Here is a 144,179-nt window from a genome sequence, read left to right on the forward strand (position 1 = left end):
CTTTTTTCTGATAGACATTGCGATGACAGACATCCCAAATTGTGTTTTGTTTTTTTTTTTTTTACTGTATTTGCACCAAACTTGCAAAAAGTGACATTTACCCATTTACCTCAAGGATCTAATTTCAAAGGCAAGAGTTGTCATAGTTTATCTCAAATACCTATAAACAACCCTGCAGAATGCATATCAAAAAACTAGTACACTAACAAGGGCAAAAAAATGATTTAAACTCTAGCCCTCCTAGTGAATTAATTTTCTCCTGTTGGTTCAAAGCAAATTTTTAATGAAGTTCTGCCATAAGTTTTTGTTACCTAATATGAGTAAATAACAACAATGTTAATTTTAACTTTCCAATGCCCCATTCATTTTAAAAACCCCAAATATATTGCCTAGACATATATATTAATATAATTCAATTATCTGAATATAATTTCTTATATGACAAGTTATGAAGAAAAGGAACCTAGGTGCCATTTTTCTCTAACTCAACACTGTTCTTCTGAACTCCCAGAGTAAGTTTATGCTTGATATGTTCCAGAGACACTGTTTTCATTAATTAAATAAACACTTCACAAAGAGAAATCTAACGAGGCTGTGAGTCAAGCTAAAAGAGCAGCCCAGTCATTTCTTCCATCAGGGCTGTGACTCTGTTGGTAAATAGTTTATATAGTGCCATTGTCCAAGTAACTGGACAAGCAACTAACTGGAAATATTAGGATAATTCCTGTCTCAAAGAAGAGAGGAGGAGATGGTTACAGATAATCTTCTGAAACCTAATTAAAAAAAAAAAAGTTAACATAACTGTGCATCATATTTAAGGGGCTCTGAGTGTGAAATGCTGGAAGACAAACTAACAATGAGATAATATTGCCCTGAAATTTCATCAGTAGTCATAGTGTTTCAGAGAACCATACTTGTGTTCCTGTTAACCATTTTCTGAAGTAAATTCAGAATATTTAGCAATGACAAGTTTACAAGAGTTTTCATCAACCTCAGAGTTGATCTGGTAAAATATAAATATGAATATAAGACAGGTAAGTCTGTCACCACCATTCTATGAAAGAATTTGAAAAATCATGCAAACAAAAATCTGAGCTTAGACAGAGGCATGAGATCCCCAGAAAGGTCTGCCTGAAGTACTTGTGCAAACATGATCATACCCAAAAATCAATAGAGCATTTCTTTGCTTGAATATGTAGATTAGAGGCAGACATCACAAGTGCAGGATCAGTGATGACTGATCTCTTGGTTCTGACTGACAGCTTATGGGAAAATTGACTGTAAAATGAAAACAGAGAGAAGTAGCTTGTGTTTGATGAAAGAGGGAAGGAAAGGCACATCAATAAAGTTACAGGGTAAGGAAACATTTGTAAGGCAAATCACTTTTCACACTGGTAGTCTGGATAACTCTATTAAGTGTTTTAGGCCAATGGTAATGTAAATTACAGCAGCTAGAGGCCAGAGGAAGACACTGGAGAAAAACCTTACTGATTGCATAGATAAGAAAGTCTATCTTATAGATCTGGGTTCATGGTAATCATAAGAACCAAGATGCAAATGTCTTAATAAAAGCCTGAGCAAAATAGTGATGCACAGGAGAAAAATCAAAGAGCTGCTGTCTTTGAGAAAGGAGACAGCAAAAGGAAAACATGTATGTTTTTGTCTAAATAGGAGATGGAGTTGTGTGTGAGGACAAGTCAGAAAAACATGTCATGATTTTCCATTGAACAGGTGGAATCATGTCACACTGTCATTCTAGAGGTGGGTTGAAACATCTGTGCTTGTAAACAAGAAGCTCCATAAATCTGGCATAAAGCTAAAAAATAAAACAGCAAAAGTTGGAAATGTGAAAAAGATGTTAGGAAATGAGTGGCAGCAGATCAAATGTCAAGAGAGGAGGACAATTACAAATAGCATAATACATTTTTAGTGCATGGAAAACCAGAAATAAAAAGAATTTTTTCATCTAACATTCATTTACTAAACTGCTGGGATGCTTACTTATGCTGACTATGAGACAAGCTTCTTCCTACTAAGTGCCTTAATTTTTTCACACTCTTTAATTATTACTGAATGACACCAATTTCAAGCCAGATCATCCAATTTCTGCAAAAATGAAATTAAAGGCTTTCATTTGACCTTTTGTGACATTAAACATTTTACACTGTTCTTTTACAGTAAACAGTGATGTAAAATGCATCATCAATCCCTGTGTGAACAAAGTATCCACATTTACTCTTGTAGATGTGTGTACAAGTTATTTAACACCTATATAAACAGACATGTACATGAGAAATACAGAGAAACCTTCAAACTAATTATTTTGAAACATTTCACTAATCCTAAACATTTATGAGAAATAACTGTCTGATTTTTCTATTTGTCTTCAAGTAGAAGTCAAGGGACACTGCCCAAGGGACATACATTGCAAATGAAATGGAAATGGCAGTGGCAGGCCAGGCTTTCAAGAAAAAGACTCCAAATCTGTTCACCCAAAGGGATATTCACAGAGGGTATTAACATATACTCATATTTAATGATTTCACATTTCTTAAAGAAAACCCCATCCCATATGACAACCTCTGCATTTGGTAGGAAGGTTTCATTAGTTAAGTTAGATGAGAACTGAAGAACTGGTTTTCATGAAAGTCTGTTAGAACACTTAATCCCTTGAAAAATATTTTGACACCTTAAGAGTTTCTTTTTTTCTCCTTAAAAACAACATTGGTAAATTCAATTGCTAAGTTAAGCTAAAATAAAAGAGAAACGAATAAAAATACTTCAATAAATTCTTATGAACAATTGAATCCCATTACAAAAAAAAAAAAAAAAAATGAAAAGACAAATAAAGAATAAGAATTTAAAACCACACAAAAGCTTGAAATCTCCCACCAATCCAATTTGTTACGATCTTAGAGCAAATCTATTTGAATTAGGGTGCAAAATGCTGATCTCACTCTTCAGCATGAACATAGACTTCTTTCAGACACTGAGATAGTTTTGCAAAAAGTGTGTTAGGTGTTCTAATGGCAAAACATAATCCTTAATAAACCCAAAGGAGATGAGTGGGATCAGATCAGATGCAGCTGAGTTTTATCTGCTATGGCTACTGCTATCCTCAGACATCAGTGATAGCTCAGTAGGAATTTTCAGATCCTGCCTGTATTATTTTGTGTCTCCCTCATCCTAAACTTGACTCTTGTAGCAACACAAAGCTGTAGAAAGTGTAATTCCATGACACTGTGCACCTTGGAGACACAAATCTTACTGTAGAGTCCAGAAAGGAACATATGGATCCAGAGAAAGAAATTAAGAGTTGCAGCAAAACCATAGCAGAAAGCAGTCAAAAAGGGAAACAGGCTCAGTTCTACAGATTTTGAAGACATCCATGATTAGCATTATAGGAGAAGCAAATTTTCAATAACTATGGTTTCCAAATCTACATCATTTACAAAATTCAAAAATTACCTACTTATCAGAACATAAGTTTCCTAATTTTGCTTTTTTCTCAATTTTCTTTCAAAGGCTGATTAGTTTGTGCTGTACAGAAAATTATTTTAGTTTTCTAAATATTAAAGTTATGATAGAGAAAAATCTCATACATGCCCTTCAAGCATCCAGTTTCAGAGCTTGTTGCAGTGAAAAAGCTGGACTCTAAGCATGTCTTGGTGAGATACCTACACTCAAATTAGAGATACTTGAAAGTGAGTGCAATTATAGTAACAGGAGCAGGAAGGGTGTTGGTTTAAAGGGAATTCTCACCCATAGTGTTTACATTAAGAGTGACAGCAAAACTACAAAGTGACTTCAACATCCATAAGTTTGGGCGGCTTCAGGGTAGTCAGGATAACAGGAACAGCACCTAGACACAGTGCTAGACTGTTTACAGATATGAGAGTTCCAGGGATTCCTGAATCTACAGCAGACCTGTGTTTTTCTGTAATTTTTTTTAAGTAGAAGAAAAAGGATTTACAAAATAATGCATTTCACAAAATCTGCCAAAGTTGACAAAACTAGAATTCACTATTCTTATAGCCAGAACTAAAGATATTTCAAACCAACCGTGGAAAATCAACCAACTGTAAAACTCAGAAGTAAAATTTTGCTTACTTTGTGTTAAATTGTGCTGCTAAATCTCTGGAGTAATATAATAAGTCTAATTTGCATTGGTTTCTACGATATTTTTCTATTTTCCTTCTCTTTAGCAAAAATGTTCTGCTATTCTGTTTTCAACCATGAGCTAAAGAATTCTCCAAACATGATTTTCCTTTCTAAGCATTCTTTGGTTTGCAATCTTGATGCTAAAGCTTAGCTATTTTGCTCTTAAGCTTTTTAATCACAAGTTTAAAGAGAAAACAATTTTAAATGATTTCAGAGGAAGTTGTTATCAATTATTACCCATCTGGACATTCATTCCTGAGCAAAGACTTGCTATAGAAGAGCATTCTGACACCAGGCATTTGGATATACTCTGAGTGCCTCCATAGGAAGTTGGAGGAGCAAAAGAAGTCACAGTAAATTACAAACAGTAGAGAAAACCAATAGAAAGAAGAGGTATTTGAAAGAGTATTTTGAATTTTTTTTTAATGTATTTTCAGCCAATGAAACAAAGTTGGTTTAGCTTTCATATCAGATCAGGTTTAAGTATAAAAAAAGCCCCCATAATATCTAAACCAAGACAGCAAGGACAGAATTGCCTCTAAAAAACCTGAAAAGAAGTTATTTAATCTTTAAAATGTGAGAATGCATTCATGACTTCTATTAGTTTAGTCAGTGGGCTTCTTTCCTTGTAATAGTAGCTTCAATGAAATAATTTTACCACAACTTAACATTGGTAGAGTTTTCCTTTTTAAAATGGCAGGTATCTCTACTTTCTGCATATTATCTGTACTTTAAAAAAACCCAAAACCCAAAAAAAACCTGTAGAGAAAAAGCAATCACAATACTTATTTTTAAGAGCTACAGTCAAACCTGTCATAAAAGATAGAAGAAATTGGTTTCCACCACCTGCATCAGGTTTTTACAACTAACACCTAAACTATAATGCCCAAGTGTTTTCTGGATGCATGTGCTGGGGTTTTGATGTGCTGCTCAACATCCTGGCTATGCTCAGATGAAGCCCTGGGCAGCATGAGGTCCACACAAGAATGTTACTTGCTCACACTGCAGTAATTTCTCAAAACCAAAAGGTAGCAGACCCCACATTTTGCACCTTAATGAGAAAGAAACAGCAATTCTGCTGCCTTTTTCTTTTTTTTCAGACAGGCTGTTACTAAACCTTCGTTCATCAAGTAGTCACAGTAAACAAGGTCATTCGAAAAAAAAATTCACCTAGTTTGTGGGCAAGTAGTGAGCCAGTCCAAAGGAGGATTAGCTACACTCTGTATGAAAAGAGAAATAGACCTGTGTACTACCTAAAGAATAGTAAAACATAAGTAAAGCATGCCAACACAAGATTTTTTCCCATATTTTTTTTCCATTACAGTGCTACTAACAAAGATCATATAGCAAGAACTGAAATTTGAGAATTTTCTTCCTTTTAACAGCCCCCAGCCTAGTACCCCAAAGCCCCACACTGCCTTTGCAATGCTTTATCCCTTTCTGTCTCCTGGCAGCCCAGCCCAGCCCATGTAGTCACCCTTTTGCTCTGGTGGCAGTCATTTACAGACTCTGGTGGTTCACCAAAGTGCCCACCTGAGCTCACTCACTGAGGACACAATCAACCATCTGCAGATGTCACCTCCTGAATACAAACTACTCCTTGGGAGAGTCTCTGTCTTTCCCATAAGCATTCCTATGAACCAAATCTCTACAGGAATTAGTTTTGTTGCAAATGACCAGAGGCTGGATTTCAAAGGTATTTAGGAGTCTGAATGTAAATATATATTTAGTGGACTTTCCAAAGCACTTCCCTCACCTGGTGCAGGATTACTTGAGCCACCAGCAAATTCAAGGACTGGTGTGCAGCTAACTGCAGACAAGTCATTCTAATGAAAGGTACATTTCAGGACCTTAGAAGTAAAACCAGCACAAATTTACCTTATATTGACCTTACAATTCAACGGGAAAGAGAGGGTGATACATTTGTGTTATTGTTATTGCAGGATTCAGATGCAGAAGAGAGTCCACTCAAAGAAGAAAGTTATGCCTGATCTATTTGCGTCCAGAATAAGTCTTCTCTCTTCCATGTGACTATCACAGCATTCATAACTAAACACTGAACTTGTCCCATATTATTTATGACTGGAACTGACCCTGCACTGAAATTGTAGAACACTGAAGAATAAATTTTCAAGACAAATTATTTTCTTCTTATAATACTTAATCATTTACCTCTTCTTAAAGATCTGTACTATTAAAAATTATTTATTAATTCAAATCCTTATCTAAAAAAAATATTTCTTGTTTCCCAGTCTTGTTGAACTTTTCCTTACCTTTGGATCATTTCTATGTTAAGTGACAGGTAAAATATTTTTCCCCTGAGTCTTTTCGTTAAGTTCAGTGAATAATTACATCCAAAGGATCCTAGAGGAACACTTATGCAACTTGTCTTATAAATATGTAATATTAATTAATAATTTTAGCTTTATGTTTATGTATTATGGGAATTATCTGGAAAATACAAGAAAAATTCCAAAGCATAAGCCAGCCACTGGAAAAAAAAACAATCAGCAAGTGACCTTTAATGTTGATTGATGATGGCCCCCAAAGGAAGCTAAGCTTCAATTTAAAAGTTAAAGAAAATTAATTAAAATTTAAAGAATTTTCTCATTGCATGCATGGCTTTATTCTACCAAGAACAACTTTTGCCAAAGGAATGAATGAATCAGGGAGACACAGAAATCAAAATAATCTTTTGGACGTCTATTATTTAATAGCCTGGAATGTTCTCTCCTCAAGGTCGCCTTACTGTTGTATATCGTTGCTGAAGGGGAACATTAATCAAAATCACTGATGATGAATATTGCATCTTAAGATATTAATAAATGAAGTTAAATGCTTGTTAGATTTTCCAGAATTCAATCACAGCTTTAAATTAAATATTACACTAAATACCCCAAACTGGCAGTGTTTTTCTAAGATCAGTATTAGAATACAAATTAAACAGAATGGTACATTAATACATAATTCTGAGCTGATTTTTTTAAACTTATTTTTATTTATTAAGTTGAATAATTTTATTTTAATATTTTCCCCTCTTATATGATACACTGATCAGCATTATCACTGTTTCCCATGAGTCACATATTTAAAGAATGGTATGTCCCTGTTAACCTTGGGCACAATACTGTCACAAGGGATGTGATATTGCTATGGAACACCCTACAATTTCCATTTATGACCCCTGCCTTTAGAAAAAATAAATTTAGAGCCAGCATAGTTTACCTCTTACCTTTTTCTGTTGAAGTCAAGTTGTAGGACTCTTCTTCTGGTTACTTGTATTTTTCTACCAAGATATGAAACATTCTGTGGAGCTCATGAAATTCAACCATTCCTCTTTTCATTCATTTCTTGATTGTGCTAAGTAAGGATTTAATTTTCTAGAGCATAAGCAGGTTTCTTACCCTTGCTGCCACATGTGCAGGCCCAACAAGAGCCCCAGGAAATGTCAACATCACTGAAACAAGTAACAGGTTCTAAAATAAATAAACCACCACAGTTGAATATTTAGAGGTTGTGTCTGTTCTCACTAACACTGTGTAGCATCTTTCTTTCCCTGCTTCCCTCCAGTCTCACTGTTTAGGATTCAAAGGAAGGGGCTGGCAGTCAGGATATCAGTTTAGTCCTTGAGGAGCCTGATCGCAGCCACATTCTCTGCTATTGACTTGCTGCTGACTGAAGGCAACAGGTGGGCACCAAAACCCAGTCTGTTGTCCAGCTCCAATTGATTTCAACAGATTCACAGACTACCAGATAATGGTATCTCCATTAATATGGATTTACACTTAAAAATATCCCCTTTTTCCTGTGACAGACAGTACATCCCACCCAGACACACAAGTTAGTAGAGTTCTGGAGCCCCAGTGAATGTTGCAGGTAGTTTCTTTCCCAGTTCTTAATTATTTTCCATGTCACGTTAGTATTTGGGACCTAGAGCCAAATCTTAATCTCAAGTTCCAGAGCAGTGCATAACAAAAGAATGTTCTACCTTAACAGGAAGATATCATGTTTTGAAATGCATTTACTAGGCTCTAAGAGCTTTAAGTGCCCCAAATTCTTAGATTTCCAAAGTAAATACCAGTGTATCACTTTGTTCATTGAAATTATTATGCAATGATATAAAAATAGGGTCTATTTCTAATTTCCCTTCCTCCCAGCTCTAAATAATGGCTCTAAATCAATCAGGTTCACCTTCTTCCTTAATATAGCTTATCTCTCATCCCTTGACTAGTCAGCCTTCCTTTTTATTTTGTTAGCTGCTTTTTATTTTTATTATTTATCCTGATAATACTGTTTTAGTATTTTCATTTTCCCCCTCTTCCTCCTCTTAATGAGAAAAAGAATTATTATTTACCCAGTGTATCATAAAGCAAGCAGTTAATAGAAACTGTCTGCAATTTACAGGCCATTAGCAAATGCTACATTTGCGTTCCTTGTACATCACCTCCCAAGCTCCAGAGAGATCATGTGAGTGCAGTACAGCTGGGCAAGCTATTCAGGCAACAAGGGCATTACAGAGAGAGAAAAAACTATGTAGGATATGATGAAATTACACCTTCTGCAGGCTGGACTTGCCTCAGAGAATTGTGAAAATAATTCCTATTTCTGTTTCAAACCCTCCAGTTAAAGGAACACCTCAGGTTGTTCAGGTAGAATACTTCACTCATGTCTATTGCTGTAGAGTGGGATTTTAAAGAACTCATGAGTAAACTCTGAAGCAATTAAACTTAAGGAGTTTTGCCAATTCTGTCACATCTGTATTCAGAGCTTGAATAAGCTTTGAAGACTTATCTATAGTCCAGGATTTCAATTCTCAGCCATGTAAAATTTCCAAACTGCCACCATTTACTACACCATTGTGTTAGACTTCTAGCATCTGTAGAATAGTGCTGGTCCCATACTTAGGAAATAAAACAAACATTTTCAACAACAAGAGCTGTGAAATCAGGGGGAAAAAAAGGGGGGGAATTTGGTGGAAGGCAAAAATAAGATCAGTTGTCAGATAGAGCCTCCTTGTCCTCTTCATCCTTCACATGGTCACCTGGACACTCTACCTGTCCTTGCAAATAAGAATATTTTCCTTATTGAACTGCAAATGTGGGATCTTGTCAATAGACACTGCATGATGTGCTGTTGGATTTTGCACTAGCTGGCCCAGTTCAACTCTTTTCCATACTCTCAGCTAGACATCTCCTAATGACTCAAAACTGGAAAGCCATTGTGCATTTAAGGAATCCTGCACACTCATCCAGAAGATCAAACTATCCCCATGAATTCCTGCCTAACTACAGGGCAAAGTAAGAATGACATCTCAAATTTCTTCATTTCCTCACTACTCTGTAGGAAGAAAAATAGTAAGGCAGAAAAATCACAAGTTTTTCCTAAATAAAAAATTTCTAAAAATGAATGAATGTCATTGTTGATAAATTATCTGAGCCCTCAGATAAGTCACTGACCATCTGGCAGCTGGCAACGTAGTAACTCATGAAACTACTCTGGGGAAGCTGTGGATTGAAATATGACATTCTTGATTTCTTTTGCTTTTAACTGACACATAAAACTCAGCATCTTACAAATTCCGTCACAACAAATGTAACAGCTCCTATCTTCTTCACCATTTTAAATTAATTTTTTAAACAGTACTTTTCAGCAATGCACAGTGACATGCAGTAGGTGGGCTAGTGGCTCAGAATAACTTTCACATACCTTCTGATTCCATGAAGCATTTGAAATAGATGTCTGTAGGAGGGAAAACCCTTTGCTGATACATTATTTGCAGGTCATGCTGTATATGCCCCTATATAATTGCAAGATGACAATGTTAACAGTGCTAAAATTAGGTATAACATTTAGAAAAAAAATATGCATAAGAGGTTTAGCAATTTCAGCTTTACAGAATATCATGTGCTTGGCAGTTGATATCAAGAACACAGCAGATAATTTTAGACATAATCTAAAATTGAAATTGAGCCACAAAAAGAACAATCAAGTAACAGACTGCTGCAGACATTTGAACAATAATACTATGCTTTCAGCCAACAGAACAGAATTTTTAATATGTATATGTTTCTCTAATTTTTAAAAAAACTGATGAAGTTAGATATTGACTAGTCAGCTCTGAAGACATAGACCTGATAAAGCACTTAGAATTGATAGAAATTTTCTTTGATGACTATGACAGCGCTTGTCATTTTAGAAATTCCTTCCATAATTTTTGGAGTTTTCCAAAAGCTTGTGTTGAATTACATTACTAAAAAAAAATTAAATAGACTTTAAGGCAAAAAGCAACAAAGGCTGAGTAAGCAACAGAAATACAAACATAATGTAATGGAAATGTATAAACAGGAGTAAAGGTATTCAGATTAATGCATAATTAAGGATTATGTGGTGTCAAAGCAAAATCTCACTGATAAATTGAATACATCATTTATTTTCTTAAATTAATCAAATTTTATGTGTTAAAGAATTGTCTCATTGCATGCATGAGACACATCATGCTGTGGCATGCTGTGCATTCCTTTCACCTCTTGCTGAGGCTGGCTCCCACCTCTGTATTGTGTGTAAGCCCTTGATTTCATAAAACTGGAGCTCCTCCTGACTTCTAGGCTGGAACTGCTCCACTCACAGACTGCTGGTCCCTTTGCTTACCCACTGTCCAGTGTGACAGGGAAACATTTCACCCCCCTCCCTGAATGGTGCAGGACCTGATGGGCTGGAGCTCTCTGGCCACCTGCTGCAGGTACTGGAGTTAGTCCTGTTGGCATGATCACACCTGCCTTTGTAAATGTTCCTGTAAAATGTGACTGGAGTGACAGACACCTAGAAAAGAGACAACAAATGCCATCAAACTCCTTCTAGTGGAAAAAAGGCCAGAGTTTTACTCCATGTGTTCCAGTGTGAGGTTTCTTATTAGGAAGTTGAACTGAGAATTTGAAATAACTATTTTTTATAAAACCAGAAATTCCAGCCATTCCAGAAAAGAACAAAATAAATCCATACAAAAATATAGGATATAGTGCTCAGATAATATAAAATGGACACAGATGTAGCTGTTCTCTGCTAATAAAACACGTCTGGTTTCCTCCCTTCTATGATTAAATCTTACCTGTCAAATTAATAAAGAGAATTTATCATTCTAGAAGTTACAATTGTTTATTTGCAGAAAGTAAAATTCAACTCTCTTGCATCAGAGGAAAACAAATAAATTTGTGCTTGAAATGTCCTTCATAATCTGAGTTGCTGCTATTTCTCACACAGTCCTGTTACCAAGAGGGTTAAGAGACCATATACCTTGTGTTTAATTAAAATTAGTAATACAAAGATTTATTAGAGGTGGCATAATATCAATTGCCTCATATTTTCTTAAGATCCTCAATCAGATTAAACAAGAGGGTTAACAAGACAGACTTATGCTGAATGGCATTTAATTTAGTGTGAGAAACATCTGAATCTGAGACCTGAATGAAAATAATAATGCTTCTGTTTGCTCACACAAGGCTTTTAGAATAATGTTTTCAAATTTACATACACCTGATATAGCAATGATGGTTGATAACTCCAGAAGGAACCAATACCACCAACTTTCTCAGTATATTCACCTTCATTTTCTTCTGGTCCTACTTGTAAAAATAATTATTCACAGTTATGGCCAGAATTGCCTCTGGGAGCAAAATAATTCCTCACTACAAAATAAAACCACAGAGAAATGCATATTCCAAGTGATGGAAACATCCTCTTAGCATTTAAGAAAGTAAAACTTCAGTTTTCTTACTTCCTTTCTTACACCTGACATGGATGTGCCAAGTACAGAATATTATGTCTTGATTTGAAAGCTTCATGGAAAAAAGAAAATGATGTGCTTGTTGTGAAGAACAGCGCATTTAATCATTGAAATTACTTTTAAGTGACACTTAATAATGCAACCAAACTGCTAGAGGAAGTGGTGATTTGATTGTAAGTGGCAAATCTGCATACAGTAACTCCTGTCATGATGTCATAGTGATATTAACAAGATCCAGCTTGATTTTGAGCTTAAGGGAGAGCCAGTGTGATCCTATGCACAGGAGGAAAACTCAAATGGTTAACAAATACTTCTGTGGCACTTATAAGCCTAACCTGATTAAAATTCCTGCTATTTAATTTATCTCTATTACAATAGGAGTCAGAGCTGAGAACTGGCACATGTAGTTCATGTGTATATCATGAACTGAATATTTCTTCTGAGATCTTACAATATACTTTAAAAAAACAGAGAAACACACGTGATTTTTACCTGTCTTTACAGAGAGCAAAATGAGACATACAAAGTTGGTGGCAGAAGAGGTAACCCAAATTATCTCCCTACTTGGAGTTCTCCATTCATTTCTGAAGAAAAGTGATGTTTAAAAAAACCCACAAGCATAATATAAAAGTAGGATAGATGAACAGGGAAAAAATGTACTGTAAATTATCTAACTGATGAATGTTTTATATCAACTCACATGTTCCCTTGTATTCATTGTGAATGTTTCATGCTAATATTGATTTAGATTTGGCTCATAAAGTATTCTGATGCCTAAAATCTTAGCAGTACATGAGAATATTTTTTCTTGAAGCATATGACTTGTCAAGAAAATTTCTTCACAAATTCCTCTTCCCAATCACAAAGTTTATTTATTACAAATAAATATTTTTGTTTTTTCACATTACTAATTTTTTTAATTGTAATTTAGTGTACTTTGAAATGTTTTGAAACTTTCCATTTTTACCCTCCTGCACAGATTCTTTAATTGGCATTGTTAATTGCTAATGGAGTTCATGTAAAAATAGTAAGTAAGCATGGGAAAAAAATGTGTTATTGCTAAGTTCCATTATAGTTGTCCAAAATCCTTGTAGTTAATTCATGTCTCCCTCGTTTCCATTATTGAAAGTAACTATTCAAAATAGTGGAAAAGAAGCTCTTTCTAACAAATCTGAATTTTTACCAAGGAAAATAAAAAATATGGGAGTGAAAATAAAACTAAAATGCATGTAAGAATTCAAAAGCAACTAGAGAAGAAAAATGTAACCAGTGTTGTCCTATTGACATCCAATATCATATACCAAGACTGAATAAATTAGTCTCACTTTTCTTGCTGATGTGGCCTGATCATCAAATAATAGTTAAAGAGGTATGCATGTTTTTTGTCACTGTGTTTATAAACCCTTAAACCCATGAAAAGACAAAAGGAGTTGATTTGGCACAAGAGAGATTCATGATTCCAGCATCTGTTTGATTAATTTGCACACAGCAAAAAAGTTTTAAAAGTTTCTAGAACCACAGGAACCAAATATACTCAGTACTGAAAATCCTCGTGGCATGCTTTTTACACAGTTTTATTTCAGCAGTTTTCTATCAATGCCTATCCAATCAAAGGGAATAAACTAAAATTAAACACAGAATATGCTTCCTAAACTATAAGAGCATTTCTAAAAGAACTTTGAATATTATTTTAATAACTTGATATGAATGGGCTTTGGCAGTGAGGCACTCTTCTCAAAAAGAAAAATACACCTACAGTAACTAACACAATTTAGATGGTGACTCAGTGGATGATAACTGACCAGTTAAAGCTCTTTTTCTTCTCAGACCCACTGTTGGATCAATAATAAAATGATATATTCTTCAACTTGCCTTAAGGCTTGTTTATTGTATTTCCACAAGTGTTTTTCACTCTCTGATAGGATTAACACATATTGCAGGCTCAGCAGAGCCTGAACAAAGTTTTTGGCAACATTTAAATCAAAACCAGTTATATTTATAACTATTTATAACTCCTACAACAATTAATTATGGTCAGATTTGTTTATAGATTTATCTAGCATTTGATTAAATTTGATCACTCTGAGACATCACAGAAAAGAGATATTTAAATGCTACAGTACATTATTGTCTAACAAAGTGAGAGTGAGTATAGAAAGAGAAGCTTTCCAAAAAGAATAAAAAGAATAAAAATAAAAAAGAATAAAAGAATAAAAACCCCTTGGTTGAGTTTTAGGTAGTGAGTGCTATACTTTGAAAAGTTCATTTCCTAAGGTCTTTCTTCCTATGATGCCTCTGATGCAACATAAATTGCCCAATAAAATAAGGTTGTGCTGTTTTTTATCTGGATGGATACTTTTTACAGATTCTTGCCTGGTCTTGAGATAGTAGAATATTCAGAAAAATCTTTAGGGAGTAAATCAGAATTTATTGCAGAATTATAATGCAGTATAAGGCCAGAAAATGACTGGTGAAAGTGCAGCTCTTGCACTGAATTTAGCAGCAGAACTATTTCAGTGAGTAGGCAAGTAGGCCAATGAAAAGTCTACAAGATTATGGATACTGTGAAAGACAGCTAAAAACTGCTTGAAAATGGGAAATATCCTTCTCTTATGGTGTTAAATCTTAGAAACACAAGTTTCAGCTGGAGCTCTGGCTGTAGCCTGCTACAGTAAAGCTTTATTTTATAATGTATTTCATTTTAGTTCTACTAAATGTATCTACTAATGTATCTACTAAATAAACCAATGAACATATATATATTTAATCTAGATAAACCCCTTTGGCTATGTTTGGTCTGAATCATTCTCTTATCAATGTTTGCCTATGCTTTGCACAAAGGGCATAAATGGAAGCAAACACAGAGGAAATTTGTTTTATTTTTTTCCTTGTGTAGACAAAGTTTCTAAAAGAAGGAACAGTTTCTTCAGGGAGCAAGAAATGTTAATGGTGAGCCTCATTCACAGCACTCATTAAAATCATGTTTTCATAAGAAAATATGTAGTTTTATTACCTATTATCTATTTGAAAATACTTTTTGAAAGATATATAATAAGAGCATGATATTAAACATGTTTCAAAACAAAATGTAAAATGACATAAATAAATCATTTATGCATTCATTCTCATTGCACAGATGAACATGACCCAGCAGAGCTGCTCACAGAAGAACTTTGATTCCCTTGACATTCTGACTATCATTGCAAATGACAAATTCTTGGAAAGGCAAAGACATCAGAAGGTAAAGGAAAATTACTTTTTATAATGTAAAAGAGCATTACTTTGTTCAAAGCCACGAATATAATGACACTATCTGATTTTTCCTATGAAATAGTCATAAAGAGGATTATGGCTAAATTCTGACCATCTCTTCAGGTGTTATCTGACTGGAAAGATGATTTGTGGCCAAACTAAACATTTCAGTGAAATGTGTTTAATACTTGTATTAAAATTTGCTTTAGTCAGGAATAGAGAGACAGGATGTCTTAAATTAATAAGTAGAAACAGTTTCTTAGCTAATAAATTAGTGAAGAACATCTGACTTCAATACTAAGTTTACCATTTAAAGATGTAACTTATATTGTGTTTTGAGCCTTAATGGATTCACCAAAATGCTCAAAATATTCCAGCTTTAACAATTAATTTCTGCTACAGGTTCAAGGCCTCTTATACCCAAATAAATTGAAATCTACATTGCATATTTCCAAAAATCATATCCTAACCTGTTGTCTAAATGTTGTCTAAATATTTCAAAATACCTCAGGGTTTTGGATTGCCACTTTCTCAGCAATGATGGGATGATTAATCATTCTCCCAGATCATTTTCAGAAACATTGCATCTCTGGGACTCCTCTTTACACTTTAAGACATGACCTACATTCTTTTATAGTTGTGTTCTAATATGATGCCAATGACAATTTAACAATCCCCTGAGGATGTCTCCAGGTTCCACATACTCATACACATACAAAAAAAGCTTTTGTCTTGTCCCAGCCAGTATGTTGAACATTTCTCTGGGAAAAAAAAACAAAACCAAAAACAATTGAATCTACTCTGTTTTTCTTTTCACACAATAGAATAAGAAGTGCTGCCAGCATTCACCTGGAAGTTTCTTAACAATGTTACAAAAGTCTGGGTAGTAACTGAGATCCTAAATAAAGAGTCAGCCATTGGAGAAGTCACACATCAAGTGTGGTAGACAGCTTCAAGCCAGAAACTGCAGACATTCCTTTGAAGAAACATTGTGGCAGAGTGTCTCTGAAGAATATTATTGTGCATTTAATTTGCAAATCAGCTGTGCAGATCTGATCATATAAAACAATGTTTCCTTTCAAAGAAATGCTAAAGTCTTAAAAAAACCACAGAGATACTCGTAATTGTTGTATGTATCCTTAAAATTCCAATTTAACCAATTAACCGGTTGAATGTTGAAATTTGTATTATTTAGCAGTGTACTTTTCAGTTTTCATATCCATACAATACAGAGAGAGTATCAACAGAACACTTCTACTATTAAAAAGGCTGGTATTTACCTTTTTAGTTTCCCTCCTACCACTTTATGTAATATAATATCTAAAAATGCTAACTTAGGCCATCTGTTCTTATTTCTATTTCCAGCCCACGCCCTTTTTTTTTTATTTTTTTTTTATGTTTCATTCCCCTAGTTAAACCAATTTTAGAAGCACTGGAGCTCATTCTGTGACATTTTGCTACAGGGAAAATCCATGTTTATTTCCATACAATTTAATAGACCAAATTAAACAATGAATATGAAAATTCCAAAATTAGCAAGATATTTGAAAAATAGCTGTGAAAAAAGAGAAAACTACTTATGAAAACAGAACCAAAATGTTAGAGAGCAGTTGCAATGGATGTTGGAACATAGAACAAGGAATTTAATTAGGCTCTAGACCCTACAAAGTAATATAAGAGTCACTGCCCAGATCAACAAATAGAGTAAAGAAAATATAATTTAATTACACTAAAAAAAAGTTTGAGAAAAGCACTAGAAGTCTGTGGAGGTTTATATATTAATAGTTTAGTCACTGCCAAAAGGAGAAGTGATGAGATATATTTGCATAAGTGGATGGCATTGAAAGCAAGAAAAGGGAGAATGCTCTCAACATTTTGCTTTTCATGTTGGTGAGAAGGACAAGGAAAAGTGGCAAAAAACATGGCATCACCTTGGCTGGCATTACCTTTGGTATCCTAATGCTAAGAATTCCCCTGCTGCTTAAGCAAATTTCTGCCCATACTTTGAAGCAGTACAGAAGAGCCAGGACTGGGAATATGATCTGACAGAACCCATCTGAAAATTCAGTTAAACCATCCATAAACAAAATGGAAGGAACTAACTAAGCAAATATTGTTGTGCATAAATAATTTTGGGCAATCATTTGCCTGTTTAAGAGCCTAATTTATTTGTTTTCCCAGAACTTCCTTTACAGATGCTGCAGAGATTTTTTTCTCCTCCTTCTTTCTGCAGGATTGTGACTGTGATGTCCATTAGGGAGGATTATTTTGAGAAACAGTCTCCCCATCTGTTGTCTCTTTTAAATGCTGTCAAGCAGTATTTTGCCTCCCTGGAAAAAAAATGTCCACATATCCCATTCCTGCTGTGCAGCAGCAGCCTGGAATGAACACCCAGGAAGTTCAACTGAGTGGAGCAGGTTCAAAAAGCATTTATTTAACTGAAGGTAAGAGTGGTCTTACATTATAGAACATGATCCTCATAAACCCAAAGAGTGCTCTGTACCCTGTGCCTGCAATCCTTTCATACCCCAGTGATGCACAAGCACTGGGGTAGGTGAATCTTTCCCTTCCTGGGAAAGTCAAACTTTTGCAGTGGAGTGAGCTCATCTCTTTCAAGTAGGATAATCAGCTTTAAAACATTCCATGACCAGTAGGATAATCATCTTTAAAACAAACCAAAATTTCTGAATTTTTGATTTCCCATATCTCCTCAGGTCTGTGAAATTTTAGTTTTGATTCCATACATGTAATATTCACCACGCCTCTCAGTGTTCCTATAACCTGTAACATAGACCCTGATGAATAACAGATAAATAAAGAATGCTTTGCTTGTGATTATGCAAACTTGTTAGTTCAGAGGCATAAAAAGCTGATTCCATTTTTTTTTTCCTCAGGATTGCTATGAAGCAATATAAAACTTACTTAAGTAGTATCTCTTAAAAACCCAACCAATTTAATCTCCATTTGGCTTCCAGCTTAAATGATGGTGCAGCTGCTCACTGCTAAACTTCTAGGTAGAAAAATGGCAGGTTAACCCCTATTTCTGGATTCACCCTGATATTCACTGCTGTTGACATCATCTGACAAAGATTAAAATGTGCACTCCACCAGTTTCTTGGTTTGTTCTTTGGGAGAAGTATGAAAGATTAAATCAATATTTGCTGCATGGAAAAAGATCAAAAGTTTTACTAAAAGAAATTTTGTTTTTTAACTCCTGAGAAACTATTCTAAATAAAGAGGAATGTGGAACATCTAACCAATAATTAAAAAGCACTTGAAAGCCCCCTTTGAATGGTCTCTTTCTATATCAATTCACTGGTGGATTCACTGCTATGTCAGAGGAGAGGACACTTCATTTTCAATTGGATACATTTTTTAATTCTCCTAATTTAATTTCTAGCTGATCCTATGTATCTGACAGTGACAACAGGTAGAGGAATGTTCAAAATGAAGCTTTCTCATAGTATTTGGTTTAATTAATTTTTTCTTAATTTGCTTTGTTATTAATATATACATTAATATTCAGTTTAGTCCAAGCCCCTGGAATAATAGCACACACATAATTTCAAACTAGATAGTGCTGCCTCATGATTATCACATGATCAACTTTAATAATAGCACTATTGTCTAATAATTACCACTGCAATAATAATATGTAACTTTCTGGTTATGCATTACAGTGTTTTATAGGTTTAAACTTCTTTGAACTTTTTTTACAGTTATTTTTGCTACAAAATGCAGTTTAATTTACTGAAGTGCTAATGGGGTTGTGTTAAAACATGAGCATAGCACTGTATGGTCTCATTAGTTATAATAGCACCTCTGATAGTAAAGCCTTTAATGTAAAAGAACCAGGAAACTGAATGAGCATCCTTTGAAAATAATGACATTTAACTATTTTAAACAGTTTTTCCATGAGAAGATGCACAGAGAGAAATCATTCAAAGCAGGCACAAATGAATAAACTAAAATATACTCCTGGGAAGCTCCCAGTGATGGTACTTCAGAGTAATTTTTTTAAAATTTAATTTTTTAGTGTAAAAGGAAAATTAACGTAGTTATCCATCTAGTTTAGCTAGAGTCTTTAGATCTTGCATTTTATTGTTTATAAAATTGTGCAAACACTGGATGCAGCCCCATCAAGTTTCTGGATGACAGCGTGGTGTCCATGAGCTTGTGATTAGGGCTGCCATTCAGGGGGGCTCCATTTGTCTGAAGGAATAACGTGGAATTCAGTAAGAATAGCTATAAAATAAAGTACTGCATGTGGGATGGACTAATCCCTCTGCAAATAGTGCTGGGGACCAGCTGGCAGGGAAACAGGAGTCATGACAGGGATGAAGGCAAACCTGGGGAGGTTATCACTCACCCTTACTGGCCTTCATCAGACCACATATGGACCATTACATTTATAATATATTTTATATATTTTTGGGAGCTTCAAGGCATGAAATTGTACAGTTATTCAAGTGATAAACATGAGCAATCACCCAGAGGATCATGGAAGTGCTGCACAGGGAGCAGCCTGGGGTCAGGATTGGGGTCAGAGGGCAGTGCCAGAGATAAGGGTTGTTAATCAAATGGGGAGAACAAATGATTCACTGTCAGCAAAATTAAATTAATGGATTGCACAGAGACCTGAACAGCAAAGTCTGGTTTAAATTCAATCAGCACTGGCACCTCTTTTGAGTAAGAGCTGGATGAGGGATATCATACTGTCCCTTCCTACCTGTCTGATTCCCTGTGTACATCCCAACAATGTACCCAAGCCTCAGACTTCAGCCTGGTGATGTTACATTTTTCTATGACAGGTTTTTAGAGAGATTTTGTGTTCTCTGTCCCAGTTCTGAGAGCTTTACAGTGCTGAAAAGAGTCAAATACTAAATTCCTACAATTTCTATACTTCCTGTCACTGTATGGGCTCAAAGCAGCTTCTGAAGCCTTATTTCATCTGAGAAAATAAACTGTGGTAGCCAGTTAAGGACAAAGAAGTGAGTATAAGCCTTCACAGCTTCTCTCAATATAAACTTGACTTATTAAGTGGAATATATGGAACTACATCACTTCATCACTTTTCCCTTGATGTGTCACAGCTTATATTGGGAAATTGATATTTTTTGGCAATAGGATTCTTGAAAGCTTAAAATCATAGAGAAACATTGAAACAGCTAAAAGCCAGGATCTGGTGTGCAACTGAGATCATCACACAATCTACATTTCAGAGGAGAAGGGATGATTCAGATTCATTTTTTGTTGTCATGAGTATATGGGCCATGTCACTTAGAGATGCAAAAAATCCACTGTATATGCAAACAGGAAAGAAGAATAAAAGACATCTCTCTTGTAGTCCAAGCAGTTTGAAGAGATTTTCAGTGCAGTTACTGTTCTCAGTATGTTGTAAGTTATGCAAGATCAAATAACATGAAAAGTAACAGGGTTCAAGTTCTTCTTAGGAATATTTTTCTGAAAGTCATTGCTTAGTGGTGAACTTCCATGTCACAAAAGTGAACTTAAGAGGTAGAGATGGAAAGAGGTTACGAACTTTGTATAGAATCCTTGGAAATCACTTTTTATCCTTCCATTTTCTTTTGATCTTGCAAGCAATTTTTTCCTCGTCTAAATCATGAAAATCGCATTACTTTATTTCTGTGGCAACAAAAGCTTTCATTGCCCCTTACACTATTAAATGAATTAATTTCCATTAGTTCTTTCAGATAAAAATATATATGTATGAGACTGCCATTTTTCATTTTTGTTTAAAAGCTTAACTGAAGAATTCTCTGTTTAATTTGAGCCCATTATTTAGCTTATAGAGAGCCCTTACCTATCAGTCATAGAAGAAACACTGAAGGGACCCCCTATTTGACCTCAGAAGACTGTTTCAGTGCTCTGGGATTCATACCATGGAGCATTTTTTTGACTTATCCAAAGATAATTAATCTAAGAAGATGTCATAAATCTCTATCATCCTACAAAGCAGAAACACCAGCTCTTCACGCCTCATTACACCTGCACATTTTGAAAACTTGACATAATCCCTCTCAGACTAAATTGCATTTACCCCTTTTCTCATGTTTCCTTTGAAAACAGTTTTCAAGACTTCTGGCCATTCTCTCTGAATGTTCTGAATTAATTTTTTTTTTTTTTTTTTTTTTTTTTTCAGATCTGCTTTTATTTTTCAGGTCTAATTCTCACCACCCTTCTGCTTGTGGCTTGGCATCCCTACTGAATGTAGTAAGGATACCATTCATACTACCATCCAGATCATTACTTAATATATTTAGTACTAAAAAGAGTAATCCTATTCAGTACACAACTGCACTGAAAACCAAACCACTGAAAATTAATGAGGAAAAATTTCTAGAACAGGATCAAATATCTTTAGTTTGCCCATAAGAATGTCATAGTATGACATCAGGAGTCCAAAGTCAAAAAGTGTACTCTTGCTAGCACACATGAACTGTTATCACTCCCAAAATGCCTTTGCATCCTCTGCACAGAAAGTGCTGGGAGATCAAGAGAGCTTACCCAGAACAGAAACATGGCCAAGCTATGAGATTTCTTCCTCAGCTTTATCTAAAGTTAAAAAGATTAACACAAAATAAACCAAACTTATAGCTCAAATGCAGACATGAAAAACAGATATTGAATCCTGTATTGAAAACTACAGTCTAGTGTATCCTTACATTGCAGAATTAGTATGTTGAGTTAGCATAGTTTTGGTTTTTTCTTCTTTCTCAAACAGACAAAATGGGCTGCCTCCTTCTGCATGAAGAAAACATTCTCTATGGCCTTTTACTTCCATTACTTCCTCTTATTTTGGAGGAAGAATCGAAAACCATTTGCAATGATTATACAGAATGGACATAATACTCTCTTGGCAGGGGTAGCTGTAAGGCTTTCACAGACTGCAGCACCCTGGATCCATTCCTGATCTACTCAGCCTGTATGAAACTATATTTGTGTCCCAACGTGGTCCTACACAAATGGCAGGAAGATTTCCTGACTTTTACTTTGGGAGGAGATACTACTTTGCTGCTGGAAATAGACTTTGAATATTGCAATCACAGGAAATAATGACACATCAAAATAGATCTTAAAATTTTGTAAACCGTCTAAAGGAAATACCAAATCTGGCTGGAAATACAGAGTTTCTGGATCAGTGTTAGTGAACACTAAGCAAAATGCCAGACCTACAATGTATGTCAAATCAGATTTTCTATACAAAAGGGAGAACAGCTACAGAAAGTCAGTGATGCTACCTACATGTGATAGGAGTGGCATCCCTGCGTGTCTGCTCTCACACAGATATATGTGTGATATATATATCATGCTTCTTTGAAACTCTTGTGAAGCAGAAATTTCTTCTAGGCACAAAAAAAACTGTTCAGAAAAAACCCCAATATATTCCTCAGCAAGTACCCTAGTGTGGTGTTTTCTTCACATAAGAATTTTGTGTGGAGGAACTGGGACCTCTAGGTAATGTTACAGGGTGAGGAAGCTTAATCAGGTCAGTGGCAGGGAGATGGGGAATGCAGTTTGCTCCATGAGTTTTATGATAACAGAATCTTAGATGTTTGCAGCACAAAACAGCATTTGGTAAGTCTGTTCCTGGCAGGAGCTTGTAAATCTAAGCACAGTGAGAGAGCTCTTAGCCAACAACTTGTTTTCTTTACTGTTTTAGCACAAGATCAAAGCACATAAGCAAACAGAGTATTTTGGGGTTGTGTTTTGGTTGTATTTAGGCTACCAGAATTTTTTCTTTTAAGTCAAATGCTTGGAAAGTGATTGCTTTGAATAGAAACCTGGTGATACAGATTGAATCATAGCTATCTGTAAACATGTTCACTTTGCATTAAATCCTGAAATACCACTGTCTTAGGAAACACTTCTCAATTTTAATCACTAAGCTTTAAAATAATTCTTTAATTTCCCAAGCAGCACAAGATTTTGTCTTTTTTAAAAAATGCAGTAGGTATAATACTCTCAGAAGGTGGCTTCAGCTTGAAAGGCTTCTTGAAAGAATTACTATTTTTAAACTATTTAGTCTTTTATTTGTTCTTTTTTACTGGCAGTTTGAGTCATCTTCCAAATAAACAGGACTGGAACAATGCTTAAACAATATTTTTTCAGTTAAATAATTAAATATACCTTTGATTCTTTGAAATTCTGTGGCATCCATATTCTACAAAATCATAGGCAATATTTGTGACTCCATTCAGTATTTACCAGGGAAAAGTAGGAGTGAGATTCGATATTAAATGGGATTATTTTTCAATATTATAACAAATAATTATTTTTAGGTTACATTTGTCAAAATGGAACTATATTTGGATACACTGTGCATTATACTTCTGAGTTCTTCTACTTGGTACTGACATGAATGTATGTATTTGTTCAGATGCAATAATGGCTTTGGACTTGGTTTGCAAAGCTCTTTGAAAGGTCCAGATTTCATGTTGATTCAGTCAACAATCATCTGTAAACTATGATTTTAGTCTGGCACTTATCTAGTGCAGTTTTTGTTCAGCCCACCTCCATACCACTCTGTGACAGACTCACTGTATTTTGAGCACAAGGATTAAAAGAGAACTAGGTGTCTGTTTGGGTATTCAAAATTAAATCCTCCCATGCACAACCATGAACACACATGTACAGTAATAAATGTATAAAACCATAACCTACCTTTTTCTTAGAAGTGTTCCAAGATCAATTTTTAGGTTTTTCATGTTTTAATATACATTTATACACCTGTTGATGACCAGAAAATACGTTAGAAGATAGACCATGGGAGAAAAAGAGAGATTATAACAAATCCTAGAATTCCATCAAAGAAATGGTTTATACTGGATGTTATTTTCCTCAGGAATTCAGTATTAAGATATTTACCCAGGGCTGAAATATGCTTGGAGAATCTTTGATGAAAGAAAAATGGTATCAATGTTATAACTACTATTACAAGATGTATATTTATATGTAGCTTTTTACAAGCTATTTTTAAAAATATGCAGATTCATGCAGTTCAAAAGTCTTTTTATTTATAACTAGGATATTTTATTGCAGAATAAGAATAATTTGAAACAGTAGTTAATGTATTTTTCTAAGCATCAAAACATTACTTGATATGCAAGTCTCATAAAGTGTAATTATAGAAAATTTAAGTACCTAGATGTTTCCTTCTTATGCCTTGAAGAAAGCATCCTCGACATGACCCAGGGAAACCTGTTACCTCTAACCAAATCATGTGCCATTGCAGAGAGAGTGAAATTAGCACTTCATTTTTGGTGGTTTGCTTGTTTGTTTTTGTCTGAAGCAACACAAGGAACAAACTGAAACAGAAAGAACTTCCAGATAACAACATGTGATAAAAGACAATCTGGCAAGATATTGACATTGACAAAGTCCTTTTTTCACTTTATGCATCTTATGTAATACCTACTCTTGCATTTGCTTTTTTACATGTATCTATTTCTTCTTCTTTTCTGACGTGTGATCTAATATTTGATACACAGAAAATAAGTAATTTTAGGGTAAGGAAAAGCCATGTTGTCCTTGGGTTTAAGGATACAGACACAGGGAAATCATAGGAGCTGAGAACTCCCTTGTAAATGAACAAGGTGTCTGCCAAATTGGCTAAGATGCTCTTATAATCTAGTCTGATACAGAATACATCTTTTTGGAACAATGACTTCTGTGTTTAATTATTCTTCATAAGACATCCTTTTCAAAAACTTGACATTATTTGTTGTGAAGATACTACATTTGTGCCCAGGGACAAGTTACTGTGTGGGACTGGTTTATCACACAAAAGGTGTCAGGAAAACATTTCACACTGGGGAGTGTCCTCATGTAAGTTTGATCCTTTGTGATAACTTATTATGATGGAATCCTAAAACATCAGTGTCTGATAGAGTTTGTGGGCACAGAAAGAAGAACACTGTGCTTCAAAGTCAATGTGTGTTCAAAGGAGAAACAGCTTGGCACATTTTTGTTTTCTATGGCAGTTCTATCTGCTACAGATAAAATTTTTCCTAACAGAGGTTATCAGTGTAGTATAATAATATTGAAATTCTTTAAGCATAAAATGTGGGTTTACTTTCCCTTTGTTCAGATTGAGGTTACAAAAACAGCAAGGACAAATTTACATTTAAAATTACTTAGAGTGAAAATTGGTATTGCTTGATTATTGGTGGATAAGTTTTATGTATCGGGGTCAAATATTTTAACATTGAAATGATTTTATCTAGGTGCACTCAAAAGCCTGACTTGGCCATTGTGCAGTCCACTGACTGTATCAGAGGCCAAAGATCCTAATTCCCAATACCTAAGTCAATGCCTAAACATCAATTGCAGGCAGCTGAAATAAAAATTAAAGCTGATGCATCTGGGATGCTAAATTGATCTTAATATGGTGATGCAATTTTTAATATGCAGAAAAATCTACAGAATCTTTAAGTATGTTTGTCTATCAAAAACCACTGATGTCCAATTAACAATGTGAATAGAAGGTACAGCTAATAAAGTACCTAGGAATAATATTCTCAATGGTCTCACATCTTAATAACCTCTGAGCAATCAAGGATTAGTATTACAGTATCCAATTCTTTTTGACATACCATCTATGTGATGGGAAGCCTGGAAAATTCTCTCAGGCTTTGACACCCGCAGGATTTCTTCTATTGCAGACCCCTTACCTCTCTCAAGAATAACAACCTGACCCTCTGAAATGAAAGTGCATAAGAATTTTGTAGGAAGTCCAGGAGCTCTTTTGAGACAAGAAGATTTTGCTAATGGAACAAATTTTCAGTGAAAAAAGTGCAGAGTAAAGTTGCAATGCTTGTGCAGACATGTTTGCTGTAGCCAAGACAATAAATAAGTGTTTGCACAGCTCAAATTCTTAGCTATCAACAATTTTGATTCCCTCACCAAAATATACACAGCATTTTCATTCTTCAAAGGAAAGTTGTGATAACTGATGAGAGAGATTACAGCAATAAAATCACAGAAATGTCATGTTTACAGATAGTGAATTGAACCATGAGCAAATGTTGATACTTGAACATGTATGCACACACACACATATATATATATATAAATATAAAAACACTGAGAGGAAGAGAGATATGGGGAGAGTATTTAAAATATTTTATAGCTTCCTGTCACTGAAGAGGCTGAATTTCACAAGTTGGTGGGATAACTTAATTAACAATAAAACTATAGATTGGAAATATTAAGTAATAGATTTGCAACTTGTTACTTTGTATGTAAATGTTAATAAAAATACAGTGACTGTGTTAGATATTGGCTCCAATCAAAATATCCAGAAACCAAGGTGTATTTAATTCAACTAATAATATTGATCTATTGATTATTGTTAAAGTTAAATGCATTGTGTTTGGAAACAGAAAAAATTAACTCAATGGCTGAAGACTGGATCTATGTTTTTAGAGAATCTGAGAAAGCAACTACAGTGTCTAATTCTGATGGATAAATTTCATTCTGCATTTGGAAACTGGGAACTAACAGATTGTCCAGGGTATTAAAAGGTTTGAGCAGAATCCAAGTGCCAAATTTGGTTCAGACTAGATTAAGTCCAGTGGCTTTTATTTTATTTTTAATATTTCACTTTCCCATCATTTAAGTTTTCTTTTGGATATTTATTTATTTATTTCTCCCTTAAGTTTTAGAAAAGTGGGCTTTGGACTAAAAAAAGTGTTCCTGATGATTAAGTTTTCCCAATTCCCAGTTCACAAATGTCATTGGGTAGACTTGTTATTGTCTATATTTACTTTGATCTAGACAGAAAAAATACGGGAGGTAAAAAAAATGTTATTGTAGGTAGTAGTTCAAATACTTATTTTTGACTGAAGTCCTCTTACTTTAGGGAATCATTAAATTCCCTGAATTTTTTACTCCACTAGTAGTTGCTAAATTGCATTTTTGGACAATGGAACTGAGGATTCTGGTTCCAAAATTTGGCAGCATTCATCTTCCATAGTCCTCTAGTGTTTCCCCTCTGGCCAGGAAGTTCCTGTGTCTGTGTAACCTCATTTTATTAGGGGAGGGGAGGTAAAAACCTTGCACGTTCCCCCTAATCCTATCACACACTAAATCACCTCATTCATACTGACTCCACCAATGCTGCTTTCCCCATTTCCTGAGTTACTTAGCAACAACCATCCCTCCCTTTTCCACTCCCCCATCCAACCTTTCATTTTTTTCCTCCTTTGCAATCACGATTTCCACGCTGTTTAGAAAAATGAGGATGCTCAGCAGCATAGGGCAAGCTTTTCTTCCAAACCTCCTATTTTATGCCTGCCAAATCCTTCTCGGCTCCAAAATGAAAATCCAGGCTGCCTGCATATGTGTAATCAAAGGTTAAAAAGCACCCTGGCTGACACCACGCATGTGTTAATCTGTGCTGCAGCAGAGTGCATCATTTCCACTTTGACCTCAGAGTTAATCTGCATTCAGGCAGAAGCTCCATTGCTTTATTCTTTCCTTCCCCCCCCCTCATTTACTCTTTGTTGTTTTATTGGATTTTGCTGCATGTGTGTCAGCAGTTCCGTAAATATGTATGTGCTCCTTTCCTTGACTGTTTTTATTCTGTGTCTGTGATTTTCACTTTTTGTTTGGGTTTCATTTTTTTTCCTTTTCTCCCAATTATATTATTTCCCTAGATTTGGAAGCTGCTGCCTGCTGCCTGAGCTGACGTTTTCTGATTATATCTGCAAAAGGCTTGTGCAGATCTAATTTTTCTCCCCCTGCATATTAATTCCCGGCAGCTGGGTGCAATGTCTCATCCCACTGACGGGACCTGGTAGGGAGGAGGGAGAACTACTACCAAAAAAAAAAAAAAAAAAAGAAAAATTAAAGAAGGGGACGGATCCATCTGCAACCAAGACGAAAGGGGGGGAAAAAAGCTGGGGGGGGGGGGGGGCTGGAATAGAGATGATTCCTCCAAATCCAACAAGCCTGGGGAGCACTGCATTCCTGAATCCTGCATTTTCTCTCAAAATGATGGTGTGGACACTTGTGTTCCTCTCTCTCATCCAGTGGTAAGATGTCCTTTCTGATTCTGTTCGGGAGGGTGGGGGGAGAGGGAGGGCTGGGGGGGGTGAAGAATCTGCGAATTTGCTGAGCTGTCGTGAGAATGCCAGAGGTTTGGATAGTGGCATTGCATTCATCTGTCTCTAGCAGCCTAGATCTTAGAATGTTTTATTTCTCTTACAATTGCTGTGGCTCTGACATGGGCTGGGAGGGCGAGCAGCGGATGCGTGTGATGGTGGTACATGCCGCGGTGTTCATAGAATTTGGTGCCATATTAATGAAGCCTTTTATCTCTGAATTAATTGCTTGCTCCGGTGCGTGGAGTTATAAGTAGCTGTGTTTTGTGGGCAGGATGTCGGTGCATTCCTGCTTGTTTTCCCGGAGCGGGCATCCCCATCATGGCTGTGCGGGGCTGCGCGGCGGCGAGCGCGGCCAGGGCTGCGCACCAAGGACAAGGATGCGGGTCCCGCACTGCTCCGCCTGGCTCCGCACGGCTCCCCCGGGGTCCCGCACGGCTCCCCCAGGTCTCTCAAAGCCTTTCCTGGTCCCTCACAGCCCCCCTGGGTCCCTCACAGCCCCTCTGGGTCCCTCACAGCCCCCCCGGTCCCTCCCAGCCCCCGGCCCCGCGCATCCCTCCCGTGCGGGCGGCCGTGGCTCCCCAGGGGATGCGATGGTTCTCGGGCTGGCGTGAGCTGAATGTTTCCAGCAGCATTTCCCAGCCGACACGTTCTGCTGGCACACACCCTGTACAGGCTGCATGGGTGCACCATGCACCTAAATGGAGAGGGGTAAAAACCCCAGCAGCGCAGGAAGCAGGAGCTCATGTGTGGATGAGCATGAAGTGGAGGGCGGGAGAATTGCTGCAGTGCCAAGCTTTGCGCTGGAACAGACATTCCTGCAAAAATGTGTGGACTGTGCATTTAACAGGTTAGATGAGAAAATGTCTTTGCATGGTGAAGTGTGTGGCCTTTCAAATGGCAACAGACCCCTCCCCAGGGCTGCACAAGCCATGGTGTCACCGATATCTTCCACAAGTTAGTGCCCACTCTCTTTGCTACCACTGATGCTGGACTCACACACACACTCACACACTCCTCAAATTTACTTTATTTCTCCTTCCTTCCTTCCTTTTACCTGGACACTACCATACCAAAATGTGGGTTCTTTCTGTTTGTTAGGTTTTGTGGGTTTTTTTGTTTAAGAAAAATCAGACTTCATACCTCCAAGGGTAGGATCTTAGTTTTAAGCCAAATAAAAGGCCAAAATGATTGGCTGAGGAAATGAAAAGTTGCTAGGTTTTCAAATAACTTTATCACACATAAAGAACTTTGTAAAGAATTCCTGTGAGAAGAAACTAAAAATGGTGGAATATTGAGTAGAAGATGAGATAAAACTCAATGAGCCTACTATGAGGGTACTTTGGGAGTAAGATAGGTGCGAGGTGTTTTTGACCCTTATAGAACCAGTTATGATTGCTACCTGAATACAAAAATAGAAAATTCAACTTTTACAGGATTTTATAACACAGGCTTTCATATTATTTAGACATAAAACTTCCACTAAAATAATCCCAGATACTTATTTTAGCACACTTCTTTCTTTTCACTCATCTTTGAGAAAAGCATTGCTTGAGAGGAATTTAGCCAAAATTATTTCATAAGCTTTAAAAGAAACCCTTCATAATGCAACTTAAAGTTTTATCTCAGCAAAGAGTTCTGTATACTGTTCACAGCTGATAGCCAAGGTGGTTTCCTGTGACAGCCTCCTGACCTCATAATTTTAAAGAATAAATCATAGACCAAGAAATAATAGTTACAAGTAATGGGAAAATTTTTCTTAGTGCTTTACAGAAACATTTTAAATGAGTCAATATGTATATATGATTTTAATTCTAACAATCAGGACATTTTCCTCCTCCCACTGTGGAAGAAGCCTTGCTATTAGTTTTGGAAACTTAAGGACCAAGACAGTTATAAAAGTTGAACTTAGATACCATTTATTTATAACCACGATGAAAGGTTTTCTTTTCTAAAAAGTTTTCTAAAATTAAATTTTAATTTTTTTAAAAAAAAATTAAGAAATCATTGATGAGTTTTAAAATCCAATCAAACACTTCAGAAGGTGGGGAATATTATTGTATTGTGTGTCACTTGGGCACTGACATTCTGGAGGGCCAACTGACCAATAACACAGATGCTAATTGTTAAACATCTGAATAAATGTGTTGACATCAATCAGAATACACACAGAAGTTTCAGTATTTGCAGAATCTGATCAAAGTAATTGACCACATTTGATTACCATAACTGTGCAGAAGTTTGAACCCTATTAATACAAGTAATTACTATATAGAGAAATTTATTGTTGTGACATCATTACTATTTAGAAGATTGAAAAAAGAAAAGTTAACCACTCAGGCATTAATGGAAGTAGCTAAAGTTCTAGCACTGACTTCACTAAATAATGAATGAATTCAGAAAAAATGTCATTTTACAACACTGCAGCATTTTACCTTTAGAGAATTTGTAACAGTTTTATTAAATGCACAAAGGACATGTTTACAGCTGGGCACACTGAAGTTTTAGGAAGTGCTTTCTTCCAGGTGGTTTCTTAACATTCATAACTGGACTGAAAACTTCTTTCATAGAGTTCCCTCCTCATCTTACCCCTCAGATAAGTGTAACAGCAGTGTGCAGTGGATCACCTAGAGCTGTGTTCAGTGAAAATCAGTCAGATCAAGTTCCCAAAAAAAATTCTGAAATTTGTACATAAAAAAGTCTTCTGATCAGGAGACAATTTAAAATTATTTTTAAAAAATATATTTGTACACCTGATGTGGTTTAATAGGAACTAGTTGTTTGACTGACCTTATTGAATAGCATATATTTAAAACATTACATGTAATAGAACTCTCCAGCAAAGTTTCAAAACTATTTAAAGCTGTACTCTGAACACTTTTTATATATGGGATTTATCAGTTATTTTTACAGAGCTTTAACAAATTTCCATCAAAAGCTACATAATACAGAGGAAATTAATGTTCAGATGGGAAATGTGAGACTTTTTTATTCTCTTGTTTTTGCCCAAGTTGTGCCTAAAATTGAAGACTGTCAAGACTGATCAAAAAAAACCCCATAAATAAAGCAATCATTTTAGCATCAAAATAATCTGGTGCCTAAGTCAGTACATGTATTTTTATTAGTAAATTAATGAACATGGGTGCAAATAAAATTCTTTTGCTCTTGTAAAGTGATGTGATATAATAACAAGGACTAAAATAATATCCTTCAGATGGACAGTCACTTAGAATTACTGTAAACTTGCTGATATCAGTTTGGTGTTAATGCTGCAGCTATATTTACTCACACACTTGCAATACTTTCACACAGTGTCTAACACTAGCACTAAGCCAGAGGTCCCTTTACTGGAATAAGGAGCTGCTCAGCAAGAGACAATTTCTCACCTCACAGGGATTGGTCCCCTTTATAGAAGTGTCGTGACAGAAGATGTGGAACTAAGTGCTATTAAAATATGACTTTATCCTTACCTATGATACCATGAAACTGAATATTTGATATACTTCAGTGTTTGTATCAGCAGAGCTAAAGCTGTGTGGACACAGCACCTGCACTACTTGAGCAAGTCAGGGGGAACAAGGCCTGCCTGTGAGCTTTCCATAGCCATGCTCCATTCCTGCATCCTGTGAGCTGTAATACTGGCACACAAACTTAGAACAACTATTATTGTCATAAAAAGACTACCACAACCACTGACCTAAAGCAGATTTGATAATTAAGTTAAATTCTATTATTAATAACTTGGTGGGGCAAAAAAAAGTACCACAGTCACTGTAATTAACAGTTAATTCCCTTTAACTAACTTCTGCTGTAGTGATTAAAGCACCTAAACACAACCTGCATGCCAAAACTCACGTATTCCAAAATACTCCAGTGAGTGTGGAAAGTGATGTTAGATGTCTTTCAGAAAGTTTGAAAATCTAAAAAGTGAAAGCTGATAATAAAAAGCTATAGAAACTAACTACAGTAAAAATATTTTAGGAAATTAATCTGCTCTTTTAATATAATGCTTCCCATATTATCCATATTTTATGTCTTCTTTATGGCCATACAAATCATACTTTAAGGATTTTAGGGTTTAAAAAGTTCATGATTAATGGTAGTCTGGAAAAATCTTGTTTGTTTGGATTGTGTTTGCACAGTTTTCATTAATGCTACATTAGCTCTACTGACATATGTCACTAAATTCTGTAACATTTGCACAAAAATTTAAAAGGGAAGAATATTAGTGATTGGATGAAAGGAAAGGAAACAAATGTCTTGTCAAGGGGAACTGCTGGGACTCTGAGGGAAGTCTCAGTCCTAATACAATTAAACTCCTATATGCTTAAGTAATGGCCACCACTTTCTCCAATAGAGAATGAATTGTGAATTGAATAATGAATTGTTAAATTATTAGATATAGCATTAGACACAGGTGACCAGAAACAGATGCACATACTTGTAGGATGGTTGATTTTTTACAGTACCTTGTAGACATACATTTGATGAAGCTCCAAAGCAGTCTTAAGGCCAATATCTCTGCCTGGTACTGTCCTGCAGAGAGATGCACTGGCTCATTTGAAGCTGGCTCAGAACCCTTCAGCTTTCCCCTTGTTACAATGAGTGTCAGCTACTCCAGCTGTAAAAATTATATATATTCCTATACATATATATATATTCCTATATTCTATTAGGGTGATCATTTGATTACTTATTTTTTAGCATTTATCAGGATGACTGGAGTGTCCTGGGGTTCTCTGTTGGTGCAGTCTGAACTGCAGTTTTGCAAACCATTGTACCTGCAGCCCCACTCACAGGAAAATAATGCAGGAAAAGAGGTGGCTTGTGTGAGACTGGCAGTGACTTGTGTAAGACTGAAAGTGAAGAACAAAGTGGAAGCTGGGGGTTTGATTAATGTGAATTCAAGCTCAGAAAATCACAGAATCACTGAATCATTAGGGTTGGAAAGGACCTCTGGAGACCATTGAGTCCAAGCCCCCTGCCAAGGCAGGGTCACCTGAAGCAGGTGACACAGGAATGTATCCAGGTGGGTTTGGGATGTCTCCAGAGGGGGAATCTCCCTGTCCCAGGAACCTCTCTGGGCAGCTGTTCTGGGACTCTGCCACTCTTAATATAAAGAAGTTCCTCGTGTTGAGATGGAACTTCTTGTGTTTCTGTTTATGGCCATAACTTCTCATCCTACTGCTGGGCACCACTGAAAAGAGTCTGGACACATACATATAAATACAGAGATTAAGATAAAAAAATCCCAAAACCTACAGAATGTCAGAGATGAAGAAGTTTGTTGTTTTTTTTTTCATCATCATGCTTCATAGCCTATTTAGTGTTGTACTTTTTTAAACAGATTTCTATTGCAATACAAATTTCTTTTAACATGAATGATAAGGCATAATTGTCCATTTTCCCAGTTTTGCCTACTAAGAAACCAACATCCTCTCCAACACCTAATGCTGCAAATCTCAGCAGTTCTGGGAATATTCTCACATGACAGGCCTCATTTTATCTTCTCATTAATCCCTGTTCCACTGAAGTCAGTGTGTTGCTGAAGGAAAAGCCAGGGCATATCCAGTAGAGATTCTTACAGGTGCTCATCTGAGAACTGGGAAATCAACCAAAGTTAAATTATAACTCAGTAAGGATCTTCAAAAAGTGTTTTTTACACTGCATAATGCTTTTGTAGAAAGCTCTAAACCTACATTCCAGCTAACTGATTTACTATACTCCAAATATTTTTTTCATTCATTCCTTCTTTTCTATTCTATACAGATGATCAGCTAAAACTTTACACTCCAGCCCACAGACTGTAATGTAAATTGATCTTAAGTGACATATAAGCCTTTTCCTGGCCCTCTGGACAAAAAGGAATTTCTCCATTCTAGAAAATGAACTGTTTTCTGTGAATGGAAATTCTGAACAAGAACCAGGGAGGCTTCTTGACAGTATAGGAGAGAGAGATGCATTCATTTTCTTTTTAGAAAAGATATGACAGCTGATGATAGAAATGGACCTCCAGATAACCTCACTGGAAGTAGATGTGAACTTTCTGGGCAGTAGGAAGCTGTGTACTTAGAACAAGATACATTCCTTATACAATGAACAAAAATATCCCAGAAAGTACCAGGAAAGAACAATAAATTCCAGAAAAAAAAAGCCCATGGCCATAGTCAGTTAACTATAATTATTATTATTAGGTAAGGAAGATCCTTTCTCGTGGAATGAGACTAAAACTCATTGGGCACTAATGAAATTAGGGACTACAACTGCCCCTATGGAAAATACCCAACATACAAAAACCAGGGTGAAGAGGGATTTTAGGTGATGGAGAGATGAGAAAGGAACAGTATAAAGTGTTCATTCTGCATGCTTCCTTGTGATGATGGATTATGGCCTAAATTGCCATGATGCTGTAAAAAGCAGAGCATGAGAGACTGAATTCTCCTAGAGTGTATTCTTGTGGAGGTGAAATATCTTCACAGGCACTTTATTTAGGTGAGCACCTGCTTCAGAAGAGCTCTGGTGCCATAAGTAGGAGCTTTGCTGTTTCAATTGGGTCTGGTTTCCTATTTCAATGTCCAGAAGTAACCTGCTTATTTGCTTCTTCTAATTAAGAAGAGATTTAGCTATAAGTCAAAAAATAAAGAAAACAGCAAAACAGAAAATAATATTACTTGCTTTTAAATTTTTCATATGAAGTGGTTAGAACCTAATTTATCAGAATGTGTAACCATCTCCTTCAATGTGAGAAATTTACAAAATGACTATATTTTTTTTTCATCCATATGAAAAAAGAGTGGGTAGAGGGAGATACATATTTTCACAAGTTCCAACACCAGCCAACTGGCTCAGACAAACTGAGGTAAAAGAGGGGTGGTGGTGGTAGGTTGAAGAAAACTATTGAGAGAATAGTGAGGATTATACCTAGTGTGATTCTGGGGTATTTGTATAGTTGTGACAGAAAATTAATATGCAGGTCTTGTCAGACTGAATATTGAGTATTCAGTCTGACACACAGTGATATCTTCTTATTTATATAACAGTAATATTTTTAACACAACTGCTGTCAAAAAAGGAGGCTTTAATGCTGATGAAAACCACCAGTGACTGCATAAGCAGAAGAGAAAAGTAACAAATACCTTCCAATGTAAATGGCTACCTCAGCTGCATAATGTTTTTTCATGTGATGTCTTAAGCAAAACAGAAAAAGTTGATTACAGCAGCCTTACTTGTTCTCTCTTATATAAAGGGCATAGAGCATGCAATGATATTATCCCTGTCTGAAAACTTATGAAAATGTTTTTCTTTTTAATAAGTGAGGTGACGCAGAGCCCAAATATTTATACAGATTCAAAGAGAAGAAAAATGTTTTAAAATCCATTAAACTGCTATCACTGGATAGCATTTCATTATAGGAAATCTCTAGCTGCATGTTTCTGGAAGAGGAGAGGTTTTACCAGGGATATTTCTGCCCTTATCTTTTGCTTTTATCCTCTGCTATTGGCAGCTGCCAGATGCAAAATAAATGGCACAAAATACCATTGATTTGACCCAGAATAAGGACTACATTATGGTTAGTGCAAAGTGAAAGCAGGCAATAGAAATTCAGTAAATCACACAAGAATCTTAGTGCAACAGTTGATCACCACTAAAAGAGAAAATCACTATTGTTGAAAACAGATTTTTGTATCTTGAGGATCAGTTCTATTTTTTCAGATCTATTGGAAGGACATTTTCACACATATTCAGTAAAGAACAACACAATGTGTAGGCCTAGCTGTGAAATCTGGCCATTGTGTATGAAACTAAATATTAGTCTTACAAGACAGAACTTTCATCTGTTTGCAGACAGCCAGCAAAACATTAAAGAAATATAATTTTTACCATCCCTATACCAACATACACAGATTATTACCAGAAATAAAAGATCAATATATGTAAAAAAGCTATTTAAAATAAATGAAGGATAATAATGATCTTTTGGAAGGAATGGAATAAGAAGTTATTTACTTTTTATGCTTGCATAAGCTCTTTCCAAATGATGCAGGTAGTCATGTATGAAATTGTATTTTCTATTGAATGTCATCTTGGACTTTGATATGAACCCTTGAGATAAAAGGCTACCTTTCTTTCTGAGCTATTTATCTTCAACTTTTTGAATGCTCCATGTTCTGCTGAAAAATACATCTGGTTCTATACATTGATGAGAAATAGACGTTGAAGGGTGTACACACCCATACATACATACATAACCTTCTGTCAGAATTCCTCCCCCAAAAATAGTGGATCATATGAGAAAATGAGTGTTTTCCTTCACTAGTGGCTCAGTGTTATATTGTGTAACACAGATAGCAAGTTCTGGTCATATGAAGCTTTCGTTAATCCATAGCAAGATATCTTCAGATCCAAACAGAGCTCTGCCTGCTGTAACAGACTGAGGATTATCCACTAAATTCCAATTTCATTTAATTCCCTTAGATTATTTTTCAAGAGAGAGAAAAAGAGATAGCAGGAGGAAGAACAAGAGAATGATTAAGAGCAATTAATCAGATAGTGCTAGAAAGTCTTACTAAACTAATCAATGTATTAATCAATATATTATTAAGTGATGCACTTCTGGTACCCACTGCACCCCACATATGTTTGCTAAAGGTGGAAAAGTGTGTCACCAAAGCAGAATGTGATGTGCCCATGATAATCAGACACAAAGATCAGTTATCTCTTGGACATTTTGTGTACATCCCATGGAAGGGTGGTAGGGTTTGTGCTCTGCTTTTCCTCTCTGAAAACCGGTGAAGACACAAAAGACTTCACACTACAAATTAGCACTAAAAGGCTTCAATCAGGTGGGCATCAGATACTGAAGCAGGCAAAGGAAAGCAGTTTATCAAGGAGTCTACAATGACTTTTCCCCTCTGGTTTCTACTTTTATAGCCATAAGAGCCATTCCTCCAAAATTTAAGCTTTTGAACTGACTCTGCAGAAAAATAATCACCTGACCCCCCCCAAAATCAATAACATAAATCTATATGCTCATTCTTATTTTTATGAATGGACAATATTTTCAAGACAGCTGTGATACCATGGCCCAAGCAGATAAAGCAGTTTAGTAGTTTAGGCAAACAGTGTACAGTGTAGTTGGAAAGGCAAACAGGGCCACAGTGAATGAAGAATGCCACCAAATAATTGATATATAATTAAAATTACAGCCTGCTTGACCTTCTTAGATTAATTACTCATAGATAACCCCTTAGAGTTATTTAACTCAAGGAGTAAGGACTTCAGCTCTGAGTCCAGCAATGTTGTACACTTGCTATGAATCAGAGGCAGAATTAAACCTGGTCTGGAAGTGAATTATGAAGACTGGAACTGTGCATTCTTAATATAATGACAGGAAGCTTGCTATGCTTCAAATAGAAAACAAGTGCAGGGATTGGGAAGATGATTTATTATGTTCAAATTAATGAGGAATGCATGAAGTGCATACAGCCTGGTATATGTTTTGGGAGTCAGAGACCAGAGACATTCCACACTTGAAGAACACAAGTGAGAAAGCTGGTAGTGACTTCAGGAAGAAGATGGGGCATGTGACCCATGTAATAATATTTACACTGCCAAGAACTGTCTTAGTAGCTGAACTTGAGTACTGAAAAGACACCTTTTGGCTCCTCTGAATGTAACTTAAATGATGCATCCTGCTCCTCCAGCCTGTGAGGGCTCAAATGTGTTTGAGTATTAAAATTTTGTTTTGTAATGGAGTAAAGTCACTATTTTCTGGGAAGGTGAGGATTTGGAAGAGGGGAAAGTTACCAGCAGTAAAATACCTGGAGGTCCTTAGAATGCAATTACAAATATTGCTACTCTTTTACTGAAGCCAAATAATTAACCAGTATCATAGACCACATTGTATTGAATAAACATATTGGATATTTGTAAGCTCTTTGGGGCAAGAACAATCAACAATACATTAACAATGACTTTTCTCATTTTATTTACTGGTTTCTAAAGGAAATGCAAAAAAACCTCACTAAGCTGCTTTAAAGACTTATAAAATGCACTTAAAATTACTTAAAACCTTAATAAGGCTCTAATGTAGCACATGAGATTAAAGCCATGACAAATCTTTCGGGCCAAATTCCTAAATTCCATGTCCAGGCTCTGAAACCCATATTTAAGAATCAATGATGGTGAACAACATGAAAATATTCTTCTCTGCACTGGTTATTGTGATCCAGATCCACAGCTCTGCCTCCTTGATGTCAGAAGGTTTAAATCTAAGGTACTGCTGTTTTGTCCAGGTGAGGACAGTGCATCTTTCTTCTCACCACATGCCACCACCAATTCCAGGGACGGTTCATTGCTCTAAAATTAAATTAAGCAATTCCAAATTGCCTGCTATTAATATCTAACCACTTTCAACCACTGTTTTACCCACTTAGTGAATAATAACCACATAATAGCCAACCACTTTTACTCTGGTATACCTCTTAATAAGGATTATTTCTATAATGAGTTCCAAAATTTACTATTCTGTCATCTAGAGATTATATGTGTGAAAACAACCCATATATATATATTTGATATTAAAAGGGAATAGGAATAATTTTAGCCTTACTGATTTCAAAAAGTGGATTTTATTTTAAGCTTTGAAATAAAATTAATCTTTAGCCAGAAACCAAGAAATTCAGCTCCTATGGTAAAAAGTTCAGAGTTTGTGAAGGCTTGTGGAGAATACTAGAAGGGAAAATTGTTAGCAGCTTTAATTATACAATTTGTTCAGGAAGGAAAAAAAAGAGAAAGAGGAAAGGTACTGTATCTGTGAAATAAATTCTTCTGTTACCATCCCCAAGGCTCTATCTCTTTTCATCTCTCTATAGTAGATAAGCACAAATGAGATTAAATTTAATGTTACATATATTCAGACTAAAAAATTAGCAACATTTGTTATCTGCAATCATTACCTGCATATGCAATGTTCTGAGCTCCTCAATAAAATAGTAATGAAAGGATTTAATGAAAAGCCCAGAAGTTTAATAGTCAAATTACTTCCAGTCATAAATGGTGCATATTTTAAATAGGACCTCTCATTTTAGTTAACGAGCAACAATTCCAAATGTTATGTAAACAATGTATTTCTTTAACAAAGATGCCATGTCTGCAATGACACCTTGGAAAACAGGCTGAGGCAGCTAAGCTGGGCTTTGGTTTTGCAAGGTTTTAAGTATTCGAGCCTTTATCCAGGAAAACACTTTCATTTGTGTTTAAATGTTTACCAACATGGTTTTCTGCACAAAATCAGAATACTGAGCAGCTGGCAGTATGGAAAGCATAATCCTAGAAAATCTGACAGATATAAGCTAAAGATGCAACATTTGCTAGCAAATGTATTCCATTTATGTCCTCTCTTCTAAATTATTTCTTTGGTAATCTGTCCTGGAAAACTGTAAATCTCAGAATAGCACCTGTTTTTAATTAAACAAATTATACTGAGGTGTGTTTGCCAAATTCCCCAGGATCTCAGAAGGATAAATTGCATGCAAAGTTTTACTTCAGTGGCTTCCAGTGGAATTTCTTTTTATCAAAGAGATAAAAACTAACTAAAGAGATAAACTAAACTAAAGAGATAAAAACTAACTCTGTCAGTTATTCTGCCTAAGTCTGTAGCTCATAAAAAGCTGCTGGATCTGTGGCAAGGGCAAACTGAAGATGGATTTATCCACGTGGGAGATATGCAACGATTAGTAAAACATCTTCATCCTTAGCTTCTGCTCATCTCCCATTAATTTTAGGTGTCCATCCTCACCTGATGGCCCCATCAGCATCTGCTCAGCTCATGGAAAGACTCTTGTTTTTAAAGAGGTCCTGATTATGCAGTTTGGGTAAGATCCATAAAGGACCAACAAAAGCTCCTTTTGTTTTTGATCCTATGGATCAAACAAAAACAAAATCTCTGAAGCCTCATGGTGCCTCCTCTGTATCACAGAAAATGGGGCCTGAAATCTTCTGCATTTTGCCTATGAGCCTGCTCTGAGTTGCCATGATGCTTTGTGCAGCCACCCTAAATTCCTTTGTGGACATTGCTTCAATGCTCACAAGTACAACCTCCATAAATAATACCTCATGTAGCTGGTGCTTAGATCTCTTCTGAGGAGACCCCACAGCTGGCCATGGACCAGTGATGCCAGATGGTAACATCTGCTTATCCCTGCTTGGTCTTGTATTGATTCACCTTTAAAGCTTCTTGCTGCTGTGTCATAGTGGGTGCTCTACAGAGCTCTGATGGAGCCAAGGAAACCTGATGAGGAACTGGACATTGTGGCCTGAATGGACACAGAGGTTTTCAGCTGAAACAGTCTCAGCAGCAGATCTCAGAGGATCCTTTGAATTAGGCACAGTACAGACTGCAGGAGATGAGGAGACAAGGAGAAAAGAAAATCCTCTTATATAATCTCTCAAACTGAAGTAAACATTTTCACCACTGTACGTCTTCTGGACTTTGTATCATTCTCTGTAGCATCTTCAGCACCCTGTTTACCATTGCTAAACATATTTTGAAACTCTAGTTACATGAGTCTGCATCCCTTGGACCTTAATATGGTTTCTTCTCTCCAGAAATTTCAGAAATAAATTGGTAATAGTGCTGGATAAACTTGGCTGCCGCTGCAGTGTTTCAAAATAATGCTTTTGGAATATGTCTATGGTTACATCTGTACTACTTCTGACCCTTGTAGAGAGTTATACACATTAATCAAACCCACTCATAGCTTCTGCTTGTACTTGGTTATTGTTCTTATTCCTTCTCTCTTTTCCAGTTAGGCATCCAGTTTTCTCTAGCCCTGAATAACACCCACTTATAAAAGAAGTTTCTAGTATCTTTCCCTAAAATTTTTATTCCTTTTACAAGACAAAGAAGGAAAAGGAGAGGAGAAGGAAAAACTTCTCTGACCATAATCGGAGCAATGACAATTTATAAAGTAAAATTCTATAATGCTGACAGGAGTAAAAAAAGATATGCCAAAATATTTGTAGAGGAAAAAGAGAATTCTGGGAGACATGTTTGTATTTGTATGGAATAGAAATTGCTCCTACTTTCCTGGTGTTTTGACGAGTCACATTCAAAAGCACGGGATGAGAAGATACACTTTGCAGGGACCATTATGCCTAGCCCACTCAAACATCAAAAACTTCAGAGCTAGGTAGAATTTGCATGTTATGTGCCTTACATTGTACTTATTGGAGATTGATAGAAAAAGAAAAAAAGATAAGACACTGAGTGAGCCCATACACAGTTTCTTCTCACTAAAATAATGTTACAGAGACACCCTACTATTTATTAGTTAGGACCTTTAAAACAATTTATTTTTTTCAGAAAAAAGGTTCTGATATTTTTACATATAAAGCTGGATATCCTGAGATAGCTAAATAGAGCTGAATAGTGAGATTTTCTCTCTATGGACTACATATCCAAAGTAAGCTTTTTAGAAAATTTTCAGGACCCCAGTATTTATTTTTGAAATTGTCTCTGGAAAAGTGGGGCATAAATAGGCAAGTAAGATGTAGCAGCTTTGCATCACAATTTATGTGATGATTTTTGGAAGTACCATGTGTGAACTGCAGCTGCAGCCCAGCAACACAGCACAGCCACTGCTTTGCCCTGAGCCTGCACGGCCTCAGGACAAAGGCTTGTCAGGGTCTGAACTCCTCTTGAGCTGCCCACAGCTTCGTTTTACTTGGTTTGGCTGCCACAGCTATTTATCTAATTGAGCAGGCATCTATGGCTAATTTATTTGACTTTTTGTATGGTACAACCAGAGTTTTATTTAGACAATAGCAACAAGCCATGACTCCATGAAGAATGAGTTACTGACATCACCGTGCAGTGTGGAGAAAGATGAGGCTGCTACAACAGGAGAGGCTTTGAGAAGTGGACTTGGAATATAGCATAGCAGGGTAAAGGCACAGATTCATCAGGTCATTAAGGCTGGAAAAGCTTCTACAATCATTGAGTCCTGTCATTAACCCCATAATTCCATGTTCACTCCTAAACTATGTCCCCAAGTGTCAGATTCACATGGCTTGAATACTTCCAGGCTGGTGACTCCAGCATTTCCCTGGGCAGTCTGTTCCAGTGCCTGACAACCCTACCAGTGAAGATATTTTTCCTAACATCCAAACTCCCCTGCTGCAACCTGAGGCTGTTTCCTCTTGTGCTATCCCTTGTTCCTTGACAGAAGAGACTGACCCCCACCTGCCTCCTGTCAGGGAGATGTAGGGAGTGAGAAGGTCCACCCTAAACCTCCTTTCCTCCACGTTAAACAGGCATGGGGTGAGCTGAGAATCCCTGCCTGGGTGCATTTTAGAGCAGATGTGCTGGCAGTCCTTACCCAGAAGCTGGCATGCTTACATGTCCCACAGGACTATGGAAACCCTGACATGAAGCCATCCTGACAGTACCTACCACCAAAGAAAGTCCAGCAAAACAAATAATTCCCATAGAGGAATTGCAGAGCACTTGTTGACAATTTCCCTACTCAGCTGACATAGAGACACTAGTTTGCCACTTACATTCTTAATGTATCACACATCTACCCTGTTATCAGAACTAAATTCCACATCCACCCCTGCACAGTCTGTTTTATGAGCATGAGTGCAAACAGCGTCTTGCATGATATAAGTTGGTTTATGTGGGAACACATGGGTTACTATTGGTTACCATGCATTAAAAATGAAGTTAAATCAGAAGCATTGTTTTAAAAAGAAACAACAAAAAAGGTTTAATTTTCACCATTTGCTTACTCTTATTTTGTGAATGAGTTAGCTGTATCATGATGTAATTAAAGACATGTATTGAGCAGCTATTTTCTGTTCATTCAGCTCTTTCTTCAGACACATTTCAAAAACATTCCACTGATGATACTTCCATGATCTGAGAGAAGTAACAATTATTAATACACTTAGAATAGTTTCACATCTATCTTTGACTGGCTCCCTAAACATTGAGGACCTATCTGACCCACTTGCTTTACCAACAGTACATTGCTGGTAAGCACAATGCAAAGGCATTCCCTAAGGAATAGTTAGGGATTGTTTCTTCCTCCATCATGAGATGGTTTAGCATCATACCCAGTGTTCATCAAACACAAATAATAAGGGACATTTATGTGCTTATTAATGTCGTAAAAATGCACTTAAATGCAGAGAAGATATCACTTGGCTTAGCACAGCAAGTAGGACACTAGTCCTTTAGCTGGGTTAAGCATTCTATGTTCCTGGCTCCTGGCCCAGCACCAGGAACACTTCATTATAGTGCTCTTCTGTGCACTGAGATGTAGAAGATGAGAATGAAAACATTCTGATAGATTTAATTCTAATAAGGATTTATATTCAGCTTAACTTGAATTTATGTTCAGACTAACTTGAATTTATAGCTCATGCTGGCAGACCAATTTTTTTTTAAAAAAGTATTTTAAATTTAAAAAAAAAGCTCAGGAGTGTTACTCAATAAGGAAAACTGCTGACATTTCTAGCACCTCACATGTTTGTTGTTAAACATTGAAATATAGTGATGAGAAGATGACTACATCATGAGTGATTGATTCCAGAAGTGACTTCCTTCTGGGTGGAATTACCATGCAGACAAAATATAGGAAAAAAAATGTGCAAGAATTTTGAAAAACCACAAACATGAGTGCCTCATAGGGTATTTCAGAACAAGAACCTATTTTTGCATTTCTCATATCTAATTGAGCAATAGGATTGGGAGTTTTGAGCTAATGTTGTTTAAATAGATGTCTGGAGGGCATCCATGTTTTCTAAATCTTACTCACTGAGAAGATAATTGAACTTTTTAATTTATAGTGAGATTTTAGAGCAATTGTTTATAACAGTACGTACATCATTGAGGAAGAGATATAACATGGAATACTAACAGATGACAATTAATTATATACAATAAAACACAGCCAGAAAAAGTGAAGTGAGCTCAAGATAGAACAGACCTAGTCAAATCACATTTCAGTAATGGTTGTTTACTCATTCTCTTGAGATTTGCTAACTATAGTGGAAATCTGCAGGAGCTGAGTAATAACAACAGGCAAAATTCATGCTCCAAGTGCCTTTGATTTCACATTCAGAGATGCATAGAATTGTTAAAAAAAGAATAAAAAAAGGAGAGAAGGTGATGGGAGAGGAGAGGTAGAAAGAAGAATGTAAAACAAAAAAGAAACCTTCTGAGGTTCACATAATTCCAAGATTAAAACTTTTACACTTAGCTATAGCTAGATACTTTCAAATAAAGCTGAACAAGCTAACCCTATGATAGCTGTAGCTATTTCTCTCTTTTCTGTTTGTTCCTAATTTTTTGCTCACTGCTAACACGAGTGTCCATAACCACAGTGAAAACAGATAAAGAAGTAGATTATGTAACCTCCAGTAAATAAAATATAAAGAAACACAGTCATACAAAATTCCAGCTAAAAAAAAATTAAATTAAATAATATCTTAAGTTATGGAGGCTTATCTGAATCATCTGATCACATCTTAGACTCCTCGAGAGCTCTAGTAACTATAAATGCTGCACTTCAGGCTCAGGCTATTCAAAATGAATGATGCATGCTTGTTTCTATAATTATCTTTCTATTCCTTACTGGCCTAAAGTTTCCTTCATCTCTTTACACTTTGCTATCCTCCCTCAGGGTAACATACAATTCCTCTCCATACCCACAAGTTTTATATTGTGGTGTAATTCAGCTTTGGTTAATAACACAAATCTCTTCTGATAGACCTGGAGATGTATATCCCTCACCAACTTATTTAACAATATACCTCAATGTTTTCCTGAAGAAACAGATTCTAGACTGGGTGCCACATTTCAGCTTTTGGTTCTTTGCCAGGGCTGCTAACACTGGTCTCTGTTTCTGGTAATTTTTGTGACAACTGGCTGTGAGCCCATTTTGTTGAAACCAGAAATATTTTAAAAGGGACAATAACCCTCATGGTGACTCATGACTTGAATCCAATCAGTAGTGCAATGCAAAAATTGCACTACAATTTTTCAGCACAGTGAACTAGAAAACACCATAAATATTGCAAACCAGAAGTTTTATTGTTAGCACTCTCAATAAATGCACTCCAAAGAGCTTTTTTTAAAAGCGTTTTCCTGAACTGACAAGAATGAAGCAAAACATAAACCAAGTTAAATTTTTCATTTTAAACCTTTCTTTATAAATGCTTGCTGTAGCCAAATTCAGCTGAATCTGAAAATATGGAAAATAGATGCTTTAACAGTTGTTACAAAGACTGAAAATTTATTTCATCTTAAGTGCAGTAGTTAATGTGAATGCATGTCTTGGGCAGGATGTAGAAGGACTGTAAGATAAACCAGTCTGCTGTGATCGACAGTTTTATACACACTAATACAAAACCACCAATGCCATATAATATTTTAGAAGTCTGTGAAAAGATTTAAGAACTTGTCTGCTTTTCTCAAAATGTTTGACAAGCACAAGTGAGGTTGCTGGGAGTTGTTGAATAATATTCTTACAAGAAAGTTTGTAAAATCCACAGCACAATCCATTGGTGCTGTGTTGCCAGGTATCATCTCTTCAGGGGAACAGAGTGTAAATGATCACAGGAATCCAGACAGCCTCTAAATCTCAAGGCAGGCACAGCTTTCAGAAATGACTGATTGCTGGCAATTTGGGGCCTTCATGTTCAGTAAAGATGACTGAGAAGTCATTGCTGGGAGCATTCATTTGTGCTCCTCTACTAATTTCTGGCTCTTAAAAATACATTTTGAGACTTGTGTGCTCAGTCCAATAATCTGTTTCAGCTGTACCTATTTCTTTATGAGAACTGTAATATTCTTTTAATAATTATTTTCATTTGTTTCAGTCCCTTTGTGACTTAGACATGACAGAAAAATTTAGCTTTGCTTTGTTTTAAATAATCATTTCATGCCAAGATTTTAACTACATTGCCTAATTTGAGTAGTACATGGAATGATAGCTGCAGCAGAAGCAGTGCTATAGTTTCATCCAGAATTGTAGTTGCAGCAGCACCCCAATTCTAGGTGAAGGTAGAACCAGACAGTTTCTCAGTGATTTCTTAGTGCAAATTTTTCAACTTAATTTTCTGTTATGGAACTTCTGATAACTGACTGAATCTTCTCTCTAAGAAAAGCATCTGAGTTTCCATCTTTGATGTGGGAAATGATTTGGGAAGAGACTAATCTTTGCATTGCATGATTTGCAGTCCAAATAAAATCAGAGGTTGGGTATTTGTGATGAACATTTAGTAGTAAAAGAGAAAATAGGTGCCATTTTTATGGCAAGAACAGAAACTCAGTCCTGCGCATAGCCTTGGGATTTAAACACAGATGTACAGAACAGAAACACAAACACAAACAGGACAAGAGAATCTGTGGCACAGCTTTGTGAAAACATTCTCTGCTTCAGTCAAGATACCTTTACTTAAAATGTGAGTCAACAAGGGAGAATTTAGACACTTAGATTTCCAGAGACGCTGTATTCTCTTCCACATCTGCTATCTCCACGTACTCACACGTCACATCTGCATCCAGCATCTCTGTATCCACAGTGAGAACCTGGAATACATCTTTCCTTCCCACTGACCATATTATCACCATGAATAATGTATGACCTATAGATCAGGGTAATTTTTTATGCACATCAGAGAATGAATCGAACTTGACTCTTCATTCAATTAAACAGTGCTAGTTAAACAGGTGAGATGGCAAGCCTTGTTTCAGTTCTTCCCTGACAGGTAGAAAACATTGGTGCTTTCAATGGAAAACTCATTTTATATTCAAGTTGTTTATTAAATCTTTGCTGAAAGCTCTATAGCTTACTTTGTATAAAAGATGAAATTGCCCAGATTTTTTGATAAATAAGCTTAAGTTTTTTAATTAGATTTAAATTATTCAGTAATTAGCTATTCAGTACTGCTACAGGTAGGTCTTTCCCTTTAGGTACTTAGTGGCTACTCTGATTCTGCTTGTAAACAACAATTTAATATTAGCAATAAACTCTTAGGTGAAGTTTCACAACAAAATTCTTGGTAATAGTTAAAATTAATTTTGTATATTTAGAAAAATTAGAGGACAGAGCCACAGCAGTTACAAACTGGCCTAACTCATCTAAAGTCACTGGAACTACAGAGATTTTGACGAGTTAATATATGACCTCATGCTGGAAGGCTGAAAGACTGACCAGCCATGGAAGGTTTTTTTATTGTCCAGAGCAGAATTTCCTTTCCTTTCTACTTCTAGTAACAAGTTGTGAAAATCGTGTTCTTGTGCATTAGGAAATAATACCTTATTTCAAAGGGATATCCTTTGTGAGTTATTGCTCACTACTTAAATAAGATGTGCTCAATCTGTCCCTCAGTTTAGACTGTAAAATTATTGCTGTTGTCTGTGATATTAAATAATGCATGGCCTATCTCCACCTACATGTGGTAGTGTCTTTCCAAGAAGCATTGCATATGATTCTCCTGGAAATCACATTAGAATGTCTCTGATATAGAGATGACAGCAGAGATCATCCAAAGTTATAGTGTTCACTTTATGATAGCAATTAACTAAAACACAGTAGTTTTGAAATGGGTAACCTATGCTTGATATTTTTCAACTAAAGAATTTAAGACACAAGGCTTGAAAGCATAATAATGTAAGACAATTATATACCATTAATATAATTATTTGTTAAGTTTTACTAAAGTGTGGATTATTTTTGCATAGGCATCAAACTTACTTATGGGAAATGAAAGCACAAAAGAGATCATGCTGAATCTATTAAAAACTAAAAAATAAAAAAGATTCCCAAACCATAATGTGGACTTCTGTGACTTTGGGTTGCTAAGAGAATGGTGTATCAGCACATTAATGAAACATTTAAGTAATGGGTTTGACCATGTCTTCTGAAGAAGGATCAATAAAGAAGATGGAAAAAATTGTTTTCCTAATGCATCAGTGATTTCCCAGCAGAGATATAGTTTTCTACAATTTTAATGTATTTCCAGTACAGAAATAATGCCTTTAGTGCTAAGGGGCCCATAAAGAAGGCTATAACAATGAAGTGAGCATCATTTCATTAATCCTTTTTCCCTTGGCTGGTGACCCCAGCTCTACTTGCAGTAGGTACCTCTGCCCACAGGGATTACATTTGCACCAAGAATGATTAAATGTTGCCCAGAGAGTATTGCAAAGAAATGTGTGGATTAAACACACTGGCAAAGATCTGAAGAATAAGTTCCTGAACATTTAGTTTGCATCAACTTCAGTTTGTTACTAAATTTACTCCTCACCAATGAGCACTCAAAAGAGCTATATGAATATTATAAATGGAGTAACAACTTCAATGCAGGATTAGGATTAGGTGTTTGTTTTAGAAAGGAACATAAAAAACATTCGTTCAACCCTGTTTAGCCTCTGACATAGTAAAAATCTTATTGGCAGAATGAGGTTTTTATGTAATTGTAGAGTGAAACACCATTTTATAGATCTTTGCATATATTATTAAGAAAATCAGATCTAAATTAATGCTTATTAGCACCAGTTATTTCTGCCCTCTTCCTGCTTTGTGAAGATGTATTTCAAGTAATTTGAGACATACAAAGAGCCCCCTGAATGTTAAACACTTGTGGTTACACATACATAAATCTATATTTGTAAATGATTACCATCAGAGCTACCACATGCAGACTCAGCTGCAAACTGAAAAGGGATTGGACCAGATGACCTCCAAAAGTGCCTTCTAACTTTAATTACTCTATGGCTTGAAGTTTCAAGCTTGGGTTCTGACCCTCTTTAGTAATATCTTTTCCAAATAGGGAAATGTATGTATTTAAGGATTTATGTAAAGCAGTGTTGCAGTCATCTTGCAGTGGCATTGATATCACAGTGGGAATATCTCAAATGGTGAGTTTTTGTATCAGTGTCTGAAAGATGAACCTTCAAAACACTATAGTTTAATCTCCAGATAGGTAAATATATGTTTCTTTTCATATCTATATTACTAGATTTGAAATTTTCTAGCAGTCAGAATAATAAAAATAGATTTTAATATGCATTTGGGTATAATCTAGGCTTTAACAAATTTGAGTTGGACTTTAAAAGCACTTGCAAAATTTCAGCCATATAATCAGAAGGACTGATCTAAAAGTCTTAAGGAGATGAAAAGGGCTTTGTCATTATAATTTTCATTGTATTAATGGTATTGCATGGCTAAAGCTCTGCTTATTTGGATAGAGAAGCACCTCTGATTTTTTCTGTCTGGAATGCAGGCTTACACAGAAAATTGGATAGCCATGCTAACTTATGATCCTTGTGGAATTCTCATAAAACTGGAATTCATAGCATTTTCCCCCAGCTACACTAGCTGTGTTTTCCCTCCTCTGTCTCCCAATAATTTCATAAAGCATTTGCTGGTTTTGGAGATGTGGAGTGCCAAAATGGCTTGAGATGAGAGATGCACAGACAGCTATTTCTGACATACAAATACTTTCCAAGAAGGAATGGAAGTTTCAGTTACTTTGAGCTGCTGTTCAATAAAGTTGTTCTAGATCTAAGAAAACTTCTAGACAAATGTACTTCTGATCTTGCACTGTCTAGTAGGTCAGACTCTGCTAATTACCTGGTTTGAGTTTTGAATGAGAAGCTTTTTCAATGCACTGATATTCAGTAACGTGTTGCCTTTGTGAAATGATGCATTTGATTTATTTTTCTTTTCCATTCAGAAAAAGATATTGTTTTCAGAGAATGGTTATTTAATTGGCTATAAAACAGGAATAAGGTTTTTTATAAATGAAGTTATTTTTCTTCATTCATTTTGCATAGTTTGAAAACATATAATCTAGTGCCTTCTGTTTGCAAAGAGTTTATTTAGAAGTATTTCCTTTCCTCCAGGAGAGAGAATTTAGCTTCAATTATGTTTCTTTGAATTACAATTAGATCTTTGAACTCCAGACAACTGAATAAAAAAACATCAAACTCCCAATTTAATTAAATTGGCCTGTTTTTCAGTACCAGCAGAATACTATGGACCATATTGCCAATTGAAACTTTGCTTTTGATTCCTAATAAAACACTACAGGTCCAGGCTTGTGCAGCCAGAATGAAGAGGTTGGGTTGGCAGCTCTTGGCCAGGGAAGCTGAAGCTCCCTGTGGTTGGTGCAGGGCAGATGAGGTGGTGCCTGGAGGCTGCAGGCAGTGGCTGCTATCCAGCACACCTAACAAAGGAAAGGTGATCACATTCATTAGCAGCTTCCAAGCTCATCTCAGAGCAAGACCAGCTCTGTATCCGTGCTACACAATCCTAGTTGCTACTGCCTTGTGCAATCTTGGGGTGCTTCAAATATCCCCGTGCCTTCAGCGCGTCCTGGGAAGCAATGTCCTACACTGAGAGGCGGAAAGAGCTACAGCTATTTCCTGTTAGGCTGTGCCCAGGGGAAGAGAGAACCCAAAGCCTCTTTCCTCCTGAGATTGTATCTGTGCAGTTGGCTTACAGCTCCTAAACACCCAGTACAGGAAAGCCTTTGTGCCCTGCACTGTGAGAAGGTACAAGCTGGATGCAGAGGAAAGCACCATAGGGACAAGGGGGCACAGCCTCAGCTGAGTGAAGATCATTAGTGCTCTCAGGCTCTGGGACAAGTCATCCCTTCACTACTGCACCCATGACCAACTGTGTCTCTTTCAATTTGTGTGCCATGCAGGAGATCCAGCCCACATGAGAATCTGCTTCTCGTGCTCTTTCCCGCTCCTTTTCAGATTCCAGTTGAAACTGGAAAATAATTAATTTTTCTGCTTTTCACCCATGTGCATCCAAACTCTATCCACTGGCTTAACACATTTGTAGTATCATTAGGATTTTCCATATCTAGCCAGCAGCATTGAAACTTTGTCACAGAAGCAGGGCAGGAAAGAAGGGCATTGGCATATTATGCAAAAAACCCTACAGCTGCCTTGCACTGTTCAGCTGATTACCATTAACATTCTGAAATGCAAGTTTCTGATTATGTCATATTCTAAAGTAGTTTCAATGTTCTCCTCTAGAACTGGAGGCACTGATTTTGAGAAAACAAAGCATCCATTAAGACTAGTCTACACATTCTGGCTCTGAACGTGATTTTTTACTGTGCTGAGCAGGTTGAATTAGACCTGCTGTCATATTTCTGAGCAGCAGCAGAACACCAGCAGATAGACTTTTACCCTCTGTGGGTTCTGGTTAGCAAAAGTGAAAAGGAAAACCTTTAGCAAGAATCTGTGCTCAACTTTCCAAATGCCCAGTAAAGTCAAGTTCATGAGAGTGGAGAAAAGCTGCATGAGAAGTTTGTGTGAATTAATCCAATTATTTGTCTCGTCAGTAATGTATTTCACCAAACCATTCTGTCCAATAGAAGTAAAGCAACCACAATGTGTACATAGTAAGTGATATTTTTGTGGAGAGTTGCATAAGCTAAGTGACAGATTTGTTTCATAACAGGTCCCACCTGAGCCAATGAGAGAAAAAATAGCCATGACAAAGGTGATAAGCATTGATGTTCCTCTGAACAGAATGTGATCTCAACTGTACTAAAAGAAAATGCTGATAAAGTGAACTGTAACCTCAGATGTTATTTGGCATCTGTACTGGGAGCCTAATTTTGAAAATGGGAAATTTTAAAAATGTTTTTACCGTATTGTTAAAATCTAAACTGTGTGTGTTGCCCTCCAAGGAAGTTCCCTCCAAATTTGTATTTTTCAAGGCTTTTATTTTCTTCATTTTGTTTCTTTAATAGTTCCACCCAAAAGGGAGATGATGATTATGAAGATTACACTTCAAATAAGACTTGGGTTTTGACTCCCAAAGTCCACGAGAGTGATGTGACTCTTATTTTAAATGGCTTGCTGGAAGGATATGACAACAAATTGAGACCTGACATAGGAGGTACGTTGGTTTTGTTTTTAGACAACTTTTGATTAAGCAGTGGAGAGAAAGAATTTTCATGTCATATTATGCTACTCAGGAAGCAGAATCCGTTCAAAGTAGTGACGAGAATAAAATGCAATACAGAAAAACATCAGAAGCATGTAAAATAGTCATGGTTTTGGAAGCTGACATAAATTAAGATTGCTGAATCTATCCTAAGACATCTAATAAGAGTGTTATAATTTGCTGAATCAAGCAGCTTGTGATGATTTACCTGCATAGGATGTTCAAAAATTAACTTCTGGGGATTGAAAAAGCAAGTTTATCTGTTCTGTTTTGTACCTGAGAGATGTTGTTAGAGAATCACAAGTAATACCTTGGAAAGAATGTCCAGAAAGAGGCTAATAGAGCCTAATCCTTGTATGATGTGAGGGATACAGAGCCTCCAACAGCAGCAGCCCTGCACAGACTGATGCAGCCTGGGCCCTCACTCGCACAGCAGGGCAGGAGGTGACAGGATTGGGCACAGAGGAAGAGGTTCACTAAAGATCACAGCAGGGCAGGAGGTGACAGGATTGGGCACAGAGGAAGAGGTTCACTAAAGATAAATGCAGTCAAGCAAAACCAGTTTTCCCAGATGATTCCAATGTAAGTATATAGAGCTGAGCCTGGGCTCAGAATGGAAGTCTTATTTGACTGAATCACCTTTTGGAGGATTCTTCCTCTCCACTGACTACTGAGGTAACCTGGAGAAAATCTCCCTGAATTGCTGGAAGTCATTTTGAGAAGCCCAATGGGTGCAGAGAAGGCAGACAATACCTCTGCAGAAGAGGATACAGCAGTAATAAGATTATAGGAAAAGGCACAGATTTCATGGATGAAGCAGATAGAGGAAAGCAGAGAGCAGCAAGGTTAATGAAGGAAGCTAACAAGTTTATAGAGGCTTATAAACTAAGGAATTTTTCACAGTGAAGGATAACATGAGTCTTTAACCTTCAGTGTATGTATACAGTGTAAATTAGCAGAGGAATTTTTCTTCACTTAAACCAAGACTTTAGAAATGGAAAGGAAGTAAAGCATTCCTAAAATTGTCTGGGAAAAAAACAATCATGCCATACCCAAGGTATATAAGAAGAATAAAGCTGAAATGGAGTAATTTCAAAATAAATTAATGTAACAAATATTCTTAATTTCTGCCTTAGAGCCTTAAGTATTTTTGTCTTTGAGCTCACAGAATTTTTATTTATCTACAGCCACCTACTCTGGTTAAAAACAGTCATGTTGCATTTGGCATTATAACATAAAACAAGTGATGCATGGCATCATAAGAGAAATCAGTTTTCTTTTGTTGATAGTGTTTTGTTTTGATGCGTTACTGTGACCTGACACAAAATGTAAATCCTCTCAGTCAGACGAGCCTCTCTAAGCTATCAACACTGGTTTCAGTATTTGCTCTCCAGCATAAGGGAATTTCTTTTGATAGAATAAATGATGTAAGAATTTGTCTCACAGCGTCTCCAACTATTTTCAAACTGAAGACATTGTTGCAAATTTGTATTTATTTTATGCGCACATTTAAATGTGAGGCAACCACAGAGGAGAGAAACCATAGTAACATGCTCAAGCTTGACTTTCAGTAGTTGATTTTGACCTTCGTTGGTTACTGATTCCTTTTGTTTCCCTTGCAGTTAAACCAACAATAATTCACACTGACATGTATGTAAATAGCATCGGCCCTGTGAATGCTATCAATATGGTAGGTAAAGGATTACCCATTTTCCTTGTTACAAAGTCTCCATCATTTTGACATTACAAAGCTTCCACTAGTTCTTAATGTTGTGGCATACCTATATCATTTTGTAAATCTCATTTTAGTTATGGGTGGGAGGACTTTATGAGGTGTAACTGTGTACAAACCAGAAAACTGAGCTTTATGCTGAAAAACTGTGAAAATATTAGTTCAAACATATCCTCACATTTTTATGTGCTCTGCTTTCAAATGCTTTGCAACAGTTTAACTCTGGTAAAACCGAGCTTCCAGATTTCTACAAAATCAGGAAAACCATTCATGAGGGATATTAACACTCTTCCCACCAAGAGATAATAAGTAAAAGGCCTAAAACTTCTCCAAAGACTTCACCATTTCTGAGATTAACACAGGGAATTAAGTCAGCTCAAGCTTTTCCTGTCCCAGATCCAAGGAAATGATTAATTGTTCTCTGACCTGAGCAGGTGTGGGCTGAGATGTGGGGACACAGAATTAAGTGCATATAACACTCACTTTCACCTTAATTTTACCCTTAATGGTAAAATAATAAATTGTTTTAAAACAACAATCTTTGGTAAAACATGCCTCAAAACTTCACCAAAAGAGATTGGTTTTATCAGGTCTGGTATCACCTTCTGTAGCTCACAGGTTTTTCATATGAAATTAAGGAAAGCATATCAGGAGTTATGTGGAATGCTGAGTGCTATGTTTTCATCAGTATTTCTGGTTAACACAACAGGAATATACAATTGATATATTTTTCGCCCAAACGTGGTATGACAGACGTCTGAAGTTCAACAGCACTATAAAAGTGCTCAGATTAAACAGTAACATGGTTGGGAAGATCTGGATACCAGACACATTTTTCCGAAATTCCAAGAAGGCTGATGCTCATTGGATAACCACTCCTAACAGGATGCTCAGGATCTGGAATGACGGCAGAGTCTTGTACACATTGAGGTACCTAACTTTCATTTCATTTTTTCTAAGAAAAGCCAAAGAGAAAAATCCTGTGAATTCAGGTCTTTTGACATTAAACTGAAGGAAAAAAAAATTGTGTTTTCCTATATATTTATGTAAACAACCCTGGAAAAGGGAAGAATTTAGAAGATATCAGTTCTATGAAATTTATTATATATTGGCACAATAAGAAATTTTATTTCTTCTTACAGATTGTAGTGTCTTGCTCCACAATAGTCACTTTCCTATATTGACATTAATATAGGAATTTTTATACTAATTAGTCATCACGTTCTGCAATTTATTTTTTGCTATGTTTTATTGTTTGCCTTTGGTTTGGTCCCTTTTACTTTTTTATTGTTTTAAACTGAGAAATGTGAAATATCCTTGAATTAAGTAGAGGATATCAAAGAAGCTATTAAGGCCTCTTATTCTGAATTGATTAGTTTAACCAGATTAAACTCCACCCTGAAAAAGCAATTTATTCCTCAAATATTTTAGGCAAATAAGATTTTGCCATCCCAGCATTGAATATTTTACTCAAACCTATGGATATGCCCCATTCCACCAAAATTTTCATGGATCTGAATTTGATATGCTTAACATCTCCAAGTGCCTCAGTCACATGTATAGTTTTTCTGTTAAGACAAATTACATTTTCAATAATTAAGTATGCATATGCCATATGTAACAACTCAAATATCATATTCCAAATGATCATAAGATACTTCCTAAATGTGAAAATCCTGTGGGGTTTTCTATACATTTTCTTGCATGTGATATAATTGGGTTAATGTAAAATACAGATAAACACAGCATGTTTTCAAGAGAATTTATAATTTAAAATGAGAGTATAGAATCAAAGATGACAGACATAAGATTATCTGAGTTTTCAGCTGAATTTTGTCAAAGTTTTTTTTGCTTTTGCTTTATTGGGTGCCAAAAATAACATTTTGAAAAAAAGTGCACTCATAATCTTAATGAATAGATGTGAGGCTTTGGTTAAGACAACCTTTTAATGTTGCAACTGTCTGAATTACAAAAAAGAATTTCACAGTTATTTTATATTTATTGCATATTGCATTTCCAGAAGAGATAATAGAATAATCAGAATTGAAATCCAATGCAAATCAAAGTTAGTCTGGTAAAGATGAGCCTAGATCCACTTTTCAAATGTTAAATTTGGACTTGGCTGCACTACTGTCTGTTTGGATTTTATTACCTTTCTCTTCAAATTCCTTGGTTTCTCTCACTAGAAAGAGATGTATCTGGTAGAATTTGGAAACAGGTATCTGCTATGAATGTATATTTAATTGTGCTGGTGAGTCACAGCAAGCACCAAGGATTCAACCTCGATTAACTCAGAAATGAAATGTGATAGTATCACACAGCTGGGATTCTGTCCTGAAGAGGGATTCTGAAGGGCTGATTGATTTTTCTCAGTCACATCCCCCAGGCTTAAGAACCACCCTGTCCAGCAGGAAATCAAGTATCTGTGGTACTGAAGATGATGAAAATGAGAAGAGGAAGGGAGACAGGGAAATTAAATGTCTTCCTAAATCCCTAATGCAGAAAGGTTGTCTTTGGACTCCATTAACTTGGTTGATCCAGCATTCCTCTGCGTCCCACAGGATGAAACTCAGGCTTCTTTTCCCACAACACCTTCATTCAGGAACCTGGAGACAAACCAGGGCTCATCATTTAGACACCCCAGAATCAGCAAAAACCAGAAGCCTACAGCTTTCCTAGAGACACCTTGTGGAATGAACATTTTACCCCACCCTTTCCTTTTTCCATCTCTCACCCTACCTCTTCCCCCTCTTCCAAAGTCTAAGTATCCTTCAGCTCATGGCTGGGTTGGGAGTGAATGAAAAATGGCAGAGTTTTTATCAGGAACACCAGAGGGTACATTTCATCTTACTTGGGATTTCTAAAAGTGATTGTCTTTTCCTGAGCTTAGCACCTACACTACCTGAGTAATCATGGAGATTCTCCTAATATTCAGTGGAGACAAACACCTTTTGGTACATTTTTCTTCTGATTAAATTTAAATGTCTTATTTTGGAGTGAGAGGAAATGTATCCTCAGAGTGCCTCTGCACTAGCTGTGAAGGGAGTCTAGATGGCTGTCTTGAATGCAGATGTCTAAATTTGGACTCCTATCCATCATTTCTGAAATAGAATTTTTGTCACGTAAAATACATTTTCCTAGTGCATTATGGCATGTTGTGACATAAAGATTTGTCACTCCTCATGAGATGACATGTATATCTACTTATGGATTTGTCAGTCATGAGTAATGTTGCCATTTCAGATGCACAGGAACAGAACTTTATTACCTTCTTCCATTACACAGTCCAGAAAGTAGATGATCAGGTTCTATAGAACCAAAAAAGAAATATTACTTATCGGTAACCATGATGTCTTCCTATGCTGGGAATATTCCAATAATTATATAGATAGCAATAGTTTACTAGATAGATAGATATAGATATAGATATAGATATAGATATAGATATATAGATATATAGATATAGATATATAGATATAGATTAGATATAGATATAGATATAGATATAGATATATAGATATAGATATAGATATAGATATAGATATAGATATAGATATATAGATATAGATATAGATATAGATATAGATATAGATATATAGATATAGATATAGATATAGATATAGATATAGATATAGATAGATATAGATAGATATATAGTGCTTGTATATTTTATAGCCAAGATCCATATTAGTAAGAATCTTGCTTTGCTTTGCTTGCCATGATGTAGCTTTCAGGACAAACTTCCCTATATCCTGATCTCTTTCTTCTCAGGCTGACAATCGATGCTGAGTGTCAGCTACAGTTACACAACTTCCCAATGGATGTTCACTCTTGCCCGCTGGAATTTTCAAGCTGTAAGTAACATGCTTAAAAAGATTCCTTTTTCTGACCCACACTGAACTTCTTATTATAAATTTATTTTTACATACTTAAGAGTCAGTGAAGGCTATGTACTTAATTAGACATACCCCACTGGTTTTACATTTATTTTGATCTTTTTTTCAGTACATGTATCATATATGTTCACAAATATTATTAAGAAGTGCTATAAAAAATTACATTTCTGGACCATATGTGATTATTTTATGCTTATATCTGACCATAAAACAAGAAATTTTTACTTTCAGCATCAAGTTATTCTGGCCTTCCACTTTCTCTCTGTGCACAGGTGTTTTACTACTGCACAGCTGAGTCAAGAGTTTGACATTTTGCGGTTAGATCAAGGTGTGAATTGCTGGTCCAGCTGCAGATTGATCTGGAGGATGGGCAAAATTACATCCTATTAGGTCCACAAAAGTGAAAAACCTATTTTCGAAACATTTGTCTCAAGTGCTAATATAATTTATAATTAATGAAACGTGACATTAAGTAAAAGGAGCTAGTAAGTAACTTGAGAAAAACGTATCTATAATTTACTTGCAATATGCTTCTCCAGTATTTTCCAGAAATAGATAGTAGTATTTTTACTCCCCAAAGCACCCTAAACTCTAGCAGTGACTATGAAACCAAGCATTCTGTATTTTCCATTGCAATAAGATGGCTACCCTAGAGAAGAGATCATTTACCAGTGGAAGCGCAGCTCGGTGGAGGTGGGGGACACCCGGTCCTGGAGGCTTTACCAGTTCGCCTTTACAGGACTAAGAAACACAACTGAGGTGGTGAAGACTACTTCAGGTAAGACAACTGGAGGGTTTACCTCCAGGTTCAGTTAGGATTTTATTAAACCAAGAAAGAGATCTCTGGTTAGAACTTAGCATTTACACTGCACTGAACAATTACAGGCTTTTCAACATTGATGGAACCATCCAGGATTTGGCATTTCTGAACTCCTCACAGGAAAAAAAACTAGTTGTTGTCTACTGTCCATACTTGTCCTCCAAAAAAACCCTTTGACTGTCAGGAGAAAGCCACTACTACAAAGGGTGGATGGGTGAGGGAACTCCCAGTGCTTCAGTGCAGAAAACAGCAGAACTGAGGCACTAAAGGATGATCTGACACTGCACTGAACATTTTATAATCACATCCCCACTGCCAGACACAAAGTAAGCCTGCACAAAAATGAAACTCAGAGTGCCAACCTCTTTACTACAGAGGCTCCAAGTTTACTTTGTTCCTTAAAATAAGGCACGTTCAACTCTCATTAAAGAGAAAAGCCTTACAAATCAGTCTCAGATGCCTTTCCTTCATATTTCTATCTCCTTGGAAACAAGCAATGGAATTTAGAATGATAAATGAGGAAGTACTCAGTGTTTAAAAATACAATTTTAACCCTACTAACTGAAAGAAAAAAATATTTTTTAGACATATATACTGTTTTATTTCTCAGTGGAAAAAAAACCAGTGACAATGAGGAGGGATGTAAAGAGGAACTGCATATTAATATTCTTGTATGCGCATGATATCTTTCATTTCTTACTTTCAAAAAAAAAACAATGAAATGCAAGCAGGTTGGGTTTTTTTCTCAGGCTGCTTCCAATTTTTACCTTACTTTATAGTTCTGGCAAGAATCTTAATTTATATTCAGACATTTGTGTTTATGCTGACTTCAGAAGTACCCCCACCCATTTTATTTCTAAAATAAAAGGCCAGCATTGCTGTTATGTTCAAAAAAGGAAAGTGAGATACACCAGAGTTGAGAGGAGCCTGCTGTACGTTCCACAGGAGAACAAGCAAAGAGATGGAGAATTAATTCAAGTTCCAACTCCTGAGTCTCTGGACATTAAGCACCAATGATGTGTTCAGTCTCATGAGCAGGGCAAAACCAGAATGCAGAAATTTATGCCTCATGGAATCTTCTGCCATTTTATCCAAGGAAGGTATTTAGTCAAGTATTCAAGAAACCATTTAACTTTTCTCATTTTCTCAGGAAAACAAACATTAAGTTGCAAAAGAGGACAGGAGAGCAGCATGTTTGCAAGCCATAGCTGCCAATAACCACCATCACACAGGGCTCCAAAGCAGAAATAAATACATCTCCCCCCAGACAGCACAAATGGCAGCATTGCACCCAGGTGTGCTTCCAGTCTCAGCCTGTCCACGTTGAAAAATGACTATATTCCAGCCTTAATTTGAGTTTCATCTATTTGCTATTTTTCGCTTGAGCCATTCTCTAATCAACTTCTTTTTTCTTTTTTTTTTTTTGACCAGAGACAGAAAATAATAAAATCTTAACATGCTACAAGCTTCCTATACCCTGACTGAGTGCACTGGTTATTCAAAAGCATTCTCTAATGTTTTGTTAGTATGAACAAGGTGAATACTGGGAAATAAACAGTAAGACACAAAAGAACTAAAAATCTCTTTCTCATGCAAAGAAAATCTTTCTTTCATTGTATAGTCATTCAAGCTTTTAGTATTTACCTGGAGTACTCCCATAATGCAGCATCTATAGTTTTTAATATGATGACACACACCTGTCCATTTTATTTTCATTAAAATAAAGTAATTAGCAGATAGCATGCACTCCAAAGCAGTGAAAAGTTGTCACTCAATTCCTAAGTCAAAAAGCACATGAAAGCTACTGAGCCTGCTGCTGCTGATTTCACATGCCTGCTGTGTATAAAAATTTGGAAGAATGTCTAGTGTGTGTATTTCTTCTGCTTCAGTTACCCTGTGTATGATTTTCATTGCTCATTTTGATTTTATAACAACAGATATGCAAAACCAGATTTTATTTTGACCTAGGTGTAGCATCTAAATAGAAGGTGGGGAAGAACCCAATAACACAGTGATTGACATGAATCTGGTCTATTTACTACAAATATTTTCTTAAAGCCAGCAGAGCCTAAAGGGTCTTCATGGCTTCCTTAAGTGACTTATTACCATGCTGGCACCTACATTGCATCCAGTATTCCTCAGACACACTCTACCAATAATTACACTCTTACCATGTGTAGATTTTCAATAGTTTCATGAACAGTAAGGACAAAAAAATGATTCCAAGTTTATTAGCAACCTAGGTGCAGCCTGAGTACCCCAGTTAAATGTCTGAGTACCCATACAGCTAAAATAATCTTGACACTTTATGCAGTTATTTTCAGTGCAGAATTTCAGTACAAACTAATGCCAGTGCTTTGGTGGAGATAGAATCTGAGCTACAGTGAAGGAGACAATGGAAAAATTAATGAGATGTTGGAAAGAGGGCTATACTGTACTCCCACAAACTCTTCCCCAAAATTAAATTTAGGTGAAAAAAACCCCAGAGAAACCAGAACAAGAAGGGGCGTTAGAGAATAGTGAATTTAACAATAAGAGAACAAAAGGATCTTGGGGCTAGTGTTGAGACATTTGAAACTGGAGTAAACTTTCTTGATTTACTCAATTTCAAAACAAATTCTTGTTTCCAGCTTTATACATCCCAGCAGCTAACACCTTCTGGTCCTTGAGGGCTATGCTTGCTTTGTGTGTGGAGAGAGAATCAGGATGGTTGAGGTTTGGCCACTACAAGCTCCACCACTGTCTCTGTCACGTCAAAGCTGAACACGTGGCTGGGTTTTGTGCAGAGAAGGACAAGGCTTGTTTGAGTGTAAGCTTCCTAAGACCTGATAGTCCTGCTGAAATTAATACATTTATCTGCTGCTCTTCCTTTGCACGCACTGCAGAAATACAAGATTAACTCAAAGGACCAGATGTCAAAATTCTGTCCCTTAGTTAGCAAATCCCAGCAAATCCCAGCTACAGATGAAAAAAATCCAGCTGGAATATTAGAAACCATCCCTCTTCTTCTCTTATCTGAAGTAAGTCATCCTGAATTACCAGCTTGTTTCCTTCTAAACAGAACACTTATATGCAACTTTAATTTTCTTCAAAAGTCACTGACCAAGCAGTAAGCAATAATTTAGCAAATGGAATCCACTGTCCACTAATACTGGTAACTCTTAAAAAAAAGTTAACTGTAAACCTTCTGCCCTATGGATATTTCATTAAAATAACTAAATAGTCCATATACATTACCTGCATATATTTTTTTGCTTTTTCACTAAAATCACTTTTGCAAACAGTATTGGTTTAGTTTAGATTATTTCCAATAGAGTACACATTGAGACCTAATATTATCTGAGTTATATAAACTATTGCAGTTGATTTCATACACTTAGAAACTGAGATGGGTATAAGATATTTTGTATTATTGATGTGTGTCAGTAATCACTGCTCAAAGAGTGCATATCTTATTAAGGAACTACCATTTCTTGTGTGTGACCTTTTTGCTCACAGTTTAAGGCCCCATCCACTGAATGGCAATGAGATTCTCCAATAAAAAAGGGATGAACTGATGGAAAAGTCTCAAGAACAAAAATTCACCAACTTGCAAAATTTGGATGCACACTGCTATGAATAGATCTTTCAAAGAAAGCAACGAGTGATACAGAAGTATAAGATTTGCAAAATATAATGCAGACATGGATTATATCGAGGACATATTGCACTTTAGGAAAATAGGACATCCCAAAATTTGTAATTAGTTACTTTATTTAAAGAGGGAAAGGTTTAGGAAGGAAATAATCAACTGCACAAGTATAAAAACATCAGGAGTTGTGCAAAAAATTTTGGGGTGCTGTAGCAGTCCACAAAGGACAGGGAACACGATATTATGGCAAAAACCTGCCTCTGGGATGTATTACTCAGCTTTGTGTGTAGACTTGGGGAAAATATTCACAGTGAAAAATTTATGTCAAATGGTTGCTGCATTCTGCTTGATTAATTAAAAAAAAATCACTTTTAAGTGCAATATTTTAAGAAAGACGGGGTAGTGCAGGGGAATATAACAAGTAAAGAGTTTAGAAAACATGACTTATGGAAATACTTGGAAATATGGAACTAGTCTGGAAGAAAATATTATTGATGATCAAAGGAGTAAAACAACCATACTGTTTTTAAAGCATTAGAATGATCAGCACTGGTAGAGAGATTTCAGGAAAATAGTGGATACCCTAAAATCAGAGAGTTTATGAAATCATACCACAGACCAAGGGGAATGGAGTAGCTTAAATCTTGAAATTCTTTCTATCAGTAGCTTTCCATGCATTTCATACAACTCCTAGATAAATTACACTTTTACTCACTGTTCCAGTTGTTTTGAACATACAAAATTTTTTACTATGCAAAACAGTTTGTAAATGTGCAATTATTCAGGACAAATGGAGTTTCTGATATTCACAGTTCATTTCTATGACTGGGTAGCTCCTTTTTTTAGACCAGACATTGTCTACTGCTTATTTACAGAGCCTGTCCTGAATTTTTAATTAGATACAAAGTCATTATAAGACTAATAAATAGCAACTCAACAACTCTACACAGGAGCCACAAGACTGGTCAGGCAATATTTGTAAATACTTTTAATTTTCGTCCTTTTCTATTTTTTAGAGAGCTAATTGGAGAGACAATTAAAGAGCCACTAGAGACAGTGTACTGCTCATAATTGATAAATCAGTAATGAAATATTCATCTTGCTATGCATCTATTAAACCACATAAGTAAATCTGGGTTTGGTTTCTGTTTTATCAGGAAAATATGGTCAGGGCTATTACTTTGTGGAAGAGGATATGTTTTCAGGCTTTTATACTTTCTTTCAATGTTGTATTCTAATGAATGAACTGTTGGCAGATATGCAGTTCCCAGAGGTTTCATAATGCTCAAAAAACCCCAGGAGTCTTCTTCTGCTTCTTTATTGAGGCAAAATATGACATCTGCAAAACAGATTTGTAGATCTGCATTGAGAAATAGTCCTGACATTAAAAATGGGCATAAGTGGATTGCCACTGCACCCAGAAATCCCTGCCAGCCCCATACACAGCCTCAGGTTCCAGGATGGGTTGACTATAGCATATGGCATTGCCAGGGAGATCCCTCTGAGAACCCAAAACATTTCCTGTCTGAAGATTTTGATCTAGTGAATGTGTACAAGGTACTACTACCTGCATCTTGCTTTTGGCAGAATTTAAACATCTCTGTATCCACTTTGCAGAGGAGCAAATAATGACATAAGCTGTAAGTCAGAAAACCCAGATGACTATTAAAGTGTTCTGTGTGTTGTTATTGTTCTCTTTATGGTATGGGAAGGTATTTATCTCAATACCCTTATTTTTGAAAAAGCTATATTAAATTATTACCTTAAACATGCTTACTAAAAGAATACTGTCTCTGTAGGACAGTGAAACATTTAAAGCTGAAGGCAGACACAATAGACTAAAAGGCCTATTTTTTATGTTTGCTGCCTCAATGGAAATCATCAATTCTAAGCCAATATCCTTAAGATAACCCTAAAATAACTTAATAGCTATGCCTTAAGATTTTATTCCCATTATGAATAGCCACCTATCCTAGTAAGAGAGTCAACAGGGAATATTTTTGCTTATAAATTCTTTTTCTGTTTTTAATTCAAACTCTCCCTTATTTCAACTTTCATGAACCACCACATTACTGCATCCAAATATCATCATCTGAAGGAAAACACAGGAGGAGTTAGATTATTTTACTTTCATATCATACCATTAAACAGGTTACACACAATTCTGTGAGCAGGAGTTCAGCTATGTTGGCAGCCTACAACAGTTTGATATGGCTCTTAGAGGATAAAAACCAGTCTAAGGTAACTACAGTTGCATATTCTTTTAGAGAATAATGGATAAGAGATTTCTAAAATGTGAACAGAACAACAAATTTTTTCCTAAAATAATCCACCTACTCCTGCTGATCAGTCATGCATCAAATCATATTAATTAATGAATATTTACTAAAGTTAAACTGTTGAACAATTGGTTCAATGAAAATAATCTATGTTTCAGGATCATGTCTTCAAACAGGAAAACAGAAATACAATTTCCTTCATTCCCTACCTTTTATATAGTTTATTTTTTTTCAGTTGGTTAGTTGCATGGCAAATAAAAATTTACAAGAAATTTTACATGATTGAATAAACAAACTAATTCAGTAAACAGCATTTTGAATCCTCCCTGTCACGCAGACTTCCAAGATCTATGTATGTGTACTTTTTTAGAACTGCAAAATAAGAACTCCTTAATACCATTTATCCTTACATAATCCCTGTAGAGACAGAGAAGACTACAGGGACAAAACAAGGCTTCCCAGGACACCAGACAGGAGAGAGCAGACAGGAAGGACAGAGTCCTGACCTGGAATGGCTGGAAGAACTCAGAGCAGATACATTTGAGTCTCTTCTGTGCTGGCTGCTTCAGCCCTTGGATAAAAATCTGCACAGTTTCCTTCCCACCTCTTTAGTCGTTTAAACACCTCTCTGTTCATCCTCTGCTGTGTAGTTTCTTTTCAAATCACTGTGGACCCATCCTGTGGCAGAAGAGCAATAGGAGAACCAAGGCCATCTTGTCACAGACTGAGGCCATGGAATTTAATACAAATGCCATATCCAACAAAAAAGTCTGTGGATCTGAGGAACACAGATAATTAATAGCCAGGGTTTGCCTGGTTTCAGCTCTGTGCTCAGTTATGATCACAATAAAAATGACCTTGGCAGTTTCTGTGGCAGGGGTAGTGTCACACACTCTGCCATCACCCTGCTGTAAGATTCCCCAGGAAGGTCTGGATGGGGAGCAGGGAGAGCTGGCACAGGGGGACATCACCCTTTGGAGTTAGTGCCAGAAAAACACCCAGAGAACAAAGACTCCTCCACTTTGCAGCCTCTTTCACAGTGATGGCTTAGAGCTTTTTGGATTAATAGGCAGGAAAAAAACCAAACACTATTCCTAGGGAATCAATATGTTTAAAATTCTCACAGACCAAGAGAATCTGTTCAGGTCTATATCTATAGAGATTCAGGTTTAGGCATTCAAATCCTTCCACTACTACCTAATCATATAAAGAGTTGAAAGGCTCTTTGATGATTACTTTTCATCTTTTGAGAGAGGTTAAAGACTTTCTTCACATTTCAGTGACATTAAATAATGTCACAATTAAATAATTTAATAACAATTCAGCCTTTTTTTCACCCAGTTTTTCCCAGTTTTTCCCAGACCCAGTGTCAATCAGCAAAACAAAATCATGGCAGTCCCTCAGGAAAAGGGTTGTTGGGACCTGAAATCTTCCTCGTGGTGACTCCCCAGTTAAACAAAGACCTTGAAGGTCAAGGTTTTTTCCTGGGTCTCTCTTTCACAAGGTTTTCCATATCTAAAAGTACGGCTTGCTAGAGTTTAAACTGAGCTTCAGAAAGGTCAGATAAGAATAAAAAGAATTAATATACAAGTAAGCAGATAATAAGGGATAATGTGGGATCTTACAAGCATTTTCACTGAACTTATTCCTGGTTAATTACAAAAACACAGATGTTACAAGCAAGATTGGTTCTGCATTAAATATACTTGCATAGATATGATAGAACACTACCTTTAAATAATATTTGTTCATTTAATAGCAAGAAAATAATTAAATCTTTTAGGATATTTGAATTATTAAAAAGAAAGAAAAAGCAAAAATTTGTATGCTTCTAATTTTATGATAAAAGCAGCAGGAGGGTGACTCTAAATCTTAAAACACTTCCTGGACATAACTAAGGCTAAAAATTTTTGTGATGCCTCTTATGCCCCTATGAATATATTTTCATAAGTACTGGTGACTCTTTGAGACAAAGCATATTATCCCAACTCCCTTCTGTAATTCCTGTTTGGCGATGAAATCATCCTGCTCCAACCACTAAGTGACTTTCAGAAACACCATGAGAAAATTGTTGCAATGTCACTCTTGCCAGTTGCAGCCAGATCTAATTATAATTAATTGCAGGGAGAAATCTGGTTCAAAAGAATCAAACCAGGTGATGTAGTAGTGAAAGAACAGTATATAGTCATAATTACTTTAGAATAAGTCTGAATATTAAGCATTTTTAAAATAGGTAATAAGCATGTTTAAATCACTGATATAAATAAATATTTTTTTAGTGTGCTGTTGAGATAACTAAAGTTCAAGCAATCCTGTGACAAATTGGAAGTTTTCTGAGCACTTCATCCTTTCATCTACAGAATACTAGATAATCTCTGTAGCCTGTAAACTGATCAATGTAGGACTGACGGTCAATTTCTGTACTGATGTTTCACTTCCAGACTTTTTTACGTCAAAAAAAGTTGTTTGTAGTACAATGATCATAAGATAATGTCTTGGACATTTTCTTCCCTTGGCCTTATTTTATTATTCACCATCTTCCTCCTTTCACAGTGGAGAAAAACTAATTCATTATGATGTGTGAAGATGAGGACAGCTTACTGTTCATAATGTGTATAGTGTAGGGATAGTTCATTTAAAATAGGTTTGGTTTTGCCTGGGGCACATATATGTCCTAAATAATAAACATGTTCCTCTGAGGCTGTTCTTACACATTCAAATCCCTTCACTGTGCAAGTGTAATTTCTAGTTCCTCAAACTCCTGTCATTACATTGCATTTTTAGTAACCTACTTATCTAAGACGCTGTTTTGTTGTTGTTACTGTATTTGAACAGATATAATTTAAAGGCTGGTTGGAAATAAGACATACAAGCCTGTGTCAGATGAAACAAGAGCCAGGCAGCATCCATGGGAGCTAATAATACTCAAATCCAGGCATATGTTAAAAAAGACAGGTAAAAAGGAAATAAAACTAAATTAACATCACTAACTTAGAAGACACCTTCACAGTGAGCTTTAATTGTTAATTAATTCTATCAAATAATAAAATGGGAGAAACAAAAATAAAATACACTAGGGTGTTAAATGACAATGTGTACGTGATGCACAAACTAGTGAAACTCTCTGCTGTACCTTTTGACTACAAAATATTCTACTTACATTTTTATATCCATGTTACCTAAAATTCCAAATCCCATCCTACAATGCTGACAACACGTTCTCACAGAGGAATACAGCAGCCTAACACTCAGCATGGTTGTAATGTTCAAATAGTTGTCATCATCACTGTATATTTCTCAGACATTAACTCCCTCATTTGTATTGTTAAAACAAATTCTGAATTGTAAATAATGTGTGTTTTAACCCTGCCTTTTGAAACAAGGCATAATTGCCCTCATTTCAACGTACATTACAGAAGCTAAAAATACACCACTTATCTCAAAAAGTGATACAGTCTATTAAGTGAGTTCTTTGCTACTCTCAAGAAGATTACATAATTAAGGCTAAAGAGCTGCAGGATAAAATTTATGTAATAATACTTTCTTGTATCATGCCCTACATAGGAGAACATGAAAATATTTTTCAAGATTTAATGTGTAAAGTGCCACAACACCATTTGTGTGTCTTAATGCTAGAGACTAGAAATATTTATTAAACTAGCCAGTAACTGCTATTTTTTCTTTCTTGTCTATTGTTCTAAGAATTGAGAAAATTATGAAAAATTTTGACCAACATAAATAATGTGTTCTTGTTTGATTGGAGCTCAATTTTGTCTATTTTAATCTGAGAACATGACTTTGTAGATTCATACTGTGTAGGTAACAATTCATCATACAAAGATTCTTCCATTCTCAGTGCACAGGTTTAAAATACCTTCCACTTCCTTTGCCTCCCTCCAAAAGTCCTACAATGAGTTCACACTCTACCCATTCAAAATACAGAGAGCAAGAACTATTTGGCCTTACATAATATTCCTTCTCTACTTATGCAGAATGCAAAAACACACAGTCAATGAAGAATAAGCATTGATTTGATTATCTTCTGCTGCTACCCAGTAATTCTTATGCAAAACCAGAAGAAAACAAGTTTGAATGCTTCCAACCATCCTTGTAGTTCATCAAAATTTCCTTTCTTATTTTATGGGAGCAAATGTCTAGCTTGTAACAGAGCTAGTAGTTTTGTCCCTGCCACAAAATCCTAAGGTGAAACAGCAGTATCTTGGAACTGCATACATTGAATTTGGCTATAAAAATGCAAGAGCAATAACCAGAACATTCATGACAGCATACTGTCACTCCAGTTGGCTCTAGTGGTAAGGATTTGATCTAAGAAAAAGAGTTATTGAATAATTCTACTATTTTATTTCATCCTGGAAAAAGCAAACATATTGTTGAATATGAAGAAAATTAATTAATTTTTTTCCCATTATTGTTTTGAAAAACAAGGATTGTCGACAACTCTATGAAAATATTTAGAGAAAAACGAACATACTTGCCAGTATAGGTATAGGAAAACCTTTGGCTATCCTTCCATTCTGAGAGAAAAAATGTACCTTTGGTGAGAAGAAAAGTAAAAAATTTCATCAAAATAATTTATTATTAGAGAATAGTGCAAAGAGTAAAAAGCTAAAATAAAAAAAATTGCATGAGTATCATTAGTATGCCTATCTGAATGCAGTGCTGCAGAGACTACTCATAAAAAACCTCAAACTTACAATACAATATAAAAATAAATCTAAATGAAAAAGTAGCTTTTCAGAAAAGAATGAAGAATATTAATTTTATGACATTTAATTAATTTACTCTGGAAATGTAAGCTTGGGAGATACAAACTCTTTTTACTTTGAGATAAAATTCCTGTGATAGTGGAATTGTATTCTAAAATCAAAGTTGGTAGCTCAAGGTAATATAAATGAACAACAAATAAATTGTTTCATGCTGAAGCTGCTTGAAGAACTTTGTTTACACCTGTATTCATGTTTTCCAACATTCATTTGGCTTAAAAATGTGTTCACATAGAGATGTTAGGATCAAGAGACAAGGAGGAATCTACATCAGTAAAACATGTATTTTTCAAAAACTACCATGACCCATCCTCTTTTGAGCTTGTAGAAGTAATAAAATGTTTAAAATTGATCTGTCTGGGAGCTGCTGGGATGCAATTTGAAAACACCACTATTATCAACACATTAAAAACTGAAAGCCATGTTATAAATTAAACCACTGAGTTCAGTAGAGTAAAAGGTAATAAAGTAGTATTTTAAATGCTCTTTTGGCTACTCTTTCTCTCCCACAAACAGCAAAGTGTTTCCTAGGGAATGAGGAGCTGAGCCAGGAGCAGACCCTGCTGGCTGGGCATGGCACCATGGAGGAGCAGTGATGCATTTACCTGGTGGGAATCTTGGTTTCCTGAAGGAATCTGGATGGCATTTCCATGCCTACATCACTTCCAGGAAACTCATGAGTCCCTTAAAAGCAAATATTTTGTTGGCTATGAGAAGTTAATGTTTGCAATTTTATTGCTTTGCCTCTTGGGTTTTTTGAGTATCCTTCCCTATTTATGGCATCTGAAGTAACATCATGACTGTCCCAGAGAGAGTGAGTGACCTCTGCATGATTTCTGCATCCAATCTGCCACCCCACTCTTGAGTCTGGCAACCTCTGCAGAAAGATAAATGCAAAACACTTTGAGAGACTCTTTGGAGCATATCAACCTTTTCTGATGCCTGTCACTTGTTGCAGCCTTACCTCTCTTTTACAAACACAGCACCTGAATTTATAAAAAAATAACATAGGAGACTGTCGCTAGAGGACACAAAATGATTCACACTACTACCTTCAGTGTTAGAACAAAAACCCGTGACTTTATTTCTTGACTCCAGTATTTATAGATTCTTGACAATGACCAGGGACCAGGGATTGGATAATTAAGTTACCACTTTCCCAAGCACACTGGTCATGCGAAACGTCCATCAAAAGACGTTTCTTAGAAGGAATGCATAAACATCTATGTTTATAGTTACTTTCCTGAGAAAGTAGCTACAACTATGAAAACAAGATCAGAAGGCTTCATTTTCAGGGTGACAGGAGACTCCCCAGAGATCTGGCTTCCAGATTCATTACATTGCAACATGTAGGGTGTAGCACAGCCTACATGGTACACCTCGATCCACGGCTCCCTCTCCACAGTCCTGGGGCACTCCAAATGCATTCTTCTCTGTATGCCACACAACTCTTCAGAGCCAAAATTGCCAGTTCCTTTATAAAAGCTTTCCAGGACATAATATTTTCGAATGTTATAAGAAAAAACTCTTTAAAAGACATTACTCTTGGATTCACATTGTTGTAACCTCACTTTTAAGAAGATATTAAGAGGTTGCACTTTCAGGCCTGAAAACATACAATGTGATGGCAATACACATTATGACATGGAATGAGGACTCCCAGGGGTACCTGTTTCATGTTAGCTGTGAACTTTTATCCTGAATGTCTGTTTGAGAAATAAATAGTTCTTCAAAGGTCTCCTCTTGAAAAGATCAAGCCATTTATATACCTTGTAGGATTTGCACTAAGGTGATTACATACACCTAGAAGCTCTACCTCTAGCTGTGAAGCTGGTAACTGGAGCTTCAAGATCGTTATCTGTAGTCTCAAAAGATTTTTTCACATCCTAAGCTTGATCTGTTTTACTTCAAATGGCAATACTGGGTATAAATTATTCATGATTCATAGCTCTCTCTTTTGAGGCATGGTCTTCAAACCAAGCATCCTCTTTACTTCTGTTCCTCCCTTCAGGCCTGTTGATTGCAGTCCTGTGGTCTTACTCTTGGTACTAAGTACAGTTTTAGAACATCATCTCATTGTTTGCCATTTTTCATGGTTTCTCACTCTTTTTTTCTTTCTTGGTTTTCTTGAACACCTGTGTTTTCTAAACTCTACATTTATTTACTATTTCATTAATAACCTAGTTCTTTCTACTTCAGTGTCTTTATTTCTTCTTTGATTTTGAAAATCCTTTCTTTCCCCCTTCTAATAACTAAATAGATAGTGGTTTTAAAGGCTTTTTCTTTCCTTCAACACTTTTACTTTCTACCTGATGTCAATAATATCCTCCTAGAAAGCTCAAGAGGTTAAAAGCACACCCACACACATTTGCCATCTCCTTTCTTAGCATATAAATAACTGTTCTATTAGAGCTAGGGTTTTTTCCATTTCATTTTCTCACCAATCACACCTTAGACAATTTTGCAACACCTACTTTTGCCAGCGGATGTTTCTGCTGCTACCTGCTAACTGTGATTGTGAACAAGATTAATTTGCACATTGTTGAAGGTTTGCACCTGGCTTCTGCAAGATAAAATACTTAATAAAGCAGAAACAATTTGGAATCTGCACACAGTGCAGGCCTTGTCCTCAGGCTAACTGGTAGCAGGAGAATGAAAATCATGTTTACCTCTCAAATACTAGCCCACAATAGTGTCTTCTAGAAAAATGTCTTGAATTGAAAAGTAAATGTATTTATCATATTTTTTATCAAAAATTGTTCTGAACATCAACAATAGGAACATCGTATTTTTAATAGTCACAGATGTGAACTCTGGAGCACTCTCTTCCAGGGAATTTTGCAATCTCTTTATATGTTATGGTTTTAAAGCATGGTTTTAACAGATTTTAGATGCATACAAAATGTTGACAATGAGTTACCCTCAAACAAGCCAACCTAAACACAGATACAGATGCTTCTAGTGAAAATATTTTCCTTTCATTCTGAGCTTTTGTATGTAGGATTTGTGATATTTTAAAAGCAGAAGTCACTTGTGTATGGCTGTATGTAATGTATATGTAACACATCACTTATTTTTGTAATACATGTGACTTCACACAATTTCTATTCCTTTTATTAAGCTCAGTTCATGGAAAAATGTAACTACAGCTCTAAATCCTATGAGGCAGGCACTCCTCTTGAAACATGCACATTAATGGGAGCAGCCTGCTCCTGCAGAGTCTTTCACATGTCCAGCAGGAGCACAGCTCATGTGGGAGTGAATGCACTGGTATTGAGACAGCATGTTCTGCTCACAGAGGAGGGAGGCAGTAGCTATGCAATCACTGGCACAGAAGGTTGTTCTTCACATGCCTTGAGCAGACCATGCAAGTTTAGAGCAGAATCTCCAGATGTTGTTGGAACACAGTGTGCAGGTGTTCCAAATGACTTTATGGACTAAGAGAAACAGCTGTCCTACAGCTGGTCCATCAGGGAAGTGGGACTAGACCTGAGATCTCTTGCCTGCTGCTTCAGTGTCCTGATCATTTAATCCACACTGATTCTTTGACATGTTTTTGGCTACAGTGTTTTCCAACAGGACAATTTACATTTTACCATGTATCTTTGTTGGGTTCTTGTGCTCAAAGATATTTTCTTTTCTTACTGAGCTCTCTGAAGCCCACCACATTTGGTAGGTGACTCCATTGTGTTGGGTTTGATCGGTACAACTTCTGTTCTTTGTTGATTTGCCTTCCAGGGTCTCATACTCAAGTGAAATTAATTTTTTTCTTGGTTAGTTGAATTGGTTTCTGGGGGATTTAAAACTGAATATCCACTGATGAAATATCCTAAAATATATAATGGAAGCTAAAAATAAATGGAATTGAAACACTGAAAAAAAAAGCCTATCTAATGCTGGAAGCTGAGCAATAAAGCCAGATGTATCCCTCCCTCCCAGCGCCCCTTGGGCTCTTTGTTTATGGTACTGTCTTCCCAGTCATTTCCCTGTGCACCCACTGGAAGTGAGGTGCTGGTGTTTGAGTGGTACTTCCTTGTATAAATATTTCTTCTGCTGGGGCGTTCAGACAGAATGAAACTGTGAAATCTGTAGCTCCCCTGCAGAACATTGCCTCCACGCACTCATGCCTTCTCTCCTCTGGAGAGGAAGTAGAAGGAAACATCAAGATATATTGCAGCCTCAGGTTATGTGCTACTGTCTCCTGGCCCTGAAAATAACTGGAAACATCAAAACCAAAGACCGAATGTACTGTATCCTGAAATTTCTCTTCTCTCCAAATGAAAGGCATTCACAGGAATTCAAGAATGACCTCTGCCATGCAAGACAATTCACAAAGATATAAAAGCAAATCTGAGAAGGGGTGTTTATGAACTACATTAATCATGTGCAGTTATTTTAGCACCCAGGACTTGCAGAAAGCTCATGGAACAGTATTAATTTCAAGGATGTTCTCCAACACGTCTGTAAGATTGTTGTTATTTATACCAAAATTATTAAATAATATAGTTTCTCCTCATAGTATTCACCAAATAGGTCTGTATATAATTTTTATTAGCAGTTTTTAACCTAGACCTCAAAGTGCCGCATTTATTTAATTCCCATTTTTACATCTTACATTTCTCTTATTACCCCTGGACTTTCCCAAAGTGTCTTTTCAGACAAATCCTTTGCAGAGTCATCTAGAAAGTCCAACTATGTACACCCTTGGTATGGTATCAATTTTGTTTGCCACCCCATAAAACAAAAACAATCAGCATTTTGTGTTTTCTTTCTCAGATGCAAACTGCTGAAAATTTCAACATGAGAAAATTTACATAGTTTTGACAATCCTTATTCCATGCCATTTCATAATTCTGATAGTGTGTTTGATCTAAAGTAAGAGGGTTATGTTGTACTTCATGCTTTGAAGTACAGAAACAGAAGTTATTTCCAGTTCTCCCTGCAGCAGGCAAGGTTGGATGCTGTCAGAAAGTGGATATACCATCTGGATATGTTGAAATTAATGAAATATAATAAAACATATTTCTTAGTTGCTTACATTGGTGATTGCATTATATCAAAACCTGCATTATTATGGAAATAGGTCAAGTACTCAAAATTAGGCAAGTCATTATTTTAAGCATGCACAGAGCCCTGCTATAGGTGCATCATTTGCTTGAAGCAGACAGCTTTTCTTGAAGGTATTCAGATAACAACCAGACATCCAAAAAAGCCAAGGACACAGGATATATCTGGCATAGCAAAATTCCTGACAGAACATCACCCCAGCTGGTACTGCTGCTTGGAAATGGTGACTCTCTACTTTCTCTCCTTACTTGAGATTTCCTGTCATCCTCACAGTTTCTAATCTCTGACCTGGATGGAGTTTTTATCACAGTGAACAAAACAGGTTCTTTAGGACCTGAATGACTCCTGAGTGTTCAGAGATGAGACACTGAGCTCTCATCCTTGGTTGATGCTTCCTAGGCAAGGGGGGAACAGGAAAGAAAGCAGTAAGGCACTACTACAATTTTTAGATTATTTGCACACTGGAACATAATGGTTCACTCACAGAAGTTGCAACCTATTGCTGCTGTCACATCTGAATACTAATCCTGCACACTAAAAACCCTCCTGTGTTTGATAATGCCAATGTAATAGCTTATCCACATTTACAGACAAGCAAAAAAAGTTGTTTGTAATTATGTCACAAACTAGGAAAAAATCATATCATGGGCAAATATATTGGGTCAGTAATGTTCATTTTCCTTTCAGACTTCTGGCACTCACAGATGAAACCTTAGAAACAAACACTCCTAAGTTTACATTCAGTCTTTCAATAGATTTCCATATAATAACATTTTTTAGCAACAAAAAAATCTTCAGGCTAAATCTTGTCTGTGATTTCAAAGAGAAGGTGCAGACAACAGTAATAGATTTTAATTACTGCCTAGTGTCATTACATTCTTTCCTCCTATAATTAGAAACTAATGAGAAATGGAACACATTCTGTCAAATGAACAGAGAAAACAGCTCTTCAAGTGGAATGAGTGGCCTAGGACCAAACAAAATCCATAACTGTTGGGCAGAAAGTCATGTCATATATAAATAAATTTCATTTGCTTGGATGAGTGTAATGATTCATCTCATTTTGCAGAAGTTTCATCAGCTGAGATTGTCATTTCACAAATATAAACTAATTGCAGCTCTCTTCTGCCCGCTCCCACAGGAAATCAAGCTGTTTAATGTTAGACATATTAACACACAGACATACACCTTACTTCCTTACTTTTTAAAAACTGCACCAAAAAAAAAATAAAAAGGAAAAAAGGCAGATCTCCTCCCATCCCCTGCCCTCCATCCAACAGTGGAATGCAGTTAGGATTCATCCCTTGGAATGTAAATTGAAAACCAGGCTTGCAGCTATCTGAATCCCAGAGATAATCTTATATAAATGGACTATAGTGCAGGCTTTGTCAAAATCTTAATATTGTTTTACCTCATTGCATAATCAAACTATAATCACAGCTTAGAAAGGGATATTAAGAATTTCTATTATTAGATTTCTTTGGGAAATCACTCGGTACAGTTGCTGTGCTGTACCAGCAATGACCATGGCTCACCCCCTTTTTTTATGTACTGACAGGAGTCAGGTAGGGAATGGCACTGCTTCCATGTGCAAGACTGTTAAAAGCAAATACCTGCAATGCCATGGCATATTTTCTTTCTTTGTCCTAAAGGCTAAATATTTGCACCATTTTATTTCACATCATGACTTCTCTATGACTCAATTAGTGGTATTTTACAGCCAAACCTCAGAGGGAAAGAGATTATTGTGCAATTTTGGAAAGGAAGAGACTCAATTTTTTTAACTCTCTGGTCCTTATGCAGTCTAAGAATCTGTCATTGAAAGAAGAAAAAGCTGTAAAAGGACAGAACCAATGAAAAGAGCATTTGGCAAAGAATGAGATAAGGAGAAGGTCTCATGGTCAGATAAGTAGGGAACAGTTTTCCTCTGGTTTTACCTTTTCCCCAGACTTTTCATTTCTGGCTGTGGAAAGAAAGAAATCTCATACATATCAGCTTATGATTAGTGTGATCAAATTTCTGTCCTGTCTTTATGAAAATGAATTCAGGCATGTGCCCAGTGATCAAATACTTCAGCCAAAATTATTTTCCTGCCATATATGTAAAAGTATTGCAGTATAAGAGGGAATATAATTTTTCCATGTCATAGAAGACCAGTTGTACTGGTGTATTGGTACTGAATTTGACAGACTTGTGAACTTCCTGATCTGTTGGAAAATGGAAAAAAAACCAAAATAGGTCACTTTACATTTCACACAAGATAATTATTGGAACAGGTTAAATCTGAATGTGCATAAAAAACTCTGTGTTTAGAACAAATATCATATTTTCTTTATGCCACTGTATCAGTGTAAGACATCTCACTGAACTGTATCTGCAGGCTGACTCAGTGCCCTCACCAAGACACTAAATGCCAGCAAAACTCCAAATATAGACCCTGTCAAGGGAAGAAAAGAGATGGGCACAAAAGCCAGATGAAGATGCATCAGGACAAATACACCAATTTAAGCTATTAAAATTATTTTTCATCCTAGATTAGAGCTGCACTGTACAGTGTAATCCACAGGCTGATACTTGCTTGATTTGAAAGAGAGGTCTGATTCCTGTCTCCCATTCTCCCCTTTTCCTGCTTTTTCTGGGGGCAGGGATTTGTCTCCAGCCACTTCTGAGCAGAACATACACCAGAGCTCTGGTACCATCACCTGATTTGACATGAAAGAGAAAAGGCTTTGTCCACATTCTTTTCTTTTTCTTTCATTTTGTCTCCACTTGCAGCAGTGTTTGGGTAACCTTGCTTCCCTCCAGCTTGCCAGGAGGGCACACGGTGGGAAGGAAATCAGCTGCTTCACAGACAATGCCCCACAATTTTACCAGTTAGTTATTTTCTATTATTGCAGAATATCTGTCTGAAGATGGCACCAAACCTGATTCTTTCATGAAGGATGCATTTTGAATCCTTTTGATTTCATTTAGTATTATGTTTATAGTCTGTACTAATCCAGCATCTCTTTAAGAGAGATTTAGAAGCTCCTACAGGAGATGTTTATACATATCACACACCACTGTTTTGATGGTATTTCCATGTACCATGACCAAACCCAAGAAAACACATCTATTCCATCAAAATACCATGTACCCATTCCTTCTTTTAAAATAAACCAAGACTACTAGCTGTGTTCTCTGAAACAGAAAAGGAGACTTCTGACCATGCCAACAGTAAAAGAGAGAGAGAGAGAACAAGCTATTTATGAGGAAAAGAAGATCAATTCTGTTGCCACAGTTGTTCTTCATTAACAATTGATGAAGTTTATATTCATTACTTGTAGCACAAAAGTGATGCTACTTTGGGGATATTTCTATCACACAAGAGTTGCTTTAGTCTCTAAAAGTGCTCCTCTAATAACAGACCCACACAAGTCAATTGTGCCATTTCAGTGTTTGTATAAACATTCAATGGCAAAAATTATTAGAAATTTTTAAGACTTGGTTTTCCACTGGCAGACTTGCAAGGTTTTCTTATTTCTATTCTGAGGTGACAGTGCCCTCCTGTGGCATGAGGTTTTTTATTTGCTTTTTCCCCTATGTATACTCCATCCAGGAAGATTAACTGGATAGGGTTTCCCATCTAGAAGCATGTCATTTATTTATATACTTGTTTATATGCAGTAATTTCGAGAAAAGGTTCCATTTATAGCTATATTTTCACATGTCTCTTTAAATAAATATTTTTAAAAGTGCTTGCTCTTCTCAGCATGGTTTCTGTGTAAATTTAGGGGCTATAAGCCCATTGGGAATCTGGACAGCTGGTGCATCTCTTTGTCTGTAGGAACCATGTGGTTGGTCGTTGCACTAACTAAACTCTGCCTGTTACATACCATATCATCTGTAACCTACAAGAATCCTAGTTTTTAGTAATTTGATCTGTCCTTAAGGAGCAAATGATGGCCCTGGGAGAGTTTGGATAATGCATTACTCTTTTCTTATCTGACTTTTTTTGACAGTTTAACAAATTCATGTAGTGGAGAAAAACTTCAAATTTTAAAAGGAGATACTAAAGATACTTGGCATCTTTTGTTGGCAATTATTGATTCATTACCAACATTCTCCACATAACTTATTTTCTACACAGATTTTAAAATTTTAAGCACAAAAGGCTCTACCTTATAAACACTATCAGAATTACTAAAACAGATGTTGATTTTTATACTACTAAACGTTGACAAAAATATTTAAGGTAACTAAATACTCAAAGAAAACCCTGTTCAGACTCTGGGATAGAAGACTTGTCATTACTCAGGGAGAAGAGCTCCTGACATCATGGAGTCAGCATGAAGTGATGAACTCATGTGCTATAAAGTCTCAGCAACAAAGAGAAATTTTGGAGATTTTAGGGAGTGGAATGTATGAAGGAACAAATACAGTTTGAGAAGAAGAGAGCCATTTCTACCATTCATCTGTTTCAGTGGTGCCATTCAGAGTAGCTTTGTAAGAAATGGAGAGAGAAAAAAAGCCTTATAAATTCTCAAAAACCTTATTTATATGGACATGTCTATGCATACATTCACTGTTTTCCAAAGCTTTGAAGTTAGCCATGAATGACTTAATAATGTGAACCCATAACAAGGCCAGTCCTTCACCTAATTGAATTTCCCTGTTCAAAACTCCATACCCTTAACAGAATTGAAACACTGAATTTTCCCCACTCAAAAACCATCTGAGAATGAAGTAACACATACAAGTAACTTGGCCACTTGGCAAATACATGATTTTTGAAGCTCTTCTGCAGTTCTTTCAATAATTTAAATCCAGCAGTGTTTTAAACAATAGAAAAAAATCTCATAATACTAAGTGTGAGACAACCTTAGCTCTAAATGTTGCTACCTGAACTATAATCAAGACACCAATTTCTTGTGGTGTTATAAAGATGTTATTTTCTCTTGCATTTGCACTACTTTCCAAATCACTTTGGAGTACAAATTAGAGCTTTTTCCCCCAGTACCTTACACTTTGCACAGTCACTTAAACAGGCATAAAGAGAGCACTAATGGGTGTAATTCCCCATTTGCTTCACACAGGTATAAAGGACTCTTCAAGCAGGAGCAATGAAGGATCACACCCACTGTGCTGATTAAATCACTTAAGTACAGTGTACATTCCCCCTGGCTATGCTTCCTGCCACGACTAATTCCTTCTATTGAACCTTTGGGACCCAGGCCAGCACATATGCACAGATGGTTCCTCAAATCAGGAATTCACTTCCCTACCCTCTAACAGGGCCCAAATCCTGGTATTCAAATCACTGTGTCACACAAGTGTAGGTTAGGAGGAAGATGACAATTTCCAAAGTTCATACAGACTGCTATGAGCCTGTGTGAACTAGGATGGAACAGGACTGTGCTTGCCAGGGTTTACTAAGGTCACAAGCACTGAAAACTGATGCATGAGTCTAATTTTCAAATTATCTCCTATTCTGGAAATGACTCAAGGTCCATGCACTTCCTCTGTGTGCCCCAAGAAAAATATTCAACTTCCCATTCAGTGTTGAAGCACGAAGATGCTGTGTCTCACGTCAGAACACTGCTCTACATATCTTGATCTTTCTCTTGATCTTCCAAACATAATTAGGAGGAATATGCACTCAGTAGAAAATGTGAAATGAGCATTTATACATGAGGACCTGGAGACCATTTTCCTGAGGGATTGCATCCTGCTTTAATTATATGTCATTGAAGAAATGGGTTAACTTGCTATTGTATCTTCAGATGAAGAAGACTGTGTCTGTCTATATGAAGATACAAATACAGATTCCTACAGAGGAACAGGGGAAATGGGTATATCCAAAGAAAGAGACAAAGGGTCTAAACATATGAAGGATCAGTTACTGTGCTCCTCAGTGTAATAAGATTATTTTTTCCATGGAAGTTTTGTATTTGTTTAAAAATTGAAAATTATCAAGGTGTTATTTTCTGGACACATGTAATAGAAATATACCTCAGAATGGACAGTAGGAATTAAGGTGTGTGGTGAAAGGATAAGTAACCCAAAATCTGCTCATTAGGATGCCAAATGTTGAGTACTTAAGTATGTTGTCTCACAAAGATACTGCCAGGTTGCACTATCATTCATTTCCAGAAAAATCTGAAAGTGTATTATTGCTCCAAAGAGCAATCTGGCAGGCTGAGGAGCTTTCTTGCTTCAGCAGACAATATTGGACAAACAAGAGCCAGAGCTCAGGGAAAGAGGATGAAGTAATAATGAAAAGATTATCAATTTGCCAAGTGAGAACTAATAAATGACATTGTGCTGAGGATCAAGTCTGGCCATTTTTTACTAAACGAATGTCTTAGTTTGACAGCTTCATGCAGGCATCACACCAGGAGTGAAAAATCACCTGAGGCACAGAGATAATCGGAAAATAGCAGAGTATTTAAGCTGGTCTCAGCCATAGAGCTGAGAAGTGCATTAATAGAGTCAGAAAATAAACCAGATATGTATAATAAATGGGGCTGGGGCAAGATTCCATCATGAAAGGTGTGATTAAAGCAAAGTACTGTCAAGTCCGTGTTCCACAGGGGACTTAATGCATTTGACGTTTTGGATGTATGTGTTGTGACAACTGAGACTGAATCCTAAACTTCACATCTTAGGTCTTGCATTATTTTGTATGTTACAAGTACTTTTGTTTTTCAAAATCTCAGAAGACCTGCTGTTATATCATTCCAACATCACTTAAGTAAACTTGGCAATCCCAGCAAGATATTTCTCTGAAGCAGCCCACAACTTAGTCCTGTTTTTCTTATCTCATTATTTTTTTCCCAGTTTTCCCTGCCTGGCAATTGGGTACATGTGGCTTTTCACTCATTCCCCACCCATCACCCCTCCCCAGTGGGGAGGAGAATCAGAAAGAAAAGGTAAACCTCATGGGCTGAGATAGGAACACTTATTAATTAAAACAAAATACTACTATTATTAGAAATATGCAAATAACACTAACTATTACTGTAACAATATGGGAAGGAAGTGACAGAAGCCAAGAGAAGCAGGTGATGCACAGTGCAGTTGGTCACAACCAAAGACTGATATACCCAGCCTGTCCCTGAGCAGTGAGTGGCAGCTCCCAGCCCACCCCCTCAATTTATGTACGGGGCAAGACAACCTAGGCTGCAGAACATCCCCTTGGCCAGTTTGGGTCAGGTGTCCTGCCTGTGTGCCCTCCCAGATTTTTCTGCAACTATTCTCCTGCAAAACATGAGACAGAAAATTCTTTAACTTGGGGTAAGGTCTGCTTAGCAACAACAAACTTTAGTGTGGCATCCTCATGCTAAATGCAAACACAGCTCTGTGCCAGCTACTTAGAAGAAAATGCACCCTGTCCCAGACAAAACCACAACATATTACTTCAAGGCTAGAAGAGATATTAAGTAAATTACAGAATTATGGACTTGCTTTGTCCTGGCAGTTCCTAAATTCCATTTTTTTTATTACTTTTACCTTGAAAAAAAGTCATCTGTACATTCCACTTCCCAAAACCCCAAGAAAGCAAGGTAAAATATTAGCATTATTCCTTTCTTTTGTAAGGATCTGAAACATTCCATAACACAACAATGTCTGTGGCATCAGCAGGCTTTCAGATTACAAAGTCAGATGTAATTTAAAAGAATTTATGTGTCCTTGAATGACTCTATCTTGGTCAATTCTACATTACCTGGCAAGTTATAGTTGACACCTCCTCTGATTTAACTTCTCCATTAGTAGAAACCTTAAAACCCATAAAATATATATGGTCTCATGTTTCCTTGAGCTTTCAGTAAAATAGTTCCAATTCTACAATGCATAAGAAAAAAGGTCTGCCAGAAAAATGCTGTGGACTTTAAAGTGTCAGAAACTGATAGAATTCTCTACAAATATAATTCTGGAGTAGTTTGGAATTTTTTATGCGAGTCTCATTTAGAAAAGAAACTCTTTGCATAAAGGAATGTGGTATGATATTTGTTGTAAAAAATCTTACAACAATTCTATCACTTTTTAATTTTTGGAACCTGTTAGCAGAGAGATATTCTTCTAAATAGAATTGCTTATGAAGTCATGAATTAAAAAAAAAAGTATAAGGGAAAGTAAAAAAAAAAAAAGAAAAGCAGAGGGAATTTGTTTGATTAGATATGAAACACTTGCACCTAGAGTGTCTCCAGTTTGTGTAGCAAATGTCCTGTGGACACTGCTAATGCTCTATGGGAATGAATTTCCCTCTGAAGTGCATCTTCAAGATGACAGAGAATTCAAAGTTCTGTTTCACTGCCAGTGACTGAACTAAGGCCTTTACAAGTTGGTTTATGTTTTAAAAGGTCTTATGGATGACATTATGAACAGCAACAAAAAAATTAAAATAAATCATTAAATTTTGTAAAAATATTACTGTAATAGTTTACTGTTTAAAAAGCATTCCTTGGGTCAAGGGAAAAATCCAGACAAGTCCCCATGGACACCTGACAGAGGACACACCAAGCATGGCTTCAAGCATCAGCACTTTATTGTTCCCCAGTACAGCCTTTTACACTGTCTCTCACACACAATAACATCTGTGTGCCCTTTTATTCTTTTCTGACTGGTCAGTGCACATCAGCATTCCATGATGTGAACCTTCAGTGCTGTTCACCTGTTCACCCACTTACCAGGGGCAAGATTGCCTGCAGCACTCTCTCTATTCTCTTCCAACACATTCTCCCACTGACACCAAAAACCAAACAAATAAAAGAAGTATTTGGAAATGGTCTATAAAATGGAAGGAGTGAGGGTGCTCTCTCTCTCTACACACACACACACAGATGTACATTCACATGTTATCCACAGCACCCTTGGGCTGGGTTTGCACACACAGCTGTAGAACAAGGACAGTGTGTGAGGGATGGCTTGCACTGTGCCTTGGTCTAGGTGATTCCTGTTCAGCTCTTTTCCTGCTCAGCACGGGTGCTGAGTTTTGGATTTAACTCTAATTCCTGTAGGAAAGTTCTGGCTTGTGTACTGGAGTCAGATATTTTCTGTTCCTTTGAACACAAGGCAGGAGGGCTACTGCTGCCAAACAGTTGGGCAAAAAAACCTGCAAAAGTATAGGACAAAAAGTAAGAAGAAAGTAATTACCTGGGATCTGGTACTTCACTTACCTGCTCCAAAAGAGCCCATAGCAGTTGGGACTTCAGTAGAAAGAAACAAGAACAGCAAAAAAACATCTAATTTTTAAACTTCAGTTCTGGGCCTTTTGTGCCTTTTGTACCTTTTTTTTGTTCTCATTTGTATTTGGGGTTATATTTAATCTCTTACATCTGGAAATTCTTTGTCCCTTTAAATTTATATAATAACACTGGGCACAAACACCTCTTTAAACATGTTGGCATGGAAGTAATACAGCTACTACTTAAAGTGATCTCTGCCATATCATAGCAGAAAAAAAAAATAAAATATCAATGCTATTAATAGCATATATGAAAGTGAACGGATAAAAGTATAATTCCAAAAATTTAAAAAATAATCACTTTTTGGGAAGTCAATATATGATCCAGAGAGATGAAGAATGAGTCATACTTTAATTTTATGACTTTAGCTTTGCAGTGCTACTGATGAGTGGTGGTTTTTTAGGTAGGTTGGTTGGACTTTTTTGGTACATGAAGGACATGCACATATGCATGTTAATGCATAGTTATCTGTGAAGGAAATAATCAGACTGTAGTTATTACAATTGTTTGCTCATATTCAGAGGTATCACCTTATAAACTGCAACTATAAAATCCGGGGGTTTATGTTTTTGGTTTAATTATAACATAAAATAATTAAATTAAATCCAGTTAATCCCAGGAATATGGACATTCAAATTCAAAAAATAACAAAGAAGCACCAGTTGAAAAAATATCTCTGAAGTTTCTTCTGTGGTCAGGTTCAAAGGGATTATTCTGGGGGAAATTTTCATTTTAATTATAGCAGAAAAGAGGGAACTCAATGTTAACTAAAGGTACTGATCTAAGCAGAACTTGCATTAGGCACAGAGACTCTTTGATAATACTGGAAAACTACCTTACTCTGTATTTGCAAATCATATTCTGTTTCCATTAGAGACTTCTCTGGGCTGCATTTCACTGAATTGCAATGAAGTCTTTGTAGCCTGGGGTTCTGTAGTTCCTTTACAATCAAGATTTTTCCCAGGAGTGCTGTAATCTGAAGTAAAGATAAGAACTAGGTTTTTTTTCTAGTTTAGAAAAACCCCCCACAACTAAAACCAACAACCACAACCCAACAAAACAAACAAAAAACCCACAAAAACTACCAATCAACCAACAAAAAAAAAAAAAACAAAACAAAAACCATAAAACAAGTCACCAGAAAACAAACTGTATCAAAAACTGAAGCCTTGTTGTGTCCCTGAACCAGATGGAATTTACTTAATAATTTGAGAGGGGAAAAGAACCTGAAAAGACAGTCACAAATAAGAATGAATAATAATGAGGTGTGATGTACATCTGAGTAACTTCAAGCCCAGATTTTGGGATCACTTAGAAAATGTGGGTTCAAATCATTTTAGAGGAGAAAATACAGCAGAAGATCTGCAGGCAAATAAAAAAATTAATTATTGACACAGCATAGCCCTGAAGAATAGTTAAGAACATGAAAAATTTAGGAAGTACATCTGAAAGCATGCAACACTTGTGAGTGGAGCTGGGAGCACACTAATGGACACACAGAGACTAGAGGGAGGCTGGACCCCCACCATATCCTGGATCATACCAGGCAGGTCTGGCTATGAGGAATGACTTGGGTAGAAGTCATGACATGCAAGGCAGTTTACCCTTGAAATCATACAGCAAAGTTACCTGAGTGAATATGCACAACTGTTAATTGTGTGGAAGATCCATGGGTTGAGCTTCAGCTGTGTAGGAGATGATGTATGTGTGTATTTGTCATCTGTATATCTGGTGAATCAGTTTAATATTTATTCACACACCCCCCAGACATGGAATAGGAAACACCTAGCTCTTACATGCAAATTTTATGTTTGTTCTCTAATGTATTATTCTATCTTGTCCTGCTTTTGTTTTACAGGAGACTATGTAGTCATGTCTGTCTTCTTTAACCTGAGCAGGAGAATGGGTTATTTCACTATTCAGACCTACATTCCCTGCACACTTATTGTTGTCCTGTCCTGGGTCTCTTTCTGGATTAATAAGGATGCAGTTCCAGCCAGAACATCACTGGGTGAGTTTATCTTTCCTGTTTCCTTCAAGCATTATGATGTTTAATTGACATCTCTGCAGATCATCAGTCTGTAAATATAAGAACAGACAACTTCACATGAACTCTCCTCATTTAGAGGAATGCAGTCATTTCCAAGGCGTGACACAGACTGGCTATATTTGCATCTCTTCCGTTTCACGATGTCAGATTCTGACTGTTGTAGATTGTCAACAATAAAAGCTTTCACATTCTTTCTGATTACAGCAGTACTTTTTATAAACATCAAGAGGGTAGGGACACACAGCTGGATTAGAGGCAGGATGAATTAGTTTCACTTATTCTACTTCCATATCATGGCGACTAGCACCACAAATTAAATAATTACCAAGAAGAAATCCACCTTTCTGTGTCCAACTGGTAACAAGGGGAGAATGTACCACCATGACCACTTTAGAGACCAACAATCAGATGTAGACTTCAGGCAAAAAAAATCAGCTGAATTTGGTGGTATCCAAAACCTTATATATGAAAATGTGGCATGCAATTAATCAGAATTAGAAATTTCTACACATTTAGCAGCTGCTCCACAAATAAACTGAGACCAAATTAATCTTGCTCGTGCAAAGCAACTGTAACAGTAAGAAATAACAAAGCAGAAACATTTAGCTAGAGAAACTTTAACACATTTTCTACTTCTACATTAAATCTGCACAAGTGAGAATTATTTCAGTTTTTCCTTCTGCACTTTCATTTTTTCACAGAATCACAGCACAGAGCACTGGAGTGTAAAATAGGGGACACAATCTTCATTCCCTAGAAAGAACAAAACAGAGGACCAGTGGCTTCCAGAAGAGAAAGCTTTAAGCATTTTATTGTGGGTTTTTTTCCCATCCTATTTAAAAAGAGGTTATAATATCTGCTTTAAAGAGGTACAAAATTAATAAAGGTTATAAAGCTGTTATTTTGAATTTTACCTAGATACAAAAACCAGACTTGTCCCTCTGTTGAGAATTAGTCTATTTGCACCACAAAGAAGGTAAAACCAACAGTGTGAAAGTTGCCATATAAAATGTGGCAGATTTTAAATGTTCTGATGCATTTTTAGCATTTTTCACATCACAGTACATGCAATAATGTTCTGAAATGGAAGGGATGGTGAGGCATGTCACAGTACTGTTGTAGATCTTTCTCTTGCTCTCTTTAAGCATTTGAACACATAAACCCTAAAGCTAAATTTTCAAGAAAAATAAAGACTTCCCAGAAGTAAACTACATGACCTTAAATTAAATTTCTTAGAATTCATCTAACCAGAGCAGCAATGGCAGTGACAATGCAGAGATGTTGCATACCCCTGTTAATCCCCAAAGCTCCCACTGAATTGGCATTTCACTTGCTAGAATGTGCTACAGAATATCTTTGCTGTATGTTTGAACTCCAGGCACTCTTCAAAACCAGAGAGAGATAACTAACAAAATCAGTTTGCTACTTGAAGTGATATTATTTCTGTTTTTTTCTGTCTATCTACTAGGAATTACAACTGTCCTGACAATGACCACCCTGAGTACAATTGCTCGTAAATCTCTTCCCAAGGTCTCCTATGTGACAGCAATGGATCTCTTTGTGTCAGTCTGCTTTATTTTTGTGTTCTCTGCACTGGTGGAATATGGAACTTTGCATTACTTTGTCAGCAACAGAAAGCCAAGCAAGGATAAAGACAAAAAGAAGAAAAACCCAGTATGTATCTTTCTACCAGCAAGGCCTAAAATTTAATTAGGTTTTCTGAGAGAGCATTTAAATTCCTCTTTAGAATTGTACCTTTTTTTCATACTTTTCTATTACATCTATACCTGTCCTTTATAACAATAGGACTGCAAACATTCACTTTGAGAATCAAAAGCTCATATATTATATTACAATTTTCTGGATGCCAGAGGAACCAATTTATTAGGATAAAGATCTTTTTAACCAAAGTATTCTGCATACCACAACTACCAAAGCCATTATTTATGCTGTATACAGATCTCTTTATAGAAAAGATCTCAGTTTCTCTGTCTTAATATTAGCAAATTCTATGCCATTAACTTGTGTCCACATTATTGACATGACTATCTTGCTTATCAGGACTATAGTTAAACTTTTATATTAAAACTTTGGTGTGTGCTTTTTCCAACTTCCCCTTAAGCATCTGTTTCCTTTCTATTTGTTCCCTTAAATTCTTTTTCTTATATTTCTTACCTTATTTACCTACTTTGCCTTAAAATGTGATTTTGAAGTAGTTTATAATGATATTTATGGATACATGCTACCCAATAGTAAAAATAATGTATATAATAGTAACAATAAAAAAATCCTGGAAATACCCTCAGTAGTGATTTTGGCTTTTTCCCGGACAAGGAAAGAATTTATGCCTATTTTGTCCAGGACAGATTTCTCCTTGCCTTTGGCAACTGAGCTGACAAATGTGTTATCTAGAATCTCTAGAACATTTAGCCTAATCATCTACCAAAAAAAAACCCAAAAAAAAAACCCAACCAAACAAAAACCCCAAAATCCAAACCACCCCCATAAAACAAAAAACCCAACAAACAAGCAAACAAACCAACCACAAAATACCCCTTCAACCAACCAACCAAAAAGTGAAAAATTTGAATGAAAAATGTTTTACATTAATAAAGGATATTTTCAGCTGCGTTTCAGGCATCTAACACAGAATAAAGTAATTTGGATTTGCTCTGCTAAATTATTCAAGGACTTTTGAAGATATTATCTTCTGGTTTTAAAATACATCACAAAAATAGCTATAGAAAAAGTAGCAATTAAGGAACCTTTCACTACATACTATTCCTATCATTTCAAGCTTAAAAGCTGCTGAGAGGTAGACTGTAAAAATCAAGTAAAATGATAAAGTGATGTGTCCTGTTTTAGGTGGAAATAAAAGTGTGTATGTGTGTCTTATGCAGTGAGATAAAGGTTTAAAATTAAATGCACCTCACATTTACTTGTTTCACTTTAAGGTGTCCATATAAGGACAAATAACTTGTTCTTTACATTGCTTATCTGTGAGCATCTGGAAGGAAACAGAACTATAAATGTTTGCCTGTATCCTAATCATAGGGTCTAAAAACCTTAAAAGTACAGTATTCAGGGCACAGTCTGCAGGTAAAAGTCTTCTTCCTAAAAAAGTGATTCTATAAACTGTGAATGGTCTCTTTCAAAACAGTTCAGCATAAAAGACTAGAAGCCCCTCAGGATATGAAAATCTAACAGGAGTTTGATATCTTATGTCTTTAGCCCAGATGTAAACAAGAAAATGACAAGTTGAAAATGTGGGGGACTTTATGTACTTGTTTCAATTGCTGTAATCCCAATCTTTCTATAAATTTAGTTCTTTTTGACTTACCGTGTTTTAGAAACATATTTTTAATTTACATTATTTTTGTCTCTTTCTTTCCTTTCTTTAATTTAAAACAAAACCCTCTGATTCTCTTTTCTGTCTACAAAATGAAAGCTTCTTCGGATGTTTTCCTTCAAGGTATAATGTTTTTTGGAATGGAAATTCACTGCATGCGACTGCTGAATTTAACTATTAGAGCTTAGATGAGAGTGGTGTTTTGTTTGGTCTTTTAATTAACGAGACAACTACTCAAGCTACTTCCTAATTAAGTAGAATGGTTACAAATTTCTAAACAATTTGTAAAGTTGATTCAGCAGCCCAAGTACCAAAGCACTTTGGTTCTGAACTTACCCAAGTTCAAGAGTGACCAACATTATTGGATCTCATTAATTAAGAGAGTTTAATGCTATAACATTTCTGCTCCTCTCTCTCAATTTGCCATGGGATCCAATAGCACCAGCTATCCTAAAAGCTGCAATATATACTGCAATACACCCTTTTAGAACTCAACTCTGACCCTGGATTTTCAACCTTTGTGATTTCGCTCCTAATTGTAAAACCAAATCTGTTCTGATGTTGACCTGAAAAAGACTCAATGTCACCATCAATTACTTAAATGCTGTTTGTTATGCAAAAAAATAGTCAGAGTTTTGAAAGGGTTTAAGATGCATATAGATATTTAATGTTGTCACTGGATCAACACATTTAGAAAATTAGCAAATGTGTCTAGCTGTGTTCCACATCAAAACCTTATCTCCATTCAGAAATGCAGAGATTTTATTAAATTTAAAAAAACCCCAAAAGTGTGGGGGGGTAGGGGGGTGAAGAAACCACATGAAACAAATAACATTATTTACATACTTACGGAATGGAATTGTTATGTTTCCCTAATAACTATCATCATGAAATTTCAATGCCTATCATCCTAGTGTTCACCATTGCTCAAATGTGTTTTAAAAGCTTAACTTGCTCAATTCATTCTAAATATATGTATGTAGATGTACAGCTACTATAAAAAATTTGAAACATGTTGAACCTTCTAGCTGGTGAACATTAGTAGGTGGTGAGCTGCATATATTCAAATAATTGGAAAGCCTTATATATATTCTCATAATCTTATTCAAAAGACCCAGTTTTTTCCTTTTCCCTGTGTATACATATTTCCTTTTTTCTCTACATGAACTGCCCCTTTTAAAATCCTGCATTTCCTATTAATTTAATTCCTTTCATATGCAATACAGAAATATCAAGCAGCTACATAAACTATAAAACAAAAATTCAAAACACTATCACTTACATTCCTGGATGTTTCATTTAACCTCTCGTGTTTATTCAGTTTAGCTTTGAAGCTAATTGCCCATAGCTGTTAATTTTAGATTGATTTGTGTTGCTTTCCTCTAAAGGGTATGATGCAACTGATTTTAATAAGTTCAAGGTAATATTGCCATTAGAGCAGCTTAGCAATTTCCCATGTAACCCCTGCAGAACCATCATGCACATGATGACCCTCATCCCCCAGCTGGTCTGGTGATAATAACAAAGTTTCTCCCTCTACCATCTCTTTCTTTTTTTGCTACTCCACCTTAGGCACCTACTATTGACATCCGCCCCCGATCAGCTACTATTCAAATGAACAATGCTACTCACCTCCAAGAAAGGGATGAAGAATATGGGTATGAGTGTCTTGATGGCAAGGACTGTGCCAGTTTTTTTTGCTGCTTTGAGGATTGTCGGACGGGAGCGTGGAGGCACGGCAGAATACACATCCGCATTGCCAAAATGGACTCCTATGCCCGCATCTTCTTCCCAACTGCCTTCTGCTTGTTTAACCTGGTGTATTGGGTATCATATCTGTACCTTTAAAAGCAGTAGGAAATCAGTGATATGAGCCTTACTCACTGAATTTCTTTGAGAGATGGTTTCCTAAATCCACTTGAAGTATTTATGATGCGCTTTATAGTGGTCTGAATTCTTTAGTGCCATAATCCCGTAAAAATCAGTCATATCATTCATCCAAAAATTGCCATCAGGTCATTGTGAATTACATGTCCATTCCACATGACAAAATAATTTAAAATTAAATCATGTCAATAGGTAATATACACCTATACCTTCTGGAATAGATAGGAACAGGGCAGACAGGGCAAGGGGAGCACAGCAACAACATAATAGTTGATACTGTGATTCCAAACAGGAGTGAGAGAGAGAAGAATTCCCAGGTAAAGTGCTGTACAGTTTGTTAACATTAGCTATAATTATGCTATAGCTTTATTCTCTGTGGGCTTTTCTTTTTGGAAGAGTCATCTCTCACTTTGAATAGGTATTATTAAGCTAGGAAAATTAACTTCTACTCCCACCAAAATGAAAACAGACCTTTCCCTTTGCCTTCCCTTTAAGAGCACATGTACAATGCTGTAAATATTTCAATACCTTATAGTACGTAAAGTCTAGTGCATGCATCTTTTGGGGGCCAAAATTAATGAAAAAAAGGTACCATAAAGTTTTGTCTTTTATTTTGTGTCTCTGGATGTGCTATTGTAATTGAAATGTGGACAAACCTAATTTTCTTTTTTCTTGAAAAATTGCCCCTCTCCTTCATGCATGGAAGATCCAAGCAGACAGCACTGTCATGCAAGATATTAGAGAAGCCTTAAGGATTCAACTAAATAACATATAGACAAATCTGTATGGCCAATATAATAGCTCATAAAGTGTAATATATGTGTCCTCTGCAGTTGTAGCCTTCATTTCCCATTGATAATGTTGCTATATTTCAACTCAATCTCCAGTAATATTACATTGCAAGATCAGCTTCCAAATTTAATCCATGTGCTTCTATTGTTCTTTTCCTATGTCGAGCTCCACTTTTGTCCTTACACAAGTGTTTGTGGGGGTCTTTTATTCTTTAATCTAGTACAGGAAATAGCTTTTGTTCTAGACAGTTTTTTTACATAAGAGCTTCAAGTTAATTTTGAAACATTAGTCCTTCTATTGTATATACACACACACACAGTTCTCTGCCCATTCATGTCCTTAATCAGCAATAGTTGTTGTCAGTGCTGCTTTCACTCAGTGAGTACCTTTATTAGAACAAACCTTTACCATGGCTAGCACAGGGTTTATAGACAGCCTTGAAAATGGAAGGGAACAGAGTGTGTCCTGGCTACTAAATCACACGTATGAAGTTATGTATGTATTTAAAACCTTCAACCCACCTGAGTGAATCTTGAAAACCACTGGTTTTCAGAACCTGTACGATGCTCAATTATGCAACCTTAAGCACATGTAAATATGACTGACAGTTTTGGGTTTTTTTTCAATTGTCAAAGATGCAAAATGCCTCCTCCAGAAAAGTGGGCTTGTGGCTTGAAAAGGGAGACCTATAACTTATCACTACAGAATTATTATTAATTTAAATGGAGGAAAAGGAAAGTTTTCCAATGTTTGTATAGTTTTGGAAATAAAAATGTATAAAAAAGGAATATCTCTTGATCATCAATTGCTCCTAGTCCAATGTATTTGAAAACATTTTAATAAAGGAATTGCACACACCTGTGGACTTTTTCAATAAAACTGCTGCACTCAACTCCAGTTTTTCTGTGATGAGTTTGTTAAAAGCATGCTTTGAGAACTAGACAGCTTGACCAGCTGGATTCATTAGATGCCTAAATATGTGATTTTAATCCTATTAACCCTCTGCATGATCTCATTTTGTAGTCAAATGGCTCACACATAACTTTCAAGAATGAGGACTAACCCTATGAAGGTTATCTTAGTCTAAAATAATATTTTTTTTAAAATCACTGCATTGGAAGTACTGTAAAGAGAAATAGCCTTCCATTATCTACTTAGAGAATCTCCACTATCTGAATGAGTGTCAGTCACCTTTCACATGAGAAGATGTTTCAACTGGTACCAGACTGATTTCTAAATTTTTCTTCCCAGTAGTCAGTGATTTAGGAGCTTTTTTTTTTTAATTTCCTTGCTGTTAAAATGAGTGACTAATATTATACATTTAAAGTTTCAATTTTTCCCTGCTGCCATATAGGTTTTATACACATCACTATGAAACTTATCCCAAACCAGCCCTTTAATACCCTCAGTCCAAGTGCATTTAGTTCAGCCATCAAGTTACCTGTGCCTAAGAAAACCTGCAGTACTGATGAATCAGATGCAATAATGAGGAACAAATGATCCAATCCCTCACTTGTGCAAGTTTGGCTTCTACTTCCAGCAAGGGAGGTGTTAAGAATTGATATATCCTCACCTAAATAATGCAAACCACACAAACTGGAGAAGTGTGCCTTCGGGAGGTGAATAAACTTTTCTCACAATATATCATGACACAAGGTAAATATGACCCTAATCAGTCATTACCCAAAACTTCTCTCCTGCCACATATATTGAGGGGATTTGTCATTTCCTCCTGGGGAAAATGGACACAAGTCAGAAGGATGGTTCATAGAGAAATGTAATTCCCAGTAAGAAATTGACACCAAAGTGCAATCTAGTGCTAACTGTTCCTCTAACAGGGATTATTTTAGCTATTCAATACAGAAACAAACCTTTGTGTTGTAATGTCAGATTGCCACCACAAAACAGTAGAAAAAATAACATTTGGGTGTGATAAGTTTTACTATTTAGAAGAAAACTGCCCAAAAACCTCTATGTCTATATAGACACATTCACACAAACATATTATAGAAAACATTATGCTAATATATACATTATACATACTAACTCTCCCAGTTGTATTCCAGGGAAGAAACTCATTCCTGATGCACCAGGCTTGCTGAGATATTTTCAAGCTCATCACACTGGAAATAAACATTACTGCTCTGGGATGTGTCTGAGGGTGTTCAGATTGGCATTGGAAGTTTTATCAAGTATACTCTAGTGGCACAATTATTTACTTGCTATTTATATTCCAAGAGTATGCAATATCCTGACCAAGACAAGGAACTGTTGTCCTAGGGATTATACTAAAAGGACATCTTGAAAGCATTTATAAATCTTTATACATCTATAACATTTACAAACCCTGGTTTGTAAATAAAGAGCTGGTATTCAGGGAGATCACAAGACTCAACAATAGTTCTCCTTTTTTATATGTTAGCCAGCCCCAAAGATATATATATATTGCCAAGCAAGTATGGAATAATTTTAGCCTCTGTACAATTAAAAAATGCTAAAGATACACATGCACACTAAAAAGGGGGAAAATAATCAAGGAGTCTTTTTAAAAATCCACTCCATTTCTACCTCATTTTCCCACAGTTACATAAATCTATAACATGGGTGGCCCAACAACACTGTGTCAGTTTCACTGACACAGCTATTGCAACAACTATTGGAGGTCCAAATATTTAGATGTCCTTCCACCTGTGCCCCCAGAGCCCTTCAGTATTAAAATGTGTAGAAAAAGAAAAAAAAGTATACTAATAAAATAACTAGGCAAGTGAATAATGTCAGAAAAGGAACAAGAAAGCTCTGTTAACTGTGCAGATTTTAGTGGATAGCATTGTCTTATATGGAACAAAAATACTTTGGAAAATATTTTGGATTGGAATATTTTGGATTATCTGTTTTACCACCAAATCTGGGTTTTGTAGGACCTTGGTAGAGATGGACTGCAAAAAAAGGACTGGAAGATGATAAGCAAAGACTTTTCCAGGCTTGCTGAAGAGTTTCTCATGCTTCTGAGAAAAGGTAAGGCAATGTGAAAAAAGAATTTGTGGGAGAATTTTGTAGTTAAGGAGAGAAACTGAGGCTTGGATATGACACAGAGGCTGAAGTCAATATTAAACTGATCTGCTCTATCCAGGCTGCAGCTGAGAACTGGATTCGACAAGCAAGCAAAAGAATTTGTACATTAATGGACAAAAGTGGCAGCCCAGAGCAACAAGGTAAGATGGCAAATTAGGGGTGAAATTATCTACAGAAAATAATTTTCAAGGCTGAAATAATGAAGGTTGCAGTTCTCTGAACTTTAATAGAGTACCTTTGGGGTTTAGGCTTCATATACATGCATGAAGGGTCAGATTTTAGTGATGCCATGGTAGAAAGTAAATGTTAATTGGAAATTAATAGCTACAAGATGAGGTCTTCATGAAAAATGAAGTCAGTTCGTGGGTTTCTGCAGTTGAGGGTCTAAAGCCTGTTATTTAAACTAAGGGATCATCCAAGGCAGAACCCAGTAGTTAGAGTGAAGAAAAGAAGAAAAGTAAAATATGAAGAGTCCATTTAAACACTACCTAATTACAGCCCAGGGGACAAAATAACATTTTAGAAACCAAGTGTTTTCTTTCAAACAAAATTTCAATCTCTTTGCTGAGAATATAATTAAATCTTATTAAAAGCTTCACAGATAAATCAATTTATTATACCCATGAGAGATCTATTGTTCCACTTACAAAATTAAAAGCCAATGCACTTTCCCCTTCTTATTTAGAATGGTTCTGTAGATGAAAAGATTTAGACTTCCTATTTACACATTACTGTGAGGCTTTTTCTTAATGTCAAGATTTACAATGAAAAACACACCTGTTGAATATGTAAAAGAAAGCTCATGACCTTTAAAAAATCTTCAACAACAGACATGAACTAAAAGCTTGCTTACAAGTCAGCAAACACATTTGAATAATTAATTCCAGAATGTCAAATTACTTCACAAAAATATAATAAAAAAGGTTGTCTTTCTTGTGGGAAATATACCCAGACTACAGTATGCTAGACTGGATAAGACATTCTCATTTGGATACACATGAAATTAATATTGATTATCAAAATAAGAAAAGAGAAAACAAGAATATGCTATAAGCCTAACTATAGATTCAGTTATTTTGCTGTGAGAAGCCTAACCTTAATTTACCCATAGAAAAAAAAAGAACAAACCCCAAAACCACACAAAAATGCCATCAACCTTACCCAAAAAGGCTCCAAATCAAGACTTCTCATTTCATTGCTAAAATGAGACACAAGCACAGAGACATCCACATAGCTAATATATTTACAAGATGTCCATAAAAATAACAAATCAGGCTATAAATTCCTTAAAAGTCAGACAGAGAGGATTTAGCACAGCTGGATACTTCGCTGTATTAAAGAACAAAAAAAAAAAAACAAACCCCATGTAAATTTAATATGCTTTTACTAAGATAAAAAAAAAAAAAGTAATTTAAAAGTCTCTATGTTTGTATTGACAAAACAATGTATATCTATAAAGTCCCAGGATTCATTTCAGTGCTTTCCATAGAATTAGAAGGGGAAGACTAGAGAGATAGTTTTAGCCCCTCTAAAACCTCACCAACCTATTCTGATTTCAAAAGCTTTTCTGCTTCTCATTCTGGTTCTACTTATATCACAGCTCTTTAATCTGCTGCCACAGTGAGATTTCTTACAGAAGAGAGCACTTTCCTTGTGCCCTTTCCAGCTCCTTTGCCCTCAGTTAAATTCACCTGAATTTGACAGCTTCCTGCTGATTCAGCAGTTCTGGATCTTTCTTGCACAAATGCTTCTGTCCTAAAAATCACCACCCACAGTTTCACATAAATCATTCCATTTCAACCCTGAAAAATTACTGCAATTTGAAAAATATTACTTCTAAAGAAGCTGGAAATGAAATCATAAAGTTAATGGACTTGATATCAGGAAACAAAAAAGAGGTAAGACGGACCAATTAATAACTTCAAGCTCACCTTTATTTTTTATTGCCTTCAGTAGAGCTGATGCCAGCTCTTGTTAAGGCCCATCTCTCTATGCTGAATTTCTCAGAGACTGAGCACACTGGCACAATCTGCAGTCCCTGATAACATCCAGATGTGGCATAAATCATAAACCATACCCTCCCCATATAGGAGCTGTCCTGCTAACCTCAAGCACCTGAGGATCCTGCCTACAGCTGCTGAAGCTCCTCGAGTATTTCTGGAAAGCAAAGACAATGGCCATGCCAAAACAGATGCCATTTATTCTTTCAAACTTCAGGTAACACTTTCTCATAATTTTGGCTGGTCCAAGACCTTTGCCAGTTTCTTAGGAGTCTTCAGCAGCTCTGTTGGAGAGTGATACACTGGCCAATCTACCCTTGGGATATTCTCAGCATCAAAGAATCAGAGGCAGAGTCTATACAGGCATGAGAGAACGTAGTTTACTATATGTTTTGTTTGAATGAAGATAAAACATTTGTTCTTCAGCTCAAATATTTAGCATATAGAAGAAATAAGTCTAAAAAATGAAAACACTCCACAAAATGAAACTGCAGCAAAACCCACTTAAGAAATGTCATGTAGTTATAAAAGTGATTTTACCCCTTTTATTTCTACAGATTGTTTTGCAAATATACCACAGCAAAAAGAAAAAAAACAACCAAAAAACCCCACCAAAATTTATGAAAACAAACCAGAAATAATTTTAAGTACACGTCTAATTTTGATTTGTTAAAAGAATTTGTTTACTTTTAAATTTACTGTAGAAACATCCTAAATCAGGCTTTTTCACAAAGGGGAATGAGCACCAGAGTGTGTCTGTATTCATTCTGCTCCCCTCCAGGTCCTACAGAGCATTTGCACAGACAGGTCCAAAACACATTGTGGGTGGTTACCTGCAGAGAATGTCACATGGGAAACACATTAGCTTAAGCTACAAATCTATCAGAAATCTGTAAAACAGAAAGCAAAATAATGCTAAAAAACACCTTGCAAACTCTGATTGTACTTGAAGGGATTTTTTTTTTAAAACTGCTCTGCGTGATGCGCCATAACTGAGGAGAACTTCCTATATTTGAAGAGTCATCTCGTTCTAGTGCATTTGCCTGTGCTTTAATAAAATAACATTTTTAGGCACTGGAAACCTTTTCTGTCCTTTGGAGCACTCACTTTCAAGAAGAGGTAGGGCAGTTCCTCCTTCCAGCTGTTGTTGACCTCATGCCCAGCACTTGCGTGCAAAGAAAACAAATCTGAGTCCCAAATACATCTGAAAGCAGGACTGGACAGAACTCAGAAAACTGAGATTATTTTAACCAAAATAATGGCTTCCTTCCAAAAGCCTCTAAAGAGCCTTCCCACCTGCCCATGAAGGAACTGGGTGTGCTACAGCCCCTGCAAGCTGGCAGGTCCCACCCACTGACTGAGTTATTGCTCAAGTGCTACTGGCGCCTCCTCCCTCATCTCTTCTGTCCCCAAGGTTCCAAATCTGTGCAATAACACAAGTCCTGAGCAGCATGAAAAACCACTCTGTGGAAAAGGTAATATGATTTGAAAGGTTCAGCATCAATGATAAACAGGAAAACCTATTAGCTATCCAGTGTTATTATTTTGTAAATAAAAAGTGATCTTTCTACATATAATTTTAAGAACCGTAAGTTTTTGTTCTTTTCTCTACATCACTTCTGACTGTTTCTTTTAGCATTGGTATCAGCAACTGGGACCAAATATTGCCCAAGTGTAAATGATACATCTCTTTTGTAATTGCATAACTTAGAGCTATCGAGAAGTGAACAAAACTACAGGATGCCTGTCTGGCACTAGTGAAGTGGTTGTCTCTGTTCAAAATCTCTGAAATTGGAAAATAATCTGATCCATTTTTTTTTCTCTGTTGGTGATTTTGTCCTTTACAGGGAATTTAAAGATAAAACAGGTAATTTAAGAATAAAATCCATCCCAAACCTGAAATAAGATTTGTTACAGTAATATTTCCTAGGGGATAAGCTGAATACAAGTTCATTGCATGAACAATGCACATTTTAGTCTCCAGAGGATATTTTTTCCTACCTGTACAAAGGGGAAGAGCCAATAATGCTGAGTTAATGCAGACACAGGGGTTTTGATTAAGTAAACAGCCTGAAATTCACATCCCATGTACATCTGAGATAATGGTAAAAATTCTTCTGGGCATTTTGCCAAACAAATGCTAAGTACTCTGTAATTTCTCCTTCTACCTTCCCTCCCACTCTCCCTGGCATCCAGGCACAGGAAAAGTACAAGGGAAGAAGATGCTTCTTTTCAAAGATGCCCTTATTTTACCCTGTCATCCAAAAAAACTGAAAAAACCCCATAGAACTAAAAAGTAGTATTTGGAAGGAAGTTTTAAAAAATAAAAACTCTAAATTAACTTTGCAATAAACTTTTGTAGGTAAAGAAAGACACAAATATTGGCAGCCTTTTTGCTGTTCTCTATTTGTCTTTTTAAATATCTTAGAAAAATTCAGACCGTAGGAATTTAGTAAATTAATGTTGGTAGACTATCATGACCATTCATATAAGAAGTGCTACCAGATCCCTACATCATTTTGATTACTAGTACAATTAATAATTCTATCCTATCTGAATCACTTATCACAGTTCCAATAAATGGATTAACATTCTGATATTGCCTAGAAAATTTATTCAATTAACATTTTGAAACAAAAAAGGAAAGTACCACTTTCTCAGGTTTAGTAATAAAAATCTTACTGAATTGAAAAGTTCTGTTTAATTCATAGGTAGCAGGCAAAATATTAATCAGAATGCTAATCAGAATCATTCATGCCACAGTAGAACAAATGCATTTTGTTCTAAACAGCAACAGTTTCTAAAGATGTTCTGCAATTATTACCAGTTACGAGGAACATGCTTTTCAAAGAGTTAAAATACAAAAGGAGTACTTGATTAAGAAAAAAATTTAAATAATTACATAGGAAATGAAAGTAAAAAAAAAAATGCAGTCAAAAGAACTATATCCCTGAAAATACAGTAAAAAATGGAAACCATAAATTAAAAACCCATTAGATACATTTTAAGACTTAACACTCTTAAAGTTTGCACTTTTCTTTTCCACTAATTTGGAACACATTATTATTCAAAAATCAGAACCATTGGAGAGTTATGTCACAACTAGCAATGAATACATCCCCACCTGAAAGTAAAGTTACCATCTGTAATTAGCTCTGCAGATGTGCATTTTTACTTTGTTTCCTCTTGTTCAGCACAAGATACCAATTTTCTTAAAAAGCCTTCTTTGCACAATTTTTTTTAAAGAAAGTAAATCTAATGTCACCTGTCCTTAGTATATTTAGACAATCAAAACCTAAGAGAGAAGTTAGGTCACCAATAAAAGTAAGTTGACAAATTACCACTTGGTCATCTATGGGAACTTCAGAATTCCTACCTTCACTTTTTCTCCAGGTCTTATATGGAGAAGAAGCTGACATTTCATTGGTGTAAAATTGTAAAACTCAGGGGAAATGGCCTTTAAACTGACAGGAGACAGAGCTGCTTCCTGTGACACGTCCATCCTCGTAAGGAGCCTTCAATCCCACACACCCACCTTGTAAGGTGGAGGAACCAAACAGGGACCAAAGAAATCCCTGCTAGGATCTCCCAAAACTGCAGAACCATGTTCTAACCTGTGTTAGCAAAAACGCCCCCCAAAACTGCAGAACCATCTCTTAGGTGTGACCTGTCATTTTGGCAGGGATTTTGCTGACTCCACCCAAGTTCAAAGAGATGTAAAGATGGCAAGTGAGATCCACAGATTAGCATAAAAAAGGTAAATGTAGGAGACAGGTACGAGGTTCTTCACAAGTTAATGAACATTTTTTCCTCAGATTGTTGGACAGGTACGTACAGAATTTTAAAAAATTATCACTTCAATGATGCATCATCTCTTTGTAACAGTTTTTTTACATAAAGCTAAATATTAAGTGCATGAAAGTCAATAACATTCATTACTGTGTATCTCAGTCATAGCTTTAATATGTTTGCTCTACCACTGAATGTTTAAAGTACCAGCTGGGGATATCATCTTCATAGGTAATCTTCAGTTTAACCATACTATATATTTTACAGTAAATATTGAAAACAAGGAAGTGGACCATTTTATGATATTCATAAACATTACCCAAATATTCTTTGTGAAATATTCTGCCTGGAGAATAGGTGAAGTGTTGCTTTGCATTTTCAAGCTGTCTAGCAAGCTGCCCAACCCCATTAAGGAGGGAAGCACAATGAATGTCACCTCTAGACAGAAGAGGACCCATGTGTCTCAAGGGATTTTTGGTTTGGGTGTTTTTGCAGGTTGGGGGATGACATATAAAGACATACTGCATTACTCCTTCTATTTTCTATTTCTATTTATTTTCTATTTCTAATATGCCCCTTTACCTCAAGTTAACAAAGCCTATAGCAACCTATAGCAAACATTCAGGCTCTTTCAGCTTATTCATTGACTTTATGAAATTAATCACATTAGTTCCTTACCAGCAGCAGGCAAATATGATCTCACATGTCAGAACAGGACACTCATGGGCAGTGAAAAACCCAGGCTGTCCCCACACTTATTCCCTAATCACTGACTAATAATGTTACATAAAATTAAGATTTTCCATTTTCAAGAAACCAGAATCCTCCTCTAGGTGATCACCCTACAATTATACCTCAAATTATCTCATGCAGGCTATCTTGTAAGAAGTTCCATTTGCCATGATAGAAACCAAGGAGGTGGACTCTACTCCCATCCTTTGAGTTTCATTTAAGACTAAAATACTTATTTGGAGGTAATGAGGAACAGAAAACGTATCTGAAAGCTGTCCTTGAAGAAGAATAGAAGAAGGAAATTAATGGAAATCCACTGGATGGTTTCTGCATTTGTCTAGGACAAAATGGCCAAAGTCCCAGTGAGACACAGACTGCAGCAATCCTGGACACCTGCACAGAACTTTCCACCTATAGTGCTCTGTAATCTCCATGATCTGCAAACAAAACCAGGATAAATTGGTTCACACTGCCAAGCAATAATTCCTAGATTTAATATTATTTAATATTATTAGTAATTATTCCTAGATTTAATAGTATTATTTAATGTTATTATTCCAAGAACTTTTCTGATGATACTGCTGTTGGGAGAAGTGGTGAATGCAACAGGCATTTGTTCAAGCCTCTTCTCACTTTTTCCATTCTTTCAGCTGATTCTTTCCCTCCCTGACCTATTTTACAGACTCTGGAAAAAGTGAGAAAATACCTAGAGACACAATTTGCCTTTCTTGTAAATATTGAAATTGTAAGCAAAGGACATCAGATGGCTCTCAAGGAGCCATTTAAGGTTTCTTAATGTGCAATTAAAAAACAACTTTCTAGTTTCACTAACTGAAAAAAAAAATGTTTTGCTTGCCAAACCATCACAAATTCATTTCTTTTGTTGGTGTAGAAATCTTCACTTAACTAATACTGTCAGGTGAAAAGGAACCTGATTTCATGACAAGATGAACAGCATAAAAGATGAGATATAAACCCACAACAACTAAATGTGAACACCAAAATATATTGTTTATGTCAGACAATGTGAGTAAAAATAGCTTCCAATAAAAGTGTTTTAAAATGTTGATATGTGTTTCAAACTCTACTGAAGTTGCCCTTTAAATATCTGCTGCTGTCTGTGCAGCATCAAAAAGATGAATATTCATTTTTGCTTGTAGTGCAGAGTTAGCAATATACTGAAATATAAACATATCCCCAACACTGAAATTTGCTGAACATTTGTACTATGCAAATTTCATCTTGCTAACAGATGCATTGTTTGGTACACTGAATTTCTCTGATGTGTTCCTTCTTCAGCATCAGGTGAGTGTATGGAGATGCACTGAATATGCACTGTTAGTCTGACTTCCTACAGGGGTTAGACATGATGCCCAACTTGAACTTGAACTGGAGGCCTAAATTTCAGATTACAGCAAAGTTTAGAGTTCCACTGCAAAACACATTTTTGATACTATGACATCTAAATAGACAGAGGACTGCTATCCTTACAGAGAAAGGGAAAATAAAAAGATACCAGCAATTTGAAGTCTAAACTGACACCCGTACAAAGTTTATATCAAAAGAGGTAAACTGAACTAGAATCCTTTGAGACCAAATCTATGCCTTAATCACAAATCTGTCCTTTCTATGCCATAAATGGAAAACCTCCACACCTGCCTGTCAGCCAGTGACAACACTGTAAGAGGATTAAAGATGAAAGGTTTACAGAGATTTTTAAACTGCAGATATCAGAGATCCTTTGCTTTCTCTCTCATGAAGATTTTATATTTGTTCTCACTTTGTATTTCAGTTTTCCTAATCTAAAATGAAAGTCATTGAGACTGAAATGTATGTTTTGCTCTTTATGCACTGAAAACACAGTAAAGCAAGCTGTCAGTGAAAATACAACTGTGAACAACAACAAACTGCTCAGAGCAAAGAGAAGGTGAAAAGGGTTCTTGCATAAGAAATAGAAATAATTAAAAAGAGCAAAACCAGGATGCAACCAAGCAAGCAAAGCAGCCTATTATGCAAACACAGAAGTTTTCAGTTTAATTAAAAATATGTGAAAAACCTCACTATCCCTCACAGAGGATCAGTAAATATTTTCTGCAACTGCTACTGAATAAATGAGCTGTTTTTAACGAATTCTGCAGCCCTTGTAATTTTCTCTGGGACTACTCACGGAATAAAGAATGACACAGTGCAAGTCCTAAAGTTATTCACAAGTATATCAAGTAGGTAAGTTCATTTTCTTTTTCTTGAAGTCTTACAGAACAAATTTTGCAGGAGGGGCGAAGAGGGTTTTTATTGTGGATAAAAGTGCGTTAGGACTTTGATGTCTGAATGTGCAAATCTGGAGAGGAAGTATCTTGATGGCAATGTGACACAGAGCCCAGCTGATGCACTCACAAACTGGGAGCATCTTCCACATCTCCTAGACCCTAACAAAGGTCTGGAACACATGGAAACCCAAGTGCTCCCCACTTCCACCAGTATCAAACCTGTGCTGCAGCCCTGCATGATCCCAGGTCAGAACAGAATCGTAACAGCATCACACCAACAGCGCAAAACAGATCAGGTTATATCATGTGTACACCAGCCAAAACCCCCGACCTGTTTTCTTCTCAAAATCCCTTTGAAGCTTGGAAGATGCAGAACATTGGCACTTGTGTGCTGAGGCCACACAATATAAAAGCTGAGCTTTTGCAAGCCAATATATAGAAATATAACATCTATTCAGTTGTTATTCATTCAACTTCATTATCAAACCCCAAACTATAATCCTTTCCTCGTCCTCCTATTTTAACAGCTATTTGGAAATTTAAGAACAAGAGGTATGAAGCTGTGGGGACTCTAAACAGTTGTGAAACAAAAAACCTCCTAATTTTTAACATGTAATTTTTAAAGAATGAGAACAACAAGTAAATAGATTTTCTAAAAGCCAAGAGGTAATATTTTCCAACTTTTGTAATGAAGTAATTTGTCCAAATCCCAAAGATTAATTTTTCCTTATAATTATTCAGGCTGAAATTGTGCAAATTATATTGATAGCCAAATACAATGTGTAGATAAGTACTGTCTTTGCCTATGAACTATTTAGAGTAGGTTCTTTTATGCAATGTGTAACTTTAGACCTCCAGGAAGTGTGACTATTAAACATTTTGTATACATATTTCTATCTGATCTGAAGTATTACTACACTAATAAAAAAACCCAAATCTAAAAGTACATTTCAATTTTTGTTCGAAGAAAAATTTGTAATTTTTCATTTTAAAACTGCTGATGTTTTTCTATTTTTGCTTTTTTTTTAGTTTCCTTAAGACAGAAAAACAGGGCATCTTTTACTTTCTTTTGAAAAAAAATCTCAAATTTATTAGTGAATTGTTTTAGGTAAAGCATCTGATCTCATTCATGGGCTTTCTATAATCCATTCTGCTCCTAGAATCTCCTGATTATTAATTAATTGGGAAAAAATGAAATATCAGGGACTGATTTAGAGTGGAGAAGTTCAAGACATGGATCTACTGAGAATTCATAATTCACAGTTTGATAGCAGCAGCATTGACTTACACTAAGACCATAAGATTATTCAAGGATTACATTAATTGGTGGGGAAGAGTTTATCCTGGGGAAATCTGCATTCTGGCTCTCTCTGCAAATTGCTTGTTCCCACTACAGAAACTTGTCAGGTGTTTATGAAACACCTGGTGGTCTGGGAATAGCCAGTTTGGTCTTCTCTCTCCAAAACAGTGTCAATATTATCAAATTAAATACAATTGAATATGAATCTATTATTATTTTCTCCATTTTCAAGCCAAAAATTATATTTTAGAGGGTTTTAACCATGTACTTTCCTTGATTCATACTTCAGACAATGTTTTGTTGACACAAGATGCATCTCTGCCTGACCAAAGTTGCCTCACACAGTGGGAATATTTCAAACTCAAAGGCTACTTTTCACTGGAAAATCAAACAAAATAGGTCTAGCTGAATCATAGTCTGATCCTGAATGTCTGAAAGACAATGCAGGGAGATACTAGGTAAGTGCTGCCTCAGGCAGCAGCTTTATTTGAATTTGCAGTGAGACTAAATCAGCACCATCATTAGAAAAAGTAGGACTCCAAAGCATAAGACACTTAATTAATGTTTCACGACTGATCCTCCATACCTGGGCTCATGTAAGCTGCTCCTATGGAAATTGGCACTGACACCATCTGTTCTGTGGATGAACAGCAAACTTCACAGTTCTCACCTTTGGGGAGAAGTTCAGATTCTTGCAGAAAAGTGGTTTTCAGACAGATTACACTCTGGCTGTAATCCAGGAAAATGGCCCTTTGTAATTAACTGTGTATGAATCCTTTAGAGAGGGACTGAAAACCACAAGTTCCTGGGCTGTCAGTGACCCAGAAAAGGCAGGAAAGTATTGACAGCTCTGCTGGTCCTGCCTGGAACTTGCACTGCAAAACAGACCAGAAAGATCAGTTACTGCAGTGCTCTTCAGAGGCAAAACTGAAATTCTTTTTGCAACTGAAAGACCAAAACAACAATGTTCAAGTTACCTAATTTTGTCTTCATTTGTTTTTCATAGCTTCTGAGCACCGTAGCTTCTATTTTCTTCTGATTTGAAATTAAGGTCATTAGAAATGACCAAAACCAGTTTGGTCCAAGTTCCCAGTACCAGTTAGGTATTCAGTATTATTACTGAGGCAGGATAGAAGAAAGAGACCTGCTGGAGAAATTCTGACTAATAAGCACTGCCAAAAGAACCAAAAGGTCACTGGGAAGTTGCTTAAAATACTTTTAAAATGTAATGGATATGGCTGAAAAACTATTGGATTAAAAGAATAGGGTGTGATTTTGGGGGGAAAAGAAAAGAAGCAATGAGGATATTTAAAGAAAAGAGTTTGTAAATGCCAGAAGATTGGGTTCAAATTGTGTTACCTAAGCTAAAGTACAATGCCCTTAAACTTCAGCACAAACAAACTAAACACTATACACTGATGACAGAAAAGAGCTTGTAGATCTAAATGGAAGCTGAAAAAAACCCATACTAGACTAGCAAATAGAGTTTTCCTGTGTGCTTCTCCACAGTCAGAACAACTGCAAAAAGCATATCAAGTCAATTTTCTAACTTGTTTTTCAAGTTCTCCAGAGCAGCACAAGCAAATGAAAGAGATTTAAAACCAGGTCATGTGGAGTACACAATTCTGAAAGCTTGACTTTGTGGAGAGAGGCATATTTAGATGTCTTCCTCATTGCAGTCCTATAGCTTGAGTATTTTCAATTCAAGCATTGATTCTAATTTCTGCTTTCATAGAAAAAAATGCTGTAGCATTATTCAATAAATTATACTAAATTCAACTCAACCAAACCTCTGACTATTTTACTAGAGCTACCTTCTCAAAAAGTACAGTTTGCTGCTGTGGACCTCTTCCTGCATGTTTCCTTGCCCACTTACGTCTGCTCTGGTTTTTAAGTCTCCTAAGAAAACAAATAAGAAAAAATATGCCACTCTTCCAAATCCAACCTTTCATCCTTTGTTACTTTTCCTGACACACAAAAAGATTTTATTCTCTTGAAGGTGACAAACTATACAACCCAATCTAATTCTCAAAAGGTATTTTTTTTAAGAGAGTCATTCAAACCAGAAATAAAGTGGCAGCTGTGTAGGAGGAATGAACAGAAATATCTGAATGGTTGACTGAAACCCCTCTATGAAACATTCAGTAAAATGATACCAGAATTCTAGAAAGAGATGTCCATTCTCAAACATTTTTTTTGGATATTATCCTATGGCATAGTCCTAAAGGACTTTCATTCCCTTCTGTGTTTGCCAGGTTTTTGTTCCTCTGTGTGCCCAGACCTATTTTTCAAGCCCCTTGTCAGGGATTTAGGTCCTTTGATGTGCCTGGCTTGTTTTCAGTCCAGACAACTCCTCAGAAAGGCATTTTCCCAAGCTGTTACACTTCATTACCGTAAGAGAAAGCCTTCTGCCAGCGCACTCACGCATCTCCCACCTCCTGCCAAGGTGACCGCAGCTGGTTCAGGGCAGGGACAGAGCCAGCTGCCAACTGCAGAGCAGTTGTGTTTGCACTGAAATGCACTTACTGGCAACACACATCTGTAGGAAAGCCTAAGCATCTTTTTTCCCACTGTCTCATAAATATCACCATCCATTCCATAGAAAAAGGGTCTTGGGGAATGCTATTTGTCTCTTTTCAAACCATCTACATCTTCATACAGAACCTGTTCAATGGCAAGCATTTCAAAACGTTATTGTTTGGACAAACGCATATTTTCATAACCCTTTTTGTAAAGTTATAGCTTGGTATTAGAGCCCTTCTACTGACAGATACCAAGCTTCTGTTAAACTTGAATGGAAATAATGCCTCTGTTCACAAACAGAAAAAGCGTTTCATTGTTTAGATTAAGCATAAAGCAGACCAAAGTAGAAAATATTCCAATATCTTTCCTCTCATTCAAGCTGACAAAAACAAAGACAATGAATAAATCAACTTTAGACCCATAAAAAGTAAAAAAAAGTACGGGAAGAAGGTATTCCTTTAAGTTAAATGGTCTATTCTCCTGCCTCAAAGCAGGCTCAGATATGCCTATACGTACTCCCACAAATTTTTAATCTAATTTCTCCTAAAGATCGGCAGTGATGCAGAATCTGCATCCACTGATGCAGAGCTGTTTTGAACTATACAGTCTGTTACTTTTTCCTCTTTTCATTCTCAGGCTGCCTGTGGTTCCCTTTATCAATTGAAATGTTCAATCCTATCCCTTAGCAGACAACTCTGAATGTATGAATATCATTTGGAGTAGTTATCACAAGTGCTTCATGTTCAAAATATGTACGGGGTGTTAATTAAGTAATGCAATGTAATTTTTTTAAAATTTCTGATTAGGTGATTCATATAAATAACCAATACTGCTTCAAGTGAGAGCATTCTCTTTGCAGCAAATTACATTTCAATTGCAAATACATTTCTGTGGACTTTTAATCTAACAAGAGTACAGTAAGTTTCTTACCTTGAATATTAGATGAAAGTTAACAGAAAAAAAGAAACAGCATGTAAAAATTTAAGATATGAGGAAGCATTTCTGGGTTTGTTTCTTTTTCAAGGTAAGCTTTTGAATAAGTTGTTCTTATTCAAGATTACAAAATGTTTAAAATCCAACAGTTTGTTGCTTAATAATTATTTAGCTTACTGACAGGGTGTAAGGCTCTAGGGTGGCTTCCTTAGTTCTTCCTTCCCATTCCTGCTCTGGTACCTTTAGCTTAATGTAAAAAAAAACCAACAAGTTTTCCTTTCATTCTTCAACTCCAAATATTGCACTACAGTGGAGGTTCCTAACCTGGGTATTTGAAGAGTTTGAGGAAATTACTTCATGAGGACCTATATAAAAATATCTCTTTTCTATAAAACAACCTAATGAAATGAAAGAAAATGAAATGAAGGACTTACAATATACAACACTGTCACTGGAATAAATCCAATTAGAAAAAAGTAGGAAAAAAACCATGAAAAAATAGGAGCTTCCTGGAAAGTTGCTAACTTTTCTGCTAGTGTAACTATTCCAGTTAAGAACATATTTTTATTTTTTCCCAATTGAGATAATTACAGCAGTATAATCCCTAATTCCAGATATAGTTGCATTATTATAACATGTAATATGATTTATTCCCCTTCTTCCTGTCATTCATAGCTTCTGGGTTTTGTGTTTTTGCTGTAGTGAAAAAGCTTCTCACCAAAACAACTGATTTGTGTGTTTTCTTGTCTATGGATGCTCACAGATCTGATTTCTACCTTAGCTTGCAGAAGCAGCATGACATTACTTCTAAATAATAACATTTCTCATTTCTCCTATCTATGAATGTCAGTAACATATTCCAATCCCTCTCAGTACTATCTTTAGGACACAGTTTGGGGTTTTGGTTTTTTGTTTGTTTGTTTTCTCAGAAACCTACTTCCACTGAGCTCCAGCAGTACATCTGCCCCACAGACTCTTGCTCATTATGTCCTATTTATTCTTTTCACTTGACTGCTTTCCTTGTGCTCTATTTTTTATGACTCAGCTCAGGTTTTGAAAATGAGGAAGAAAAGAGTATCAATGTATGCTTGGGAATAATCTTCAGTGATGTGACAAGAAATTTCTGGGCTTTGCTATTGTTACTGATACCCATTATGAAAATAATACAGGCAACTCTTTCACTCACCATTTGCTATGATGTCAAGTTGCTAAGTTTCTAATTCCCTTTGTACACAGGAGGGTCCTGGTAGACCAGCATTAGCATAAAACTTATAAGATCATAAAATCATCATAAAATAATATTTTATAGCAACATTAAAGTATCTGGCATGTCTAGATATTATTATCTTCATAAAATGCATGTTCTCTGAAAACGTTTTACAGTTAAATAGTTTCATGCTGGTATTAAGGACTTACAGAAAAAACTGCCCTAAATAATGTCTGCAGGATCCAAAACACAATGAACCTTTAATTGCAAGATATGGGATGCAAAAAATTAAGATATAAATTTTTTTTTCTGTAACTTTTTCTGACATTTTGATCAGATCAAACCATAGTACTCTGGTGTTTTCATGTACTGTCCCCTATTTAATAAAAATTAGGATAGAAAACTTATAATGGATTAGTGCTTCTTATATATAAGTAGATTTTGTCCAAATCTACTTAATATTATGCATTCACTTTACATGAAGACTGCTGGGATATTCTCCCTATGTGTGTTTATTTCTGAGCTGCCTTGCAATGATCTAGCACATGCAACTCAATAAACTCCATTGCTCAAAATCCTGTGTGTTTTCTGGGTCATTTGGGAAAATAATATTAGAAAAGTATTTATGGAATTTTATTTTTATTATTGTAGTCTATTAAACTTTATTCTTCCTCATTACTGTCCCTTCTAGCTCACTATTTCTACCTGTGGTTCTTCCTTTCTGCTTTACTGAAGGGTAGAAAAAGTATTTCCTGAATACTGGGAAAAAACACAGTTCTTTCAAAAATATAAATGTAAAATTCTTCCTGCTTTAACAGCTAGTAGAGATAGAAGCCTATTTGTACAAATATTCTGCTTTTTTCCCTTCTTTTCTCAACTTCATTACTGAGGTGTAGCTTTTATCACATGATAAATCAAGGTTCCTGATCAATAATCAGAACAGCAACTCAGACTGTAATTGTGAATTGATGCAGATTTTTCATATTGCTAAGTAGGAAGAGACAAACAAATTTTCTGTCACACAAAGAAATATTGTGCTTGGAAGACAGATTGGTAAAATTCGAATTACAATTATCTTGCAGTTTATGGATCTGCATTTTGTTGAGCCAATGTGATACCAATCTCTCATAAAATGAGAAAATAAGCAAGAAAAAGTTGTGTGAGTTAAGAGATATCTACCCTAGGATCTAATGTGGGTTTTATTTGAAAACACTGTTAAAATGTTAACATTGTTAAAACGGGCATGTAGCTCCAACCATTCCAATTTTCCTTATTCTCTGTAGATTTCCACACAGTTTGCATGTAAACCAGATAAAGAAGTCTGAATTCTGTTTTCTTGTGAATAAAAATGTAAGACTTAACACTAAAATCCTCTCAGCCTTTGAGATAACAGACAATCTCCCTCTGAAAGACTTTCCACAAACAAATATTGTTCTACTGTTTAGTCCTTGAAGCTGTCTTCGACCATTTTAGGAGTAGAGTCTAGTCAGAAAATGAGCCAGATATGAGCTAAGTCTCACGAGGCACCAGCAGCCCTGCTGGTTCAGGTGATGTCTAGATTCTTATTTTACACTAGTAGTGTAGGGCTGCTTCTGAACTGCTGTAGCATCCTTTGTGAAGATGTAAAATTTGTTTAGTTTTATGCTGCTTATTCAACATGATTAATTTAATAAAACACTGATCTGTGTAACTACCTGAATATCTGGAATCTTAGAGTCTTTTTCTAAATTAAAGGGATCTACTTCTAGTGTTTATAAAAGCAATATCAAGTACAAGTACAGAAATCCTTGCTTTTTTTTCTTTATATGATGCATCCATAACTGAGGCACTATTAGACATTGAGCAATTACAGATCTACAAGAATAACACGTGATATGGTATTTTAATAGCTCCCTTTCTTGCCCTGTTTGTAAAAAGTATTGGAGAAATTACAGGAGGGCCATCACTTTTTCTGTATGACCTGATATAAAGCTTCATTATTTTTCACAGTCATAAAAAAAATTCTGTCTTTAAATTCATCCTCTTCTATGTTCCAAATGGAAAAAGAAGGTCATTGTGCTTTGTGCTTACCAGACTGCTAGGCTACACCTGAGAAGTTTGGATTCTGTTTTCAGGTGTCTAATTTAAGTACAGTGGGACTCCCTGGAAGTCCAAGCAGATTTGGCTGCCAAAAGCTGTAGCATGACGTGTCTTTTGCCAGACTGAATGTCATCACAGCTCCCCTGGTCACTGCCAGCAGAAGGACACAGAGGAGCTCTCAGGATTCCAAGGAAAACCTGCACAGTGCAGCTCCCTGCATAACTGCTAGAGTTTAACCCCAGCTCACAGCCACTCCTTCACCCTCCTGCACTGGGACAGAGGGGACAACCTGGAGTGTAGAAATGAAAACCCTCAGTGGCTGAAGAGGGAAAAAAAGCCCTGATGCTGTGCAAGCACAGCTCAGCACTATCTAAAACACCCCCATGCTAGCAACACTGTTTTCAGCACAAATCAAAACACAGCTAAAATTAACCCCACCCCAGCCAAAGCCAGTACAACAATCCACTCTTTCTCATCCATAAGGGGCAGTGGTGCCAGGAAAACAATGTCAGCATGCAAAGTAATTTGACAAAAGAAGCAAAGCAGAGTATCCTACACTTCCTTAGCTACTTTCTGAGGGTGCATAATGAAGCCACTGTGAAGATAAGCTGATAACATCTGGACATGCCAGATTAATTTTATGGGGCTGGAAAATATCTCATGATTTAACAATATGCAAATTAGTTGCCATTCTCAGATACCAGGGTACGCTGAGAATATCTGGGTGCTTCTTGCTTGTGCAAACAGCCACTTGTAGGTTCTTTTAGAAGCATATGCAAATTCATCTTTTGATCAATCAGATAAGTTATTTGATGTTGGTTTTTACTGACAGCTTCCTGCTGTCTGTAAAAAGAGTAACTTCTTAATCTGTATTGGAATGGATGAGGAAGGAAATTCTAGAATCTTCAATACTTATCTTGTAATAATATCTTATATTGTATATCTTATATATCTTACCTTATAATAAAATATCTTGTAATAAAATCTTTACACCTCTATTAACAACACCAAAATAAATTAAGAGGTAAATGTGCACTAACATTTGTGAATAAATTTGTGAATTTGAGAATATCTGTACACTGCTATTGGTAATTGAGTGACAGGGACATTCGAGTCGAGATCAGAAGCCGATTTTATTGAGTATATACAAGGAATTTATACAAGGTTTTACTTGTATGGCATTTATATAGGGTTCTATTTTTGGTAACAATTTCCCATTGTTACATTCTTCATAACCTCAGTTTCCTAGTAATCTTTACAAAGTTTCAAACATATCTCGTGGTTACTTTTACTCCAGGGAGTAGTTATCTGAGTCTCCCATGGTTTGTGTTTGATTAGGCCTAAGATACCAAGGTCCTTTATCAGCCCCATTGTGCTCTCTGTTTTATTCCCCATGCACTACCATTTATAATCCACGTGAAAGTCAGAGCAATCTAGATAAGCACAATAAACTTCAAATGAGAAAAAAAACTATTACAACATTTGCTGACCTTCACAGCCATAAATCCTGGTTGGTCAGGACCATGCCTATTTTGCACTTCTATCTGTCACATGAAAACTCTACTGTGCAGCTAGCAGCCATTTATGCCCCATATCATTACTTCTGTAAAGAATTTTTAGAATTTTATTCTAGACAAATATAAGATAATGATATTTTTAAAATAAAATACAGTTCCTCCTCTTTGTAAGAGTAAAGATTTCTCTATACATGTATATAATTAACTCCCTAACAGAACTGCTCTCACTGCCAGATCACATCTACCTTCTCTTACTCAGCTGCCTTATATAGAGTGGTGAAGTTTGTTTTCGACACCACAAGCTTTAAGTTTTTATTTTTATTTTAATCTATTCTGAAGAAACAGAAGATTCACTCTCTTCTCTTGCACCTTACATGAATACAACTTAAAAGATTATGCTTATATCATTTCTTTATCCTGTGATGGTACAGATGGAATAGAGTTAGTCTAAATCTGTGCCTCATGCAGTGTCCATAGACATCACAAATTGGAAAGTAATCTTACCATAAGTCTCACTTGTAATGATGCCTTAAGTTTTTGTTTTCATATTTTTCAGATTCTGTGCTGCCTAGGTTTGTAGTTTAAGCCCAGCTGGTGTGAATTCTGAAATTCTCCCTCAGTGGATGTGCCCTGTGAGCCCTGGAAGAAATTCCACCCCAGACCCTCTTGGGGTGTCAGCCCAGGGAGTTCTGATTGGGTTTGAGCCCCTGGACTTTCTCCCTTGCTGTGTTCCCAGTGGTCCCTGACCTTGAACTCCAGCTGGTTCCTCAAAACCCATCACCCTGCCTCTGTTTAAGGCTCTCTGTCTCTGGATCTGAGCTTGTTCCTGTGCTGAATAAAGGGTTTCATGAGCAGAAGCCCATCTGGTTGGTGTCCCATGCCTGTTCCTGGTAACTGTAGTTCCTCTGGATGTGATCCTGTGGTTGTGGAATGCAACACTTGTGACCAGCGATCCATTTTGTGATCATTTTTTAGGTCCATCTTGGTGTAGCCCTGGCCAGGCTCCTGTACTGCCCAATGTGTATCCTTTAAGGCCTTTCAATAGATACCCACAATATTCTTAACTGTGTCTAGCCTCTGGTCTAGGTCAGACTTCTCATGGCACCAGTAAGACTCATCTGTGTTATAAGCAGCTTAAATTCAAACACTTCACAGTCAAATTAAAATGAAAACAGCTCACACTTGAGAAATAAAATGGAATCATCTCATTTGAAATGTGTAAATATTCCTGAGCATACCTTATACCAGCACACAAGAACACTATTTAAAAACTTACTTTAATTTACTTTAAAAGTCTGTCACTAAATCTGGGGACCAGTGCTACAGTCAGCACATTTTGATTTGATTGCAGGGCCAAGTTCTCATTTTCTCAGTAATGGAACTGAACCTTGTCACTATAAAAATCTCACTCTGGAGCTTACAGTTTGTCTGCTTAATGGAATATTCCTCGTAGTAAGCTCATGCCCACGATGATTATTAAGAGGAAATGTTTTATAAAAATGTTGAAGGCTTCCTGCCTACTGTATTTCATCTTGAATTTTAAAAAAAATCTCCTTGTTTAAAACTGATAGATACTTTGGTATATTTTGGTTTATACTTTTTCTACCTCATCAACCCATATATATCTCAGAAGCACGTACAGACAAGCTGCATCTTGTAACTTAGGAGTTATTCCATGATGTGCACAGGAGAAAGCAGAGACGAGTAACTCACAGATCATGCTGTCCATACCAGAGACAGCACAGTTCCTGCTGGTACATTTTCTCATCAATACAAAGTTTGCATTTTCAAAAGTACTATCCATGTTGCATCTCAGCATTTGCCTACTTAGGTGAGTCAGGAGCCATTCCAACTTGTGTTCCTCCTTATTTGCATGCAGACTTTACCCTATTCTCTGTCAAGAACTTCCAGATTTAAAAAAAAATCCCTCTACCAAAAAATGATTGAAAGCATATAAATAAAAAAAAATGCAGTCAATCTCTTAATTGGGAATACAATTTCACACAGATGCCATGCTGGCACCCGTATACTACTTATTAATTTATAAGGTCAAATTCATTCTGTTTCGGGCTGCCCTTTATGTCAAATGTCTTACACGTAACAAGCAACCATAAAGGTTACAGACCAGGAAACAAAATTTGACAGGACATGGTATGGTCTTTCTCAAATCAAATAACTGTGAGTTCTTTGTAACACTGCAAATTGGCAAGCGAATTATACACAGTTTTCCTTTAAAAACAGAAAAAAAGAAAAGCATAAAACATTTTAGAGAGAACATTGCCAACTGTGGGCCTGGAGAGGCTTTCTAAAAAGCCTTTTACAATAATGAAATAAACACGCTAGTTCATCAGTTATGCTTGCTCTGCTATTCATCATCATATAAGTATGATTTGAACATACTTCTGAGCTCGTATCACAAGTAAGATTAATTACTCAACCCCTGCATCCAGTAATGCCAATGGCAGCTTATAAATAAATAATTTATTTACTATAAATAAATAAATATAAAAATGACCTCATATAAAAATGGACACTTGAATTACAACAGAAAATTTCTCCAACCATTAAGAATGCACAGTGTGTTTTTCATGCCCACCTGAACTCTGGTTTTTGTGGGGGAGCCAGTAAATGCCTGTTTTTCAGTCATTGCATCGTAAAACAGCTAAAATATTTGCAAATATCCCAGGCATTAAAAACTAAAAAAGATTCTAACTTGTGGACATCTTCAAAAGAAAAACTCCAGTTGGTCTTCACAAATCAAATAATTTTTAAAAATCCCTATTCCTAAATGCACTTTCCTGCATAAGCTAACAAAGTTTTCAATGCATTTTTGGCTCTTTGAGGAGCCTCCAGTGAAATAAACACACAACTGTTGAATTAAGCCACCAGTCCTCCAGCTAAAAATCTGAATGTCTTTGGGAGCAAGCACAGACAAAGGAGTTGAAGGTCTAGTTGCAAATTTGTTCAGCAGAGGAGAATTGTCACAGAATATTAGAGCGCTTCCTTGAAAAACAAACTGCAGGCTCCTGCACAGAGGACTATGTATTCAGAAAGCCTTAAGTCAATTTTCTCAAAGTTATGTAACAAACTGTACAAAAAGGTCATAAATTTCAAACTTAGTGAAATTATTAATATCTTGAATTAAATACTTAGTTGAAAAGGTCAAGGTTAGAGTGAAAGAAGAGGAACAAATACGTAATGAAGTTTTGCCTAGTAGGAAAGAAATTATGGCTTAGAAATAGGAGCTATCCCTCCTCTCTTCTCTATTCTTAGGATTCTTCAGAATTAACCAAGACATCAATGAAATTTTTCTATGAGACATGAGAAATGAAGTCAATACAGAATCAAGGCTGTTACAGTACATCTCAAGAGTACTGAGCTGCCTGTGATTTAACTTTGCAATCTACCCTACAGTATTTCTAAAGTTAAAAATGCAGATCATGGATATTTGTTAAAAGAATGTGCTGAAATACTCTAGGAAGGAAAGAATTCTGGACAATTATTGAAGTCCTTTTTCACAAGTTCAAATACAAGGACATACCATTAACTACTTTGCAATATCTTATTGTACAATGTGCACTGAATAATAGGCCAGAAGATATTTAAATTTGCCTATTTAAAGGCATTTTCAAGGGGTTAATTTTTTCTGTATGAAAGAATACGATGTTTTCAAATACATATTGATTGAAATACTATTACTTAAGACAGTGAATCACAAAGTACAATGAATCTCTGACCAGCAGGCACTGATATGTGATCTCAGATTGCCACTTAAACACTCATCAGAAGATGACTGCTTTCAGGACCTGATTTTTTTTCAATGAAAACCATCTATTTATAGATACTGAGCTGTATTTGCCAGCATAAAAGGCAGCAACCAGCCAGAGGTAAACACAACAGCAGTAATACCAGTGGAAACAATAAATACTGGAAGTGTCAGTCATTGTTAAAGCAAAGAAAAGAGTTACAATTCTCCAAGAGTGTTCAATGTGAGTGTGTGGCTCCCTTCTCAAAGGCACAGGTATCCAAGCTTCAGTCGAACACTTTTCCTGATGGAGTCATTCCACTGAGTCAACAATCTGGACTCATGCTTTTGCATTTGAATAGTTTAATCAAACCACCAGGACCTGCACAATCCTTACTCTATGCATGATGTGACCATTTTTTTAGTTCCTGTCTCTGAAGCATTACAAATGTGATGTCTTGCCTTCAGGATGCAAATTATTTCTACCTATAACTGACTGTACAAAGCAGTGTTCCAGTGTTCACTCTGACCCTTCCCTCATTTCCCTTCTGTAGCTCTTTCCTCAGCACTTGGCTAAGAACTTAGGACATACTCAGCATATCAATTGCTGGGCTCAAAACCTATTGAAGAGCACACTAACAAAGGCTGCATTAGGGGTTTTCTGCAACTGTTAGGATAAAAAAAAACAAGGGTTGTTTCTGGTGACCTAAAATCATGTCTGAGTAACTGGCAAGTATCTTTCTGGAATAAGACAAAGTTTTGTAACACATTTTGTACATTCACAAAGGCCTTTGAACCATTAACTTTTCTTCTAGATATTGTACCTGTTTTTGAGCTGGCATGAGATGAGAGCTAAAAACCTTCTCATACTTGTAGAGCTTCAGAAATGAGCCACATACATTACCACGTTTTTTAAAAGCACATTCATTTTATTGTTAAAGAAAAGGTATTTGGGCTGGAAAATAATTTTAAGTTCAAATAAACCCCTTTTATAACAAAAGCCAGAAAATTAATATGGGAAATAGCAGCAAAACCAACAGCTGTAACAGTTATTCTCTTGCAGAGTTCAAAGGAATAATTATGCCACATAGAGGTAATGGTAAATCCTCAAATTTGACAGATTTTTGTCAGACCAAATCATATACTGAAGTTTTTATATATTGCATTATTAAAGATTTCCTGCATCATTCTCGCCTATCTTGCCTCCTGCAAGCCTGAAATAATCTTTCAAGTACGCTCCTGTTCCAAGAAGTCTACGTGCAGCTCTTCCCAGGGCTCTGCACAGCTGAGGTTTTTTTGATCACAGAAACAGGACCTAGACTGTGAATGGTTACAGGTCAAGAGCAGTGGATTGCTCCTTGTTCCTCCTGCAGCTGCCAGCAGAATCCTCTTGCTCCTGATGCCACGTGGACAGCTGCAGGCAGAGACAAACCTCCAGCTCTGGGAGGAAGCTCTGGGCCTGGCTCTGTCCAGCAGCACCAGGACATGGGCAGTAGCTGGACACTGTTTGGGCAGCTGTAGACACTGCTAGAAAAGTCAGGTTCATTCTCCACAGAAAGCCATCCTTTCCCCTCTGGCAGACCATCACTCTGAACACTGCTCTTGTCCAATTTTTCCTTTTCCTTAAATCCTACCCTGGGACCTAAGCTAAAGGGGAACATTTTGAGAGGCCAGAATTCAGTTCGCAAAGGACTGTGCATTCTACCTGCATGATTAAAGCTGAAAGGGCCACGTGATTACATTTTGTGTGTTCACTGGAATCTTTAAAAGTCATCAATCCCAATAAATGAGACAACACAAAGTGACTGTCTAGCTTCATGTAGTATGATTTAATTTATTGTTTTAAATTATTTTGTTAGAAATAGACCACCATTCTATGACTACGAGACCTACTAAATTCATAGCAGCTTTTGAAAGAAAGATTTTCTGTGAAAGGAGTTAAATGGACTGGATTTTTCTCCCTAATCATGTTCAGTAAATTCCTTCTGTTCCAACATTAAATAAAATTCTGTATTAATGAATTCTGTCTGTAGGTGACCAGTTGCATTTGGTATCACTTTTAAAAATTCACAAGCAAACATGTCTCTCCTTTAAACTTTCACCATCTTTTCCTCCTCTAATCAACATATAAGTGATAGCAGCTTTAAAATGCAACAGTCTAGAGCAGGGACTGTTTCTCAGGCTGCTGAAGTTACTACAGCTTTTTCCTTATGCCAAACATTAAGCACAGACTTATTTTTTTCCTCCCTTCACTCCCGAGGAAGAGCAGAAATCTCATATTCTGATAACTCTTCCAGAAGACTGAATGTAGGACTTTGGAAGGCTCTTCAACTCTAAGCAGTAACACTGAAGCAGAACAGCTGAAGAGCTTGCAGTATAGCTGTCTCTTGGCAGTAATCATTTATTCCAGCTGAATGTTAACAGCAATCATTTACTCTAACTGACTGCTAACAATCCTTTCTTGAGTCACACTGCTGTTATCCTGCTACCTACTGCCTGCAGCAAAGTCAATACAGTGTTTCTAAAAATAATAAGAATAATCATGATAAACCTTTATTTTAAAAAAAAAAAAAAAAAGCATGCTGCAAGCTAGTTTAAACTTGGACATCCTGAGAGGTCAGGGAATTTAGCATGTGAAGGGCCACATACTCCCACTCACAAGGTTCTGAGCCTGAGCCAATACCTCTGAGTGCAGCTCAGTGGCCTCTGCCCCAGGCAAACCCAGGTCTTTACTGCATCACTACCTGATGGATAAAGTTGGCTTCTAACCTGATCATGCCAGTGCCTTTTGCTACCTCCTCTGGCTTTTTAGGAAGATCTACTCTCAAGTTGAAGACTGCTCTAAGCTTCATTGGGCTCTGGTATCTCTTTGGTTGAAACTGAGATCCCTGGAAGTTTTCATGGACAAGGCTTGGAGAAACCTGACCTAGTGGAAGGAGTCTCAGCCCACAGCAGGGGATTTGGAACTAGGTGATCCTAAAGGTCCCTTGCAAAGCCCAAACCATTCTGATCTCAAAGCTTCAGTGTATGCCAACTATACCAACTCATCAAATTTGATTCTTTTTTCATTTGTTTTACCTTTTTTTTGCTTTTTTTTTCTTCGCAAAAAATCTTTAGATAGAAACTTTATGTTAATTTATTTTAAGGAATAAGTTGATCAGGACAAACACAGGAAATTTCTGTGACTAACCATCTCAGAGGATATTATCAATTTAAATTATGTGCTTCATTACCCATTTTTCTCCCAGGTACTTCTGAAAATTCATTAAATGAATCTATTAATGAAATATTTCTTAGTCACCATCACTACCCAGTAAAATATAAATTAGAGCTGCAACTGTAAAAACAGTCAAAGAAACCAATGAAGAAGCAAAGAAATATTTGCACACAAGAAGAAGAATTTTACATAAATGGTTAAGCAGCAGTTTACCCCATATCCAGGTTGAGTCATGGGTGCTGTATGGCAGGTATAATACATCTGACAAGACCCCCTATATATTCTGATGAATTATCAGTGAGCCTTAACTGACTGACTAATTTATGAGGTGCAAAAGGAGTTTTCTGTCAGAAAACAAGTCACTGTGTTCTGCTCTGCCCCTGGCCAAAGCTCTAGCAAAATGTAGCTTGTATTTGCCATACCAATTATCTATTTCTGCTATTGCCACCTAAAAAAACCTCATTCACATTCTGGAGCACCTGCAAGAGAAGTACATTTGTTCTTACACCGCTAAAAAATATAGTATGTTCTACACAGGGTGATGCATAGCTCATTGCTCTGCTGACCATCCATGAACATTAATATTTTCAGCACTCCAGGCAAGCAGCCAGCCATGCCTGGTTCAGGGCTGTTTAGAGAAGATTTGGAATAACATAAGCAAATAAATGCAGCGCTTCATAGAACATTAATGATTACCATAACCAATAAAAAATATTGGTACACAGAACAAAACAATAGGTTTAAAATGCCCAGAGAGAGAAATTCTACACCAGTTTCCTTTGCAAACGAAACATGCTTTGAAGATATATCTTAAAATGGTTGATAAAGCAAGAAGTTTGACAGGGGGCCAGGTTAAGGCAGCCTTCTCTAAAGTTGTGTCTGCCTGTGAGCCAGGTAGAAAACAGCCTGCTTCATGGACAAGTGCTCACTCACAGGGGTTTTCCATATAAATTAATGGTCCATAACAGGAATAAGATTTTCATAGTCATGGGTTAAGGTAAACAGAGGCATATATTATGATTTTATAGGAAATAATATAATTTTCCCTTCCTTCTTGCTGGTTTAAGAATTTGTTAAGCTACAGCTTGTTTAGCAAAATCAGTTTCCTGAGGAGGGAAAAAAAAAAGGATCAGTAAGAAAAGAGGATGAATTGGAAAAAAAGAACTGTATCAGGTTACTGCAAACACTGCTAGTGTTACTATTAGCAAGAATAATTTTAATTGTAACTGGGGGAAAAACGCCCAAATCCCCAAAAGCTACACAGCTGCCCCTTTTATTTCATGACAAGTTTCTTACTTTTCCTCATTCCCCAATGGTTAATAGACACATTTTGTCATAAATCACTGCAAGAAAATTCAGTGTCCTTCACTGGTTACAGTATTTGTGTCAGAAAGAGAGGCTGGAGTTTCTGTGTAAAGAGGGTGAGGTTTATGAGCTTGTTCACCACACAGGTTGCAGAAAGGATTTCTACTCAACTTGCTCTTAAAGTAACCATAAGGAAAGTGCCTTTGTTATGAAATTCAAGTATCACGTTTAGTTCTTCTATTTTTTTTATTTTTTTTTTTTCTTCAAGCAGAAGTTGTGCAAGGCTGAAAAACACTGGAAAAAACTGAATTTCAGAGTTTAGGCTTCAGCCAAAACTCAGGGAGAAAGCCACTAGAAGCTCTCAGGAGCAGGTAGATGGTGGGTTCCCTCTATGTCTAAGAGGAATTCCATGTCACAGGGTTTTGTAATACCTTTATGAAACCAGGCACCCTCCTCTGTGCTCTTTATTATAGATTGTTAAAAACCATGAGTCATTTCTTCATCAATATTCATCTGTCAAGCACAAATTTGCTTCATTATGTCTGGTAACCAAGGATCTAAGTAGTAAAAGGGTGACAGAGATGGTGAGCTGATAAACTAGGTCCTGTCCTCTTCATTTGCATAGCACCAGGCTGACAGGCTACATTTCATATACACTTCTTTTTTTAGGTCCTTATGTTTATTTATCACAATGTTAATTCAGCATGCATTCATATTAATAAGCATAATTTTGTCAAGGTCAGTAAGTTTGAGACTGCAGCCTAAATGCTCAACTTCTTGTCATTGTTTTCCCTATTAAAATCAGAGCTTAAATAAAAGCTCAGTATATCAGACACTTCAGTCATAACCAATTTACTTCCCCTCTGGGGTGGATCCTCCACTTTTCCCATTGGCTTGCTCTGACTCATTCTGTACTTCTGTCATTCCTATTTTTTTATGTCCTTAAAAACATCACCTTAATGTGAATATTTTTTAGGTGGAGGTTTTTATCTCCAAGAATAGCCACATGAAGCTACACATGTCACTTTTATGTGGACCTTTTGCTTTAATTTATTGTACCTGCTTTTATGGTTTAAACTTAAGTCAGTCACTGAGTACTCTGAGCTTCTTCCTACAGCTCATTTTACCAGTAACATCTAATTCACCAACTACTCTGCTCACTAACAGAATCAGATTTTGGCTAACATAAACAAAATTTGATCCATTTTTAAATGCTGCATTGGAAAGGGGGAGGAATTCCAAGCTAACAACAGTCCTTTCTTCAAAATTAATCTTTTCCCACCATAATACAAAGAGTTAGTTGAATACACCTCATAAAATAACATGCAGTAACCTACTCTGAGGGTATTGTACCATGCAGGCAGGAGAGCCCACATTCTTTGTACAAAACAGTACAAACTGATAAGAAATTTTTAACCATCATCTCCCCAAGAAATCCCAACCAAGTAATGAAAAAATATCCTTTTAACTTGTTCCAAGCAACAATCATTCCTGCAGCTTTCCTGAAAAACATTGTTCTCAGAAACTCCTTGGAGAAAAGTAGAATCTACGGTTTGCAAATTTTTCCCTCCATTTTATATAGATGCAACTTCCCTTCATCATTCCAATTATTTTTATGGTTGTACTCACAGGTCCCCCTGGAACTAATAAATGTAACTTACCAAAGCTGAATCTTAATCTGACTCCACCTATTCTGAGTGAGAGACACAACATCCCAAATTTTAATAGATTGTTTGTCAGTTGTTCAAATTTACATCCACAAAACATCACAAGATGTGATGGAAATCTCCTATCTCTGCAAAGTCTCAGTAGGTTCTGTCACAAGCCTCTGGAACTGTTTTGGGGTTTTTCCACCCACATATTTTAGTCCATGAAATGCACTTTGGGTCAAAACTTTTTAACGAGATTTGTTGAATAGATTTTTTATTTTGAGGCATCTCCCCAGATCTCCACCTTCTGGTTTATGTCAAAGAAATTAGCTGAGCATAACATCTGATGATATGGATATACATGATATAAAGCATTACTTGCTTCAGAAGCAAGGGTACAAAAAGGATCACAGAATGTGAGCAGCTGACAAAGCCCCTAAGGACTCTTGGTGCTGCCCTCACTCTAAGTGATTTATTCTATCAACCACTACTAAATTTATGTTACCACAACCACCCTTTTAATGGATCACTTCCTTGCCTCCAAAATAGCTGATAAGCTTAATTTTTGATCAGGGCAATACCTGGACATTAATTTTGGATCTTATCAGTGCATGTCTTATAGGTTATTTTCCCAGTCATACAATTGAATTTCCCAGAATTATTTTTAATGCAAGTTGTTATAGACATCACCTTGAATCTTATTATAAAAGCACTGAATTACTTTTTTAAAAAGCAATAATTAAAAATTTATAGCTTTGTAAGTAACTAATTGCAATTACAGCTTAGGATCAAAGACTCCCCATTAGAAGTCACAGAACATATTAATTTTCTTAAGATCATATTGCCACTTATAGTATGCAAGCTTGATGACAGCTGCCATCACTCCAATCCTGCCTACACAGATATGAAAAGGAAGTGCTAGAAGTTAAGTTTTCTAACTTAAAGTTTCTCCACCCTCCAGATATTAATATTTATCTCTGAAATCTGTCAATTTTCTGAAAGGTCTTACAATTGATTCTGCTTCTGCAATCTTTCTCACAACAAGACAGATCCTAGAGGATGAATTTTAATAGCTATCTAGGGATCATTTTCATTGCTCATTTTACAGTCCTGCTATATTTTCATTTATGGCTGACCAGTTATATTGGAAAAAAGACTGTAGGCAAGAAATGCTAGGTCCTTTCTTCCTGTGCAGTGTCAGCAAAATACAGCAAGTCTAATTCATTATAGTATAACTAAAGATCTTCTAATGATGAAGGTTTCCTATTCACAACCTCAGTTCACACAAAATATACATTTTTTACCTTTTCTTATTAAAAAAAAAAAAAGTAACTATTTTTGTCAGCAACTAAAACACCGGCTAAAATGTGGCAAAGCCTCAAACTTCCCATTTTCAGGTGATGAGCAATCTCCAAAAATAAATTTTTTACACTTGCAAATAAGACCAAGGATTATGTTACCCAAACTAGAAGCACACAGAAATGTGGCTCTAAAAACATAGAGAGCATTGTTTAAATGTCTGGCTCAATTCTTTCAGGCTCAATTCTTTCAGGCTCAATTCTTTCAGCATATTTATTAAAACTAAAGATTTTTCTCTAAAGGAGCTCTGTTGCTGGTGATTTCGGTTCCCTCAGGGTTGAGTCTCTTGGGATACTCCCTCATGGGGAGTTTCCCTTATCTCAGTTCTGTTTCAGAAAGGATACTCCAAAGGTTTGTTAGCTTCTTGTCTCTCATGTTTATTAATATATAATCAAAAGACTTCACAGTCTTCTCCGGACTTTCCAAGTTTAACTTATGGCTCAAATTGTCTTGAAAAGCACAAAATGGCCCTGAAATACACAGCTTTTTTATCTTTATACTTATTCTCCCTCATTAACTATAGACACATAAATTATTTTTCTTAGTGACCCAATGACCCAACACCTGTGTGCTGCACTGTGGCATTCTCTATCCAATCACCTGCCCAAAAACCTCTAGAAGAAGAAGATGAAGAAGAAAGAAGAAGGAAAAGAGACAACACCCTAAATCTTCTCTCTTGTCTTCTGTTCTCTAAATTAGTTTAAACTCTAAGCAAACTTTTTCACTCAGTGACTTAAGAAAACTCTAATTTACACACTCACTCTTTAGCTTTTCTATTTAACAGTTGTTTTCATGTAACACCATGAAAACATGCCTATAAATTTAATGTTATATGAAATTCATTGGTTTTTTGAATTTCAGAGCCTGGTATCAGAGACAAGGGCACACACTCTGTGCCTCATACTCCAACAGAGCTAGACTCCATTTGACAGAAATCATTGAAGTACTGTTTAAAATGTAAAAAGCTTTTAGGAGAAGTGCCCTGTATTGCATTGGTATTTAAAAATGTTCCACTTTTACATGCCAGTGTTTTATAGTTTTTGTTGATGTAGTGGAAGAGATACCACAAAGCTAGGTATGAGTAAGCTTTTCCTTCTTCCTCTTTGATTCTTGTTTCCTAGTTCAAGCTACACTACTTTAGCAAAAGCCCACCATTTTTCTAAAAGTGCTGTCAAACTATTTACAGTAACAAGTGGAGTTGAAATCTCTTCTTAATCTATCTTTAGTTGCTCTATAAAAATAATGGCATGGTGCATACAGTCTGATATATTTACATAAATCAGACTTTTGAAAGTTTCTCCTGATAAATAAATAGAATGTAATTGCTTCATAATTAAGCTTAACCTTCCCAGTCTCCAGAAGAAGTAATTTCAATAAGTTAATAACTAAAAGAAAATTATTTTAGTATATATGATCATGGAAATTTTACATACATAGATGCTGAAACTTTACAAAGAGAAGCCTGAATAAACAAATTTAATTTATCTTCATCAAGTGCTTTTCCTTGAAATTAAATTTGGTCTTTATCAAAAACCTGTCATTTCTTATTGGGATGAATAGTATCTGCTTTTGAATTTAATTTTTGAAATATCTTCCTAATTATTCTTTCATCCACAAGATGATTTAATTACACCTTATTAGCAGATAATTTTGCACTGGAGTTTGATGCACCTTATAACCTGTATTTATTACTTGGATTGTCTCTGTGATGGTGACAATTTTTATTTATTAATAAGTTTATTAAGTTTGCAATTAGTGCAGTATATTATACAGGCTTGTGAGCTACTGAATTCTTCATGGTACTCTGCTCTCTCTGTGATGGTCTGATTTCCCTCACAGCCCATACCTCTTACCCCTCACAGATTACTTTTCTGTTAGTCCATCAGCCTTTCCATGCTTTTATTCCTGCTTCCATGACCTCTGCTGGTATTTGCCTCATATTGCAGCACGTTCAGCTGGACCCACTGGCATCCCACAGGACATATCAGTCCTGTGGCTAACATAGCAAACACGTATTAGTGTTCTCTTATGAAATTCTTCCCACACCACACATCTCTTTCCTTCAAATTTCCAGTTATCAAATGACAAAACTGATGTCAGCTCTCTGACCTTTTTGGAAATGGTTCTGTGTTACCTGTTTTCCATCTAATTATGGCATTTTAAACATGTAAGATACACATATAACTAACCATAAACCCACCCACAGCATCCTTGCTTTTTTTTACACTGGTGTAGAGATTCTGTCTTTTGCTTCCTAGCAGGTTTCTGAGGATGTAGGGATTATGTTCTGGGCTCTGGCTTGGTACCCCTCAGACTCACTAAGCAAACACTAATGTGTCTCATTCAGTGAGAGCCCTGAGCATCACCACAGTGGGGAGCAGGTAATCCTCGATGGTGCTTCACCACTGATAAAAAAAGTTTTTTTCAATGTAACTGACAGGAAAAGCAACTGAGGGTGTACAAGGAGCTGAATGGCACATACAGAAGAAAAAGGAATGGCCAGGTAAGGACAAGGGAGAAGAGATTCACTGCAGAATGGTGAGAAAACATGACAACACCAGGGATACACATGGCATCGTTTTCCCAAAGATCAGTTCAGATGGCGTAACTCTGTCTTGTTAAAGGAAATTCTTGCAATGCATTTTGGAAAATGAAATTCTAATAAATAACACAGTTCACAGTTCATATATTTTTCTGCTGCTTATTTAAATTTATAAAATCTAGTGGTATAAAAACACCTAGTACATCAAAAGCTATTGAATAAGATTTGAGGAATACTGAATAAGATTTCAGGAACATGAGGTTCTGTTCTGTTATTAATGGTCTTTAAATGAGCCACTTCCTTGTACTTTGCCCCTGTTTCAAACCTGCTCTTGTGATTTCCAGTTGCTTGGTTTTTACATAAATTGCAAGATTTGTGGGAACTGCATCTTCCATGGGGCTGCAGCTCACCCTAAAATACAGTATAATTTTCCAGAACTAGAATTCTGACTTCTAAGAAAATAAAAATGAATTTTTGTTGCAAGGCTACCAACTAGCTCAATGCACAAGCTGTAATTATTCATTCACATGCACTATGGACCTTCTAAAGCTCACTTCATGCAGACTCTTTCTAAAATAGAATGATAATGATATTGCCTTCTATTATTTGAACTCGATCTTGGTGCTAGATCTGCCTTGGAACTTGGTCACTCTTTTATCTCAACCAGTTAGTTAGATTTGGCAGTGTTTGAGATGATATGATATCATAATAATCAGCAATTTGAGAATCAAGTATATCAGATTTAAAGGAAGATACTATCATTTTCTATAGCAAGAAAAACACAATCTTCATTTAAACCAGTGGTTTAGCAGTACTCTAAGAGTAGTACAAAGAGAATAAGCATATTCTAGTGCTTTAGTTCTTAGGTTACAGTTTCCTTTCTAAATATATGTGATAGACACACATGGAACAATTGGTGTATGACACAAAGGCTTTGGTATGTGTGCCTCTAGTCAGTGGAAATTCAAAAATATGTCTAAGTCATCACGTAACAAGATAACATTAGGAGTCACACAAATAGAAGTAACCTAACGACAACCACAGTAAAAATATCAACATTTTAAGTGTTCAGAAAGCTGCTTGAAAACAAATCAAAGTTGCTATTCTTGGATTCTGCCTTAAATTAGTCTTTTCTCTTGTTTTAATTCCAACTGCAGAATTTTCTACTCTGCTCTGCCATATATGTACACACATCTGCTGTGTGTCTGCTGACATATGGTGTTGCACTAATTAATTGCTAGAGATCAGCCAGGCTCCTATTGCTCATATCAAAGTGAGTACCCTCCAGAATATTTCACAATAATGATCATTTCACAGATTCATTGCAGTAGCCATTTTTGGTCAGAAAGCAGCTTTCCATGAGAGAAATGATGAATTATGTCATTGTTTAAAGCTGGGTCTGTTGTTTTAATATTGCAGGTTCGCTGTTACACATCTGTGAGAGTATGTGTTGGTGTAACCCAACCCAGAAACAACTTCTGCAGATATGACCATGACATTTGAAAAAGCAATTATCTATAGATTTCAGACTCTAGAATTGCATGAAACTTGCCACTCTCAGGGTCAAAACAGAAAGACTTTCAATGATGAGAATGAACTCTAAGCCTCTGAAATTTTGTTTTCAAAGAAAAACACAATATTATTTTAATAAGAAAAGCTTATTAAAGCTGCTCCTCAATGTCTCACTGACATGGTTATAGGATACAGTTAAATCATAAAAAAGACTTGGCAATATCTTTTAATATAAAATATTTTCATCGTGCAAAACTGCCTTTGTGTCTGTATCTCGTTATAACAAATTCAAGCTAAATATAAACTTTACCACTTGCTATTGAAGGTTTTTAGAAGCATTAACGTGACTTTAATCATAGCACCAACGTTATAGTTATGAATATTTTATGACTAAACAATTTTCAGAGGAATGATATGATAACCAAAACTGTTAATAATGGAAAGCAGTGAATTACAGACAAGTAGAACTGCCTTTAGAATTAGAACACAGTTACTGAACATAATTGATAAGACACAATAGTCTTAAAGAAGCTTTGAGATTTGTATTGTTTTTCTTTTAAATTATGGAAATCCCTTGGCAGCTAAGTAATGGAATACACAGATAAGAAGTGTGAAACAAAGAACTGTCACCATAGGGCTTAAGAATTGAATAGAGGTGCTGCTCAGACTGCAGGAAGGTGAGCTTGCGCTTTCCAAAAGATCACATTTCCTCTGAGTCTAACTGAATCAAAGACAGTACCTTTGGAAGCCTGAAGAGAAGGAAGAAAAAAGAGAAGCACCAGTCTATGAACTAAAGCCTGTTCATTGCAGTAAAACATGGAGTGATTACTTAAGGAATGGAAAATGTCCACAATCAGAGGACCAAGTTCAGGCAAAACAGTGAGTACCAGTGGAGTGCAGTTCTGTCCACACCTGCAGCTTAAAGCCAAAGCCTTGGTGTCATACAGTTCAGTGCAAGCTCCTGTTGTAAAACCATTTTAGGTTAGTCCATGATCCTCATTTATCTTCGTATTTTGACACTGGTGTCCTGAGTAGCCTGGTTGTTTCATCTCACTATGAATTGGAGAATTAACACTTACACCTGTCTTACCAGAATCTGCAAATTGCCCAACAATTAATAGAATTCATTAATGCTACAGGACTGAATGTTAACTCAACCTGACCAGTTTTAGAAAGAAATTTCTTACTATGTCTAAAGCCTGTTTCCCAGGACTTCAAGGCAGCTATCTCTTAAAAAAGCCTGTCTGATTTTGAAAATTTAATGTTTGTTCCTAATTCCTAGCTCCACCTATAGCCAGCCTATGAAAACCTCTATCCAAAACCCTTTCTAGCTTCTGACAGAGTGCTGCCTTAGGGTAGGTAGCTTAAGGGCAGCTGATCTGAAATAGATGAGAGCCAAACCTGGACCTTCACTGGAGGCTTGAATTACTTGTTTTTCCATGCAATATCCTTTCATTACTCTAATTCCCCTTCTTTTCAAAACACCAAGGCTCACGCTTTTCCCACCAAAACCTCAATTATTTTCCTTTCCCTCATTGCCCTCAGTCTCTCTGAGAAAAGCAAGACAAGAAGCCTGCAAGGTAAGAAGAAACAATATATCAAGCAGATTCAATAAGAAATATGTTTATTCTTCATTCTCTCTTTGCCCAGCTCATTCATCTCACATTCCCATTCTGTACTTTTTATGCATTGTACACTTGTTTTTAAAAGAACTTACTGCTGTTTGCTCACTGACGGTATATAATCAACATCTGCTGTAACACTCAAGGCTGCTCTGCAGAAATTAGTGCATTTCTATTTGTATGTGTGGGCTCTATTGACCAGAGCTGCATTTTGTTATTTCTATTTGCTCTTCTCATTCTCACTGTCTTGTCTTAGTAAATGGGAAAAAAAATTACAAATACATTATCTATTATAAAAGGAATTGAACCAAGTGTCATGGATGTGGGACTTGCAATATATTTGCCACTACATTTAAAAAAATTGTTTCTCATCAAGAAAAAAGATTGAATACTTACTTGTAACAGAAAATGTAGCGAATGGTGACACAAGGTGAGAACTTATTTTTTAGCTACTGTCAATTGCCAATAAAAACTCATAGCTGAAGTCAAACTTTTAAAAGTTAAGCTTACAGCTGCTGTCAAGGAAGTGACCTGAATATGCCATCATGATCTTTCCTCATCCCAGGAGGCCAGTAGATGTTATGCTGAAAAAAGGAAGGAGACTCTTTTTTCACACAGTAGTTCCCCATAATTAACTTCAGTGGACCCAGAGACACCGAAGGCTTGAACTAAGCTTTCAAAAGTGCCATCACAGCAACAGTGAGGGTCAAAAGTTCTTGGCTAGAAGCTCTGCCTGAAGACTATAGCAGAGCCAAAGGAAAATATGTCTGTGAATGATCTTTCTAAAGCTGTTTTAAAGCTTTTACCAGTCTACAGAAAGACCTTCCATACAGTGAAAATGCTGTTTGGAATCATGAGTTTATCCATGGCCACAGTTACGCTTCTGATTCTAATAATTGGCCGTTCTGTGCAATTCATACTGTTGTACTAATGGGGTCAAGTTTGAAGAGAACTAAACATAACAGGTATAAGAAACATTAGCATTTTATATGAGGTAACTCTAAGGGCATAAAAAAGTCACACTCACTGAAAGGAAAGCAAACAGATTGGATGACCTGGCTCTCAATGTTTGTTTTTAATATCATTCTTCCAATGGAAGAAAAGTTTACCCAGGTAGCTCCTGTGCTTGTATACTTAGGAATAATGATTTACAAAGGCATTTCCCAGAGGCATATATGACTGCCTAAACAGTTTTTTGTTCCACAGATGAAGGGGTTTATTTACTATGTGTTCCTCAGTTAAGGAAGTGAGAGCAAGAACATCATCTGGTCATCTACTCCTTTCCCACACTCACAATCTAGGGGAAGTATCCCACCAGCATCCTTATACTTTCTGACCTCAGAAGATGTGATTCTAACCTCCCTGTAACTACAAGTATTCCTTCTCTGCCTGACCCATGTTACCATTTTAAGTTCAGCACAAATCTAGCTACACTACTGACAGTCCCAGTTATGTCAATCTTTTACTCATAATATTCAATCCCGTGATATTTTTTGTCTTTGTCTTCAAGCATCCCCTTCTGTCAACCATCAAAACCTGGATGCAAAGTTTGTACTTAAACAAAAATTAATTGTTTGGCAAATCCAACTCTGAAAAAGGAAAAGGAGGAGGATTTTCTTCACCACGTTGCATATTCTGGGCAACAAAACATGGAATAAACCCCTTTAAAACTGTCATTTTGGGATGAATTAGAATGCTAGGAATATTCAGTGTTTCGAGAACTGGTTACATAAACTAATATAAAATTTGTTTGGAATTCATCTTAAACTTCATATCATCCATATTCAGTCATAGACTCAGAAAACAGTATCCCAAAAACACCCACAAACTCAAGGTCAAATTCAGTGAGAACCAGAGCAAAGCAATAAAACTAATCATGTCTCTTCCAGGTGACAGCCTGCCAAAGCTTATTTATTCATATGATCTTGGCATCTAATGGATTTATGAACATCAAAGTTGTCTGAGCACAAAGACATCAGAATTGAACCAGAAGGAAGAGCTGAAGTAGAACAAGAGCTCTGAGTGCCACTCAGTGATGGGGAAGTGTGGGTCTGAAGAGCAAATTCCCAGCAGCTGGGCAGGGACCAGCTACCAGGGAGATGCCATTGTGTGCAGATGTGGGAACTCCATTAAAGTTCAAGTTAATGTGGCCACTGAGCAGGTTCAGGGATATCCAGAAAAGGGTGTTCCTCCGATTATCAGCCAGGATTAAGCTACTATGTAGTGTGTGCTAATGCAGATACGTTTTCTGTGTGTCCAGCTGTATTTTGATGGTGTGTCCTTGTGTGCAAACCTACTGCACATGCATGATGTGAGCCTATTTTGAGCCTGGCATCTGGCTGGGTCTGGGCACACCAAAACCTCAGCAGCCAACCTGGGACCAGGCACAGAGTCTGACAAACTCAGCTCTACCAGAGTGGGAAGGAAGAAACCCTGGATGATAGGTGCACTGTTTTCTCTGGCAGCAAGGATGAATAGGAACTAGTTTATTCAGAGAAACTGAACTGTTACATGAGATTTTACTGATATGAATCACCTATAACAATTTAAACACACTTCTACAGAGAGCAGTAACCCCACTGGGATAACCTTATCAGGTGGACATCATACAGCAGTAACACCTTGGGTAAGCAGGCTAAAAGCACTCTCTGCTTTTGAAGCCTCTGAAGACTTTTGCATCTGGGTGCTCAGTGGACTATAATGACCTGCAGCTACCCAATGACATCTACAGACAAAATCTGAAGGAACATTACTCTGGGTAAAGCACTAGAGCTCTCCATGTGGCTGAGCAAATGCCAGCAAGTTTTCAGTTACTGCTTGGGCAAGCCCCACTGGGAAGGAGCAAGCAGAAAGAAGACCAAGTCAGCCTACTTGTTCCCGCTAAATGAAAAGAAACTGAAAAAGCCTCTCTGATGTCCAAGCCATTATACTTGTTCATCAATCCTTTCAGATTTTAAGTTAGCAATGTAAGGTACAGTAAAACACGAAGTTATATAGCACAGGCAATTAACCTTCAGTAAAGATCTTTACATGGCCCACTTGACAATTCCATCTTCATTTTGCCAAAGGTTAAATATGTAGCCAGAAATTAATCCATCTCTTTTTCAGTTCAGATCTAAGCAGAAAAGTCAGATTGACACAACTGAACTGAATATTCTGTGTTCAGCCTATGCTGCAAAGATTGTGCTTTGCTGGCAAAATTGTCCAATCATTGCTAGAGGATGAGAAGACAAGTAAAATAATTCCTCTTAGCACGCATGCTGGTTGAATCCTACAGAATTCATCTAATCTGAAATATTACTTGCCCAGTATTCCTGTGAAACCATTTGGACACCCTGACACAACTGTACATTTCAGTTCAAAACATTTTGGATTCCTTTTCTCTCATAAAACTAAACACTCCAGATTGCCATCCCCATGCTTTAATGCACATAGAAAATTTAGTGCATGATTGCCTAGAGTCACAGAAATAAAATCCTCATGGACTTTTCATATACACACAAGCTAAAGGTTGAAAGAGTGAAATCTTTTCTATTACACTGTGCTTATGTTTCCCTCTTCTGAATTTTAACATCCCTTAAGACCTTTCTTTTCTCTTTCCTCACATCAATTATAACACTTAAAGGAAACATCTAGCAAGAAAAACCAGAATGAAATGTCAGAGGTCTGGTAACACTGAAATATTGTCTTTGTGTTCTGTAGCACAGCTATTACGCAGTGAAGCTTCTCTGAACAGAAAAGGCACTTGGTGGCTGTGACCAAACAGTTCACAGCAAGAGCACTTCTACCTTAAGTGTTTCACACATTTTCAAATGAAATATTTTATGAGGAAAATTAACAAAAGTTAAGACCTGTCAGACAAGTACTTTCTTTGAAAAACTTATTTGTGACTATTCTAACAGCTCTGACAACCTGAGTCCAGTATTTGGCAAATGGTTTTGGACAAACTGGAGTTGTGGGGAGGAGGGAAGAGGGACACAGAAAATTTCATCCCCATTTTAAAAAGGAGAATTGTGTTTTTTCCATTTAGACAAGACAAATGTGTCTATTCTCTCTTAAGACATATGACTTACATAAAATCTTTTAATGCAATATAGTGGGGGGGGGGGGGGAAGCCATCAAGACATTGAAACACTCCCTCTCCCCTAAAAACTCAAACAGAATAGTGAGATCTCAATTCTCCCTGAAACAACGATACCTTGAGTTAGGATAGGTCTAGACACAGTAGAAAGGCAGGATCATTAAGGAAAAGAAAATCAAGGCACAGGAATATAGTTTGCTTTGCTACAGAAGTTTTTATCCAAAACAGCCAGCATGTTTTTTGAGCCAACATGGTGACAAACCAACATCACATCCTTAGTTCAGTAAGGCCAAAAAAAGGGCAGTGGAGTAGCAGGGCAGGCCACCTGTGCTACTTGCAGTAATGTACTACAGTGCAGAGCAAAGACCTGAAATTCAAGTTATCAATATTAAACTGATTTTCATTTAAAGACAAAAAAAGAGATTGTGGTCATTAAATTTTAATAGCTGAAGCTTCACCCTACTTGATGCAGTGCCTGGACCAATCCAACAGCTAGCCTGTCCTGGACTGTGCCAGGTGTGGCCAGTCTCGGGCTGTCAACAGCCTCAAGTAGAGGTAAAGCAGTTCTGCTCAGCTCAGCAGCAGCAAGTCTGCTTTCCAAGGCACTTTTGTGGTCAGCATTGAGGGTCAGGGCAAAGACCAGGGAAGGGTCTTTTGTGGGGGTTTCCAAAGAAGTTTATTCTCCAGAAGGGTCCAGGGATGAAAGACAAAAAATACAGGGGTACAGTAACTTATATACAGGGGAGGAGAAAAGGGAGGGTCCAACTCATCAACCAATAGGGAAGACTTAGGGGAGGAATTCAAGGCGGGGTCCACCAAACATAGACCAATGGGGAAGCCTGAGGGGAGGGAACAGTTAATTTAATCCAATGGGGCATCAAATATCAGATGATTGACAGGGAAGATTCTAGAGCAAAGGTACCAAGTAAAACTGACAGGAAAGGGTCTGGATTAAGGGTAGGGTCACCATGACTGACAGGGAAGATACTGGAAGAAGGGGTTGGGGTACAATGATTGATGGTGCAGGGGAGGAAGATACAACTTGGATTATACCAAAGAATTAGGGGGGTAACTGAGTGAACCATAAGTATAAGAACTTCAAACTTATTGAAAGAAAAACACATCACAAAACTACTCAGTGAGGACTTGATTTCATTGTCAGTAGAGATTCAGAGAGCCGGTAGCTGCAGTGTAATTAAAATCCCATCATAAACAATTCTGTATCCTCTGTGAGGGGTCATTTCAGTTTCCCACACTCCATGAGATAGTCAACTGCTCTTTGGGAGTACTTTTAAAACAAAAATATAACCATAATGCTTTCAAGGTCTGGCATGAAAACATCAACAGTTTGTGCAACAGTTTAGAAAGGTGGCCTCTAACAGCACACTAAGTTTTAACTGATGATGTTTATCAAGCATAGAGTATTTTAGCAGAGGCTTGGACTGCAGGAAAGGAGTAGGAGAGGAAAAAGTTCACCTAGGGAAAACGGGAAGGAAGATTTTTAGATTTTGCTGGAGAAGCTCTGAAGTTCATCAATATGTTTTAGTTGCAAGCTATTACGCACTTGAATTTTATACTTCTTTAAAGCACTAAAATAAAGTATTTTCTAGTTTAACTGCAATGTTATTCTAATGAAAGGAATGCCTATGGCCCTGTCATTCGTGACCTTTTACAGCTATCAGATGGTAATGACTTCTGCCTGCTTGCCTTGGCAAAATTCACTTTCAGGCCTGTAATAGGAGGTCAGAACTACAATAATGCTTCATTAACATGTACATAATATAACGTAACATGTGCAATTTTCTTATGCTTTGTGAAGAAAACTGAATTCAAAATGGAATTTGCCAAAAGAAATATCAAGAACTTAAAAGTCAACAGACATCAGAAAAGGGCACTTGATTTTTGGCAGTGGATGGAATATGACCTTTGAATTTATTCACATTTGAAAGTTCTCATCCCTTTTTTACTTTAAAAAAGGCACAAATGTAAAATATTTTAAGAAAGCTACAGTGGCACTTTCTCAATTTCATTACTGTTAGCATAATTCCAGAGTCTGGTAAGTTTTATATTCCCACAAGGCTGTGTAAGTGTCTGAGGCTGCAACATCCATCTAAGAAAGGGAGGGACAAACCTTATCGTTCCAACCATAACAACCACTTAATGTGGAATATTTATTGCACATTATAAGATTTGCCTGATGAATACATGTTTACACTTATGAAAGATACACCTAGACCTTACAAGAGAGATTATTTTCTAAAATCTTCCAGAATTTGTGTCAATATTTTGAAAACTGTCTGAGAAATCTTCTGGTAGGTTCTGTTAGGATTCTAGAAAGTTTAAAAACTTGAAGGCTTAAAGACCCTTTAAAGCCTAAAAAGTTGAAGGCTTCACTTCTTTCTATGCTTTAGAGATAAAAGTATAATGAAGAGAGTGTACATGATAAGTAATTTCCTATGTATTATAAGGCTATTTTGTTCCCTATTCCTCTGTAGTGTCCAGGGCTGCATAATGTAAAAAAGAAAGCAAAAGAGGACACCCTTGGAGAATATCCAACTGAGAGATAATTATACCTTGATAACATCTTTAAGACAAGGTATCAATAAGGATGTAGCTAATTTCTTCCTGCCTCTCCTCCTTTCAGTTAAAAAAAAAAAAGAGGAATATAACTGAAAAATCTCCACATGCACACTGTAGAGCTCAGAACCTGCTCCAACTGAAAAAAATATTGAGCAATTGTAATAAATTATTCAACTTATGTTTTCCTTAAAATATATTTCATGTAGACTTTAATGAATAGATTAAAATTTCTAACTATGACAAGATATTTTCTCCTAGTTGCTTTGAGAATTAGGTCAAACTAATTTGAGTGGGGAGGGGTGGGGAGGAAGAAATATTTTTAAAGCTTTGCTAAAGAATTTGGTCTCATTTATAGAGTTTACTGTTATCTACCTGAGTAGCAAATAAAATTTGATATATAGCAGTAAAAAACTTTTGTGCATTACATGATCCCAGAAAACATATAAAAACTGACCTACTAAATGAGTCCAAAATTTCTACTATATTAATTTAAACTAACCTTCTCTGATTTTTTTTCTATCTGCTGAGTACCTTTTTTTAAGTTTGCTGTACTGAAACTTCCAGTTTCTTCCACCAGAGCAATTTTTACTCTTCATAGCTGGTAGCATCAGAGTTGCCAGAAAGCTCACAGTGACACATGACATCCTTTAAAGATAAATTACTTTGTGTTATAGCAATAAATGTTATACTCTCTAAATGGAAATTGACTTTCTGAATAAAAGTATGTAACCTTAATAACCTCCTAGATATCACCATGATCTGTAGAAAAGAAATGGGTCTGGTCAGAGGGAATAGACATTCATAAGCAGAGAACAAGTATGATAGAAGTAATGAAAGAGGTTAATATTTAGCAATGGTTTGTGACCTAGGTAATGACTCCTGGTGTAATAAATGCAGTAAAATAAAGCAGTGTATCAGCAGTATTTTTTGAGACCATACAGCTGGATTCTTTTTTAATTTCAAAACATCTCTTTATAGACTATATGAAAAGAAAGGGAAAAATTACATTGGTTGGTCCTGCTGTGCTAACTCTGAAATACTTAAAGTAATTAATCTGTAATAGCATTTCCTACCAAAATAATAGCTTTTTAACTATCTTGAAAACTCTGTGTAATAAAAAAGAAAGTAATATTGTCCTGTTATCAAAACTGGAACACAAGTAATACAATGATAGTAATTTTTGTAATTGTTTGTGTTCAAACTGTGATCAGGTTGTTCCATTGAGCCACACTGGATCACATTCATCTTCTGCTCAATGAATCTTCCCATGCCTCATTTGCCAGTCAAACATACAATTTTCCAAGCTCTGAAACAAGCAGTGCAAGTGGAGGACAGAGAATATTAGTATTCCGTGTGTAGAGCTTTGTTGTCCGAAGGAGGGGCTGCCTTAGTCCTATCACATTTTAGCAGCTAATAAAATGTTCTGTCATATGAAAATGAATTTCTTTAAAATATCAGGCTTCCCAATGAAAGGAAGGTATTGGAGAATCATCCTAACTTAAGATATTTTCCTTCCTTAGCCAAATAGGCCAGTTCTTTCACAACCATTTCCACATTATGTGTTAACTGTTAACAGTGGAAACCAGCATAAATTCATTTTGCTCCCTTTGCATCTTCCAATCAAATATGACCACATGCTTACAAAGACTATTTATTCTTGATAATACTATGTGACAAAGCACCATTTTTTCTTGACTCATTTCACATATAATGAAAGAGCACCAGCTCTTTTGTTTTAGTGGGAAAAGTACCAAAATTATGTAATGCTAATTCCTTACCATGGCCCTGGATTCAGCAGGCAATATAACTAATACTTTGACATCTTTAAATGAACCAGTCTGTTAAGATGACTACAGCCTGTGAATATTTTGAAGCTACCTGCATGCATCATGCTTAATTATATCTTGCTACAATAAAACAGTTTTAAATTCAACCTTTTCCTAAATCCCAGATGTACATGAACTGTCATACACTCAAATGTGATAAAAATGGCATCCAAGCCAACCTTTCCAAGCAAAGATCTATGTTTTCATTGTGCAAGTAGTTTTGTTTATAGATTAATCAGATATGAACCGAGTATGTGACAGCAGGGAAGCTGTACCATACCAGACAGAACCCAACAGGCAGGAAATAAATTCAGGGTGCCATTGAATTAGTTGCAACCAGTAGGGACCTAAGAGTGAGTTTGCATTAAATAGAAAGCTAAGGAAAAGGAATGCAAAAGAGACAATTTCATCACAAGGTGGTATCTATTTTGTAGATAAAAAGCTCAAGAATAGGGCTTTAGAAAAAAAGTGGATCCAACACCAGAAGAGCTGTTTAAAACATCTTTATAGTTAGCTTAATTTGACAATTGGGTAATGGAAGAGAACTGAGAAAATATCTTAAAGTAAAAGCTACAAGCTTCCGTAAAGCTCCAAGTATTTGTTTATTCCTCTGCACCACGGTCTCTAAACACAACTGCTTTAGTAAGTTTTTCACTGGAGTAAAATAAATCCATTTTCACTTTTACTTTAAAGTCTGCCTTGACTTAAATGTTATTCACAGCACTTAAACTGTAGTCATTCTGTTCTCTAGGGAGCTATCCTAAACAGAGGCATCAGAGAATCTTCATGGGGTACCAAATATCAGCTACAAAACTGAGGATCTTGGACAGTCCCACATGAAATGAATCTGACTTTTAGGTATTGCTAACATAGAGGATGGGTTTGGAATACACATTATTCCATCAGAAGATTATTTATGGTCTGTGGCAAGAAATTCACAAGCTGGTCCTGTACCTCTGGACACCCCTGAAATTTTTCCCAATTTTTTTGAATTATTCCACTGTGAGATCATTCCTTTGTGTCATTTTACACTACTAGTGGCATTACACTGAAATATTCATTGTTTGACACAGCACAGCTTTCTAGACTGTTTTACCACCAGCCTGTAAATGAAAAAAGGCCTCATCCACCTTGTAGATAGAGGCAAAACTATGAGCACGTTCCCACATCAATCCCATTGGCCAGAATTTCAGTATCACCAGATCCTGCTTTCTCTCTAACATTTAGATTATAATCTTCCTCAAAGAATCTTTGCTGTTACATGCAAATTGCATGTAATAGCTTTGTCTGAGTTGTCTTTTAGTTTGCTTCCTTTTTAGGATTTAAAATCCTTTTTAGGATTTTAGTTAATTTCGTAATTCTATCCAGTTAGGTTACTTTCCAAGCACGGAGTGTTCTTTATTCCATATTTAAATCCCTGTTGAATCTAAAAGGTGGCTTTTCATGCAGATGCTTCTAGTCTTTTAACTTAATTGGTTGGCTTGAAACACCCTTTGCTTAATTTTTACACTAGACTAGTCATGTTTTCATTTCCCATTTTAGTAAATTTAAATACACAAGAGCAAAACACAAATGAGAATTCTTTGTATTCAACTGACTTCAGCAAAAGTTCTGTGCATTTTCCATGTGAGTTGTTCCCTAATCTCAATCAAACAGTACACAGAATAAATACCAGACAATAATGTGCCTTTTGCACATAATAAAATACATGAAGATGGAAATGTCTTTGGAAAAATCAAGAATGAAAGATACAAAAAAAGCCACTCCAGAATAAAAATACTCAATGAAAATAATATTTATAGAGTTACAAAGAATATTACAGTAAATTAGACTAAACCCATTATAAAAGGGCATCAGAGTTTCCTGATGTAATTTTTATGCAAACTAGAGGGGTTTTTAGATGAAAGCCTCATTTGAAAATATCCAGTAACAGATAATCTACTATAACAATTCACAAATTTGTCCTTAGATGAGTTTAATTAACTGTTTTAAATGTTCTTCTTCCTAGTCTGAATTGCACAGGTTGGAAGAGACCTCAAAGAGGTCTCTAGTCCAGCCACCTCCTCAAAACAGAGGGGCTTTATTGTTACTTTCTGTCCTTATAAGGGAAAACCAACTCCTCATAACCTGGTCAGAATGTATTTTTTATGTTATACACATCACCAGACAGGCAAATTTCATTTGTGAAATTCAAATTTGTCAAAAGAAAATCTCTCCACCCCTGCCATCCCAGAATTAACACTGCTTTAAAACTGGGTTTTGGACTTGCACCAAACTGAATGTCCCACTCTGTGGATAAAATATTCTGAGCGATTTGGCTTCAGAAAAGTTCTGTGTCTTTTCTGAACAAGAACAAAATTCTAGGGACATAGTATAGGAATAAAAAACAAAGCACTAGTGGGGAAGGCTGACTATTCTAAAACCAAGATATCTTGAAATATTAGTGCCTTCCTATAAATGTGTACAGGCACATGCTATGATCCATGCAATACCTCCACTGCATTTATGCCCTTTCCATTTCTGTATTAATTTTAGAAGTCTTAAATATCTCTTCTACACTTGGCCCAAAGTCACAGATGAAAGCAGGCATTTCTTTCTCATTCATTCTCTATCCAGCCCAGATAATCAAAGAGTAGTTTCTCAATCTTTTCTCATGTTACTTTTCCTCATCTAGGCATAAGCTATTTTCTGTTAAGGAATTTGACTTTGAAGACTTCCCTGCCTGTTTCTCAGGAGTGTCACAAGTTCCTTCTTTGCTCATAATTTATGACCCCATAAGAAGCTACTTTTAGTTATTTACCAGTAGGTTACAAATTCTTAAGGCATGAAGTTCTGGTCACTTTCAAGGGCCTATATGACAATTTGTAATAACCTGCATAACAGCAACACAGTGAGCATCAACCCATTTTGCCTGTAGCCAAGAACTGACCCAGTTGAAGAATAAATTGAAATTCCATTTACTGCAGAATATTTTTTCTCACATGAAAGCTCACAAACTGGATAGGCCTACACTGTTAGCAGTGAATCATGTGGAGTGAGAATCCTTAAAATTTATTTCAAGTGGATTCTGATCATCATTTTCACAAGTTTATTCATTATATGAGTTTAATAGCAGATATTATGTGCAGGGAGACCTATAGATCTGTGACAGATTCACTTACCCTCTTAACCAAATGAGTTATTTTGTTAGAGGCTCCAAATGAGGTAAAGGCCTGAGCCATAGGCAGACCAAGTACTTCTCTAGATTCAATCTGTTCTCTAAAAACCCACAAATAGCAGTGACACAGGGAGCATATTTGAAGGCTTCAGCCTTAAGCCATGGAGGAACTCCCTTAGTTATGAAGAGTAAAATATTACCCACATTGCCCCCTGGGAGTTGTGTTAATGTTGCTACACAGTTCTTTGTTTCCCCTGTTGTTTTTGGTTTACATTTGTCACAGTTATTTGCATATTCCTAATCTTCACTCCTGCTTGGTACCCTTCCCTCAGACTCTGCCCCTACTTTAGTTTATATAAATTACTGTAACCCCCTGGTCCATACCTCATTCGCATTCTCAGTCATTGTTGTGGTTTGTTATTTTCTCCTGATTAAAGTTCTTTTGTTTTGGGTCACTAGATCGTTTTATCTCGCTGCCTGAGGGGCCTTCGCCCTGACATGCTAATCTAGGCCCAGGCCACTACATCTATTAGCTTGGAACACAATCATGCAATTAACACATGAATGGCATGTGGCTTTTGCAAGACTCATTTATAAAAGGACAAAGAAAGTTTTGGTTACAAGGAGTCTCAAGAACACCTTTTCCATTGTGTGCAATTTGATTAAGAGCCAAAATTCTATTCCATGAATACCAGGGCCTCAGTGTGTCCTTTTCGACCCCTCCCCACTGGGCAGCATGGCTGTAGGGCAGTGATCTTCCCTTGAGCTGGGACACCTCTCAGGGTCACTCCTCCAGGCAGAGACCTTGTACCAACAGCACATCTTTGCTGAGTGACCAGTGTCACACAATCTTGTAGTACAATTTGTGCCTGGGTAGTTTTGAATCACTTTTCAAATGACTGTGCTGTACAGTAAGAGAGTGAACCTTTCCATCAAACTTCATTAAGTTGCACTTTTACAACACTGTATTAAGCCCACTTCTGCTAATACTTTCTGAATGTGCTTCTTTAAGTGATCTAAATCACTGATTCAAAACAAGTGTGCCATCACCAAGATGCTAAATCAGGATTCACAACAGGAGTGTGCCTTCTTGTAAAGTTTCTTTTGTGCTTAAGCACAGTCAGGATATGCTAACAACAACTACTCTTCTACTCTACAGTGCTAAATGTGAAAAGAAATATGTTTTTATATTGTACAGCAATAAAAAGTATATTTTCAAACCATCTGTGGAGTTGATTTGTTCCTTGTCCAGAATATTTCTAATGAATTCTACTAACACATTTTCTGGATCAAAGATACTGTGTCGAGGGGAGCTTAAAGGGAATAAGGTGATAAATACTGCACAAGAGAAGGGTCTATGATTATAAGACAATCAGCAGCTAAGTGCAGATTAGCTCTAGACTGACATCTGGTTTAAATTTCAGTGTTTATTCATACAAAATATCAAATACTGAAAGAAGATCAGAAAGATTCAAATTGAATTAGTTTTTTAAATCAAGGACAAAACATCACCTGTTACCTAACCCTAGGCAGCTATTGTATGTATACCACACTAAATTGTTCTATGTAATAGCTTCACAAATTAAAGAAGCAATTAGGCACATCAAATCAAATAAGAATTGTTAACATATTTAGTTTTCCATCTTGACACAAGAAATAATGAATTTTAAGTAACATTTCAAATCATTTTTTCCAACCCAGATAACAATCTGGGCCAAGCAGAACTTCCATGTTCCACATTTATAAACAGTGCCCATCTAAAGGAGAAAGGTAATGAAAGGCAACATCATCAGAGACTTCCAGCACATCAATGTACTTTCCTGTGGACTCATCATTTCCAGTTCATGTGACAATCTGATTACCACATATAGCATTGCAGATGGGATTACACCATATGCACACACCGACTGCTCCTGACCTGAGAAACCACCGTGTTCTGCTTTGACAAGTCTTATAATTAAAAAATGAATTCTACATGGATACCACAGTCAGAATTGTAAAGATTGACCCCAGGGAGAGACTTGCAGATCAGTTTACATCAATGACATTCTATCAGGCTTTGGCAAGTACAAAAAATTTTTAACCCACTATGACTTTTTTCCTCTGCTCTCCTTCAGAAGTCTTTACATCTTCATCAGAAAACCCAATTTATTTGTTTTCTTGTCAGAACTGTGGATCAGGTTCCACTAACAAAACATGATTCAAAACACTGCTCATACCACCTGGCTTAGCTTTGGAGCTACTGAGAATTATCAACCTACAAGGACCAACTTTAGCGTATAGTTTCCTATCGAGGCCACTCGATCGAGTGAGAGGTGGGACCACTGGGAGATATTTTAAA

The 144,179-nt window shown here is 36.4% G+C and overlaps 1 protein-coding gene and 1 long non-coding RNA gene across 2 annotated transcripts; one reads left to right on the top strand and one right to left on the bottom strand.

Moving 5' to 3' along the window:
- The first annotated feature begins 28,139 nt into the window (after nucleotides 1-28,139).
- On the top strand, nucleotides 28,140-92,683 carry GABRG2 (gamma-aminobutyric acid type A receptor subunit gamma2). Its single transcript, XM_005523473.2, has 10 exons — nucleotides 28,140-28,251; nucleotides 52,114-52,262; nucleotides 53,933-54,000; nucleotides 54,752-54,972; nucleotides 57,814-57,896; nucleotides 58,579-58,716; nucleotides 85,605-85,757; nucleotides 87,265-87,470; nucleotides 89,245-89,268; nucleotides 90,718-92,683. The coding sequence occupies exons 1-10, from the start codon at nucleotides 28,145-28,147 to the stop codon at nucleotides 90,991-90,993; spliced, it is 1,425 nt and encodes a 474-aa protein (XP_005523530.1). The 5' UTR covers nucleotides 28,140-28,144; the 3' UTR covers nucleotides 90,994-92,683.
- LOC148182961 (uncharacterized) lies at nucleotides 83,112-90,882 on the bottom strand. The gene is made up of 3 exons (XR_015773996.1): nucleotides 90,778-90,882; nucleotides 84,587-84,722; nucleotides 83,112-83,613 (listed from the first exon to the last, which is right to left on the bottom strand). It is a non-coding gene; the product is annotated as an uncharacterized LOC148182961 (long non-coding RNA).
- Nucleotides 92,684-144,179: the final 51,496 nt, after the last annotated feature.

The sequence above is a fragment of the Pseudopodoces humilis genome, chromosome 17 (genome assembly GCF_049639895.1).
Source record: "Pseudopodoces humilis isolate 2021_Gansu_Grassland_sample_001 chromosome 17, ASM4963989v1, whole genome shotgun sequence".
Classification (NCBI taxonomy): domain Eukaryota; kingdom Metazoa; phylum Chordata; class Aves; order Passeriformes; family Paridae; genus Pseudopodoces; species Pseudopodoces humilis.

Coding starts and splice junctions, on each gene's coding strand:
- GABRG2 (XM_005523473.2), top strand. CDS start 28,145: ATGATTCCTCCAAATCCAACAAGCCTGGGGAGCACTGCATTCCTGAAT. Junction 28,252..52,113: donor TTCCTCTCTCTCATCCAGTG/GTAAGATGTCCT, acceptor TTTCTTTAATAG/TTCCACCCAAAAGGGAGATG. Junction 57,897..58,578: donor CCCGCTGGAATTTTCAAGCT/GTAAGTAACATG, acceptor CATTGCAATAAG/ATGGCTACCCTAGAGAAGAG.